We start from the raw sequence: 144,179 nt of genomic DNA on the forward strand, positions 1-144,179 counted from the left end.
CGGATCTTATTTTTCCTGGCTAATAGCCATCGTGTCTCTTGTACAGTTATGTTATATTCGCGGCTCCTTATTGCAGCGTGTTTCTCCATATTCTCCAGGCTGGGATGTTTGTTTCCACCGCACTCATGAACTATTAGACAATTCTCTCCAGATCAGACCACCTGGGTTACGCTTTATTTACTGAGGCTGGGGATATGGAGGTGGTTATGATACATAAGTTCCAGAGTGGTTTGAGGGTTAAACATAAAGCCATGACATCAGTCAGTGATAGGAGCCAGATGGGAACAGTTTAAAGATGGGGGCAGGTTTAGAGGGAAGGGGGGAGAGGGCAGGTTCAGAGGGGGAGAGGGAGGGTATTTTGAACTGCTTCTCATTTGGGCAGGGATTGTGGGGGACTGGATTTCCCTTTTTCAGTCCTATGCTGCTCGCTTCATCTCTGCAGCTGGACGCCTCACTACTTTCCCATTACCCATAGGAGAAAAGGGAACTACTCAGAGCATCAGAGGGGTCCTGCCTGAGGAACATGACTGGCACACGCGTGTGAAGCTGACAACTTATCTTCTATCGCTTCAGCTCAGGGGTATGAAAGCAAAAGTGCCTTTTAATATTGCTTATTCCTAAGGGATGCAGGATGCAGTTTTTCACTCTTATGATGGAGTATGCTCAGGATAGAAGCAGAAAATACATACAAAAGAGCTAGGAGGGTGTCAGCTCAACCTTGTGTCGTAGTGTATGTGATATTAGATAGGACTAATGTGTTGTTTTAACCCCCCTTATCTTCAGCCATGAATGGGAGACACTACTGGATCCTGCTCCTGCACTTATATAGTAGGAGATATCAGTGCAGAAAGACTTCTATTAGTGTAGTACAAGACAATATAACTTAGTACTGCAGTATATATGGAGAATACAGCAGGTATGGGTCAGATTTCTATTGTACAGATTATTATATGGCTTATACATCAGTCTGATGAAACTTGAGCTGATCTCCTGTGTAATGAGAAGTTTATTAATGACAAGACGCAGAGCGCTGCAGATGTGCACCCTGATCCTCATCGCCATGTGGGTGTGTCTGGTCTTCTAGGAATCACTGTTGTAGGAATGACTATTGTCTTGCTCTTTGTTTTATGGGTTTATTGCCTGGTCTATCCTACATTATGAATGTGTAGTTATAACTTGTCTCATTCTATGTCTGTGATTCCATTTGGTGTGATATTCTGTGTGTTTTATTTTCTTCTCCATGTCACTAGTCTTGCACTATTTGTACATTTGCTCTGTGCTGAATTTGAAGTTTTTACAATCTGTTTGCAATGTTTTTTTGTATCTTTATATTTCTTGTCTTGTGACTTGGTTTGTGCTTATGTGTTAAGATTGTTGCTGTCACTTAGAGTAATGTTACCTTGGTTTTGATGTATGACACAGCCGACCACTTTGGGACAATTTTTGGTTTACCATAGTTACAGGACTACAATTTTCACCACTGATGGATATGTGATGTATTTGCTGAAGTATATACTTTTACAGTAGCTGGTCAACCACTGACTTTCTACCTCAATTTGACCACATAATTATATATATCCGTATACTGTATGAGTACTTAAAGAAATCTATATAGATTATAGCTTCTGTCTCTATAGATCAGAGGACCCTAATGCTATTATTTGAACTAGCGATTTGGGTCTCGCCTGGGTCATGTGAAGTGAAGGCTTAGTCTTTGTAGTGCTATGACAGTCCTGTTGCTACCAGTGCTCACTACTATCAGCCGACATAAGTTGGTGAGTGGCAGGGCATCAACTACAACTTTTATGTTTATTGATCTATCCAACAGAGCAACCTAAGTAACCTCATCCCTTATACACACAATACAGTATTTTATACATTATTATCTGGCCCCATGAAACACACCCTTCCATTATATACTGGGGTGTGTCTTACCTGTCTACTGTCTCATATGGCAACAGACTTGAGCTCCGTGTCAGACTCAAAAGAAGTTAGCAGTATAACATCCTTTATTGTAATTAGATGTCTTATTTAACTAATTGACCAAATAAGCTTATTACATATTCCCCCTCTCCATTCACATCTGGACATAGTTGGCAGTAGAGGTAGCAGGACACATCTTCAGCCTTGTGCTGCTCCACTCACCTAACAGCTTCATTCAGCTGCATTCAGACACAATAGGGTAAAATTGTGTTTCCGTTCACAGATTATTGTCATAAAGAGTTTTCTTTATTAAACTGGTTATTATGGGTGCTACTATTAGGGATCGAGTGAATCTATGCAGTGAGATTACTATCTGTGTCCAAAAATTTTACAAGAATCATGGGCAACTACTGCAAATTTATGGAAATTATTGCAAAAAAGTGATTTAACTGGTATTAACTGGTAGCTATGGAGCAATTGTTGCGCAATTGCAACTACCTTATTACAGACAAACTTAAAGGAGGATTTTGGTTTTAGGAAATTGATAACCTATCCTTAGGATAAGTGATCAGTTTTAGATTGAAGGGGGCTCAAAATTCAGTACCCCACTGACTGACTGTCCTCCCGCAACTTCTACTTTATAGGCAGGTTATGTCACATTAAATTATCATGAGGTCTGTATACAGCCCGGTCCTATTTTTGTAAATGAGACTATGCTGCAATACCAAGAACAGTCACTGTACAATGTATGGCAGTGTGAGTGGTAGGAAGTGAAGAGACAGCAGTGTTTTCTTATGACAAGATAGAGTGCCTCCCTATTAAGCACCACAATGTTACCACAAAATAGCCCACATTTATCAAAAGCAGTGCACTAATGCGCAGAGTGCGCCAGATTATTGAACACTGGCGCATGGTCTTCTTTAATCTGGCGCCCCCTGCACTGCTCAGGAAGTATGCACCAACTTTTTCAGTGCACTTTTAACACAGAGGGGCCCCGCGGCAGCACTTTTCGGGGCATGCGATCGGATTGTGTTGCAATTGCGCCGGCTTTCACGTGAACACAAATCTGGGGATGGGCCATCGGACGATCCGACGGATTCGGACTAAGCATGAATTTAATATTCAAATTTATTATTCAAATACACAAACGAAGCACTTACATGCACCGGGAAGAAGAAGGTAAACTCCGGCGGACCTGAGCGGGGAGCGATACATGCAGGATATCGGGCACAGGATCTACGTGGATCGCGGCATAGCGCACCTTGGGGATCGCGACTCAGACAGGTAAGTAAATGTGCCCCAGAGTGTGCAACACTATTCTGTTGAGTCGCAGTAATAAATGTGGCACATGGTCCAAATCTGCACTGGAACTGCCCTTTTGTGGAGTGGCGGACATAATCCTGCTGCTACACAAAATTGGCACAAACACTTCTTAAATACATGTGCCAGCGGTTTGCATGTTCTCTGCAGTGCAAATCAGGTGTTAAAAAGTTACTATGTGACCTCATAGCCAAATTTACTGTAGAACAGGGCCCCCAAGGCAACATGAAACATTCAACTGCATATTTCAAAAGGCTTGGCTAATAGACAACGATGCAAATGTACATTAATAATCCACACAGTAATGGCGCAGTACAGGGCCGGCTCCAGGTTTTAGTGGGCCCCTGGGCGACAGAGCCTTAGTGGGCCCCTCCTTGGACCGCCCTCCAGTGGCCACACTGCGCCCCCTCCCCCTGCGGACACACTGACCCTGGGGACACACTGACCCCCCACTCCCCCGGGGACACACTGATCCCCCCCCCTCCCCTGCGGACACACTGAACCCCCCCCTCCCCTGCAGACACACTGAACCCCCCCCTCCCCTGCGGACACACTGAACCCCCCCCCTCCCCTGCGGACACACTGAACCCCCCCCCCCTCCCCTGCGGACACACTGAACCCCCCCCCCCCTGCTGACACAATGACCCCCTCCAGACACATTGAACCCCCCCTCCCCCTCCCCCTGTGGACACAATGACCCCCCCTGCTGACACACTAACACCCCACCCCCCTCTCCCCCTGTATACACACTGACCCCCCGCCCCCCGCGGACACCCTGACTCCCCTCCGGAAAAGAAAAAAGAAAAAATTTACCTTTACCAGCCCCTGCAGCTGTCTTCGGCCTGGGCCTCCCGTACGCGCCGGCTCCGAAGCCGGCACACGTGATCCGATGACGTCATCATGTGCGCCGGCTTCAGAGCGCAGTACATTGATAGTACAATGTATATTGATAGATAATACACACGGTGATGGCATAAAAGAGAAGGGATAAACACATAAAATGCACACAGTGGTGTCAATGGGGCACATTTACTTACCCGGTCCATTCGCGTTCCAGCGGCGGCTTCTCCGAGAAGCGTTCGGGTCTTCCGGCAATTCATGAAGGTCCTGCGCCCGATGTCCACCAGGTGTCGCTGCTGTGCCGAGGTCCGCCGAGTTGCGTCGGAGTTCACTGATCTCTTCCTGGTGCATGTAAGTATGGCGCGTGCGACCATTTTTTTAAAAAAATGCGGCGGTTTTTCCGAATCAGTCAGGTTTTCGTTCGACCACGCCTCCCGATTTCCGTCGCGGGCATGCCAGCGCCGATGCGCCACAATCCGATCGCGTGCACCAAAATCCCGGGGCAATTCAGGGAAAATCGGTGCAAATCGGAAATATTCGGGTAACACGTCGGGAAAACGCGAATCGGGCCCTTAGTAAATGACCCCCAATGTATCCGTAAAATGCACACAATGATGTCACAGTACGGGGATAATACACACAGTGTTTCATGATAGAGATAATACACACAGTGATGTCACAGTACAGGGATAATACACACAGGGATGTCACAGTACAGGGATAATACACACAGGGATGTCACAGTACAGGGATAATACACACAGTGATATCACAGTACAGCGATAATACACACAGTAATGTCACAGCACAGGGATAATACACACAGAGATATCACGGTACAGGAATAATTCGTAGCAGAGGGATAATGCACACAGTGATGTCACAGTGCACAAAGTGATGAAACAGTACAGGATTACTACACACTCCGTCCTGTGCTCCCTTGACTTCTATGGAACTTCTGGATTGGCATACAATGCAGGCAAAAACCAATTACAGGTGGTTCAAAATCTGAGACCCGTGTGATCATATATATCTCCCTCGTCCTGCAGATAGATATAGATATAATTAAAGGCACAACCATTTATCCCAACTTAGTAAATAGTTTTATTCATTACTAACTGCTCCCTATGTCTTGATTCATGTACCCCATAGCTTGTACTATGTCTGCTACCCTGCTAATATACAGGCAGTCCCCGGGTTACATACAAGATAGGGTCTGTAGGTTTGTTCTTAAGTTGAGTTTGTATGTAAGTCGGAACTATATATTATATCATTGTAATCCTAGCCAGAACTTTTTTGGTCTCTGTGACAATTGCATTTTAAAAATGTTGGGTTGTCATAAGAATCAATATTAACACTAAAGCTTCATTACAGACACCTGTGATAACTGTTACAGCTGATTATTGTAGTCTAGGACTAAAGTACAATAAATTACCAATATTCAGGGGTCCGTTTGTAACTAGGGGTCGTATGTAAGTCGAGTGTTCTTAAGTAGGGGACCGCCTGTACTTTCCTTTATCCCACATGTCAGGTGGGTGTGTAGTTACCTATATGACATGCTTTTCAACTATGTGACTTATGACATGACTACTATCCATGAAATAGAGGTTATACTGTTATGGTTTAAAATCCCCGCCTTCCGGATATTTTTTCTTAACGCTCCATATAACGCATGTGCCCCTGCCAACAAGACCGCACCCTATGGGGTGTAACGTCCTACTTATGTCATCACAAGGCTCTGGCACAGCACAGACAGTGCCAAGTGAACAGTTAGAAGGACCCCTAAAAGTAAATCACCCGAGTCACAGAAGGAGGTGGTGATAGGGAATGTAAATATTACTCATACTAGTAATTAGGTTCAGTAGTCGTGTAATTGTAGGAACACTTTTTCAGTAGGATTGTCCTTGGGTGTATTCTCCATATGTGAAATAGAGACTGGCATCTAGAAGACAGGCGTGACTATATTCACAGCATAAATATAGGAATGAATTGTGGGGTTTGTAGTATAAATATAGGTCAGAAATGTCATATTTTCCAAGTCCTAAGTAATCTCTATGTCTCATCAGTAAACAGTAAGGGTAAGTATCACACCCTGATCCATAAACAAGACCCATCCCACCTGACTCCCACCCCAATGACTGCAGCCTCTTTTTACATAAAACCACTGTAAGGAGGGTCCAGGAATATTTAGTCTTTAACATGAGTCATATAACAAATAGCAAATACTTATTTATAGCATTTACTTCTCATAAGGCCAGGAGAGCCCAGATCACATGACAAATATGTTCAATTTTTGTTTTATGGCTGTATCTCGGTTATGTCTTGCTGGTACTGGGCAATCTCATATATCTGGCTGGTAAGAATTTGGGGGAAATTCTACAAACATATCATGGATGCTGATGGTCATTCATTCCAGCCAATTCCAGGCAGATGGATGAAGCTGTGGTTTTGGCATGAATAATAGTGAGGCGGCTGCTTGGATTTACAACATTAAAGTATGACATGCGTAATCTCTTTCATTTACTTTTCATGTACCCTCCTATTATTCTATATTTTAGTATATAAAATATAGCGACCACTGCACGAGCTCCCATGTCCCCCATTTAAGTAGAGATATGATCACCCAAATGCATTACTGTCCAATTCAGAGTTTCTGGGGCTGATAGTGTACAGGACTGTTCAATATTTCACACGGCAATGCAGAAACAAGTCACTGTTAAGGTCTTATTCACATACTGAAGATTTGGTCAGTGTATGGAATCAGCTTTTTGAAGCCAAACTCAGAAGTGGAAGCAAAAAAGAGAAGAGATACAGAGATCCTTACATAGAGAAGTCATATTAATCACAGTGATGTCACAGTATAGGGATAATACACACAGTGATGTCACAGTACAGGGATAATACACACAGTGATGTCACAGTACAGAGATAATACACACACTGATGTCACAGTACAGGGATAATACACACACTGATGTCACAGTATAGAGATAATACACACAGTGATGTCACAGTATAGGGATAATACACACAGTGATGTCACAGTATAGAGATAATACACACATTGATGTCACAGTACAGGGATAATACACACAGTGATGTCACAATACGGGGATAAAACACACACTGATGTCACAGTACAGGGATAATACACACAGTGATGTCACACTACAGGGGTAATACACATAGTGATGTCACCGTACAGGCATAATACACACAGTGATGTCACAGTACAGGGATATTACACACAGTGATGTCGCAGTGCAGAGATAATACACACAGTGATGTCACAGTACAGGGATAGTACACACAGTGATGTCACAGTACAGGGATAATACACACAGTGATGTCATAGTACAGGGATAATACACACAGTGATGTCACAGTACAGGGATAATACACACAGTGATGTCACAGTACAGGGATAGTACACACAGTGATGTCACAGTACAGGGATAATACACACAGTGATGTCACAGTACAGGGATAATACACACAGTGATGTCACAGTACAGGTATAATACACACAGTGATGTCACAGTACAGGGATAATACACACACTGATGTCACAGTATAGAGATAATACACACAGTGATGTCACAGTATAGGGATAATACACACAGTGATGTCACAGTATAGAGATAATACACACATTGATGTCACAGTACAGGGATAATACACACAGTGATGTCACAATACGGGAATAAAACACACACTGATGTCACAGTACAGGGATAATACACACAGTGATGTCACACTACAGGGGTAATACACATAGTGATGTCACCGTACAGGCATAATACACACAGTGATGTCACAGTACAGGGATATTACACACAGTGATGTCGCAGTGCAGAGATAATACACACAGTGATGTCACAGTACAGGGATAGTACACACAGTGATGTCACAGTACAGGGATAATACACACAGTGATGTCATAGTACAGGGATAATACACACAGTGATGTCACAGTACAGGGATAGTACACACAGTGATGTCACAGTACAGGGATAATACACACAGTGATGTCACAGTACAGGGATAATACACACAGTGATGTCACAGTACAGGGATAGTACACACAGTGATGTCACAGTACAGGGATAATACACACAGTGACGTCACAGTACAGGGATAATACACACAGTGATGTCACAGTACAGGTATAATACACAGAGTGATGTCACAGTACAGTGATAATACACACAGTGATGTCACAGTACAGGGATAATACACACAGTGATGTCACAGTACAGGGATAATACACACACTGATGTCACAGTATAGAGATAATACACACAGTGATGTCACAGTATAGGGATAATACACACAGTGATGTCACAGTATAGAGATAATACACACAGTGATGTCACAGTACAGGGATAATACACACAGTGATGTCACAATACAGGGATAATACACACAGTGATGTCACAGTACAGGGATAATGCACACAGTGATGTCACACTACAGGGGTAATACACATAGTGATGTCACCGTACAGGCATAATACACACAGTGATGTCACAGTACAGGGATATTACACACAGTGATGTCACAGTGCAGAGATAATACACACAGTGATGTCACAGTACAGGGATAGTACACACAGTGATGTCACAGTACAGGGATAATACACACAGTGATGTCATAGTACAGGGATAATACACACAGTGATGTCACAGTACAGGGATAATACACACAGTGATGTCACAGTACAGGGATAGTACACACAGTGATGTCACAGTACAGGGATAATACACACAGTGATGTCACAGTACAGGGGTATTACACATAGTGATGTCACAGTACAGGGATAGTACAGACAGTGATGTCACAAAACAGGGATAATACACACAGTGATGTCACAGTACATGGATAATAGACATAGTGATGTTACAGTACAGGGATGAATATACACATTGATGTCACAGTACATGGATAATAAAGTAATGTTACAGTAGAGATTATAAACACAGTGATGTCACAGTACATGGATAATACAGTGATGTCACAGTACAGGGATAAAGAACACATTGATAATACACACCGTGATGTCACAGTACAGAGATAGTACACACAGTGATGTCCCAGTACATAAATAATACATTTATGTCATACTACATGGATAATACACACAGTAATGTCACAAAACAGGGATAAAGCACACAGTGATAATACACAGTGATGCCACAGTACAGAGATAGTACACACAGTGATGTCACACTACAGAGATAATACAGTGATGTCGTAAAATTAAGTATAATATAAATTGCAACCTAAATGTTGCAGTGAGGAGATAATTGATGCACACAGCTCTGTAGTAAAACTTAGTAGAACTTTGTTAAAATTTATCCGCCAGCTTCCGGGGTCATATCTAACAGCTATCTATGATATAATGGGCCCCTAAGCCGCTGCTATGCCTGCTGCCACCATGGTAGTTCCATCAATGGCAGTAAGCTCATGAAATGAAAAAGAGATCATGAAATGTATAAAATACTGATAAAGAAAGTCCATTGACATAGATTAATAGCTGACACACGATAATCCTTACATTTGATATTCCACAATGTGTACATTTCACTTGCTCTATACTGTATTATGTGCTGAAGGGATAAAGTTACAGACTTGCATCCCATCTATACTGTATCTGTAGGGGTTAATTCCTTTGGGCTTGAAGTTACTTGCACAGGGAAGACAGTAGCTTTCCATAAATGGAGAGTTTTCAGGGGCAGAGAAATGCTGGCATCAGAGGCAGACACAGAAATCTTATGTCCCAGACTCCCATGTTAACCCTTTAGTGATCACTAGAGAGCAGAGTACATGATAAAGAACACTCTAATATTAATTCTTTTCTGTTATGCTACAAAACACTTTATATTATGTCTGCATTGGGACAGTTTGGAACCAGTACAATTGATACTTTCCTTACATTACTTAATGTACTGAATGCTTCCCATTTTTCTGATTTTTTACGACTGTAAAGGATTATGTGCAGGTTTATTATGTGCTGATGTAATGGATATAATCGCAAAGCTGGAGGGACCTATGTGCTTTATGTTACAAACCACCTGGTACTCTCAGGATCATTTCATCTGCAGTGAATGTAGTTCTAGTTTCAGTTCAGCAGGGGGCAGTATTTTTCATTTTACAGTCTCCTTCTGCCAAATCTGTTACTGATGAGGGAATGGCCGTAGTCTCAGCTTCATATTCTTACACATCTGCTTTATTAACAGTTGGAATCACTGATTTACAGACAGCGGTCCACCCGGATGTTGCCTTAAGCACTACACAGTGTTGATTTTAGTCCTGATGGAGTTTACTTCTTTATTCTCCAGTTCCCTAATGTAATGTCATTTCTGGTGGTGACATTATCAAGACCCTCCGACATGCTCCATAGTCAGCTTACTGTCTATTCAGTGCTAACCAAAACTTGTGTAGGAAAGCGGATGGCGTAAACTATATGCTCCTGTACAATTTCCAATATGGCTGACTCTCTATGAGTTACAGGATTACCTGATAATCTATCAAATCCCATCTATCAGCTCTAAGAAACCACCACACCAACCTCTATCCTCTTAGCCCTGTTACTCTAGATGTTCTCCCCGAAGCCTATAGTGAGCTCGAAGATGATTTCTGGGAGTTGGTAGACTTTATTTAAAACTCGTCTGACTTAAAGTAACCATCTAAAAAAAATGTATGTACTTTGTAAGTGAGAGGGTCCAATTATTCACACCGAAAGATCCCAATATCATAAATGACAAACGATATTTTATCAGATCCTGTTCAGGGATGTAACTACAGGGGTAGCAGCCATAGCAGCTGATATGGGGCCCCCAGTGTCAGGGGGCCCAGCCATAAGAACTGCTACACCAAAGAATGTAGGCACCATTATACACTGTGTATATGGAACTGTGTATATCATGTGTATATGCTGTATGTATGTTAATACTGTGTACATATGCATATATGGTGTGTACACACTGTGGGTCATTTACTAAGGGCCCGAATCGTGTTACCCGAATATTACCGTTTTGCGCCGATTTTCCCTGAATTGCCCTGGGTTTTTGGTGCACCCGATCAGATTGTGGCGCAGCAGCGCCGGCATGCACGCAACGGAAATCAGGGGGCGTGGCCGTTAGAAAACCAACGGATTTGGAAAAACCGCCCTATTTTTTTTAAAAAAAAAGTGTCGCTTGACACACGCTTACCTGCACCCAGGGTAGGACGGTTAACTTCAGTGAACTCCGACGGACTTCAGCGCAGCAGCGACATCGGGCGCACTACCTTAGTGAATTGCCGGAAGTCCTAAATCCTCCACAGAGAACGCGCCGCTGGATCGCGACAGGAACGGGTAAGTAAATCTGCCCCACTGTATGTGTAATAATATTATGATGTATTTATACTATATGTGTGTATTTGATGTCTATATACTGTATGTGTGCATGACATGTGTATGCACTGTATATATCAGTGTATAGATGTGTGTATCAATGTGTTTGATGGTATAAACCTATTAATGAGTACAGATATGTATATTTTTTAAGGGGAAGGGGGCCCCATTTAAAAGTCTGCTCTGGGGCCCAGCCTCTCACAGTTACTCCTCAGACCTTGTTGTAGATTTCTCATTGGAGCCTCCCGTTATAGTCATAGTTGCTATCTCTACATACTGTAAATGGGCAGTACTGTACAATGACTCTTCTGGCAGGGAAAGGGTTACCCGGTCAGCTGGAGATACTCTGCGGGGGGGGAGCATTAATAAGTGAGGTTGTGATTATGTTCTGACAGATGTCTTTAATGTTTGACTAATCCCACCCATCTGCAAAATTAAATGTTTATTACAAATATTTTAACAAGCAAAATCCATGGAGGCCTTTAACTCCAGCGCTGCTAGGGGGAGTAATAAATCCTCTCACAGAAAGTGATAGCACATGTATGGGAAATACCTACTTCTCACACAAGTCATGGGCATCCTACCGCACCTAAAATATATACCTTATATACTCGAGTATAAGCCTAGTTTTTCAGCACAAAAAAATGTGCTGAAAACCCAAACTCGGCTTATACTCGAGTAAAAAATATATAGGTTTTACAAGGTTTTTGTGGTAAAATTAGGGGCCTCGGCTTATACTTGGGTCGGCTTATACTCGAGTATATACGGTAGTTTTCTGAGAAGTAGTGCTGAGGTTGGGACACCTGAGGAATATAATTAGGTTAAAGATCCAGTAAATTGGGATAGAAAGATTTTGGTCCATATTTACGAACACTGAGGGGTATTCATCATTACAATATGTCTTTGGCTAGGTTGTCTATGTTCAATACCATTTTTGTTTTATCTGGATTGATCAAGTGAGTCTATGTATGTTTGAATTTGTCTCATTATATTCTTTTTTTTCACGCACATTTCCTTCTAAGGAGCAATTGTTCTTGAGAAGTTTGGTAGTGGTTTTTGTCCTATTTCTAGGTCCGGGGGTGACTGGAGTCATTTTGCGACAAAACATGCGCCAAAAAGTGTAAAGTGACTTTAAAATGCGCCACTTTCATTATTTGCATAGACTAGTTCATTCATGATTTGCGATTTGGCATAAATATTCGTTTTTGTGTCAGATCGCAAATCATGAATGAACTAGTCTATGAAAATAATGAATGTGGCGCATTTTGAAGTCACTTTACACTTTTCTTATGTTCATTTGGAGCAATGCAAAGTTGCAAAACACCATTTGTACCACAACTGTGCCAAAACAACGCCAAATGTAGACAAAAGATACAATGATGAATTCCCCCCACTGTCTATTAATGGATTATTATTAATTTAGTCCAGGCAGTCATAAGATGTGCAAAAATCATTACAGTGATGTAGATAGCATCAAAACTTGCATCAAATTAAGCAAATTCCTCTTGCAGTCCCTGCCTAGACTTCATACATAAGTGTATTAAAGGAAATTTACCATCAAAATCGAATATGAATAAACCAGGGCACTTACTCATATATCCTGGTACAGAGATTGAGGTAATCTACTTATATTTGTTAACCATGACCTTCTTCCTTTTAAAATCAACTTTTATGCTAATTATGCTAATGAGTTAGAAGGGCTCTGAGGGGAGCATTACCAGAGCCCCTCTGTGCTTAGGCTTCACAGGCTGTTACACTGTCTCCCTCTCAGCACTTCCACACTTCCTCTGCCCGATGTAATCTAACTGGAACTTCCTCACAGGTAGGAAGTTACAGCACACAGTGAGAGGGGTAAGTGCCCCTCAGCGCCCTTTGGGGCCATAAGCATAATATAAGTTGATTTTTAGAAGGAAGGAGGCCATGGATAACAAATATAAGAAGATTTCCACAGTCTGGATGTTGCCTGGATCTATGAGTAAGTGTCGCTGTTTTATTATGTTTGATTTTGATGGTAGATTTCCTTTAATTACTGTAATCTGTGCATCACAAGGCTTCAGAAAATCATGCCCCCTTGTCTAGACACATTTAGATTTTGTCTAATAAGGAACAAGGTTCTGTTCTTTTTGGGGCAAGTCAATAGTAAATTGATTTGAGCCCAAAAAAAGAAGCAACTTAACACTATAATTCTGGCAGAAGCACCTGAGTAAGGCCAGTCTCGGCCTACTATAGAATCATGGATCGAGCAGTGTCCTGTTTCATGGACTGACCGCAGTGTCGGGGATGGGACTCTGAGTATCATAGTGATACATGATACAGGGAGTCCCTTCTTCCCTGCAGAACATTGAATTATAATAATGATTATAGTGGGGAATGAATCAGTTACTCCTTGTATCATATATCACTATCGCAGTCCCATCCCAGGGTTCTGTGGTCAATATGAAAAATCCGACTAGCAACCGGTCCTTGATTCACGAGCTGAAACCGACCTAAACATTAGCTGCAATTATTGCAATTGCTAATATTGATGCCTTCTATAAGATATACAGCTAGAAGTAGAATGGAAAATCTAGAATTTGGGAAAGACTTGATGTACCCAGCCCATAAAAGGAAAGAGTAAGAATCTCCAGGGCCACCGGGGTGTATTTACTGGGAAATCTTCACAACTACATAGGAAGCCTAGCAGGAAAGGACAAGTATTTAAATAAAGATTTGTCAAAGTCAACATGTATGTAATGCATTGGCTTCATACATAAATTGTTACAATGTAAACATTATGAACAGTGTGTTATATATATGGGGAACATGAACCCTATGAGGATGAATGTTGTATTTTAGAACTTGCACATCCAGGATTGTTTCTAGACTTAAACCATTAACATTTCATAATTTCCAAGCAGATTGGTCATTGTTATATTACATTAGAGTTGTCTGCTTCTAAATACCATATTGTGCGGATCTGCTTGTGTACCTACATAAAAAAATACTTTTCTCACACTCCTCCATGACTACAACTGGGTGGTCCTATGTTTATCTTTGAGAAGAGCTTGGAAGCTCTGACTTGTGTTTGAGTCACTTTGTTGTCATAAATTATAAGACTATAGAAAGTTATACAGGCAGCCATTGCATGAAGCACAATGGTTATATGCAGAATAATAGCGAGTGACACACAAAGGAAATAACTGAATTAGGTTTCAGATTTCCGAATCTTGTAAACCAAACATAAAAATCATATATGATGAGAAGATGGAATTCAGCAGCTTGTCACAATGTAGACATTAGCGAATCCAATTGTTGTTTAGGTTCAAACCAAATCCAAACATTTTCTGATTAACTTTGGGCAATTCTTGTACATATACAATAATAACAGAAGTCTAATGGATCCATTATAATGTCCATTAATTTGATATGTATTTTTGATCGATTCTGTTATTGGTTCGATGCATCACATCCTTTAGGCTTCTGCTATTAATATGGTTTTAGTGAAAGCTGAAAATTTTAAATTTGTAAGAAATTTACAAAATGAGATAAGACCTTTATAATATAAAAGTATATATTCGCAGTCTCCCCTACTTACACCCGACTTCCAGACAACTTCCAGTTCCAAACGGGCCTATCTGCCCAATGTAATCTTTGGTGAAGCTCTCTGGATGCCTTTATAGGGGTTTTCCCAGGAAAGTTCTAAAATTTGAGTCCCAAAGTAACAAAGTAAAGATAATTTTTAACCATTTACTTTACAATTTTACTTGTTTTAAAAGTTTCATTGCTGTCTTAGCTCCTATCACTCAGTGATGGTCAGTGCAAAATTCCAGGGTGTGGACAGGGACTCGCTAAGCAGACACTATGACATCTAGACGTTATGATCCATCTAGTTATATGAGCTTACAGTGTGTTTAAATTATCAGGGTGCAGGTTTATATACACTTTCTGAACAGTGTACTAGTATCTGACACATAGAAAGAGAGATGAGACAAATCAGAGATGAGATGATAAGATCCATTAGATGCCTATTGCACACAATGACACAGTCAGCTCTCCTACATCTCTGCTATTCCACAACACACTAGATCTGCTGTGACTCCCCAGATTACGAACTTATCTGTCCGTAGCTTGTAGTACTCCTCATGCTTCTGCTGGCAGGAACTCAGTGTCTGTGTATCAGTGTGAGTGTGAGCTCCTTCCTGGAATGCAGGGGACAGGCTAGAGGCAAAGGGCAGAGAGAGAGATTGAAATCTCATATCTGACTTGTTGCAAATTTTGTTTATAACAGTGAATTAGTGAATGTGTTATTTTGTTATCCCTAGTACATTTAAGAAATGTGTCTTTGTGGGAATACACCTTTTATTTACTGATCTTTAGCTCCAGGCTGCAATAATCAACATAAGAGTTATCAAAGGGAAGTTCCCAGAGACCTTCCATGCTGCACATTCACAGGCTGTTATAATGAGCAGCACTTATCCTAAGTAACCCCATGTTCTCTCTTTCTCCTCCCTCTGCCTGTGTAATTTAAGAGCACGGGTAAGGGAAGTGCAGAGGGAGGAGAGATATGCGCATTATAACAGCTCTGGAAACGCCCACCAGAGGCGTTCAGGCTCATTAGCATAATCCTAAAAGTTGATTTTAAAAGGAAGGAGGCCATGTATAACAAATATAAGATGATTACCACAGTGACACTAGTGTATTATGCTTGATTTTGATGGTAGATTTTCTTTAAGCATCATTTCTTTGCTTGTGTCTCTACCTCTTACTTGCTTGGATCCTCTGTTCTCTATAAATTTTTGTAACCATGTGTAGTTCAGAGATGTGATCATTTTTACATAAATGATTGATTGAACAATCATCATCATCTTATTAAACATTTATTTATTAATATAAATTACTTGGGTGTGGTTTCCTGCATTTTATGTTGCTTATATTTAACTATTCTCACATCTGGACTACAAGCCTTCATGGTGTTAAAATTACATTTGACCTCAAGAATATCATAACCTGTTCTTACCAGCATTGGGATCGAAACCTTGGCGGCCGTGATGTGACCACAAAATTGGTTTCCAGATCATGGCCCCCATAGAGGTCTATGGGACCTATGGGTCACGGTCTGAAGAGCACCCTGTGTTGCAACGCAACCAGGCCGGAAGATTATCATGTCCACATTTTTTCATTTTGCCGTTTTGTCGGGAGCGCTTGGCTTTCTATGGAGAGGGGGAGGGGCTAGGCCCGCTTGAGCACACGTTTGCGTGCATGAGGCCTAACTGTGATTTTTAGATTTTTTTGTTCCAATAAAAACAGATTTTCACCTATTCTTTATTCTCATGGGTCCTTCTTGATTTTCATTTATGCCTAATAAGCAAATGGTGAAATTTTGGGAATTTCATTTACTTTAAGACAAATATTCTGTACAGAAATAAAAGCAATAATAACGTTTTTGCTTTCATTATTTTTACCACAGAACATTAAGTATTCATTAATAGAATTATATTAATATTACCCACCTCAGAATGTACTAAAATCCCAGTGCGCCCAGAAGGAGACAGCTTGAAGCTCTGAGATCTGAAGCTGGCAGGAGGACAGTCATAAAACCCAGCTGTGTTACAATAGCAAAGCAGAGCCGGAGGAGAGATGGTCCTAGAGCCCAGACCCACACAGACACATGTGCAATGAATCAGACGTCCTGGGGAACAGCTGGCTCTGGTTACTTTGTCCCCTCTCCCTTTGAATCTGCCATGCTTCTGATCTTCTCATCTGCTGCACACATTTCACCCTCATCCTTAGTTTGGTGAATTATTATTAAAACTCCATAATGCAGACAAAGCTTGAACTCTGCACATAGAGTCAGATCATATGATTCGGATGTTTGGATCAAAGTAAACAATGGTGAGACCCGTTTGCCTTTAAACTAATGCCAGAATTTTGATTGGCCTTTGTTTCAGCTGGATTCATCCTTTTGACAAATTAAAGGTTGCATTATGTATTTGTCTGCCTAGAGGTTTTATTCCCTATAACAGTGATGGCCAACCTTTTAGAGATGAGGTGCCCAAACTACAACTAAGACCCACTATTTTACCATCAGGTGCCAACATGGCAATTTAAACGGTAACTTATTGCTCCCTGTTCTTCCACAACATTAAGTTGTTTCGGTCCCCTGAGGACACCAATACAATTTAAAGCACAAGGGCAAAATTAGACATCAGACATATAGCTTTTCTCCAGGTTCTCTCTGTACAGGAAGAATCATTGGGCCAGCAAGAGGAAGATAATCTGGCCCTGTTTATACCTTCTCACTTTTCCTGCAGTTCCAATCTGTCAAGGATGTGTCACCTTAAATAAACATTGAGAGCAGCATCTGAAGATGTCTGGGTTAGATTCTAGTCCTGTCTGGTGAAATCTGTCCTGGGGTGACAACCTGGGTGCCCACTAAAAGGGCTCCGAGTGCCACCTCTGGCACCCGTGCCATAGGTTCGCCATCACTGCCCTATAAGGAGCCTTCTCTCCCATAAACCCATCAAGCACATAGATGTCTGCAGGTATCATTCAGATAAAAAGGACTTTTTTACAATAGCAAAATTTTTGCAACTTTGGAATTCTGGTGGTAGCAAGTATTGGATTTTCAGGTAAAAGAAACATCAATAGGAAGCCATAGATCTATAATCAGGCTTGTCTTATCTGCAGCAGAAGGAGCTTGGCAGACTGTGCACACAGTGGGGCAGATTTACTTACCCGCCCCTGCGGGATCCCTGAGGTGCGTTCCATGACTCCAATGCACATCTGCCGCGATACGAGCGTGCGCCCGATATCCTGCATCTGTCGCTTCCCCGATCAGGTCCGCCAAAATTCACCTTGTTATTCCCGGTGCATGTAAGTGCTTGGTCTTGCAACACAAATTCAAAGTCAAATCCCGTGGTTTGTCCGAATCCGTCAGATCGTCCGACGGCCCGCCCTCCGATTTCTTTTGCATGAAAGCCTGTGCCGATGCGCCAAAATCTGATCGCATGCGACACAATCCCTTGCATGACCCCCGAAAAGTCAGAAAACCATACAAAAATGCAGCCAGCACATTATAGAGCAGAAGCTAAGAAGATTTTATATGTTGTCCTGTGTGCAGGCAACATTTCATCCAGGAAAAAAGAGCTGAGCATATTGTACAGTGTCCTATCTTCAGGCACCATTTCATAGGAGGAGCTATCAGTTGGTAACATGATGGTGTAGGGAAAAAAATTGTATTACTTGTATTTAATAAAGTTGTTGGCCACTCTTTTACATAAGTTGCCCATGTGCCCTTACTGCCTTAATGATAATCCCTGAATGTTCATCAATTGATTCAGCATTCCCGGTACTTACTTTAGTGCTGCCTGCAGACTCTTGATGGATCATTGTTTACATGTTTAAGCACTGATGTATAGGAGGGCCTGTAGCAAGAGAGTAATGACTCATCCTGCTCCTACATCCCCTCTTTCTGTGTTGCTCAATAAAAAGGATTCAGAGTGAGGCACAGCTGGTGATGCCATTAGGACAGAAATGAGAAATAGGATGTTCTGTATATATACAGAGGGCAGCATAGTGAGAATAGGAAAAGGCTCTCAAAGGAGTCAAAGGTACAGTTACATAAATATTTAGAGAAATGTCTAATGGAACAGATTTATTGAAAAGTGGACAACCCCTTTAAAGCTCTTTTATGAGCCGTACATTGATGTACAAAGTACAAGTCTATAGTAACAGTTTCTTTCTTTCTGGGGATAACTTACTTGTACTATACAGTAATAGTGAATGATAAACTCATTATTCTAAGATTATGAGCTTGAAATTTCAATGTCACCAGCTATCTCCCTTTAGATCACTCCAGGAGGCTTTCATACTATCAGAAAGTCCGGACTGTGTCACAGATCAATTGTGTTTGTACACAGTTGTCTTATCCTCTTTGTAAATGTTTCCATCTAGTCTAAATATATTTAACAAAGCAGTAAAAATAAGGCTTTGTTTATTCCTTGAGGGATCCTCCAGAGTTCTGCGGCCAGCGGGAAGAGGATTCATCTCTTCCGAGTCTCTTATCTGCAGATGGCTTTTGTTTGGGAACATTTCTTAAAAAAATTGTGAATAAAAAGTAACTAATGAGAAAGTAGCATCCCATAAGTAGCTCTGATAAGGTCATATGACTAAAAACAAAATTGCAATCTAACCATATTTTATAAAAGAGGCTGAAGGTTCTGATTTATACTTGTAGTCTTTGTCTGATCATTGTCAAAGGCATTGACTCAACTCCACTGTATGGTTCCCCAACTATTGCAAATTTACTACTTCTCTGACCTCATAGCGGTCCACTAGTGTTTGAGCAGGTGAGCAATATGTATAAGGCTGGCAAAAGTCCACACACATAAAGTAGCTGTCAACTCAACCAAACGATGGTTTAGCCAACAGCTGTCCCTTCTATTAGTTTGGTATGCCATGTATTCTCAAAAATTAAAACAAGAAGGTCTCTGCTACAATTTGGATGTTAACTCATCTACCATCAAAACTAAATCCTTCTAAATCCAAGGGCCTGATCCTTCTCTTCTCCAGAAATTGCTATCAGGGGAGACTCAGGTGGTAAATATAAGATGGTCAGTTGGTCCTGCCCAGATTGGCGACTTTGGCTGACATTAATCTAAAATGTATGTTCATTATACTAAACAATGCATCTAGTCAATAAAGTAACTTCTACAGATTAAGAACATACTCATGTAAGCTCCTATCTCTCAGCGTGAGATCTATCTCTATTGAGCTGTAAGATCTTCTGCTGAGCTTGTCTAAGTCAAGTTGATGTGTATAGAAGGCACACACTCCTCAATTAATTACCACAGTAAACAAGAACCCTGAAATCAATGACCTAGTTCTAGATCCTGGCTACCTTCTGTAGACCAGGGGTATACAAGGAATTACTATTGATTGGTTATCCTCAGGATATGCCATTAACAGTTTCTAAGGTGGGGACTCACACCTGATCTCTACACCAGGGGCAGATTAGGACTGCCATGGGTCCTGGGCTGTATGAATATAATACTTCTACAATTCTGGAATCACTCCCTACATCTGGTACTAGAATCAGTTTTTTCTGCTGCTTTCAATCTGTGGTTTCATGATCTTTGGAGGACCTTAAAAGGTCCTGAAATGGCTCTTGTGAACATGTGTATGGAGAGCAGGAAAAGATGTATAATGATTTTATGGTTAAAGGCCCTTCTAAGTATAAAATTTGGTGGGTGGTTTGGGTGGCCAAAGGCCCCTTAGAAGCCTTGGGCCCTGGGTTACTGCCCAAACCACCTATATTATAATCCTCTATTGCTCTGCATAGATCAGCTGGTTTGTGCCACATAAACACAGAGTGCACAAAGCCAGAAGCAGTTGGGTATGTGTCCTCATAGTGGTCAAGTGTTGTAACTACAGAAATATAGTGGGAGCCACAGCTGCGGTGACATCACTCAGCCACTACAAGGACACAGAGCCAACTCAATCCAACTCAGTGGACCCTGTTTGGTGCTGAACAGCTGGATTGGAGCATGAGCTGGATGTTTCCTAACGTGAGGACAGGTTATTTATGGTTATTCCAGGGAAACCCCTTCAATATGATTATCTTTACCAGATAAATGAAAGACTATAAAACTCCAGGTCGTTCATCCATGGGACACACCCTATCCTGAATACATCCCAGTTGCTTCTTAGCCAACAAGACATCTGGTTTAATAAAAATTGCAGAACTAAAAAATTCAGAATGACTAATTAAAATCGGAAAGACTTCAATAGTGTTCAAAATCTATGAATGAAGTTCTAAGACTTATATAGTTCAGCCCTGAAACAATATTTTATATCTGCTTGAATCTTTAATAAAATGCCGGATGTAAGCCTAGAATCAAAAATGCCATATGCAACATATTGCTAAATAATTTAGTTCATACTTGGCTCTTTTCTGTTCCTTTGCCAGGACATTACTGGGCAGGCTTAACGTATGCCTTTAATGACACATACCAGCTATTAATTGTACTTTCCAAAGGCTGTAAATTTGGCGTCTATATGGAAAATAGGTTCCGCTTCCCAACAATATGAAGACATTTCTAATTTCAGATGTGTGAATGGTGTGTGCTGGCGGATGAGTAGGCTGAGGTAATGTCACTCCCTGGCACAGAGGCAAGGAACAAGGCAAAGTGACCTGCCAGAGATGTGCCACTAGTGGTAGATCAGATTTACTACTGCAATTTTGTCGCTATGATACTCTTCAACTTCATGTCAGAAACACTTTGGATAATTAGAGAAACTAAAATAGAGAGAATGTGAAGTCTTCATATCATAAATTCCCCATTCCCAGATTCATCTGGGTGTAAATTATAATGGGATTGTCATGTGACACTGCGGGATAAGACAATGGGGCAGATTTACTTACCCGGTCCTGTTGCGATCCCCACTGTGCATTGTCCGACGAGGATTCGGGTCTGCTGCGATACACTAAGGTTGTGCGTCCAATTTCCTTCATGTGTTGCTTCCCCGCTGAGATCTTCCCTCTTCTTCCTGGTGCTTGATCTTGCGACACAATTTCATTTTTAAATTCCGTGGTTTGTCCGAATCCGTCGGGTTATCCCACAGCACACCCCCGATTTCTATTGCATGCAAGCATTCCGATGCGCCACAATCCGATCGCGTGCGCCAAAGACCCGGGCAATTTGGCACAAAAAGGAAATATTCGGGAAACCCGACAGAATCACGGTCTGCGGACCCTTAGTAAATGAGCCCCACTGTATAGCAATCATAGTGATGGCATCATACTTTTCATGATGTCTCAGGCTTGATACCTCCAGCTTGTGCTACTATATAGCTATTCCTTAAGGCTGAGGTTCAATGCATTGTACTCTTCTAATGAAAACCAAATGTGTATGATTTTTTTTAGCATATGGTTGGTATAAACAAAATCATTAAAAAAAAATCTTAAACTGCTGTCTTTTCTGGGAGGCTGTGATGGTTACCCGTTGCGTGAACATGTGGCAGAACCATGGCCAAAAGAATTAGGCAGCTTAGCTAATTGACGTCAGCAATCAGTCCTGTACAGGACTCTCATAACTCACAAGTAGTGCAGATAGATCCATGTATGGTAGATATATGTCTGCATTACTGTTAGGAATAATGAATTTCAAGCACTTGGTAAGGTTTCACAAAATATATTAAGTCCAGATCCAAGATACCTGTGATGAATTTCCAATACTCAGATATAAGTTAGGTGACAGATGATGTTTTATGGTAGAACTGACAAAAATATATTCTGATGTTGATTCTGCTAAATACAGTTAAAGGATAGCTAAACCTTTGCAGCAAATTATAGTTATAATCCTTTAACTCAGTAATATAGTTCATTAAGAAAGAAGCTCATCTGTCCTATTTATTTCAGTATTTTGGGAACCCAGATACAGCAGATAGATAAGGAGAGGAGGCTACAGGTTATTTATTCCTATTCCGCTCTGTATGGAAATGAGTCTATCCAGTGACTGTAAGAAGTGAAATAATTGGAAATTTTACCAGCCTCAGGAAAAGTATGCTAAGTTGTGTCCTCTATTTTGTGCAATTAGGCTTAAAACTTTGGCTTAGTTACAATTAAAGTCGCTTTTCATTACAGATCATTTTGTGTATATATATATATATATTTATATATATATAGATATGGTGTTGTCAGAAAATTATCGGTTTTCAACACTATCCATGTTCTAAAAGCAAACTTTTAATTAGAATCTAAAACAGTATCTCAGAGTTTAAAAAGAACCTGTTATCAAATGTTGGTATTTAACCTAGACCCTAATCCTTATGAGTGGGGAAGAGATTTAAGTAAATTCATATATCTGTAAATATAAAGATAAATGTTCAGAAAGAGAAGGTCAATTATGGCCTCATTCTATGTTTTCATTTTTAATGTATTTGTCATATCACCCTCTGTTATTTAAACAATATAATGAATACTGCTAACACAGAGTATTGGCCTTTCTACGCATGCGCCAAAGCCTTGTATTGAGCATTGGAAGCCTAGCAATCAACCACGACCCCTCCGATACAAACCCTGCACTTGGATATACTGTAATTAATTTGCTTTACCTTCTGATATTAGCATCTCCAATAGGCAATCCTATTGCAACCTCTGGAGACATGCCTCATTGTGTGATACACTATCGGTAGATACCTACCACTGTCCACTAGTTATGGGGACAATTTATTTTACAATGAGTTTCATACTGTTAGAAACGTACCTTGAAATGATTAAACAAAATATTTTTTTTGTGAATTTAATGCATCTGGTATATTTATATAATTTGTTTTGCAGTTTGATAATTTGGTGCTTTCTTACCATACATGGTGAAGATGAAGGAGCATCGGGTATTGCCGCTATTGGCTCTTTTGTGCCTTATGTCCTCAGGGATTCATAGGATGGACGCACAACAGCTAGAAGGTAGGAGTAAAATTAATAACAATTGTGGGAAATGAAGGTAGGTTACAAGTTATACATTACACTGAACTATATATATGCCATAAAAAACCCAAGCATGCTTAGATACAATGATAACAACACAACAGTATTTGCATTGCCTTATGTTTAACTTTTACAATTTGAGAAACTTTTGCTCTCTTATATACAGCATTTTGTATGCTACAAAATGTTACTGTCAATTCAGGTAAGTAACTTTTTGAGTTTCCAAAAATGTTCAATTCTACAAACATGAGCCATCAATTGACATGCAAACAGAGCCTTAGATGCAAAAACTATCATTATAATAAAAACAGATGTAATATGCCCAATATGCAGACTCTATACCAAAGCCCAAGAAAAGTTTAGAAAACTTCAGTGTCAAGAACAATAAGAGCAGAATTAAGAGCATCGGTCACTTCTCTTGATATGTCTATTTTGGAATAACTTCTCCATAAATAATGATTATGGATCATCTCTTCTTAAAACTCTACATGGTGCTGTTCTACTGTTATTTCGTCTAGACTACATTGACAACTGGGTGTTACCAATTCATGTTAAGCTCTGATAGAATCAGTGCTGATAGAATCAGATCAATTAAGGACACACCCGTTTGGCAAGCGGAATAACAATATTTGAAGTGGTTTTCCTGGAATCTAGAAACCCTTTACAGCAAGCATGGAGAAAAAAAGCATACCTATCCTGCTCTGCTTCTCAGTATCTAGGTCTTTACAGTAATTCAGGTTTTGGGCACTGAACCCAACAAGAATTTCTGTGGGAACAGGAACCACACCTCAACTGATGAATGGCCAGTTTAGACTGAACTATTCATATTCATCAATTTGTCAGAGAAACTAAACACCAGGAAGTTATAAGAAATGGTGACCCAGAATTTTTATTTTTGGAAAAATATGAAAGATATGTCAAGAGTAGTGTCAGAATTTTTAAACTTGTTTGGGTTCGGGTGCTGACACTGGTGTTAACTTCTGTAATGCTGCTGGCAACTCTTTCAGCAATGCTTAAACTACTGCAACATGAAGGCCGCCAGCGCTGCGGGCCACCATTTTGGGGAGTGTCATTGCTCTCCATGCATAGTGCTAATGTCAGTGTGCAACCACAGCCATTTACAGGTTGCTGATGAGTTTGAGTTAACACCTATGATTGTTTCTGGCTTTAGCCGTGGGGGAAAGTTGAGCTGACCCTGGCTCCAAACTTCTAATGAAGTTAAGGGTCGGGTTGACCTTAACCCACAAAATGCGCTGTGAACTTGAACTTTGTGGTTTGGGTTCGCTCAACACTAGTCAAGAGCAGTAGTCCTCCCTAAGAAGTCATGTCTACCAAAAAGAGTCATCACATTAAGAAACACTACTTTCCAATATCTTTTCATGTTAGAAATATTTCGGAACTAGCTATATTAATCTGTTTGGGGATGAGGAGAATTTATAAATGACATCATCTCAGCCGCTTTCAAGGACATTTCTCCGCCAGTTACCGCCTATTCTTTCACACACATTAAATAATGTTCTTGGAACATTGGATCTCAGAGTAGGACAAGTTGTAAGGTCACGACAGAAGAAGCATGTTCTAAGTTGACCTCTTATTGAATTTATATTTCCATGATGCTTCACCTCTCTGTAAATTTCACATCTTTTGCCATGGAAATTATACAATTCATGAGGTTACAAAGACAAAATGCAGGCAAAATATACAAATACTAATGTTCTACACAAAATGGCCAACCATACCTTTCAGAAAACATGCTATCTGATGTGAGTCAGAAGCATGATCACTATGTAGAGCACATGTCTTCTAATGGTAATTGAAAAGCTGGAATTCCAGGCCTACCATAATGATATTACTACGCTTGTATATATTTGAGTAATGTCTTATGATAGATCCAAATAAGACTAGTATGAAATTCCAGCCGCTCAAATGTCTATAAATGTGGTTGTTGATGTGTATTTTATACAGTGATGACATGACATATCCAGTCCAAAGACCACCCAGAGGCAACTCATCATGATTTAATGCTCTGTAATTACTTACCACACACATTTTATGTAAATTATTAGCATTTTCCAGCAGCAGAACACAATAATATTTAAATATAGACGTTCCGCCAAGTTAAATATTGGATCAGAAATGTTACCACAAGTTCTGATGCTGTACTAAAGTTGCATTACATAAGAAATACATAAGAACTGCATTACATAAATATTTGAGGAATATTTCACACTATCATTAGAAACACCATTGGTCAAATGTATCACTTGTTTTCTTCAAAATTAGCTACATTAAGAAGATGATGAGTCTATGGGTCACTGCTAAGGGCTCGGATTGTCTCTGATCATCACCGGTATTGTCTTAAATGCCTTAACATGATTCTGCATTACTTGTTTGAATAACTGCTTTCCAGGTTTACATCTGGTATTGGGTAACTGATTTAAAGAGACCATAAAGTTTCCATTTGTGGATTTCATTTTATCAAGACACATAATATGTTACAAAAAGTAAGAAACAATAAAGCATCACAACTGAAGTGATGACGAATTATAATTAAGAGCAAACAGAATGTCTAGAAACAAAGAAAAAGATAACAAAAGGCCTTAAGCAGATTTTTACTCAAAGTGGTTCTAAGTATTTATTCGGAGACGTATGAGCTTTGCGACCACTAAACTGTACATTGTCCATCACAGATATTTTGGATCCCTTGTATGTAAATGTATGTAAATCCTTATTGGGTGTAAAAAAAAATTAGAATTAGAGGCAGAGTTAACACGTCGCTCTAGTAAACTATGTGTTTCCATGGTTGGCAAATTTTTCCATGAGTGTCAAATCTTCTAAAAGATACTGCAGTGAAAGTGAAAAAAATCAAAAATTGATTTTCGTTTAATAGTCTTCACTCTATGTATGACAGAAACATAAAATGAAGTCCATGAAATGGTATTTACATTATGATATAGCTTTAAGGTCTCTGCTATGCTACTTCAGATGCCCATTGCTTGGGGTTTGGCAGCTCCTATTCAAACAGAATGCAGAACGCTGATTTTAATGTTCCTGTCATGTAATGAAATGTTATTTTGTGCAGTGGTGGTCGGGGATATTTCACCCAACAGTTTATCAGGATGCATTTTCAATTTTATGGCACTTCTCCACTGGTCGGGGTTACTATACTCCTATGTCTTCAAGGCACTGGGCCACTTTCTACTGCAGAAATTTAAAGAACTGTCCCAAAGCATTTCACCTTTCTACTTTATCTGTCTCCCTTATACGTTTTAGGCAGAATAACTCCAAAAAATCCTTATTTATATGGCATCATTGTATTCTACAGCATTTTACAGGTCATAGGGTACATACACAAACAGATTCTTCTGACCTGTCGGTTTTAGTAAATTATATTGCCTATAAGCCCATAATATGGCAATTTGGAAGTATCTTTTCTTAGCACTATGACTAACAATTAAGCATTATCATTCTGGTTGTTAAGGTGGTGTATACTTATACAAGGGGGCATTGTAACAATGATAAGTCACTATAGGAATATTTGAAAAGTGGCCATAGTATGATGGGGCGAGGCACTTGGCAGAGACACCTGGCTCAATGAATTTACTGTAGTCTGCGGTGAAATACTGGTACAGGTTCCAGCTGTTCCAGCTCAGACCTGTGCAGAGCTGGAATTACTAAGAGGCCAGAACCTCTTTGTAAACCCAGCATGTCTGGTGCCGGTGCAGGAATGTATTCAGACCAACACAATGGTGGTTATTTATCACTGGTTCTGCTGGGCTTTTTTGGCGTAAAAAAGTTGCATTGAGTGAAAAATTGCATTGAGGTTTTTCGAGACTTTTCACTGCTATAAGGTCTCACAGGATTATTTCCACCATTTCATTAATCTGGCCTATACAGAACTACTGCTACTGCAACTCCATGCAAAGCCAGATTCATAAAAAATCTCCTAGTTACTTCAGTCCCCTGCTTGTCTATGTGCCGGGACTTTTTATGCATTTTGAGACTTTTTTGGGACATTTTTAAAAAAAATTCTACCCAGCAATTAGAGCAAAAGCACTTTTATTAAAGTGCCAAAGCCACTTTAATGAATATGATGGGCAGCGGAGCTCCAAAAACAGATCAAGGACTGTCCCAAGGAGAAGCCTAATGATAAATAAGCCCAATGTGTCAGTCTTAAACCCCCCCCCCCCCATTGTATATATTCCTGGTATTAAAGATAGAATGCTAAATCTTATGGTTTATATTCCAAGCTTATTCTGTGCTCATTCCGTGCTAGATTCCAAAAATACTTTATTTACAAAACCTTATAAAACCATAGCATAAGCCCATATCCAGCATGTATGGTAAATTATGACACGTTTCTGCAGTGGCACATGTCCCATGTTTTGACATAATATAAAAGATGACAAATGATAAAAACAATGTATATGATACCAGAGAGGTCCAAGTGTGATAATGCATCTCATAAGCATCCCTTGCTTCCATTGCATCATGTTTCTTAGTGTGGTTTCAGAGAAACATGTCTACACGATGCATCTGCATGTTATCACTGCACTTAAATTAACACTGTCACATTTTGCATTTCTTTCTCTTCTACCATCATTTTTTTTTGTTTTTCTCTTGCTTTTTTTCACCATTTCTCATCTAACTCATCATGCAATTCCACTGCCCCATCAATAATACCAACCAGATTCAGCTGATTTGGTTTTCCTCATTGATGGCTCAAACAATGTTGGACGCTCGGGATTTAACAGCATTCGTGACTTCTTGGTGAATTATGTGGAGAGGCGGTTGGAGGTTGGAAGGAGCCGGATGCAAGTGGCAGTGGTACAATATAGTGATGATGTCAAAATAGAATTCACTTTGGATGAGCATACTACCAAAAGTGGCCTTATTAACGCCATGAAGAATCTACGGTTTTCTGGAGGAGAAGAGTCAAATTTGGGGGCTGCTGTTGAATATGTGGTGGAACAGTTGTTTAGCTCAGCTGGTGGCAGCCGAAGGGATGAAAGAATTCCACAGTCACTGGTGGTGATCGCTGGTAGTCCATCAAGTGATGATTTAAGAGAGGCTGCCAATGCTTTGAAACTTAACAGTGTCATCACATTTGGCATTGCCGTGGAAAGGGCAGACAACAACGAATTGCAGCAGATTGCAACTGATGACAGCTTTGTATTTACTGCACCCCAGGTCCAGGGTATAAGTCAACTGGAGAGCCAAATTGTTCCATACATTGCTGGGGTAGCTCAAAGGACTATAGTCTTACAGCCCCCAACTATTGTAACTGAAGGTATGTAGGATATATATAAGAATTTTAGAAGAAGTTTAAATATACCTAGTGAGAGCTATACAAGAAAGATGTGTACAAGTAAAAAAACAAAAAAACGTTTAAATGAAATGCATACTTTTGATTCTTTGGTAGAATTCAGAAGTAAATATTATCAATGTCTGATAGGTTGGAGTCAAATAGATCAGACTGTACCCATTCTGAGAATTGAGCTGTCCAGTGATAATTCTTAAAATACCCCAGATTTTATCACTATGATTGACGGTGGCCTGTTACTTACCATAATATAGATGACCACCTAGGGCTGGGAGATTGAACATGGCTACCGATATGGTTTTATGGTTTTAGTTGATCATTATATCTTTATATGTATTTTTGAAACTTCCAGCAAGCTTTCCAAATTGCGAAGCTAATTGAAAGGAGTTAGCAAGGAGTTCAAGACCTATTTTCAGAACTTCCAACCCTGCCACTGATAAGATGCGCCACAGCTCCTTTGAACGTAAAAGGGAGCTGCAGTTGTATTTACAGCTTCCAACTACAATAGGGACATGGAGCCAAGTTTTTATGGCTTTGTGTCACTGTGTTCACACGGTACAGAGCAGGTAATTAGTACAGGATCCAGATGTTCTCCTCCACTGATCAATAATTGATGGCCTAAACATGGCCAACACTTTAAACTCCACCACTGTTATTACCCACTGACACCATTTCAGGATTATAGAAAAACAACCACTTACATACTAGTAGTTTAAGCTGAGCTAACATCCATACCAATATTATTTTAATTAACCCCAAAACCTGTATTGGTGAGAAAAACAATTGATAAAATTATTTTAATCAGTCTCTGGCGCGCTGGGGCGTGTAAGATAAGGCGTTTGGCACTCAGATAGTTATGCGCACCTATATTGTGCTTTGTTACCTCCTCCCTTTCTTCCATTCCCATGACCATGAGCTGATGGCACCACCTGTCTCTTGGCAAAAGTATTGCGCATGCACGCAGCCGCATTGTGAGCAGCCGGCTGCGATAAAGAGCTTTTCTTAACGCACTTCTGCGGGAAGCACAAAGCACGATATAGGTGTCACCCGTGCATAATTATCTCAACGGAGACCGCCAAGCACCTTACCTTACATGCCCCAGAGTGCCAGAGGTTGATTAGCATAATTGTATAAGTATTTTTCTCTGTAATACAAAGATTTGGAGGCTAATGAAAGTAACAGCTTTTATCAGCATGTAGACGTCAGGTTGGTTATTTGCTATCAAGATATCAAAAGCAACATCAGGCTACAGGTTATATCCCAACCACTGGCTGGCCAAAAAGTGATACAAATAGCAAAAACGACACAATAAGAGTAAAGGTAAAGAAGAACACATCTGTAGTGTAGATCGAATAGTAGAGCATATACTGGATATTTACAATACGCTGTAGAAATATCTTGGAAACCATTCAGAATTCTACTGACCATTCTAATATATAGTCTAACATACTTCTTGTAAGTGTAGCATTATTTCAGTAATAACTATAATATATAATTAACTATATATATATTTAAATTGAACTTAGTTCTAGTAAATCTTTCCTTTTTCTGTTTTTCTTTTTCCAGTTACGGAAGTCAACAAGAGAGATATAGTGTTCCTGATTGATAGTTCCAGTGATTTAGGAGGGCCAAGCTTTTCCGCAATTCGGGAATTCGTTGTAAAAATAGTTAACAGGCTGGAAATTGGTCTTGATCTGATTAGAGTGGGATTGGCCCAGTATGCCAGAGATGTGAAGCCTGAATTCTACCTGAATACTTTTGGTGCTAAGAAAGATGTGCTTGCACATTTGAAAAAAATGAGGATCTTGAACACCACCCCACTAAATACCGGTGCTGCTTTGAGCAATGTTCAGAGAAATTTCTTTACAGCTTCTTCTGGAAGCCGTGTGGATGAAGGAATCCCACAGCTCCTGGTTGTCATAACTGGAGGGAGATCAAGAGATGACATTAGTCAGGCAGCTCAGAGCCTGAAAAGAGCAGGAATCTTGACCTTCTCAGTAGGGTCCAAAAATGCAGTGGAAGAAGAGCTCCAAGAGATTGCCTTTGACTCCACTTTGGTTTTCAAACCACCAGAATTCAAGCAGGTGCCTTTACAATCATTATTGCCACAAGTGCTCGCTCCTTTAAGAACACTCACAGGAGTTGTCATTACTGAAGGTCCAACTGAAGGTAACATTGCAAATACATTACTTTATTTTATTTATTTTAGTACTTTTTATGAATGTCTAACACTATTATTTACTGTGCTTTCTTTGCTCTCCATTTCCAAAAGTTGGAATGGGACCAACTAGCTACCCTTTGTGGACAGGTAGTTTCACATCGACAGTGTCTTTCTCTGAGTTACTATCTCTTGGAAAAAATATACTCATATATCATGAGTCAGTTTCAGTGGTAATCCTACTATTAATATTCATTCCTCACCCAGTAGTGAGTCCCTGATGATCAGGACAACATGCTGTCCCAGTTACAGGAGGATACATGGTGGAAACATGACCACCAATATCCAAATTTGGTAAAGGATAAAATAAATAGCCAATACAAGACATTATAGAGTATTGAAATAATCATCAGATGAAATTTTACCACAGAGGGCCAACGAAAAGAGCTAATGCCTACGGTCCTTATCAGTCCTTACCTTTGGTCTAAATCTTCTTCTCCCATCACTTCCGTGGTGGAGGTCATGGGAGGACACATGTTGGAACATAGGTAAGGACTAGAGATGAGCGAGCACTAAAATGCTCGGGTGCTCGTTATTCGAGACGAACTTTTCCAGATGCTCGAGTGCTCGTCTCGAATAACGAGCCCCATTGAAGTCAATGGGAGACCCGAGCATTTTTCAAAGGGACCATGGTTCAGGAATAAAATGTGTTATTTAATTGAAAAAGAATGTCTTCTGATAAGTTAGCAGATGTATGCAAACATCTGCAATCTATTCTTCACTGTTCCGCGCGTATATTATCTCCCGACAAGTTAACAGATGTGAAGAACAGTGAAGAATAGAATAAAAACAGTGAACACAGGATCATTTAAGTGAAAAACGCAGTGAAAAACACAGTGAAGAATAGATTACAGATGTTCGGCACATCTGCTTACTTATCGGGGTGATACGCTGTCCCGGGATCGCTCCTCTTCTTCCACTGAAGTCCCCCCGTGCTGCCCGATGTCTCCCCCGTGCTGCCCGATGTCTCCCCCGTGCTGCCCGATGTCTCCCCCGTGCTGCCCGATGTCTCCCCCGTGCTGCCCGATGTCTCCCCCGTGCTGCCCGATGTCTGCCCCGTGCTGCCCGATGTCTCCCCGTGCTGCCCGATGTCTCCCCCGTGCTGCCCGATGTCTCCCCCGTGCTGCCCGATGTCTCCCCGCTGCCCGATGTCTCCCCGTGCTGCTTGATGTCTCCCTGCTGCCGTTCCGCGCGTATCTTCCGACAAGTAAGCAGATGTGCCGAACATCTGTAATCTATTCTTCACTGTGTTCTTCACTGTCTTTTTCACTTAAATGATCCTGTGTTCACTGTGTTCACTGTTTTTATTCTATTCTTCATTGTTCTTCACTGTGTTTTTTTAATTAAATGCTCGATCTCGAGCAGGGGAAATACTCGTCCGAGCAACGAGCCGTTTCGAGTACCTTAATACTCGAACGAGCATCAAGCTCGGACGAGTATACTCGCTCATCTCTAGTAAGGACCGATGTAAGTATTAGTTCTTTCTTAGTTTTATACCTCCTGGAACCAATAGTAAAAAAAAGGCAACCCAGGCAACCCCTTTAGGGAATAATGAGAATCTATGACCATTCATATGTTACAGGCATTGTGTGAAATGCAAGCATTCTTTAGTACACCTATCAAATAAAATAAAGTCATTTTAGTCGTTTAACTTATTGGGGAGATTTATCATAAGTCTCTTAGAGCAGAACTGTTCTAGTTGCCCACAGCAAGCAATCAGAGGTCAGCTTTCATTTTCCAACAGCTGTTTATAAAATTAAAGCTGAGCTCTGATTGGTTTCCATGGGCAACTAGAACAGTTTTATCTCAGAAACGTGATAATAAATTTCCCCTGTTGACCTTAAGTTTTAGGTTTTCTTTAGAATATGCAGACATTCTATACATTAGCTGTGTTTCATAGCATGCCTGTAACACATGGATTCTATTTTCACCATTGACAATGCCATATTTTTCTCATTAGATTAATTAGTTTGGAAAACGAATGCACAAAATGTGTTTTTGCTTTTCCACTTTTTTCTCTTTAGTAAAATATGTGTGTATACATAGGACATATGTATGTAATTGAATGTGGGTACACATCCATAGCCAGAAAACTAGGCCATCCATACCATTAGTAGCTGCAGCATGCTTTCACATGGAATCCAAAAATTCCCTTATGGGAAAAGCTTCCCCTTCCAATGAAAAAAAACATTCCCTTAGATCAGTAATAAGAATATTTTGTAGCATGAGCCAACTTCAAAGCTAAGGTTGACAGTCACAGTTCCTTGGTAAGTATATCTAAGAAGCGGTCAACCCAGGGGCCATGTGCATGGTTTACACAGCACCTATAGACTGCTCCCCACCAACTTAATATGGGGAACATAAAACTTGTTTTTGCATAAACTGTACAGCTTAAAAGTTTGTGGCTCATTTCATTTCATGCAATTGAAGTCAATGTTCCCTAGAAAGATAATTTTTTTGGAGAGAAAATCTACCATGGGTTGACTGCCAGTCCATTATACTTTGTAGTATATGCGTACAAAGAGATACTGATTGCATTGACTCTTAAAGAGCATTTTCCCATTAAATAAAAATTCTGTAAATAAAGTCTTTGTATGTCTTGCCTGATGCTGATTAAATGCTCACTTCGAGCACTGAATTAAGATATTAGTTTCTAGAGATACCACTATTCCCCTTGTTTCTGGCATAAGAAGAGTGAAGAAATCAGGCAATACCTTTTTGAGGCTGAGTATATTTGATGATGAGCTTTGGAGAATACTAGTTCAGACATGATGTTAGATATTGTTTCTGGCATTGCAGCTCAGCCCCATTCCAGTAAACAGGACTGAAGTATAATATAAGGCTGGTTTTCCAAAAGTGAGTTTGGTCCAAGAAACTCTCTGTGCACTTTTCCAGGACAGAACCTCTAATCACTGAACTGAACTCAGCAAGTTTGTTCAGTCCAGTGCAATTGCATGGAGAGAGTTTCTTAAACCAAACTCACTTGTTGGCATCCAGCCTTAGACACATCCTAGTGCAATGCTTCCAGGACTTAACAAATTATTTGAACAAGTTAGAACCTTGTACCGACCCATTTACAGCCTTTAGAGGATTGTCACCAAGGGTACTATAATCCAGAATGGGGTATCTGCTTTGTTACGCAGTGAAATAATTGAAGTGTATGTCTGAGTATATAAAATCTCAGGAGTCTTGTAAAGCAGAAGTCCAGACCAGTGGTTACCATTACGGAGTCCTTATTAACAGGGGCGTAACTTGAGGGGGTGTAGAGGGTGCGATCGCAACCGGGCCCAGGAGGTTTGGGGACCCATAAGGTTTCACTTTTCAATATGAGAAGACCAGTAGTATAAAACATACATTATAGTCGGGGGCCTGGCACAGACTTTGCACTAGGGCCCATCAGCTTCAAGTTACACCACTGCTTATTAATCATTAGTTATCTTACCTAGACGTAGTTTACAAGAAATCCAAGGCATTACAGTAAATGATCATATCAGAAAAAAACTATAATGTGCAAACCCATAAAAATATCCAGGCAAGAGGGATCTTCTAAATAATTTGAAGAAAAGGCAGCACAGAATAAAAGTTGAAAATATGCTAGTTTTTATTCCATAGGTGGCGACGTTTCGGCTCTTACATAAACTGAGCCTTTCCCTAGACATAGATATAACTGAATAGAATTTATGACCAATTTAACAACAAAAAGAAAATAACTAATATTTGGGGAATTGCTTAATTTACAGTGATTTTTATATTTTGGGGTAAATGCTCTTTATTTAATAAAACTGACCTCCAATTCATTGTTATTGAGTGAAATGACAGCCTGTGAGGTGACAAGAAAACAAACTTGAAACATGCAGCATTGAACCTTCTTACCTGTCATTACTCCTCCAATCTTTGTTTCTACCTTTTCCCTCTCTTTGCTATTGTGTTCTCATTCTTCTTGACTTCTTCCATCTACCATGATGTATAAAGATATAGTGCATTTTTTAAATTTAATTAGATTTTTAAAAAGTACAATTTTATGGTTATTTTTTCTTGTTGTTTATTGTACGCTCCATCATAGGGCACTGATGTGTTGCATTAAGTTTTGCTGCCTGAAATGTTTTCTATGATGGTGTGCTTACTACATGAACTTCACCTTATTAGGTAGATCCGATGGTAGGTTGTTTCTCCAACCCTGGTCCCCATAGTGTATTTGCATGAACAATTAATTCAGTCTAAGCAGAGAAATGTTATCTTTGTCTTATGCAAATTATGAGCAGAGGCTACTGGGGTGGGGAGTAGCCTCTCCATGGAGCAGGAATAAAGGCTACTCCACGCCCCAGTAGCCTGAGTCGATACCACCTACCATCCCATCTCTGAAGCACTTCCTGCTGAAGCTGGGTGCACTTGTCCGCGAAACAGGAGATCTGCACATGTACAGTAGCTCCAGCGTCGGAGCCATGGCCGCACAGCTGTGCGCGGCTCTGCATAGATAGTCTATGCAGAGAGCATGCGTATAGCTGCACCGGCCTAGACCCCAAAGCTGAAGGTACTGCACAGATCTCCAGATGAGTACACCCAGATGCAGCAAGGTTGGAGAAGCAACCTACCATCGGATATACCTTAGATTCTAATATGCACCATATTTGTTAGTATTCTGGCTAAGTATTAAATCTGTTATGTAACTATTATAGATGGAAGCATAATATTCCCAAAACTAACTTTGCTCAATGGATTTATCTCTATCTCTTCTTTCTTTTGCTTTGCCTGTATACATTATTAAGAATTATGTGTCTACATGATGTAAACACATGTGTTCCATTATCATGCCTTGCTGATTTTGCTGTGATGTCATGTTTATTGTTTTCTGTATTTCCCATCCAACCACAGTAGTTAACCAAAGAGATATCGTCTTCCTATTGGATGGTTCTATCAACGTTGGAAGTTCCAACTTTCCATTAGTCAGAGACTTCCTCGTCAATGTAATTAACAGACTCGGTATCACCAGTGAAGGCACTCGAGTTGGAGTGGCCCAGTTTAGTGACACCCCAAGAACTGAGTTCTATTTAAATACTCCGACCTCAAAGTCTGACCTAATTGATCGTTTGGGTCAGCTCAGACTTAAGGGGGGTAATGTCCTGAACACTGGCTCTGCAATTCAATTTGTTCTCCGCAACCATTTCACCAGAAGTGCAGGTAGCAGAGTAGAGGACAACATACCACAGCTTCTCGTGCTTCTGCTGGCTGGAAAGTCCTCAGACAACATTCAGGCTGCTGCTACTGAGCTTGTCAGATCAAGGGTTTTGACCTTTTGTGTTGGGGTTGAAAATGCTGACAAGGAAGAGATGGACCTGATTGCTTTTAATCCAAGCCTGGTTTATGAGGTTGATGATTTCAGTTCCTTGCCTGGCTTCAGCCAACAGCTACTAACACCTATTACCAGCTACGTTAGAGGAGAAGTTACAGAAGTGACCGTACCTGAAGGTAATTTCACCTACTTTGTCTTTTCTTCTGCGTTTAGAAAAATAGATTTACTTTTTTTGTTAGAATTCATTACATTTCAGTAAATACATTGAAGGTTCTACTGTTGGGTCATTTTTTGTAAAGGAAACCTGTCACATTAAAATTTAATCTGTCTGCAAGAGGAGAAGCTGAGCAAATTTCATGTATACATTTTAGGAAATTATTTCATATAACTTCACATTTACTCATACTCTAAGGGCAGAAAAATAGCCATGTGTCATCCGTTTTTTAATGGTCAGCAACCGGCTATACAGAATGTAGAGCGTGTCTTAGTCAGAGCACTGTCACTATCCAACAGAAGTCAAAAGGGGGAATATATTAAGACTATATTTTACATGCCAGTCTACATATATTCCCCCGCCATCCTTCATCTACTTCTTAGTAGAACAAAAAATATTTTCTGCCAGGTCAGACCCTTTTTGACCAGGTCTGACCTGGCAGAGATTTCAGCTACAGTCCATAGTCTAGTGGAGACTAATGTTAATATGGTGGACTGAGGCATTTACACCCCCAGCCCACTGGCTACCCACCTTGTTCTCCACCCAGCTGTACATGCACATGATGCCAAAGTGGAAACCAGGGCAGAAAAAAATCTTAAATGACAGGTGGGGAAGGGGCATTTAACGTAGTATATGCCCCTAAATGGATCGGTAAAAATAAACAGACTGTACTCAGGTGGCACCAGAGAGTTGTCCATGAAAAACTGGTAGTTGCTAGGATATACTCTTAAGCTTCACAAAATTTACTGTAAAAATCATCTGTGTATTTAAAAACCAATGCATGTATCCAAAAAAAGAAGTCGAATGAAGGCAAACAAGCTGTAAAAACAATCTTTAACATCTGTTTTTCATGGCCGATCTTTGGCTTGTTATAGTGCAGTAAGCCTAATTGCTTGGGCTCCAGTAAGTGGACTTAATGAGTGACAAAGGAAGGACTGTTATTCAGTAATTTATTCCACCTACTAGACTCTGTGTCCAGGATGAGCAGTGGTTAGAATGTAATACTGAATATTGTATATATAGCATATATACTCAGGTTTTTGTGGTAAAATTATGGGCCTCGGCTTATACTTGGGTCGGCTTATACTTGAGTATATACGGTATATATATATATATATATATATATATATATATATATATATATATATATATCCATCTGCTCCTCCTGCTCTAGTGACATAATACCTGCAGATTACATCAAACTTTAAATTGTGACATGTTCTCTTTAAATTTTATTATTATTATTCTTAAATGTATACATGACAAACATTCTGTTCCATGCATATATAGTACTTGTTTGTTGCACTGATAATTTTAAGTGATACAATTTATTATGCGGAAAATACTAAACCAAAAAGTGATGTATTCACAATTTTTGTATTTGTGCTCAAAATTTCCCATTCATATGGTCATGTCATACTGATGCATTAATCCTACCTTAGTATAATGTACCATTAACATGTCATGGTAAGTATATCGTTAAATGGCAGCATTATTTTAATTTGGTAACTGAGTTGTTTTATGAAGTGTGGACAATTTCAAGTAACATTGAAAACCATTCTACTATTTTAGTAAAATTTATTCTGCAGGCTACCGGTAACTTTAAAGAAGTTTCTTTTCCTTATATAAAAAGCTTAAAACTGAGTAACCAAAGCGCTAAATGATACACTAATGACTTTCAGATCATTTACATGAGGAATATTAGTTTTTAGTAATTTTGCAAGCTTAAAAATAAAATGCTGTAAAAATGTGGTCTTTCACATTGCCTTAGGTCAACAATACTATAAAATCCTCAGGACAGGCCACAAAAATCTAATGGGTTTGTGCCAACAACATTTTTTTGTTTTTTTGGGACTGCCATTGATCTGTCAATATGTACAGTGGATAGTGTCAGGAGAAGATAACTACATCCACTGTGTAGTGAACATAGAGATGCAAGCTTGGATCCAATTGAAGGTACTAGGGCTGCAGTTACACCACACGACCACTAGACAATGGACACAACCATCTGCATCCTGCTCTGTTGACTATAAAGTGAAAGCCTCATGGCAGTCCTGAAAAATCCCTTAAAATTTGTGCAGGTCAATAAACATATATTGATTCATGAAAGAAATTAGATAAATAATTTATTGTATTTCACTAACAAGAAATATATAAGTATATATAAGAATATAATAACATAATTTCATGGTAGGCCACATAGCAGTATATTGCAGAAACCATTTCTTTCTTCACATGTTGTCTCAGAGAATTATATTTTACAATTTCTTCATCCATTTAATAGTTTTTCAGATATATTTTTAATGTCAGGTTTGTATATTTATCAAACTGTTATACAGTAAAGCACAGATGTAACTGTTCATTGTGTACTTATATGACAAAAAACTGTGTTAAATTGCATATGAAAAACATAGTATTCCTTATAATGCAAACCTCAGCTGCTGAAGAACCCATTTCTGAAAAGTGCAGGGAGCATCCTGTTTCGTTATGCAGCAGTTGTAGTGTTCTTTGTTAAGTATAATCTATTTGTCCAAAAAATAGTAAAATACATTTCTAAAAAGATTATAAGATATAAAACTTCCTAAAACCAGTTTGTTAGCTTCTTTAGTTTGTAATTCAATATGAGGTCATAATTTCCTCAAGCTGAGATGGACTGAATTTTATGCATCACTTAAAGGGGTTGTACCAACTTTGGAAGCCACTCCATATCCAAATGACATCCGCAGGATAGGAAATAACAATGTGATCGGTGAGAGCCTGACTTCTGGGACCCCCAGGATTATTAGAATTTGGCTTGCAGCTTAGAGTACGAAAGTCCCATTCACACTGATGAGTGGAGTGGGAGGAAGAACATGTTACGTTCTACTCCAATTCCATGGGAGTGGTCAGAGAGTGCAAGCACATGGGTTCACAACTCCCATTCACTGTTAATATAAGTGCCAACGATAGCCGAGTGCTGGGCTTAGCAATTTCTGATACTCCCATGCAATTGAAAAGAGACAGAGAACACATGGTATTCCCCCTCCCATGATCAGGAGGGGGGGGGGGGTCCCCATGAATCAAACCCTCACTGATACTGTTCAAGTTGGTACAACCCCTATAAATGCAAAAGACATTGGCCCACATATATCAAAAACAGTGCAAACTGCATTATGTACAATTTGCCAGTGTAGTATGCAGAGACCACCAAATTCATGAATTGTCGGGCACATTCTTCATGAATCTGGTGCTCCCTGCACAGCTCTGACATAGGGCACCAACAATTTTTTGGTGCACCTTTAACAGACAGTGCAACACTGCATAAAAGGCACTGGAACGCCCCTTTCAGCGCAGTGTGTAGCGTCAGGTACAGTGCAGATGCAACACAAATGTGCCGCAGACACTTTATAAATACATGTTTAAGCAGTTTGCACTGAAAAAATTGTGCACAGTCAAACAGAAAACTGGTGCAGGGGCTTTAATAATTGTGGACCACTGTATGTAAGGAATGGGTGTAAAACCTGAAATCCCTTATAAGACTCAAAACTTTTACTGCTCAATTTTAGAAGTATAAAATTTACTTGAATGGGATTAAGTGACATTACCAGACACAACCAGTGAACAAGAGTAATGCGGTAGCTTGCAGGGTATGTACACTGACTGCTATAATACCTCCACCAGACTATAAAATACAGTATATACAGAGATAGGACAGAATACTTTATCTTCGTAGAAATTGATATTAAGTAAAATTAGATTTTTTAATAAACAAGTGTAGATCTAGTATAAAGTTAAATCATGTTTAAAGGAAATCTACCATCAAACTCAAGCACGATAAACCAGGGACACTTACTTGTAGATCCAGGCACCGTGACTGTGGTAATCATCTTATATTTGTTATCCATGGCCTCCTTTCTTCTAAAATCAAGTGTTAAAATTATGCTAATAGGCCAGAGGGCTATGGGTGTGCTATCAGAAGCACTTTGAATGAGGCACTGTGGGTATTCACTGCTTCTGAGAAGCAGGGAGAAGGGTGAGTCTGAGATGTGCTGCATAGTGTAACAACAGCCTGTGAGTCTACAGCATGGAAGGACTCTGATAGCACTTCAGGCTCATTAACATAATTTTAAAAGTTTATTTTAGAAGGAAGAAGGCTATGGATAACAAATGTTTGACTATGACCAGAGTCACAGTGGGATCTGCTGAAATGCTGCCCCAAATAAACAGGGATTGAAATGAATTAGATACACGTTATTCAGAAGCTGTCCCCTCCAAAAAAAAGTATAGCTGCATAGTCAGTCATTAGTCGCTAATGACTAGTTTATATCCTCCAATCTTAACTTTTCGCTGTCCTCTAGGTTGATGACTTATTAACAGTTGAAATCTTCACAAAAAATAACATATTTAATAAAAATACCATGTAAAAAGATAACACTTTTCAGTTCAGTAAATTAACACCGTATACATTTTGCTGATAATTGAAGTGTATAAAAACACTTATAATGTTAATATTCATTTCAAGCCAGCAGCATCACCACATGCAAAAACCTGATGGTGCCATAATGGATCCCTAAGTGATGGCACCCCTGGTGTACTTCTTCCTTTGTTTCTCTCCTTTTTTTCCTTTATAGTAAAGGAGCATCAAGAAACAATGACGCCAAAACATTCACCAAAATCTCTTTCCTCTTATTAACTTAACAGCAGCAAAGCCGTTGATGGTGGCAAAGGCCTCACTCCCTACAATACTCTACCATGTCTTACGAAAATATGTTTTGCCTAACATGAAAACAACATCTATCCTAAAACATTCTCTTCTCCCTCCTTTTCTCTACCCTTTTTTTTTCAATAGCGGATGAACAGGAGAAGAAGGATGTAGTGTTCTTGATTGATGGTTCAGATGCTGCCATATCTGGTTTTTCATCTCTCAGGACCTTTGTTCAGAGGGTGGTAGAATACCTTAACGTGGGTCAAGACAAGGTCCGCATTGCAGTTGTCCAATACAGTAATACTGCTAGACCTACCTTCCTTCTCAACGCCTACTCAGACAAGCAAGATGTTATAAGAGCTATTCAAAGCATGTCTCCTATAGGGGGCGCCCAACTGAACATGGGGGTAGCCATAGATTATGTGACAAGAAATGTTTTTACTCAGTCAGCTGGAAGTCGAAGAGATGAAGGAGTGTCACAATTTCTGGTCATGCTGGCTACTGGAAGGTCTAGAGATGATGTAAGAAGGCCTGCCAGTTCTCTTAAGGCCACTGGTGTGGTGCCATATGCTATTGGTGCTGGCACAGCTGAACGGACAGAACTTCAATCTATCGCTTTTACTCCTGACTTCGTTCTGTACTTTCCGGATGTATACCAGCTGGAGAATGCTTACCAAGCATTTTCCCAACGTATAAGCACTCTTACATCCAGTGAAATAAGTGCTATAGCAAGGACAGTGCCTGCTGGTAAGAGCAATTTCAGTGATGTTTTTGTACATAAGGTAACAGCAGTAGAGACATTATTATAATTTAGCATCAGTGGGATTATCTCAGGTGGTCAAAGATTCTTCATGAAGTTTAAACAGTTAGAAGCTTTTGCTCTTATGTAGCAGCGTTTCCATAGAGGCACAGAGACAAACTTTATACCTTTTACACTCATTGACAAAAAAATAATGCATCAAGAAATGATGGTCAGATTGCTGTAAAACTCAATGCCCAGATATGTCCAAGGCAGATATGAAAAAAGTACAGGGATAGAAACTTGGGTTGGGGGTTTCAACTTTTCACTGAACAAACATATAGGCCCCTCTCACAGTAGTGTTTTTCACGCAAGTTCTGTATGTGTTTTTGATATGCGGAATTCACACTGCACTCCCATTGTATTTAATAGTTTTTTTTTTATTTGCATTTTTTTGATGCGCACAAATGTGCATGCTCTACTTCCGAGTGTGAAAGAAACCCTACACAAGTCTACGGAGGTGTATCAAAAACATATTGCACTCTGAGATACATCCAATGCATTTTCACTGATCCACTGACATATAAAAGAGAGTCCCCGCTCATCAGTCTTTTTCACACTTATTGTCTGTTTATTTTATGCACATGAAAAACACAGTAAAAACTGTTCAAAAAACGCACATGAAAAACTGAGACAATGAACAAACTGTGACTGAAAACTGATTGAACTCTGAAGGAAACATCAGTTTCTCACTGACTAAAAACTGATCTCATTCTGATCAGACTCTAAAGAAACTGTGTTGCTAGTGTGAAAGGGGTCTTAATAGGACTAGTTGGCACACCAGCTTTGACAACCTAAAATTTTGCACAATCTACAGACCTAGCTGCAATACCTGTGGACAAATGTGCAACAGGATACTACTGCATATGGAACCTGAATGTTTCCATGCCCTACCATATCTTCTCCTGTTTGCAGGTTATAGGGCCCCTTAGGGCAGTGATGGCGAACCTTTTAGAGACTGAGTACCCAAACTACAACAAAGACCCGCTTATTTATCGCAAAGCACCAACATAGAAATTTAATTTGGGATTTATACTCCCTGCTCTGTCACAGCTTTCATTGATATCAGCACCTGAGGACACCAATAAAGCAGAAAATAGGAGAAATTTGGATGATCATTGTAGCTTCCCTCCAGGGTCCCATAAACAGGAAGAATTGTCAGGGCCGGAGCAGGAGCTACAATGATAATCCAGATCTGTCCACATCTTCCCACTCCTCCAGTAGTCCCAGGTACCGCTGTCACTTTATAATAGCTCTGTGCACAGCAAGTCCTGGGCTGTCTGGGACTGTAGGAAGATACTTGGAGTCCTGTCTCTTGATGACCTGAGTGCCCACAGAAAGGGCTCTGAGTGCCACCTCTGCCACCCGTGCCATAGGTTCGCCGCCACTGCCTTAGGGTATTAGAACCTACTTTAATTGTACAGATTTTTCCAATAAACTTATTATTTAATGCATAAATTGTAATCACTTACACATATAATCATGAACGAGGAATCCACACGTTTAATATTTTTGACATATCCAAGAGTAATGTCAGGTCACAAATACTTGATAGATACAGATGCCATCTCTGACCCCTTACTGTATCCGGGGCACAAATAGAAAGTTTTCAGTTCATGTGCGCTGCCACTCTCCATTAAAGTCAAAGAGCGGCCACCATCTTTAAGATTGGAATTTGAGACATACCCCTTTAAGTTCACTCATATAAAGTTTCAAAAGTTGCAAAAGCTTCTTCTTGGTGCTTTAGTTTTTTGTCAATGAGTATGTAGAGTATTCAGTCTTCTGCCCAATGTCTTAAAGAGGACCTGAAAGTTGTCTGGTTATTTTTAAACAATCTAAATTTAAGTTTTCATCTTCATACAGTACACAATCAGATTGTGGTGGTAAATGCCTTATGTACAGTGTATTGCAGAGGGGCAGAGCAAACATATTAATTTCCATTAATCTATTATTTTAATAATCCATTTAATGTTTAGTTATTCTCTATGAGTGTCGCTTATTTTCAAGCTGGTAGCCACACCTGATGGTGCCATAATGGATCCCTGAGTGATGGCACCCCTGGTGTACTTCTTCCTTTGTCTCTCTCCTTTTTTTCCTTTATAGTAAAGGAGCATCAAGAAACAATGACACCAAAACATTCACCAAAATCTCTTTCCTCTTATTAACTTAACAGCAGCAAAGCCGTTGATGGTGGCAAAGGCCTCACTCCCTACAATACTCTACCATGTCTTACGAAAATATGTTTTGCCTAACATGATAACAACATCTATCCTAAAACATTCTCTTCTCCCTCCTTTTCTCTACCCTTTTTTTTCAATAGCGGATGAACAGGAGAAGAAGGATGTAGTGTTCTTGATTGATGGTTCAGATGCTGCCATATCTGGTTTTTCATCTCTCAGGACCTTTGTTCAGAGGGTGGTAGAATACCTTAACGTGGGTCAAGACAAGGTCCGCATTGCAGTTGTCCAATACAGTAATACTGCTAGACCTACCTTCCTTCTCAACGCCTACTCAGACAAGCAAGATGTTATAAGAGCTATTCAAAGCATGTCTCCTATAGGGGGCGCCCAACTGAACATGGGGGCAGCCATAGATTATGTGACAAGAAATGTTTTTACTCAGTCATCTGGAAGTCGAAGAGATGAAGGAGTGTCACAATTTCTGGTCATGCTGGCTACTGGAAGGTCTAGAGATGATGTAAGAAGGCCTGCCAGTTCTCTTAAGGCCACTGGTGTGGTGCCATATGCTATTGGTGCTGGCACAGCTGAACGGACAGAACTTCAATCTATCGCTTTTACTCCTGACTTTGTTCTGTACTTTCCGGATGTATACCAGCTGGAGAATGCTTACCAAGCATTTTCCCAACGTATAAGCACACTTACATCCAGTGAGATAAGTGCTATAGCAAGGACAGTGCCTGCTGGTAAGAACAATTTCAGTGATGTTTTTGTACATAAGGTAACAGCAGTAGTGACATTATTATAATTTAGCATCAGTGGGATTATCTCAGGTGGTCAAAGATTCTTCATGAAGTTTAAACAGTTAGAAGCTTTTGCTCTTATGTAGCAGTGTTTCCATAGAGGCACACAGACAAACTTTATACCTTTTACACTCATTGACAAAAAAATAATGCATCAAGAAATGATGGTCAGATTGCTGTAAAACTCAATGCCCAGATATGTCCAAGGCAGATATGAAAAAAGTACAGGGATAGAAACTTGGGTTGGGGGTTTCAACTTTTCACTGAACAAATATATAGGGCCCCTCTCACAGTAGTGTTTTTCACGCAAGTTCTGTACGTGTTTTTGATATGCGGAATTCACACTGCACTCCCATTGTATTTAATAGTTTTTTTCTTATTTGCATTTTTCTGATGCGCACAAATGCTCATGCTCTACTTTTGCAAGTCCGAGTGTGGAAGAAACCCTACACAAGTCTACGGAGGTGTATCAAAAACATATTGCACTCTGAGATACATCCAATGCATTTTCACTGATCCACTGACATATACAAGAGAGTCCCCGCTCATCAGTCTTTTTAACACTTATTGGGGCACATTTACTTACCCGGTCCAGTCGCGATGCAGCGGCGGGTTCTCCGGCACTGATTGGCATTCTGCCCGGATTCACTAAGGTCCGTGCGCCGATATTCACCAGGTGTTGCTGCTGCGCCGAGGTCCGCCGAAGTTCACCTGCTTTTTTCTGGTGTATGTGAGTGCTTGATCTTGCGACACAAATGGCTTTTTAAATTCAGCGGTTTTTCCAAATCCTTCGGGTTGTCCGGTGGCCACGCCCCCCGATTTATGTCGCGCGAAAGCCGGCGCGATTGCGCCAAAAATCGATCGCGTGCGCCACAATCCCGTGAAATACAGTGCAAAGCAGAAATATTCAGGAAAAACCTGACGGATTCGCGGCTGCGGACCCTTAGTAAATGTGCCCCATTGTCTGTTTATTTTATGCACATGAAAAACGCAGTAAAAACTGTTCAAAAACGCACATGAAAAACTGAGACAATGAACAAACTGTGACTGAAAACTGATTGAACTCTGAAGGAAACATCAGTTTCTCACTGACTAAAAACTGATCTCATTCTGATCAGACTCTAAAGAAACTGTGTTGCTAGTGTGAAAGGGGTCTTAATAGGACTAGTTGGCACACCAGCTTTGACAACCTAAAATTTTGCACAATCTACAGACCTAGCTGCAATACCTGTGGACAAATGTGCAACAGGATACTACTGCATATGGAACCTGAATGTTTCCATGCCCTACCATATCTTCTCCTGTATGCAGGTTATAGGGCCCCTTAGGGCAGTGATGGCGAACCTTTTAGAGACTGAGTACCCAAACTACAACCAAGACCCACTTATTTATCGCAAAGAGCCAACATAGAAATTTAATTTATGATTTATACTCCCTTCTCTGTCACAGTTTTCATTGATATCAGCACCCTGAGGACAACAATAAAGCAGAAAATAGAAGAAATTTGGATGATCATTGTAGCTTCCCTCCAGGGTCCCATAAACAGGAAGAATTGTCAGGGCCGGAGCAGGAGCTACAATGATAATCCAGATCCGTCCACACCTTCCCACTCCTCCAGTAGTCCCAGATAGTGCTGCCACATTAAAATAGCTCTGTGCACAGCAAGTCCTGGGCTGTCTGGGACTGTAGGAAGATACCTGGAGTCCTGTCTCTTGATGGCCTGAGTGCCCACAGAAAGGGCTCTGAGTGCCACCTCTGCCACCCGTGCCATAGGTTCGCCGCCACTACCTTAGGGTGTTAGAACCTACTTTAATTGTACAGATTTTTCCAATAAACTTATTATTTAATGCATAAATTGTAATCACTTACACATATGATCATGAACGAGGAATCCACACGTTTAATATTTTTGACATATCCAAGAGTAATGTCAGGTCACAAATACTTGATAGATACAGATGCCATCTCTGACCCCTTACTGTATCCGGGGCACAAATAGAAAGTTTTCAGTTCATGTGCGCTGCCACTCTCCATTAAAGTCAAAGAGCGGCCACCATCTTTAAGATTGGAATTTTTGACATATCCTGTGGGAAACCCCTTTAAGTTCACTCATATAAAGTTTCAAAAGTTGCAAAAGCTTCTTCTTGGTGCTTTAGTTTTTTTTGTCAATTAATATGTAGAATATTCAGTTTTCTGCCTAATGTCTTAAAGAGGACCTGTAAGTTGTTATTTTTAAACAATCTAAATTTAAGTTTTCATCTTCATACAGTACACAATCAGATTGTGGTGGTAAATGCCTTATGTACAGTGTATTGCAGAGGGGCAGAGCAAACATATTAATTTCCATTAATCTATTATTTTAATAATCTATTTAATGTTTACTTATTCTCTATGAGTGTCGCTTATTTTCAAGCTGGTAGCCACACCTGATGGTGCCATAATGGATCCCTGAGTGATGGCACCCCTGGTGTACTTCTTCCTTTGTCTCTCTCCTTTTTTTCCTTTATAGTAAAGGAGCATCAAGAAACAATGATTCACCAAAATCTCTTTCCTCTTATTAACTTAACAGCAGCAAAGCCGTTGATGGTGGCAAAGGCCTCACTCCCTCCAATACTCTACCATGTCTTACGAAAATATGTTTTGCCTAACCTGAAATAACATCTATCCTAAAACATTCTCTTCTCCCTCCTTTTCTCTACCCTTTTTTTTTTTCAATAGCGGATGAACAGGAGAAGAAGGATGTAGTGTTCTTGATTGATGGTTCAGATGCTGCCATATCTGGTTTTTCATCTCTCAGGACCTTTGTTCAGAGGGTGGTAGAATACCTTAACGTGGGTCAAGACAAGGTCCGCATTGCAGTTGTCCAATACAGTAATACTGCTAGACCTACCTTCCTTCTCAACGCCTACTCAGACAAGCAAGATGTTATAAGAGCTATTCAAAGCATGTCTCCTATAGGGGGCGCCCAACTGAACATGGGGGCAGCCATAGATTATGTGACAAGAAATGTTTTTACTCAGTCATCTGGAAGTCGAAGAGATGAAGGAGTGTCACAATTTCTGGTCATGCTGGCTACTGGAAGGTCTAGAGATGATGTAAGAAGGCCTGCCAGTTCTCTTAAGGCCACTGGTGTGGTGCCATATGCTATTGGTGCTGGCACAGCTGAACGGACAGAACTTCAATCTATCGCTTTTACTCCTGACTTCGTTCTGTACTTTCCGGATGTATACCAGCTGGAGAATGCTTACCAAGCATTTTCCCAACGTGTTAGCACACTTACATCCAGTGAAATAAGTGCTATAGCAAGGACAGTGCCTGCTGGTAAGAGCAACTTCAGTAATGTTTTTGTACATAAGGTAACAGCAGTAGAGACATTATTATAATTTAGCATCAGTGGGATTATCTCAGGTGGTCAAAGATTCTTCATGAAGTTCAAACAGTTAGAAGCTTTTGTCAATTTGTAGACTAAGAAAAAGCACAGAAAACACACTACGCCGTTTACGCTCATTGACAAAAAAAATAATGAATCCAGAAATAAAGGTCAGATTGCTCTAATTCTCAGCCTGCAGATATGTCTCAGGTTAATATGGAAAAGATTATAGGCACGGCATGATAAGAAACTGGAGGGGGGATGTACACTCACCGGCCACTTTATTAGGTACACCTGTCCAACTGCTCGTTAACACTTAATTTCTAATCAGCCAATCACATGGCGGCAACTCAGTGCATTTAGGCATGTAGACATGGTCAAGACAATCTCCTGCAGTTCAAACCGAGCATCAGTATGGGGAAGAAAGGTGATTTGAGTGCCTTTGAACGTGGCATGGTTGTTGGTGCCAGAAGGGCTGGTCTGAGTATTTCAGAAACTGCTGATCTACTGGGATTTTCACGCACAACCATCTCTAGGGTTTACAGAGAATGGTCCGAAAAAGAAAAAACATCCAGTGAGCGGCAGTTCTGTGGGCGGAAATGCCTTGTTGATGCCAGAGGTCACAGGAGAATGGGCAGACTGGTTCGAGCTGATAGAAAGGCAACAGTGACTCAAATCGCCACCCGTTACAACCAAGGTAGGCAGAAGAGCATCTCTGAACGCACAGTATGTCGATCTTTGAGGCAGATGGGCTACAGCAGCAGAAGACCACACCGGGTGCCACTCCTTTCAGCTAAGAACAGGAAACTGAGGCTACAATTTGCACAAGCTCATGGAAATTGGACAAAAGAAAATTGGAAAAACGTTGCCTGGTCTGATGAGTCTCGATTTCTGCTGCGACATTCAGATGGTAGGGTCAGAATTTGTCGTCAACAACATGAAAGCATGGATCCATCCTGCCTTGTATCAACGGTTCAGACTGGTGGTGGTGGTGTCATGGTGTGGGGAATATTTTCTTCGCACTCTTTGGGCCCCTTGGTACCAATTGAGCATCGTTGCAATGCCACAGCCTACCTGAGTATTGTTGCTGACCATGTCCATCCCTTTATGTCCACAATGTACCCTGTAACATCTGATGGCTACTTTCAGAAGGATAATGCGCCATGTCATAAAGCTGGAATCATCTCAGACTGGTTTCTTGAACATGACAATGAGGTCACTGGACTCAAATGGCCTCCACAGTCACCAGATCTCAATCCAATAGAGCATCTTTGGGATGTGGTGGAACGGGAGATTCGCATCATGGATGTGCAGCCGACAAATCTGCGGCAACTGTGTGATGCCATCATGTCAATATGGACCAAAATCTCTGAGGAGCTTCCAGCACCTTGTTGAATCTATGCCACGAAGAATTGAGGCAGTTCTGTAGGCAAAAGGGGGTCCAACCCGTTACTAGCATGGTGTACCTAATAAAGTGGCCAGTGAGTGTATATTCTTCTTGCAGCTATTTTATGTAGCTAAAAATGTTTTGACTGCGTTAATTTATCTGCAACTTTTTCGCTCAATGAAATTTTAAGTCACTTTTAAATAGGCTACAGTCACACCACATTTATTAAAGAGTTTACTTGTAGTAACTCAGTTGTCACCAGGTTTATAATGCCCGACTTTTCAAAAAGTTGCAAATTTAGGTACGCAAAAATGTGGGACATTTTGGCAAAAAAGTTGCAAATACACTGTAGAACTTAAATACTATGATACATCTGATGTGCAGAAGAACTCCTAAGACAGTCTAAAAACTGGCGCCATAATTCTGACTATTGATAAATCTTCTCCACAGGGTCTTCACATAAGAAGTGATACCCTCAGTAGCCAATAAAAAGACTCCTTGAGGGCCCAATAGGCTACTAGAACCTCCTTTTAATTCTACAGATTTCCCAATAAATGTATTATTAAGTCTACCATCAAAATCAAGCATGGATAAATCAAGCAGGGACACTTACTTATAGATCCAGGCACTGCGACTGTGGTAATCGTCTTATGTTTGTTACCATGGCCTCCTTCCTTCTAAAATCAACTTGTTAAATTATGCTAAAGAGCCAGAAGGTCTCTGGGGGTTTTACCCCTCTGTGATGTAGCTTCACAGGTTGTTTCACTGTGTTACCCTACCCCCTGCTCCCTCAGCACTTCCCCCTCCATCTGCCTGATGTAATCTTACAGCAGCAGAGGAAGTTTCAGCATACAGTGGGAGGGGAGTAGTGCTACTTCACAGTGTAACAGCCTGTGAAACCATTTCACAGAGGGGTCCACAGAGTCCATCTGGCTCATTGACATAATTTTAGAATGAAGGAGGTCATGGATAACAAATATGAGAAGACTACCAAAGTCACGGTGCCTGGATCTATGAGTAAGTGCCCCTGTTTTATCATGCTTGATGCTAGATTTCCTTTAAATTCTAATGACATATATTATTATTAAAAGGGTCTCCTCATGTTTAATCTAATTGACATATCCAGAGATTATGTGAAGTCATAAATACATGATACATGCAGATCACACCTCTGACCCTCTTTTCTCCAACCAGGCCAAAAGTGTGTGGCTCATGTGTGTGACCACTATCCATTAAGGTCAAATATTGGGCTCCCATTCTTTAGATATCCATGTGAATATGTCTTAAATACCCAAGATATGAAAACCCCTTTAAGTTTACACATATAAAGTTTCATGCCATCCAAAAACTCCTACCTGGTGCGTTAATTTTTTTGTCAATGAGTCTTCTGACCAATATCTTAAAGAGGACCTCTCAGCTCTTACTTTATAAAAAAATCTAAATTTAAGTTTTCATCTTCATTTATACTATCTTAGGATAGTGTCAGAATGTGGAGGTATAGTATAAATACTATATTGCCCTCCTAAGACTTTATTCAAATCCATTTTTCATCTCTACCAGAGGTAAACATCAGGAGTATTTCCTGACATATACCTCTGATGTCTCTGTAGGCCTTCATGCATCCAGTGTATGGCAAACGAGGGGCAGAACAACAGAGTGATAACTATTTATCTATTATTTTATTTTATATTTACTTTTCAGAAGAGTTTCAGGTCTTCTTTAATGGGGTTTTTCAAGCTTAAAAAATATTGCACAGAATAGGATGCATCCAGGGATAGGTTATCAATATTTTAGCCTGGAAAACTCCATTAAGTTACTTTTGGGGTGAAACTTCACTCATGAAATGTTTCTGTATTCTTTTTAGGAAATATTTTGGATTTTGCCTATTTTTTTCGACATGAGAGTAGCCATTGCATATGGTTTAGAAAGTAGACAATTGTGGTGTGATAGTTCAGACTTTAAAAAAATTGATCTATTTAGAGGGTTTGTTTAACTTTTAAACCATTTGGTGCCTTTTTGTACAGAAACAGAAAGCAAAAGGGACATCTTATTCCTGATTGATGGTTCCACCAATATTGCTGGAAGGTTTCCAGCTGTTCGAGATTTTGTGGCAAACATCATTGGTGGTCTCAACGTTGGCCCAGATGACACTCGTATTTCTTTGGGCTTAGTCGGTGAAAATGTGAAAGAGGAATTTAAGTTTGACTCACATCAAACCAAACCTGAGGTAGTCAGTGCAGTGCGGAAAATGAGATTCAGACCAAGCAAAGAGTTCAACCTTGGAGTTGCTCTGGATTATGCTCATGACAATCTTTTCACACCAGAGTCTGGAAGTAGGATTCGAGAGGGGGTTCAACAATACCTAGTCTTGCTGGCTGCAGGAAAATCTGGAGACAGCGTAGATGAGGCAGCAAATAAATTGAAGAGATCTAATGTGGTGACCTTTGCGATCAAGGCACAAAGGGCTGAATCTGAGGAACTTGAGAAGATTGTTTTGGCACCAGAATTTATATTATCCTCAGAATCCCTTGGAGATCTCTCCACTATACAATCTCAGTTTGTTAATCTCATTAAAACCATCTCAGTGGAGGTGCCAACAGATACTTGTAAGTACTTTTATATTTGTTTGGTGGAGGAACATATTGTAAAGATATGATTTCCATAAAATATCAACCCAGTATCTTTGGAGTTGAGTGAATTGTTATTTTTCATTGGAAAAGAAAATCTAAAAATATCCAAATATAACTAAAATGGAAAAAATGGTCAGGTTGAAGTGTGGAAAGACACAATCGAATCACAATAGTCCTATCTTTATCAATAGTACTGCTCATAGTACAGTTGTAGGACATCTGCATACTTTTATGGGCCAAAACTGCCATTTGTCTCTATTACTGATCATTTGGGGAGTATTAACTTGCATATTATTGATTTCTATTGATATATCTGGGCACTAAGCTTCTGCATAACTTTCATTGGGGGCACTGTGATTTGTCTAAGTTGGCTGGTCTTCACGGGAGTAGACATTTTGACTAATATTCAATGGCACAATCATGGCTTGCATCATGGCTTGCACAAATGGGAAATGTGGGGAGCACGGTGGAGATCACTGCTAACGTGGCATGGAGACAATAACTGCTATGGGGGCACACAGGTGGTGCAGCAGGGCCACTAATACAACTTCTAATTTAAGGATTGTAGTAGTCATTGGTAGGGGAAGGAGTTTGGATGGGCACTTTGACTGTTTCTGTAGCTGCCGCTATTACTATTATTCTGCTTTTATAGTTAGAGCAGTGTGAAAATCACCATTATGGGGCCACTGTAGAAATCACTGTTATGGGGGTACTATTGCTGCTACTTTCACTAGTATTGGGGTATTGTTGTCACTTTTATGGTACTGCTGTTGTCACTGCTTTGGGGTCACTACGGCTGTCACTGCTATAGGGGTGTGTTTGGTATTGACTGTTAGGCTACATGCACACAAACGTGGCCTGTTCACAGGCCACAAAGAACTGATCTGTGGACCATTCTTTACAGCCTTTGTGTCATTGGCGCAGGAAGTCTAATTATGTTCCATTACAGAGCCGCACAAAGGACATGAATAGGACCTGCTTTGAATATTTGTGGAAACTACATCCATAGCTATGTGCCCATAGACATTTTTATGCCTGCAAGCAATTAAACTGATTATAGTGTTCTCTAGATATTTCTGTTACAAATGCTCAGTTCAGGAACATAAATGATAGCAGCGTGGAGAAGTATACTTCAGTCAACATTTGGATAATTCCAACAGCAAAGTAATAATGTTTTTATTTTGAAAGATACACAATATACTCTGTTATCTCTATCTCTGTATTTTTCTCATTATTTTACTGTCCACATAATGTTTTAATAACCACAGCATATTGCATCTTCTATGGAACTGTTTTTGCACTGCCTATTCACACATGCAATCAAGAGAAAGAAAAAACTAGTTTTGGATTTGGACAACACCTGTCAATTCTAACTGTCTACTTAATGGTGGAGATGATCTGGTATTGATAAATGCACTGTATTAATAAAGAAGAGGATCAAAATGCAGCAACAGTAAGGTCAAGGTGTATTACTGCACCAACTGTACTTGCAGGTGCCGGCTCATTCCCAAAGGTCTACAAAAACTAAACTTCTGGTAACCATCAGAATTGCTGTGCAATTCTGCAATCATGTTTTTCTTTGCCACAGGGGATATTTATCTATTAATAAAGTATGGATGTCTAATGTCTTGTTCTGCTGTAATTCTAGATGATATTAACAAAAGGAAGGACATTGTGTTCTTGATTGATGGATCCAATGATGGCAGAGCCAGCTTTCCCTCTCTCCGTTCCTTTATTCAAAGAGTGGTGGAAAGCCTCGATGTGGGGCAAGACAGGATTCGTATTGGAGTGGTTCAGTATAGTGATTCCCCACGATCCAGTTTTCAACTTAACACTCATTCAGATCGTCAAGGAGTTGTAAATGCTGTCAGGCAATTGACACCAATTGGAGGAACCCCATTGAACACTGGGGCAGCTTTGGACTATGTCACAACTAATGTCTTTACCCGGTCAGCAGGCAGTCGAGCTGATGATGGAGTGCCCCAGTTCTTAATTCTACTAACCACTGGCAGGTCAAGAGATGATGTCAGGAGACCAGCCACCGAATTAAAGAATTCCGGTGTCCTTCCATTCAGCATCGGAGTTCGTAATGCTAATGCAGATGAGCTGAGAACCATCTCCTTTATTCCTGACTTTTCCATATTTGTCCCTGATATCAGCCAACTAGGCACTGTTTACCAGACCTTAACAACAAGACTATCTGAGCTTCAAGCAGGTGATATAGAAGTTCTGAGGAGGTCAGTTACTACTACTACAACAACAACTCAACAAGGTAGGTCCAATAAGATTAGAAGTAAGTTAGACATATAATATGGCAACAACCATAATTTGAAGACAATCTATCATCTATCTATTTATCTGTCATCTATCTATAAACTTATATGATCTTTCATACGTATCTTCTATCATCAATCTACCTATCACCTGTCTATCTCCTATAAGATTCTCCTGCAGTCCCATATTACTCTCTGTATGGTTGGAAGTGTAAATAAGCTTGGACATCATCTATTTTAGTGGCAAAGGCAATGATGGCAGTGTTTTCTTTTTATGTGCTATATAATGTTGTAATGTTGTCTGTAACAGGATATAGTACATACCAGTACATAGTACATACCAGTTCATTCACTGGTAACACGTTCCATTTAAGTATTAGAAATAAAATTATATAGATGCATGTTATAGTTTTAAAAAAAAAACTGTTTAAAAAACTCAATTTTTTTTTTAAAGGTGTAAAGAGAGATATAGTTTTTCTTGTTGATGGCTCAAGAGGCGCAGCTCCTGAGTTCAACAGCGTGAAAGGGCTAATTGAACGGGTTGTAGCAACAATGGATGTGAGTCCAGATACCACACGTGTAGGAGTCGTCCAATACAGTGAGGATCCCAAAGTAGAATTTTTGTTAAATGCCCATTCTACCAAAGAAGAGGTTCAAAGTGCCGTGAGGAGAATGCGACCAAAGGGTGGATCATTGGTGAACACTGGTAATGCCCTGGAATATGTATCAAGGAATATCTTTACAAGGCCATCCGGCAGCCGCATAGAGGAACAAGTTCCACAGTTTCTTATTTTGGCCTCATCTGGACCTTCAAATGATGATGTTGATGATGGAGCAAGAACAATCAAAGAATCATCTGTAGTTCCCTTTTTTATTGGAAAGAACATTGACAATGAACAAGCCAGCAAAATAACCTTCGGTCAAGATTTTATATATTCAGTTTCCAATTTCCAAGAACTACCATCTATGGAGCAAAGATTGCTTTCAAGTGTCTCAAGCTTGGATCAGGGGAAAATCACTGAGATTATTTTAACCCAAGCAGGAGGGTCTGCAGGTAAAATCTTGTACACTTCTACACAAATAACATTATTGAACAGTAAATGTAGAACTAGAGGGATTCATGTATTGTCCACGACTGCCACATCTATGGCTAGTTTTTCGAACCAAAGCATACCAATGCCATAAAAAACCCACTTTTAATTGGATATATACAAAAAATAATGGAATAGATTGACGATAACTTAATACTGAGATATTATCTTTACATGTTAGAAATATTGGGGCACATTTACTAAGGGCTTTTTCTGCACTTTTTTTGGACTTTTGATGGAAATCGGTTTCCAGAGGTATTTAAGAAGTGTGCTGCTATTGTGGTGCAGCTGTGCTAGCCTCCATGCGACACAAATTAGGGGACATGTTGTATTTCACTTTCAAATAGTTTTGCACACCCTACATTAAAGGTGCAGCAAAAAAAGATGGTAAACTCTGTCTGGCCAGTGTGGGGAAGTGACAGATTCATGATTTCTGAATCGCCGAACCCAGCATTATACATGAAAATAGCAATTTTAGTGCATTTTACTACTTCCTCAGTAAATGTGCCCCATTCTCTAACATCTGTGCCACTTGTTCAGCTTACTTTGGACTAGAATTATGTCAAGCTCCTTTTCTAGTAATGCACAAAAAGGTATGGAGAAACAGAAAATCTGGCACATGGCTAATTTTTTTGCCAATGCAGCTTACAGTAAAGGTAGAAGAGACATATGCTAGTTTATTGGGAGAGCTGGAAGGCACATAGATTAATATTATTGGTTATTGTACATATCAGTATTATAATTTACAGGTCATTATCTATAAGCTTATGAAATGTCATCTTTCTCTACTTTTATAGATTTCGACCCTGATAGACGGGATATTGTCTTTGTGGTTGATGGCTCGACAAAAACAGGTTCTGATGGCATTGCCAACATTAGGGATTTTATTTCAAAACTTGTCCAGGGCTTTGAAATTGCCCCAAATAAAGTAAGGGTTGGATTGGTTCAGTTCAGCAACGAACCCACTACAGAGTTCCTTCTGAAGACCTACATGAGCAAACCTGCGTTGTTACAAAACATTCGTCGTCTGCGTCATAAAGGAGGGGAACCATTAAACATAGGGAAAGCTCTAGATTTTGTAGCCAAGAATCATTTTGTAACATCAGCCGGAAGCAGGATAGAACAAGGTGTGCCACAATATCTGGTCCTTCTTACCGGTGGGAAATCTGAAGATGACGTAGCTGGAGCAGCCAGAATACTTGGAGCCAACAGGATCAGATCTCTTGCTATAGCCAGTGGCAGTGCTGACAGAGATGAAGTAGAACGCATTGTGTCAGACCCTCGCTATCTCTTCACGGTCAGAGAATTTAGGGACCTCTCAAACATTGAGAATGTTATATTCAGGTCTTTTACAGGTCCTGTTGAACCAACTTTGCCACCATCATTACCAGAACCACCAGGCAGTAAGTAGTCTTTCACTGCTATACTAAACTATGTTTTTTTATATACTAATCTACATTTTTATTTGATCTACTATATTATACACAACATAATTGTAGTATACAATTTTTCAGATTGATTTAGATATCCTTCTATTAAAGCTCTTAGTGTCTCACTGTCATTAAAGAAGTCTGTCGGCACATTTTATCCTAACAAACCAATCACTCCACTAAATGTGTGCAATGATTAAACATTTCTATGTTGTCATTTATAGTCATATTAGAACAAGGCATATGGAGAAAAGTTTAAGATGTCTAAGCAAGTGTAAGCAGGGCTTTACTCAAGCTAAGAAAGGTCCTGAATACTGTGCAGTAAACTATCTTTTAACCTTAGACTTTCTGGTTCTTATTGACATCTTTATCTTTCCCCTCCCTACAGTAGTTAGCTAGTAGCACATTCATTTTAGGTGATAATTATGAAATTGTTGGAAGTCGGATTTCTGGGATCCTCGCCGTTCATGAGATAGGCAGTCCCCAATCACATCACTTAATGGATCAACAGGTTCAGCATGTGTCCTACCTCTTCTTACAATTTTATGGGAGCCTTGTAATTTGCAGAGTACAGCACTGAGCACTGTTATAATGAATGGGAAAATCAGAGATACCTGACAGCTGTGCCTGGCAATTTCTTGCCCACCCTTGAATGAAGAGGTAGGATTTATGTTGGACCTGCTGAGTCACCCATGAGTGAGAATGGGACCCCACTGTCATGATCAGTGTGGTTCCTTGCTTGTGATTGATGGAGGTCAAAGATTGTTATGTCCTATTCTGTGAGGAACCACAACATTGATATTTTTAAAGTTGCTTGAATAGTAACTGTCTAATGATGGTGTATGATTTGATAAAATGTGCAGACTGACTCCCTTTAACTAAAAGATAAAGGTCCATTTTTATAAAAAGTAGCGTAAACTACACTTCACTAGATGCAGTTTACTAATGTGCAGCGTGCACTAGATTACTGAATACTAGCACATGGTCTTCATTAATCTGGCGCCCGCTGCACTGCTCGGGAATTGTGCACCAACTTTTTTTTTTTGGTGCGACACAATTCTGTTGAGTTGCAATAATAAATGTGTTGCACAATACAAATTGGCAGTGGAACGCCCCTTTAGGTGGAGAATTTTGTGTTGTGGCGGACTCACAAAACTGGGGCAAGCAATTCATAAATACATGTGCAATCAGTTTGCTCATTTGTTTCAGTGAAAAGTCAGACAGAAAACTGGCGCAAACACTTTAATACATGTGAGCCAATAAATTATAATGAACCTCATTGGCAGCCTTTAATTGGCTTGGCTTCATGTGTTATATCCAGTACTGGTGTCACGTTACATGGAAAAAGCGTCTTTTGGCCCAATCAGACCCCAGATACTAGTTACTCCCATCTGCTGCCTCACTGTACCATGGATAGAAACAATAGCTTTTTCTCTTTCTGTGTACAACATTAGTTTTCTTGAATAAGCCGCTTTTTTGTCAGTAGGGATCCACTTTCTGGAAGAGCAAATACAAATGCCTTAAAAAATGCAATCTCATTCTATTATTTCAGCTGGCAAGAAAGAAGCTGATATTGTTTTCCTTGTGGATGGCTCCATAAACTTGGGTCGGGACAATTTTAAAGAGGTTCTTACATTTGTGTCTGGCATAGTTGATGCCATTGCGGAAGAAGATGATGCTATTCAAATTGGCCTGGCTCAGTACAACTCAGATGTGACAGATGAGTTCTTCTTGAAAGAATACAAAGACAGAGATGATATCATGGATGCCGTAACAAAGGCAGAGTATAAGGGAGGACGTGTGGCCAATCTAGGTGCTGCTATTCGTCACTTGCAAGATAAACACTTTGTAAAGCCAGCAGGCAGTAGAATCGATGCCGGTGTCCCACAAATAGCTTTCATTATCACTGGGGCAAAATCAGTCAGCGAAGGTCAAGCTTCAGCACAAGCTTTGACTAGCAAAGGAGTCAAAGTATTTGCCATTGGTGTGGGAAGTATAGTTACTGATGAAGTTGCCAAAATAGCAAGTGATCCAGCAAGTGCCTTCCGAGTGCCTGTTGTTCAAGAGCTTTCCGAGCTGAATGAACAGATTTTAATCACTCTTGAAACCGCTCTACAACATAGAATTGTTTGTCCCGGTGGGACTGATGCTGTTAGAGGTAGGTGTTCACTTTTTCATTGTTAATTTTTGTTTGTATAATTTTGTTTTATTTTTCAGTTAATTGCCATGATGTAAAACGCCAAACGCCAATCTGATTTATGTCTTGGCTCCTGTTAAGAGTCCTTTTTACTCAACCCACACTCAGTGGTTGACAGCCTCCTGTGTAAACAATGATTTAGAGATAGCTGTCAATCACTGAGTATGGACTCTCTACTAATAGTCCAGCCAGGATTTGCATTGTTATTCTTCTCCAAATCATATAACCCTACTGTATAAATTACAGACATCAGATTATTTACCTATATCATATCCGGCCCGCACTTACTATAAGGCAAAATTTACCTAAATGTTGTGCCTTAACCATTAATTTAACAACTGCTTACATTAAAATGCTAGAGCTAATAAATGTAATTTTTGCATTATACTTTTTGCCTATCATATTGTATTGAAGAGAGTAATAACAGTATAATTACATACTTTAAATCTACATTGGTTAGACACAATTTAACGTTATTCTTAGGAGATCCAGAAATCGAATTCAATACGTGCATACTATAGTTACATCATTTATAATAGATGGAATTGTGGAATAACATTATGATTTCCTTGCAGAGTGTAACCTGGAAGTGATTATAGGATTTGATGTGGACGGACAAAATGTCTTTAATACATATAGAGGATTGGAACCCAAACTGAGACAGATACTGGAACGCATTTCCAACCTGCAGAAAATAAGCTGCAGCGGAGACAAGAAACCAACTGTGAAAGTTGCCGTTTTGTCTCAGGGAAGAACAGGGCCAGTTGAGGCATTTGATTTTTCAGAATATCGTGCAGAACTAATCAACAAAATCCTTGCAATTGGCACACGGGGACCATTTGTGTTAAATGGCCGAACCCTACAAACATATCTAAACAAATTCAAGACCTCTGGAGAAGACACCAGTATTAAGGTAAGGGATATGACAGTTTAAACATTGATATAGTGATTTAATAACTGATATAAATCCTACAATATTTTCCATACCCATACCTTCATCTTAAAGGGGTTTGCCCATGAAAGAAAATTTGTTTGCTGTTTTAGCTCCTATTACTCCCTAGACTGGTCAGTGCAAAATTCCAGGGTGTGGCCAGTGACTCTCTAAGCAGACACATTATCATCCCTCTAGTTCTGTGAGCTAAAAATGTCATATCAGGTTTATACAAGGTATATATATATTCATTTACCTTCTGAACATTGTACTAGTATCTGACACATAGAAATAGAGATGAGACAGATTAAATATAGGAGATCCAAGAGATGCCTATTACACACAATCACAGGGATGTAAAGGTTTGAAAAAACCGGGTTGGTATAAGACGCGCTGCCCCAATTGAGTTGTATCCGACACGGTAGTGGAGTATAAGATATTATTTATTTAGAGGATAAAAAGGACTACGCGTTTCGGGGGTGGTCTACCCCCTTCCTCAGGTCCGTGATAATTGCTTGAGCGCCAGGGTTCAGGGTAAACACAGGACGCTGTTCCCGGTGTTCAGGGTGAACACAGGATCGCCGGGGTTCAGGGTAAACACAGGACTTCGCGCCGAAACCAGCCACACAGCCTTCAACACCGGGAACACCGTCCTGTGTTTACCCTGAACCCCGGCGATCCTGTGTTCACCCTGAACACCGGGAACAGCGTCCTGTGTTTACCCTGAACCCTGGCGCTCAAGCAATTATCACGGACCTGAGGAAGGGGGTAGACCACCCCCGAAACGCGTAGTCCTTTTTATCCTCTAAATAAATAATATCTTATACTCCACTACCGTGTCGGATACAACTCAATTGGGGCAGCGCGTCTTATACCAACCCGGTTTTTTCAAACCTTTACATCCCTGTGATTCCCTATCCGGCACTACCACTGTACCGGACCCCGGGAAGACGCAGCACACCCTAGCCACAGCTACCGGAGAACAAAAAGTATCTACTCTAGACGCATAAGACACAAGGTGTCTTCAGGTGAGCAGATACTCTCTAATACCTCATCTCACTTATAAGTGACCTATTGCACTAGGGGCGCCGCCCGTTTCTCGTTCTATATTACACACAATGACAGTCAGCTCTCCTACATCTCTGCTATTCCCGAACACACTTCGAGATCTGCTGTGCCCCCCCAGATAAAAAACTTATATATCTGTAGCTTTACACTCCTCATGCTGCTGCCAGCATGGAAGTCAGTGTCTGTGTCAATGTGAGAGCTCTGTCGTGGAATGGGAGGCGCCAGAGTGCAGGGAGCAGAGAGAGAGAGATAGAGAAATCTCAGCTCCATGGCCGTCAGACAGAAAACCAAGATGACTGCCAACCCTAAAATCAGAAGATACAGGGTTGGGAACAAGGGACAACAGAATGAGGGAGGAGTTGTATAGGATCACAAAGGCTGAGCACTGAGCTGGGGAGTGATTGAGCAGCACAGACAAGTCACATGTTTTTTTAAAGTGCATCCAAACCAAAACATACCTGAGAAAGACATCTTTGCAATCCAGCTGTAATGGGCTTCTGCAACATGTCTTAAGTGAAAATGAGGTCCCTGGTGACAGGTTCCCTTTAAAGTTTACATAAATCCTTAGAGTGATCTCCTAACAGAACTGATAGGGATATTTTCTCCAGTGAGTAAGGAGTTTTATCTTTAACCCCCTCTCCCTATATATCTGCTGTGTATGGACTTGATAACAGTGTTCAGAAACACCACTCACTGTAGGGAAGAAATCAGCACTTTCATGTGCTAATTTAAGTATGTGTATTGTATTTGACAACACTACATATAAAGTAAGACTTGTTAGTTATTTGATCTTTGACAGATCTTTGTTTTGTGTTCAGGTGGTTGTTCACATAACAGATGGTGTTGATGCCCCCATGTCTGAACTACAGCAAGCTTCTGCATCTCTGCAAACCGCAGGTAAAATACTGTTAACAAGACAAATACTGGTAACCCGGTGCCTGATCACTTGATGTTCAGGTGCACAGCTTGTTATATCTCAGAGATTAATCATAGCTGTGTGTTATAATGAGCTGTGCACCTGTGTGACATCACATGACCAGGGACAGATTATTATCCACAGGAAGTAAACAGTAGAGCTTCCTGTTGAATGAAAACTGTAATGGGTAATGGTTCATGTGATCTCTATCTGTCCATGATTAATCACCAGTTTGAGATCACATGACCCTCCATCTGCAGCCATTTTATGGACAGAAATGTCTGGATGATGAGACAAAAGACAAGAGATTTCACCTTACTAAGAACTGTTAATAGATGTATATTGGAGAATTATCTAATATCTTGCTGCCACACTTACACACACATTACAAAAAACATGAAGTAAAGTGGTCAACCCCTTTAACCTTTTTTAATGATTTATTGTGCTCTATATTAACTATATCACTAAGCTTTACTATGTTTGAGTATTTTTTTGTAGTGAACAAATCAACTGCAGAATGATCTGATCTTGTTAAACTCTGTATCTCCATAGGAGTAAGGGCATTGCTTTTTGTGGGATTGGAAAGCGCCCCCAAATTTGATCAAATAATGCAGCTAGAATTTGGCCGAGGATTCACATACAATAACCCACTGAAACTAAACCGTGTTGATCTAGATTACGAGATTGTTGAAGAATTGGTGAGTTCAGTGTTTGTTAAGCAGCTGATAATACAATGGTGCTTTCAATGAATTGTATGTTCATGACTCGGAATAGAAGTGACTCTTACATCATGTCTCAATCACAGGATAATGTTGCAGAGAAGGGTTGCTGCGGAGTTCCTTGCAAGTGTTCTGGAGAGAGAGGTGATGTTGGAACTCCAGGTGTCACTGGACCAAAGGTAAAGACATTCTCAGAGAGTATATAGATAACCAAGAAAAGTAAAATCTATTAAAAAAGAGTCCTTGTCCATGTCTCAATGATAACAAAAAACACAGAAAAATAAAAGAAAAACAAACGAAATGTAGGTAAAAAAAAATCATGTAAACGTCTACGAGACAAAAAAGGACAGTACTAAACACACAAAATACCTTAGCTTAATGAGCATGATGGTTACCCTACAACCCTAAGAAGGCAAATATCTTAGAACTTGTCCAACCCTTTGGGCAGAATCTGCCTATATGTATACCCCCTTATCCATTGGAAACATGTTTGAGCCAGGAAAAGCAGTTGCAGGAAGAAGATATAGAAGGTGTCCATTTACCAGCCATTAAAGGTGAATGGACACCTTGATTCATCTCATAATGGACAGACTAGGGAACAAATATGTGGGTTTATGCATCAGCCTGGATAACTGTTTCATAAATTGAATGGTAACTTTCATGTATTCAAGTGAAATTCATGTCTTATATTTTGTAGGGTGCACCAGGCCTCAAGGGCCACCAAGGCTTCCCAGGAGAAGAAGGTGGGCCTGTAAGTAGTGCTATTTATTAATTTCCTATCCAATTTTTTACTAATTATACAATTATTAAAGATAATTATAAAATGTTTGGTGTCCTATTCCTTAGGGAGAACGTGGTCCTCCTGGCACAAATGGAACACAAGGTTTTCGAGGATGTCCAGGTCTACGAGGTTTCAAGGTAGGGGTATCTTTTTCTTCATCCTTCTGTATGGAAACTATTTACACTTCATCTGGTTTTAGAGTTGACACAGAATTTACTTTTTGTCTTTGTTTTAGGGTTCTCGTGGATTCTCTGGAGATAAGGTAAGGAAAACTCAAAAAAAATATCATCATAATATCTCTAACCTGTGTAGGTAACAAAACACATCCATTTTTTATACTGGAGGATAACATACTGTCCGAGTCTATTAATATACAGTCACCTCTTAACCAGTGAGTGCCTCCAGATATTTTTGGAACTTTGGAGGAGTGGGAGGAACATCATACGTGCCAGCGTATGATAAATAACCCCCATTGTGTTTATTGATATTGAGTCCAATTAGCAATCAGATCACTAGGCAGCACCAACCACTGGACCCCTGCACCCAGAATGAGGAAAGAAATACATAAATACAATACAAGTTATACTAAATTTTTCCCTCAAAAATATATATAAGCTCCTCCATCGATACAGTGTCATGTTGGCCATAGATAGGACTACAAATATACTATTACATGTTCTTTTTAAAGCGCTATAGCTTTGTATACAGTTGCTATAGTTCATATTATATTTGTTCATAAATATATCATGTAAATATGGCACTAATATATCATTTGTCCACAGGGTGAAATAGGAGAAATCGGCCTAGATGGTATTGACGGAGAAGATGTAAGCGCACAGCACACTGCTCAATGTTGTATACATGTTGTATATATGGGTACACGGTTGTATACATGTTGTATATGTGGGTAAATGGTTGTATATATGTTGTATATATGGGTGCACTGTTGCTTATATATTGTATAAATTGGCACACTGATGTATATATGTGGTATATATGGGTACACTGTTGTTTACATGTTGTATATATGGGTGCACTGTTGAATACATATGTGTACACTATTTCAGTTCTATTATTTAAGTATATAAGGATATGCCACTATTCCACCAATAAAGCTTCCATTACTGCTATTACTGGTATATCCAAAATGTCAGAAGAACTGAAGATTTTTGTAAAGAATGAGATAAAGTGCTCATTGTTCTGTTTTAGGGTAAAAGAGGAACCCCTGGATCTGCTGGAGAGATAGGCAGCGCCGGACCACGGGTTTGTTATTTTGTTTTACACTTCTTTTAATTTTGTTCTTAGTAGTAGTAGTTCCTAGTTTTATCAGCTAGTTCTCACAAACACCAATTGGACTGCAAATTCATGACAGAGACTGCAAAGATGTAATGATTATTATTATCTAATAGGGAGAAAAAGGTCTGAAAGGTCAGAGGGGTGAAAGAGGAGACCAAGGACTTCGTGGTGATCCGGTGAGATGTCGTTTTACAAGGAACTCATTTTATGTTGAAATAGTTTAACGAAGTGTTAAATGGAAATCTTCCAAAATTGTATGTAGGTTTTTTATGTGTTTGCTGTTTCTGAACATAATTATTTGCTGCTGTTTCCTTACATTTATAGTATAGTCTTCCAACAAGCCCCTCAATGATAAACTGGTCATCTAAGACATCTAGCAAACTAATTCTGTAGTATAACCTATTCCCACTTTAATGTCGCCCCATGTTCATGTAATAAACAAGTGGGTTAGGTCTTCGAAAAGCAGGAATGGTCTTCATACCTTCTATATTGCTTATAGTTTTCTACCCTGACTTATACATGTGGTTCCTTATCTAACACAGAACTACCTGTGTTGTCTAGTAAATCACTTCTACTTGATGGGTTGACTGGTTATGTAAACCGCAAAGACTAAAGATCAACCATTTCCATGCAGCAGGGTAACAGGGCACTTCTTACAATTAATGGGCAGATATTATTTCTCTAGTATTGAAATCTGTGGTAAACAAACTTTCAGAATCTTTTTAGACATGTCCTTTTTCTTGACCCTTCAAAGTCTCAAGGAAGGAATAAAAATAGTTCTAAAACACATAAAGCACTTGCCACATCCCATGAAACTCTACTTTTTGGCTTAACTCTAGTAAAAAGAAAAATTGTAAACAAAAACACAAAAGATTTCCTTGGTTATTGTTATTTCTGATGTTTGGCTTGGTCTTTTGGCATTGAAATATATAATAAAAATAATATAATTTATTGCCTTTCATTTTTCTTTATTAATAGGGCGAGCCAGGAACAGACTCTACTCAGAGAGGACCAAGAGGACCAAAGGGAGAGGCCGGAAGTATGGTAAAGTAGCTCTCATTTCATATTTACTTATTCATCCATAGTTCCAGTCATTGATTAAGATAACCGTAAGTAATATCCGATGCCCATTGTAACTATATTTTTTGTAGGTTTTTTTTTTGTTGACTGAAGACGCTGTTCTTATGGTGCTTTCCTTTACAGTTGGTCAATATAACATGTAAATGTAACAATCATATGGATCTTAAGTAGACTTCTAGGCTGTCTATAGGATCCAATGTTAAAACATGTACATACTATTTTACTTCCTATAAAATAAAAAGGGGAAATGATTATATAACAAACACTGCAGAAATGTTTAAATACATTGAAAACTATGCTATATTATTCAAATTATCCCATTTTTTAGCATTTCCTCCATGAGATTTTACCATTTCTTGAATATATAAGAGAATTGTGCATTCACTTAACACAGCAACATGTTTTTTTATTGTTTTCAGTCTCTTAAATTAAAAAGGATATTTAATAAAATTCTACAGAAAAAAAAGCATGCGGTTTCATTAAATTCCTTTAGTATGGGAAACATTGTGACTTTCTTTTATTAACAGGGAGAGCCTGGAAGAGATGGTCCTACAGGACAAGCTGGTGGTCCAGGAAAAGTTGTAAGTAATACTCTGGATGACTATTTATCAAATCTGCACAAACTCTTTTTAAAAGTCTGAACTACAGATTTACCCAATTGCAACATATAAGAGTAATTCTGCAGCAAATGCATGTAATAGTCCACAACAGAAGCATTAAGTGTGGAGTGGACTTAAATCTGCCATGTCTCTCTCTTGATTTCTTGATTGAATATACCGTTTCACTATGTTTTGCAATGTTGCCCTTATGAGTCCATGTGCATTCAATTTGTAGAGACCTTGTAGTGACGCACCTTGTACCGATGTTTTAAGATTGGCGTCATGTGCACCAGTCTCCATCATCAGCCCATGCAGCGTGCAACATGGTGGAATTACTAAGAGGTTCCCGCCTCTGGCTGGATCTGAATTCTTCAGCATGTCCCACCTGTCGTAGATTCCAGCTATAACTTGTGCCAGTGTTTCGGTGCAGGGTATAGTAACTTTAGCTGGTTAGGTCATACTTTCCCTGAAGACTTTTTGTCTTTTTTATGCCTTGTGTGCCAAAAAGCCGATGTACAAGGCATGATACATCAGCCACATGTATTTCACCTAGAGGTGTTGCTTACATCCATTAAGGAAGTTTACTCACTGGGAAATATGTAAAATGTAAAAAAAAGAACAAGCCAAATGAGACATTTTACTGGTTGGACGGGTCACATTGATCTGTATGTCTAAAATAAAAATATTGAAAGTCTTTTATAAGTTCTGGAAAGCCATAGCAGCTATAGACCTTGAAATAACTTATCAGATGACATTGACCAAAATATTTTAATTTCTATAACAATTTTAGCATTTTTATTTTTCATTTGTTTTTTCCTGTTGTTTTTCATAACAGGGGGCTCCGGGTCGTAGAGGTCCTCCTGGACTCAAGGTAAGATATATAAATGAGCTAATACAGGCGGTCCCCTACTTAAGAACACCCGACTTATAGATGATCCCTAGTTACAAACGGACCTCTGGTAATTGGTAATTTACTGTACTTTAGCCCTAGGCTATAGACAGCAATACCAGTTATCAAAGGTGTCTGTAATGAAGCTTTATTATTAATCCTGATTCTTATGAGAATCAAACATTTTTAAAATCCAATTATCACAGAGACCAAAACATTTTTGGCTGGGGTTACAATTATAAAATTTATACAAATACAACTTAAGAACAAACCTACAGAACCTATCTTGTACATAACCCGGGGACTGCCTGTATTTAGCATGATTTTTTTATGGCTGTCATTGCATTATGTTTTTGTTGTTTATCATATGATATGTGTACAAACATCTTCCAATACAATTCTGACACTGTCTTGTAGGGTAACAGAGGAGGAGCTGGTGTTGCAGGTGGAAGTGGAGAACAAGGTCTAAGGGGTCCTCAGGTAGATGACTACAAATCTGTATTATGGTAGCTGCTCATTCATATTCAACCCCTGACTTTGTATATGTGTATTGGATCTTCAGGGTTCTCCAGGACAGATCGGTGCTCCAGGCACAAGAGGCGAGCAAGGTCTCCCAGGACCAAGAGTAAGATTACTACTCATTTTCTTCTGTGTAACTCAATCAAAATTTGATGCCCCATCAGTTCAATTGATATCAAATAGTTAATATTTACATGATAAACTCCATAGGGGGATGATGCCAAAAAACTATTTTGAAGTCATGGAGATAGATTAGACAACATGTAATAAACATTGAAGACACATAGTAAAAGATTTTCCTGAAATTGTAATGAAGCCTCTTATCAGCTTTAGAGGGCTGCGTGATGTGAGATTACTTTCATATGTTTAAATTTCAAGAATACTCTAAAAATATCTTTAAATAGAGATTATTTGCATGTGTTGGAGAGGAAGGGGGATCAGTCTATTGAGTCTGACTCATATATTTGCATCATCTATTTTGTTAGGGGCCCGGAGGTACTCCTGGACCTGCTGGTGATCGAGGAAGACCTGGACAACTTGGACGCAAGGTTTGTGGACATCCATCTCTTGTTTTTTCTACACATTACAATACATCCCTATCACAATTTACAAATCCCTCTCACGCCTGAGAGAATATATAGGAAAGAAACCCTTTTATCTAGAAAAATATATTACAGAGCTGTTCATAAAAAAAACTCTTGTCCAAACCCACTGATTTTGATGGGCCTGGCCAACTATCTAATCTAGTGTGCATTTGAGTTCTTCCATAGTGGCAGATGGAGAATTATTGGCCTTTTAGACTTGTCTAATCCTTATGTTCTGAGGACTTAAGCCACCTCCAGAACTGTTGGCAGTGATTTATTCCTGTCTCCTTACTTATAAAATATGCAATCATGATCGAGCCAAGCCTTCAGGATAAGCTGTCAGCTGGATGAATGTCCTTCTGATGGCTATCTGAAGTGTATGGCCAAATAAACACACTATACGCAAATTTATTATGTGCTTTATTTCCCAAGACCATTTTATTTCTCATCTTTGTGGCAATTTCCATTGAAATAAATAATTTTTTCAAAATTTTAATCCTGGCCTTAAAGAGAACATTTTCACCACTGAACTAACAGCCCTCTTAAGTAAGCATACAGATATCCCTTTTAGAATTCCCTCTTTAATGCTTAAAATAACCCAATCAACTACAAAGTCATATGCAAATGAGCTGAAAAGATCCACTTCTTGCTTATAAAGTCACTTTTTGCTTGCGAGGGGTCAATTTGAGAAGCAGGAGTGGAAAGTATCACTATGGATGCTGTTTTCCTTTGCCCTGTATCATCTAGAACCACGCTTCTCCGATCATTTTAAAGATGAAAATCACACCTTTAAGAACATAAGGATAGTTCTGTGTCATACAGTTGGAAATTGGTCAAACACCACGTAGCACTGAAAAACCAGTATATATTTCATCCCTCTATTTCTGGGTGACACTTCATAGCTTTTTAGCAGATAACATGTGCTTTTTGTAATAGGTAAGTCTAATCTAATGAGACCTATATAACTTATATGTCTCCATAAGGCTGCATTTACACAAAGCTTACACAAGCTTGCGGCCGTACATACGTCCCCCATAGACAGTAATGGGCGCACGAACCGTTACCGCTCCATACACGGGAAAAAGATAGGACATGTCGTATCTTTCCCTATGTACACAGCTGTATGCCATGCATCTTTATGTACAGTGGAGAGGACAACATTTATGATACTTTTACTATATGTCACTGCAATTGGTGGTCAGTTGGGGCCTAGGTCTCACAGCTGGGATGTAGGGATTCAACCTACTTTAATACAATCCTGTCCATCCCTATTTGGCTGGACAACTACAGAAGTTAGACGTTTTTAATGCTATTAAAGTGTAATTTTAACTGCCATTTCCATTACTTTTCACTAAAGGGTGAACCAGGAGATGTTGGAGCTAAAGGATCTGATGGACCAGTTGGACCACGTGGAGAGACAGTGAGTCCATATTCTTTAAACATTTGATAGTCCAATTGTTTTATCATATTGGGAATATCTGGGCTAATCTGACACGGGACTAATGTTGGTAATTCCATGTATATTCACTCACCTTCATTATTATAGGGAGATGATGGGCGAGATGGAGTTGGAAAACCAGGACTCAAGGGCAGAAAGGTAAGTTGGAATTTCCTATTGTGTTTCCATGTGCTTTATAAAAGGAAATAGTATAAGAACAGAACTTTACATCATTGCATATGTCTCGGTAAATAGACTGCCCCGTTCTTGGACTATATTTGTATTTTCTACAATTTCTTTATGGTTTATGCAGGAGCCAGAATCTTTACTACTTGGACCTGCTGTTTTACGCTTGACTATGTTCTTTCAGTTCTGCCAGCTATGAACTTAGGAAGCATTGCCAGCAGAATTTATCACACTGCTTATAATGCATGCAAAGGATTTCTATATCCTGAATGGCAAGCTCCCTGGTTTTAGTAAAAGAGGAATTTCTTAAAAACTTTAAAATTTATTATGATATTCTCAACCATTTATTTTCCCTACCTTCATATTAATGCACAATTCTTCAGCCGTTAATTTTGTTTATGTAGAAAACTGAATTTACTTAATGTCTTTTAGGGAGAAACTGGCTTTCCTGGATACCCAGGACCAAAGGTAATAGTATGAATGACTGGAGGGTCTTTAATAAAATGTTCCCCTCTCTCCATTCCTGAGAAACATAAGGTTCGTGTTTTTCTTATAATGATTTCAAAGCACAGCAATGTAGTATGAACTGTGGGGGGGATATTTATCTAGGGCCGGCACATTAGTATATCTGGCGCATTACCGTGCGCCCGGATCAATTCACAGCCGGTGAAAACTATAGCTAGTGCACTGCACCCTCTTGGTGTGAAGGTGGCTTAAAGGTGGGAAAAGTCACAATTCCTGGCTTATACACCAGTAAAATCAATGATAAATCTCCCCCATAAGTGTAAGCCTTTTGCCACTACCCTAATACTTAGATGGAGATGGAGTGCAGACCTACAATATACAACGGATCGATTGGCGCTTCCTTTACTGACTGCTACCAGAGTCGGCTCCATGTTTCAATAGGCCCCTGGGCGACAGAGCCTTAGTTGGCCCCTTTGCAGCGAACTCACTTAGCAGAATTAAAAATTCTGAAACTAAAACAGCCTCCTGTTCCCTAAAATATTAATCAATTTATCATCCCAAACAACACCCTCATGGTTATTTTAAATAAGCCCCCCTCACCTCATATGGATTCATTAGATATAGCCCCCCTCACACAATATGGATTCCTTATGCACAGCCTTATGTGGACCCTCTGCATCTCTGGGCCCCAGCACTTGCCCAGGTATGCCCAGTGCTGGTGCCAGTGCTGCCTACTACTATGATCATACCTCACCCATACACTTTCATTGTTTGGCAGTAGCACATCCCTATTATCTAGTTGTGCTGCAAAATATATGCATCAACAGAGAAACAATCATTTGACCTTGAAACCCATTTAGTCTGCCAATTTGGCCTGATAATCTGGCAAATTTGTCTTCAGTTGCTGAAACACTTAACAAATATCTTACACTAAGAGAAGACAAGGACATTTCCATTACTAGTTGCCTCTTAAATGCTGTAGTCCCCAGGTGCCACTTCTATACTCTGGATGGAGTCTCCTTCTTCCGGCTCCCTGCAGTGGGGTTTTTGGCCCTGAGGGGTGCCAGAACAGCTGATTGGCACGTGATCCATGTGTCAGACCTCAACTGACCTAAAGATCTACCCTGACTGTTAATATATAAAAAAAATGTTATACTGCTTTTATATTATATTTAGGGAGACACTGGAGATAGGGGACCAAATGGAGATCCTGGACCTAAAGGAAGCAGGGGCCGCAGGGTAAGTGTAAATTAAAGGCGACATGATATACTGTTTCAGCCTTATATTTGTAGCCAGGGAGCTTATTAATGCAAAATGTGAGGTTCTGTTGATATTAAATGTACGGTAATTTAATTTATCACATTTTGTCTTCTTTATCACAAGGGCAATGCTGGCGATCCTGGTACATTGGGTGCTCCAGGAGATGCAGGATATCCAGGACCAGCTGTAAGTAATACAGAAAGAGTCTCTGAAATGCATATGTGTTTTCTTCACAACTGCACTGCAAGAAACTTGGAAATTGGATGGAAGGTTAAATCGAAATAAAATAGCATAGCACTATTCATTTGGGTAGCAAGGCGAAAGAAGGGAACACAACCCAACAGACTACATTGTCAGTCAGGTTAATTGGGCTCTATTTATATGGTCACTCACAGCTTGACTTCTAATTTTTTGCTATAAAAATGTAATTATTAATACAGATGTAAATAGAGCCTAAGGCTGCATCCAAGTGACCATGTGAAATTTCCATGCCACAAGCAACATGCCATGTGCCATGGTTGCATCCCATCTAACCTGTCAATATCCATAGGAAATAACCGACCATCCCGCAAATCTAAGCAGAATAGGACCTACGCTATTCATGTTGCAAGTTCACAGTGCGTTGAGACTTGGTTGCAAGCACCGCAAAATGAACGTGCACCATAATAGTCTATAGTACCTTAAATTAGCCAATGTTAATGGGGCTACATAACAGAACACAAATCCAGTGATATGCATGAGGCCTATAATGATACAATATTGCAGCTACAATACCAATAATGTTTTTTATTTTACTCCAGGGCCTGAAGGGAGAGAGGGGTGGCTCAAGAAATGTAAGTATTGGGTCATAATAAATAAAGCCACATCTTTTCAACCAGATATCAATACTTAATAATTGTGTTGTTCTTTTCTTTCACAGCATTGTGATCTTGTTAAGCATATCAAAAACACATGCCGTAAGTATTTAGCAAGTTTTTAAGTAGTATTCCCTACATCAAGGGCTTCTTACCCATACACAAGTACTCCAAACTCCCAGCACAGCAAGAAACTAGTATATGTCCTACCAAAGCCATTGAATCAATTAGTCAAAATCTTTTAGTTCTGTCTCTAATGATTTCTTTTTTTGTTTTTCATGGTGCTTGATCCTGTCTATCCTTTTTACAGCATGTTGCTATGGTAAGTAGAATCAGACAAGATGGGCCACATTTACTTACAAAGTCATCAGAGTTCACTGAAAGTGCATTGTCGGTCTATAATGCTGGGTGCGGTGATTCACTAAGATCATGCGCCCGAAATCATAAATGTGTCGCTTCCCCGCACTGGTCCAACATCTCTTTTTTGTGGTGCACCTTTAACATAGGGCGTGCAACACAATTTGAAAGATAAATACGGCGCTTGGTCCGAATCATTAGGACAGTCCGATGGTACGCCCCCTAATTTGTGTCACATGGAAGCAGCGCAGTTGTGCCACAAAAGGGTCGCGTGCGACACAATCACAACGCAGACACTTCTTAAATACCTGTGCAAGCTGTTTTAGCATAAAGAACGCACACAGTCCGACTAAAGTGCAGCGTGCAACCCTTAGTTAATGTGCCCCAATATTTTGACTATATTTTGAAATAACCATAATTTATTCTCAAAAAGTTTAAACCCTATGATTACATCTTTTTCTACCCAATTTGCGCAAACTGAGATTTTCACCCACCCTTACCACTTCCAAAAAGAAGGTGTGGCAGTGGCAGGGAAAAGGGGTAGGGTTGCTATTAGATTACGATTACTAGATATATAGTTACCAGAATCAGTAGTGATTTGTGTAATTGGAATGTGTAATTTTTTAATGTCTTAGGAGTTCTTATTGTGTTGCAAATTGATTCTGGATTGCTCTACACTCTTCAGGTCCAAATGAATGTCCCGTGTACCCCACTGACTTAGTGTTTGCTATTGATACCTCTACCGATGTGAACCGCAACCAGTTCAACAACATGAAGGATGCAGTTTTAAAAATGGTCAACCAGCTAACAATTACCGACAGCAATTGTCCAAGAGGTGCTCGTGTGGCTCTGCTAACCTACAATAGTGAGGTCATCACAGAGGTCCGCTTTTCTGAAGGTTTGAGAAAGCCAGCTCTCCTTAAAGTGATTGAAGATCTGCAGTTGAAAACAAATAGCAAACAGAGAAGCTTGGACACAGTTATGTCCTTTGTGGCACGAAATACATTCAAGAGGGCACGTGGAGGGTTCCTGGCGAGGAAAGTTGCTGTTTTCTTCAGTAATGCCCCAACTAGAGGTTCCATACAACTAAATGAGGCTGTGCTTAAGTTATATGATGCCAGTGTGGCCTCTGTATTCCTTACAACTCGAGAGGACAGGGCACTTGGAAACGCTTTGAAGGCAAGTATTGTAGTTTAAATTCACTAAAAGTGAATTTAAAAAAAATAAAGATGTTCAATGGTTCATTGTTTTATAGAGAAAGTGAGAGATGTCCATAGAATAATTTTACTGTTTTGAGTGATGTTTGCCAATTATTAAAGAGGTTTGCCCATGAAAGAAAATTCTCAAATTTCAATTCCCTAGTAATGTTTACACAATAAAGACCATTTTTAACCCCTTACTTGAAAATTTTACTCATTTATATTGCTGTTTTAGCTCCTATCACTCAGTGACTTGGGGTGGGGACTCTTTAAGCAGATACATTATTATCTCTCTAGTTCTATGTGATGACAATGTGGTTAGATTATCAGGGTACAGGTTTATATACACTTTCATTGAGTTTGTGAACTTTGTACTCGTATCTAACACATAGAAAGAGGGATGAGACAGATCAGAGATGAAAGATGCATGATCCATGATGTGCATATAACAAGCTCAGCATTTTTACATCCCAGCTACACACGCTTACTGTCAGCTCTACTATATACCTTTTTTCCCGAATAAGGAACTTATCTGCCTGTAGGTTGTAGTTCTCCCCTTGCTGCTGCTCCCGGCAGGAATTCAGTGTCTGTGTATCAGTCATAGCTCCTTCCTGGAATGCAGAGGGCTGGGCTAGATTGCAGGAAGCAGGAATAGGGAGAAGCTCTGTGAAGCCTCAGGCAAAATGGCTGCTGACCCTAAAGTCAGAAGTTACAGTTTAGTGTCTAGAGGCAACTGAAACTGTGTACACCAGGACTGATAGAGACAGGCTGGACTTATATCTGAGAAATGCTGTATTTTTGTTCATAACATTGAATGAGAGAATGTGTTATTTTGTTATCCTGAGTACATTTAAGTAACTTGTCTTTGTGGGAATACCCCTTTAAAGGACATCTATCACCAGATCAAGGATCTTAAACCAAGAACACTCACATACTGGTATGTGCCCCCTCTGGCAGGATATGTTGTTCTTTTAGCAACTTATGTTCTTGTTTTTAAGAAAAAAGGGCTTTAAAAATTAACTCCTATGGAACCTTGAAGCCCCTCAGGCTCATTAGCATAATTGTAAAAGCCTTTTTTGTAAAAACCAGGGAATAAGAAGCTAAAAGAAGAGCAGACCCTGTTAGATGGGGGGGGGTGCACACCAGTATGTCAGTGTGCTTGGTTTACAATCCTTGATCTGGTGATAGATCCTTTAGAAGAACATGCAGGGATCTTCTAGGATTAACAACTGACGTTTAGTTGCACCATACAGTTATTTATAGCAATACTTGAGCAAGAGTCTTTTAGTTGACTTACTTTAAGGAAATTGCTAGTACATATGTATTACAATTTAGTGAACTAAATGATGATTTATCATTCGTATACAATCATAGAACCACATAATGGAGGAAAGAAATTGTGTCACCAACTTTATCTTTACAGTCTTGATAACTTTTACACCCCTAGTAACAGCTTTTACATTTATGTTTTCTAGGTTAACAACACAGATGTAGGCCAGGCTTTTGTGCTTGGCACTGGTGCTCAGGTCAATGAAACCATACGCAAAATATTCTCCTGCCATGTGTGTCTGGGTAAGCATCATTTTTTTAGTAAATCCTGTGTTTAGTAAAAACTATACAACTCTCCTCACTGAAGATCAGCTTACTTGCTGCTATAGAAATCTACTTTATTTTATTTGCATGTGATATGAGCAGGATTACCTATTCTCAGTGTGCAGTGTATAGCAGACATTATGCAGCTAGTCTCCATCTACCAGCTATGATATAACTGAGAATTAGATATATAATCTGCAGAGGGTAAAACTGCCAAAACTGAGCTATTGGTTATATATTGGCTAGAAATGGAGTTACTCTGCATGTACATCCACAATAGCATTTTCTAAAACAAAAAAGTCATCTGGAATAGTAGGTACCCATTACATTTTTGCTTGAAAAATAGGGATTTAACAATTAATTCTTTCAATACTTTTTTATTTGTAGATATCTGTGAGCCACCTAGTGAATGTGGACTTTCTGTCCCCAGAGGAGATCTTCGTTTACGACGCTCAGCCGCTACTGATGTAGACATTGACTTAGCCTTCCTACTAGACAGTTCAGACTCCACAAATCCAGCTCAGTTTGCAGAGATCAAGGGATTTGTATCCTATGTAATAGGCCAACTGGAGCTGAGCTCAGAACCTAAATCTTCTTCCCATCATGCCCGCATAGCTGTTCTCCAACATGCCCCCTACGAGCATCAATCCAATGCCAGTTTCTCTCCTGTGAAAGTGGAAGTTGGACTGACAGATTACACAGAAAAGGAGAAGCTTCAGGCATTTATCCAGACCAAAATGACACAGCTATATGGAGCTCGGGCATTGAATAATGCTATCAAGTATGCTGTGGAGCATGTATTTGAGGCTGCACCCAACCCCAGAACCATGAAAGTCATTTTCCTCATCTTGACTGGAGAAGTAAAGGCTCATGAGCTTGAGCAGCTTCGTAAAACTGTTATTGAGGCCAAATGCAAGGGTTATTTCTTTGTCCTCCTAAGCATAGGGAACAAGGTGAATTATGCACAGCTAAATTCATTGGCTAGTGAGCCTCATGATGTTTTCTTCAAGAAGGCAGATAAGGCATCAGAGCTTCATGAAGAGACTCTAATGAGATTTGGATTGCACCTACCAGGATTTATCAGCAGTAAGTAGATAACATTGCCTTACTCTACCTAGTGTCTTCCGAGTGTAGGCAGTAGGATGGGAAGAATATAGGCAGTTTTTTAAGTTACTTATTTTATTCACAGGTGAAAATGCCTTCCACCTTTCTCCTGAAATACAGAAGAATTGTGAGTGGTTCCAGAATGATCACCCTATTAGCCCTTCACAGGATGCGCCTATTGATGACGGGTATGTGATCTCACCCAATAATACATGTATACCAACAACATTTGCAACAAGTTTAGGGTGGCAGATGTAACATCCTCCACCAGTCGCTATATTCCATAGATTAGTGTCTACTAATAGTTAAGCCAGCAACACGCTTCAGAAATTATTTTTTGGATACCCCCCCCCCTCCCGCTCCTTTAAAAAAACCCACGTCTATACCTGATTTGGCCAGTACTTCATGTTATTTCAGAGGAGATAGTCGATATATATATAAGATAGTCTGCCAGTCCTGCCAAATGCATCAGGTTCAGCCACCCTTGTTCTCACGTGTATGAGAATCTAAAATTTGATAGGATGGTCTTCTTTATACATTATTTTTATGCTAAATTTTATACTAGTTAGATATTATATTACTTACTAAATGGATATCATCTATTCCCATTTATGTCTGACAGAACACAAAATGAAGTAATACCAGATGAGCTTACCAGCAGAAAGCCAGAGATTGTAACAGTACGTGCAAGCACTGAATCACCTACAGGTAACAGAACAACACTTATCTTGGATCCTACATGTGATATTTTGGGGGAAATTCATCAAAAGTTTGGTGGAGGGAGATAAAGGCTGGGGAAGGAATCCCAAGATTGGATGGACTGAATGTATTAAAAGCCACATGTCTCCTATTGATTTCTGCACCTAAAACTGTCAGGTGTAGAGATGAGCGAGCACTAAAATGCTCGAGTGCTCGTTATTCCAGACGAACTTTTCCTGATGCTCAAGTGCTTGTCTCGAATAACGAACCCCATTGAAGTCAATGGGAGACTCGAGCATTTTTCAAAGGGACCATGGTTCGGGAATAAAATGTGTTATTTAATTGAAAAAGAATGTCTTCTGATAAGTTAGCAGATGTATACAAACATCTGCAATCTATTCTTCACTTCACCGTGCGTATATTATCTCCCGACAAGTTAGCAGATGTGAAGAACAGTGAAGAATAGAATAAAAACAGTGAACACAGGATCATTTAAGTGAAAAACACAGTGAAGAATAGATTGCAGATGTTCGGCACATCTGCTTACTTGTCGGGATCCGTGCTGCTGCTCCCCGGTGTCTCCGTGCTGCTGCTCCCCGGTGTCTCCGTGCTGCTGCTCCCCGGTGTCTCCGTGCTGCTGCTCCCCGGTGTCTCCGTGCTGCTGCTCCCCGGTGTCTCCGTGCTGCTGCTCCCCGGTGTCTCCGTGCTGCTGCTACCCGGTGTCTCCGTTCTGCCCCTGCCCGATGTCTCCGTGCTGCCCCAGTGTCTCTGTGCTGCCCCAGTGTCTCCGTACTGCCCCAGTGTCTCCGTTCTGCCCCTGCCCGATGTCCCCGTGCTGCCCCAGTGTCTCTGTGCTGCCCCAGTGTCTCCGTACTGCCCCAGTGTCTCCGTTCTGCCCCTGCCCGATGTCTCCGTGCTGCCCGATGTCTCCGTGCTGCATGATGTCTCCGTGCTGCCCGATGTCTCCGTGCTGCCCCAGTGTTTCCGTGCAGCCCCAGTGTCTCCGTGCTGCCCGATGTCTCCGTGCTGCCCCAGTGTCTCCGTGCTGCCCCAGTGTCTCCGTGCTGCCCCAGTGTCCCTGCCCCAATGTCTCCGTGCTGCTGTTCCCTCGATGTCTCTGTGCTGCTCCCCGGTGTCTCTGTGCTGCTTCCCGGTGTCTCTGTGCTGCTCCCTGGTGTCTCTGTGCTGCTCCCCGTGTTCTTCAATGTGTTCTTCACACATATATATTGTTCTTCACATACTATTTTGTTCCGCGCGTATCTTCCGACAAGTAAGCAGATGTGCCGAACATCTGTAATCTCTTCTTCACTGTGTTTTTCACTGTGTTTTTCACTTAAATGATCCTGTGTTCACTGTGTTCACTGTTTTTATTCTATTCTTCATTGTTCTTCACTGTGTTTTTTTAATTAAATGCTCGATCTCGAGCAGGGGAAATACTCGTCCGAGCAACGAGCCGTTTCGAGTACCTTAATACTCGAACGAGCATCAAGCTCGGACGAGTATACTCGCTCATCTCTAGTCAGGTGTAGATATCATCAATAACACTTTAGAATAAATTTTAAAAAATGTTAATGTTTCTGGAGTTTTTAACCTGATTCTGGGTATTTTTTGAGCTACTGAATCCAAAATACCCCCCATTGCTCTCCAGCAGCTTTAGTTTAAGAGATGTTAGGTGTTTCCATCAAGAAATAAGTACAATGGAAGAACGGAATAGTTACACAGTTAACAGGATACACTGATTACTGTTGGAGCATCCAAAAGCATCCAAGAACACCTCATCGCAGGAAATTACAGAAACAAGGTTTCAGTGACCTGGTGGAAAATCTCTGGTCTAGACATTCATTTTTAAAATTTCTTGAGCACAATATTGAGTGACGACTAGTTTCAGCAGTGTATACTTCGTACAGTGGTAATGCCAGATCTCCAAAACTAGAGCTGATAGGGGAACACAGGTGTAATTTCCAGAATCCCCCATCTTTTAAGGCAGCAAAATGAGAGTTCCCCAATGTTATTTATGCTATTTTCTGGTGTAAAGTATAACCATGACACTTCCTCTAAGTACCACATCGGTCAGACAACTGGCATGGAGACACAGATCGCTTGAATGTTGATAGTTGCAAAATCAGGAGAAACTTATGAAATATACTGTATGGTGAATCTCCACCATTATCTTTTTAACATGAACACAAATCTGGACATTTTGCGTGCCACAAGATTTGACGATGTCTTAGCAATAAAGGACTTCTACCACCAGGATCAAAAATGTAAACCAATCACACTGACATACTGGTGTGTGCCTCATCTGGCAGAAAACAAAAGTTTTAAATGGTATGCAAATGACCATGAGGGTTTCCAGGCTCCAAGCTCATTTGCATAATGTTTAAAAACGTAAAAAAAAAAAAAGAAGGGCATAAGAAGAGGGGGCACACACCAGTATGTCAGTGTGTGCTTTGTTTATAATCCTTCATCCTGGTGGTAGATGTCATTTAAAATATGATATTGGTTAATTGAGTTGAAGAAATTCTGTTCCGCTTCTTCAAAGATCTTGTTGTGCCTACACAAATGACAACCTCCTCAAGCCCTGAGCTCGTGGTGTCTGATGTGACTGACAGCAGTGTGTATCTGAGTTGGACCAGCTCTGACCCCCAGAAGCCTCAAGTCTATGAGATGAGCATCACCTCTATAGATGACAACTCTCTAGTCCTGAAACAGAACGTCACTGGCACCGAAAGACTCATTGGAGGACTTCTGAGTGGACATAACTATCAAGTCACTATTACAGGGCAACACAAGAGCCTTGGTCTGGTCACCTACCAAGCAACATTTACTACTGGTAAGTATGAACATCTGTGTTACTAAATCCACTCTATAATGGGATTAGTTAGTTAAAACGGCTCAAGTGCAGTCGAGACTGTTAAATTAATAGTAAAACCAAACTTGGAAGGAGGGTTTAGGATGGATGATTCACTTGGAGAAGACTTGTAGTTTCCATTCACACAATAGTCATTTTACAGGAAATCTCTCTCTAGGAAAATTGTATTGTCTGAACTGTTTGGCTATTTTACAAATACCAGATTTAAGGCACATAATTGCTCAGATTGACTCTATAACTTCATCTAGCACACTATGTAGACTGCAGCAGTATGTATAGCAGTAAAAATATTCAGTATTTCTCCAGAAATAAGCCCTACCCTGAAAATAAGCACTAGCATGATATTTATTCTATTCAGAGAAGGGTTAAAATATAAGCCCTTCCATGAAAAAAACCCAGTTACAATGGCTATAGCTATTGAACTATGGCACCTATAAACACAGTTCTGGTGTCATTTATAGGATGCTAGATAGCTGGAGATGTCAGCAAGACTGCAGCTTAGATGTGCTGTGCATGGAGGGATCATGGTACACTGGATAAATAAATAAAACATAAAAGTATACATTTGAATAGACACATAAACGTATGTAATTCTGTATTGCAGGTAAATCCCAGCCCCAGCAAGAGGTTGTTGTGGAGTCTGAAAAGATAGTGAGCACAGAACCCCTTGATACCCCTGAAATGGGTAAGTGATGAATAATCTGGACTCCCTAAAATTAATTTCTAAAGACACTGCTTTGCAGTGTTCAGTGAAGAGATCTCCCACACCATAGCACCAGAGTGATCCGAGTACAGCTACAATATAAATACATATAGCACAGTCCTGCTGCTACTAACACACAAAAAGTTTGGTTGCACAGATTTCCAAAACTACTTATTCAGTTTAACTGGTACATCAACTATATACTATATGTAAACTATGGAAGGGTAGTTAAATGTGAACATTTACATCAAAGTCACAAATACCCAGGCTGACAGAGATCTAATCGCTCTAACTAATAGCATTATAGGTAACTATTTGCTGTCATTATAGAGTGCACAAATGCGCCTGTATAATGCTTGTGTGAAATTGGTCTAAATAGCGAAAATAGTTTACATACAAAATCAAATAAAATAGTAAATAATAAACTTAGCAGGTAAATGACTTGAATCTGTCACTCAAAACACATAAACATAAGTTTTTTATCCCATCAGGTGATGTTTTAGAAATTTTTCTTCCTAAGACGTAAATTCATAGTTTTATGTCTTTTTGCATCTTTCAAAGACCGGCTAAATACATGGATTTGTTATTTGACCTTTTTCTTATAGGCAAATATACAAAGAAGACTGTATAATATTCACTCCTAACATAGAGTTGTCGCCATAATAACTATTATACTGCATCCATGAATGACTCCTCTCTTGCTTTATTCTAACAGCTGGCAGCTCGCAGTAACTGGTTGGTTTGAGTTTGCAGCACAAGTCAATCACATAACACTTTTCTTCCACTTTTATGGTCAATTATCTGGTAAATATGTGGCAGAAACTAAAATTACAAGTAAATATAAGAACATTTGTAATTTATTATATTTAAGAAAAATACTTCTTTCTCCACTTGTCAGGCTCCTTTCCACCTCTCCTCTAAACTTTTCACCTCCTCTGAATTCATGATGGTCTCCCAAGAGGGATTGTTAGCTCACAGATAGTATATGCACATAGAAATCTTTGTATAGGGAGGTGCCAAGGATGAGCCAAGTGAGAGTAACAAAGACGCATGCGCTTTCATATTTCTGCAGCTAATAGTAGGTTTTCTATCTCATTACATGGACTTTATTCACAGACTGTGCAGTACTTCTCGAAAATGTAATAGGGGAGTGGTTGATAGAGCAAAATGTTCTGTTTTCTCCACATTTTGTGTATGGAAGATGTAATTAAGGCTAGATACCACCGACCAGCTCAGAGAAAACTCAAAATAAGAGATAGAGTCCGAGGTAAAACCACAAAAAATGCAGGATACACCAAAATAATGTTACATAAAGTGTAACATGTACATATCAAAAAGTGTATTGTTAGTTTAGTGTATGCTTTACCCAAGCTTTCCTATAATTTATTGGATTAACTGTAGAAGATTGAATGTATGAAGATGACCCTATGATACGTCCTTGGTTAACCTGCAGGTATTCCCAGCTTCTACCTGTTCACCTTGTAACTTTATGCACACTTTCTGAAATTCCACCTTAACAGATCCTTGCGAGCTAGATCTGGATATGGGCACCCAGTGCAAGGAGAATGAGGTTAAGTGGTTCTTTGACAAGACAAACAAGATTTGCACCCAGGTTTGGTATGGTGGGTGCGGTGGCAATGCCAATAGATTTGATAATGAAGCTGAATGCATCAATAGGTGTCAAAAGACATGTAAGTACCATTAGCATACACGGGGTATATATTACTCATTCTTCTTTAATATTAACTACCAATTTTTTAGAGCTTTTCTGCCCCCACAGGCTTTATGCTCCACAGCAGGAAACTGGTGGAAAACAGTCAATGCAATTTTCTTTAGTGTAATATATTCTGACACAACACAGCAAGATCAACATCCATCCATCACCATGACTCAACCATGGAGTTTCTTTGTTAACAGCCAACAGAAAAGGAAAATAGGACATAAATCCTTAGCATGACCACAACCCACACGTTAATTTCCAAAAAGATAAAGTTAAATATTTTTTTCCTAAATCAACTCTTTTGGGGTCATTTATCTTTAGTCAGGACGCTTGTGCTTGTCTTTTTTTGATTTATATAGTTTATTTTGCAGGGTGATGTGCAATGTGTCTGCTGGTTTTTCGCACAAAAGCTGAAACCCCCTTTTAAATTTTTGCCTACGCCATATTTGTGCCCAAACTGCACCATTTTATCACAATTTGCACCAAAATTTCATGCATTGTGAACCAAACATACCTTGAGAATACTGTAGCTATACTGATGAAGAAACATATCTTGTTTAATCTTTGAGCTGAGTGGTTTTGCTAAAAAAACAATTATAAAATTCAGGACCTTGGGAAAGCTAGATGCCTACAATAACACATTACACATGGGGCTTACTTAATTGTGCAGACAGAACTAATCAACCTTAGCACTCATACACAGCAGATGGGGGATGGTGCAGCAATTTATTACTTCTGCCTCTCAGGGATAACGCAGTGATTACATAATTCTCTGGTGCAGTGCATAACTAATATGAGAGGAAAAGCAGCTGAGCCAGGCAAAGGAGCGAGAGAGCTTCTTTATTATAATATATTATTTATATATTTATTTATTATTATATATTTTATAATTGTTATTTCAGCAAAACAACTCAGCACAGTGATTAAACAAGATATAATTCTGCATCAGTGTAACTACAGCATTCTCACGGTATGTTTGCTTCATAATGCATCAAATCAAATGGTAGGTTTCCTTTAAAGATATATGAGGTGCAACGCTAAAAAATTCTTACGCATCTTACTTTGCTAGCTGAGTGGAAAAGTTGCAATTTTGGATTAATTCACTGTAAAATGGCACAATTATGGTGCATATAAGAGGAAAGTTAAGATAAATGACCCCCTTTATTTCTTGTAAACAGGAAAGGTCTATCTGGAAAACTTATACGCTGCCCTATACATTGCTATTTTATCTTGTGATTTGTGGGTGATTTGTGAGATGTTACACTCCCTTATTGAGCTAACCAAACTTATAAGTCAAATTGTAGATTCGGTGCAAATCTGTCGATTATCCTGGACCACATCAAATCCAAATTTGTTCTGGACAAAGCAATGTTGTTCCATTTGCTTAGAATATTAGTATATAACATGCTTCAGTCCTATAAAACATATTTTTTTAAGGAAAATATCCTATCTCATTTTGTTTGTTTTCTACAATTGTTTTCATTAGGTTTAGAGTAAGGCTTAGCATTAGGGTTAGGTTTAGCCCTAATTCTAACTCTAATGCTAATCCTGACCCAAACTTGTAGAAAATGGATGAAACGGGATAGGACTTTTTGTCTGTTTTAGAGCACTAAATACCAATTTCTAACTTGACTTGATTCAGACTTGAACCAAATCTATTGAAAATTTTTTCGAAGCGCATTGAATCTTGAATGATTCACTATTCATCATTACCCCCTTTAATGGGATTATCCAGGGAAACATTAATGTACAGGGAGAGGTTTTTGTATATGGATAACCCCTTTAATTCAATACATTTACATTGCTATGTTCCACTATTTGCATATAACAATACATATATCCCTTGATGCAAATCTGGACACACATACATGGAGGTTGTACTTCTTCATACAATGGACTCTCCAATAAGACTAATCTCTTAATCTATTTTAATACATTTCGGATTACTGTTTTAAGTGTCATTTTACCATTAATCACTACTAAATAACCGGTAAATCAAGTTTCACCTCATGTTCCATCCATCTAACAAACCATCATTTCTTATCATTATCCAGGTCGCTCATGTCACAAGTTCTTTGTTTGCTTTCTTACTTATTTTTTCCAGCTCCAGGAAACTTTCAAAAGTAATAAACTATTTTTTTTTCTTCAGCAAAACCTTTATTCGTGCAGACGTAAAATCACAATTTCACACTTTTCTACTTAATTTTCTTAAAATTCAAAATTTTTGTTTTATATTTTTTTATCTGTTTATTTTTTAGCTGTTGAGAAAACCATGCAACTTCCAACGTTGGAATCTAAAGCACTTGCAGGTAATTTCAGCCGGCGTCCGGGCAGGAAGCAAATGTTCAGGCGCAGAAGGATTCACCCAGAAAGAGCTCAACTTTTTGAAAAAAGGACTCTTGTGAATTAAAGATACAATTTTTGAGGATTTTGTCTTGAAGAAAGGCCTCAGTCAGTTACCACTGTAAACCTCAAGCTAAATCCAGTGATGAAACATAAATGTGTTTTGCATACGTAAAAAGACCACTAGATTATTGAACTTTTCATTTGTGTACTGTAGCTCAGATAAACTTGTGCTTCTATAATGAATGTAAAGGAGTTTTCCCACGAACTAAAGTTAGGCCTTATTCATGGGATAGGGCCTAACTTGCTGATCAGTGGGGGTCTCAGTGCTAAGACTCTCACAGATTGCGAAAACGAGGGGTCCATGCTCTGTCAGACTGATGGAGCAGACGGCCGCGCATGACCATTCTGCTCCATTAATCTCTATGGAGCTGATGGAAATTACCGAGCTCCACGCTCACCAATCTCTGAAGCTCAATAGAGATTAATGGAGCAGAACGGTCATGCGCATCCGACAGACCCCTCATTTACGCGATTTGTGGGAGTCTTACTGAGACCCCCACTGATCAGCAAGTTAGGCCCTATACTGTGGATAGGGCCTACCTTTTGTTTGTGGGAAAACACCTTTAACAGAATGAAAATGATCTTGGATGTGAACTGAACATGAGATAGAATCAAGAGAAAGAAACAGGCGTATGGCTCTTTCAGATGACCGTGGTCAAACCATGAATCTTAGACCATACAGTCTCCTGTTTCACAATCTGTCCACAGTGCAAAGAATGATATATGATGCAAGAAGTCTCTTCTAATCCACTAAACAGAAGCGCTGAACTACAAAGTTTGGTGCTGCTGTTCTACAGAGTCGAAGGGACTCCTAGCATCTTAAATCGCCATGAATCCCATGGGCTGACCATGGTCACCTGAGACAGCCCTAAAAGAGATATTCCTATCCATATATGTATGACATATCCAAAGGGCATTCTAGAAATGTCTGAAAGCTTGGGGTGCCACCTCGAGGACCTGCAAACATCTTAAGAAAAGGGTTGCTGCTGGTTGCCCTATTAAGAAGGTCAGCGGATGAAGAATTGGCCATGCCTTCTCCATATTCATGGCACAATCTATTTTCCCATGTCACTGATAGAGTCACACATGTTTGCTTTGCTAATTTGTGATGTAAATGAAGAAGGATGCACACAGTCACAACCATCTCTAGATCTACTGAACGCAGCACCCAATGGCAGCCTTGACAGGTGGCACTAGGGACATATTTTCATTATGAATTTTACAGAGAAGGAGTGATAGGAAATTGTATGCACGTTCTAAGATGGGAATATCCTTTTAAAGGTATTGTTCAGGATTTGACAAAGGGTCTGCTTTTTTTCCATTTTTCTCTTTTCTACGTTTCAGATGAGTTTTTTTTTACTTTAACAGGATAACATATCATCAAGATCTGTTTCGTGGAAAAAATAGCAGATCCTTTTTTTCTGAATCCTCTACAACCTATCTACAGTAGAAATGGCCATTAAAATAAGGGTAATGAGTCAAAGAACCATATTATATTAAAAATGACCTTCCTCAGCTCCGCCAGGTCCTACTCTTAGCACTACTCTACTTATTCCATCAAAGTTGTTTTTTTTCTTTAGCCTCCACCATTCATGAGCAATTATGCTAATTAGGCTCTATACTGTCAAGAGGGCAGATCGGGCCTACCTTCTCCACTTATTGGGAATGGTGGATGCCAAAGAAAAAATCCAACAGTGGATCAGTGCCTATAAAAGGATACAAAGAGCTGGATGACAAAAGGTCCTTTCTCATAAAAAAACCCAAAGCCAAGAAAAATATTTCTGGTTCTTAAAATGAACGGAAATAATTTATTTATCAAATGGACGATGTAAGATTTCAGCTGTGAAATGTTATTTTTCCTTGAAGGGTAGACCCCGAGGTTATAAAGCAGGTCTTGTTTTGTCTTTTTAGTATCTGCATTGTATTGGGATATCATATTTAAATAAATCAATTGTGTCAAATTTTATCATGGCATACAGTAGGTCACTACACAAGTTAACAATCCAATCCTTCATTTTATGAGGTTTACTGAAGGAGTGTTCTTTCAGATCCACTCCTTTCCCTAGGAATGTATTCCCAAGTTATGGAAAATGTTTCACCAAACACAATCCAGTACACATATGTGAATCTGCAGCTTGTTTCTAAACTATTTCATTAAAATGATTCATGGATCTGTTTTCAGTTTTCGAATGTTACTTGGTCCCAAACAGATGCAAACTTAATAAAAAAATAAACTGAAGCACATGTGAGTGTACAATACTTGGGACACACTAAGCGCTATATAAGCAGAGGGGCAGTCATGTAGCCAACACTACAGGGAAGCCAGGGATGTAAATTATGAAATAGCCCAAAAATCCAGCCAAAATCATTGTCCATTTTCCACTTATACTGTTAGGGGTTGTTTGTAACTTTTGTTGTATTTGTACTTTTGTAAGCAAGAGCATAGTTATTGTTAGCGATGAGGCCCAGTACGGTGTATTCGGATAAAGATTAAAAAAAGTCAACTATTTACAAGAAACTTAGAATCTATTTACATTCTTGTTTGGGGAACAATTCTAACTCAAGTATAATTTATCTAAAAAGGGATAAGGAGTCTCCATGCATAAATTCCGGGTAGATCACGGCCCCCAGGAGCAAGCACGTGCCAGTCGGGCACCTTTACCTAATGTCAAATAGGCCAAAAACAACAGCACATGGCCCGTTGTTTGTGACCCGCTTGCAGCCCTCATGCACACATAGAGAAACAAAAGTTTAAGGCTAAAAACCATCACTTTACCATCCTTTCGGCCTTGTGTTTTATTCATCCTACCTTAAAGGGCTTTTTTTCAGGCCAAAGATATAAGTGACCTATCCTAAGGATGGCTTCTAAATATCAGATTGGTAGGAGTCCAACCCTCAGCCCTTCCAAAGATCAACTATTAGCCGTAGGTGATAAATGGAGCAGTAAGCAGACAGCTCCGTTCACAGTGTAGTGGGAGAACTAAATCACTGTAGACTATCACCGGTCACTGGATGCTCATATACAATAACCATGACGGGTCAGTACACTAAGAATGTATCTCTCTACTTCCTGTCTGGTTATTTGTTTATACGCAGCTGAGAACAGCTGATCTATGGACCACTGCCAACTTGATTTTAAATGATTTGTCCAATTTCGGCAAATAAATGTTATTGTTTGTACATTGAAAAGATATAGACTTTTCTAATATATATTCTGTATAAATTCCTATATGTTTTCTAGATCTCTGCTAGATCTCTAGATCTCTGCTATTGGGAAGTTCTATGTTAACTTCCATCGCTAGAAATCTGTCCATGGTCATGTGATGTCACATGGGTGCACGGCTTGTTACAGTAATCAGAACTGTGTGTTATTACATAACAGAGTTCTATCTACAGGAAGTAAACTCAGCAAGCGGAGATCTAGAAAACAGTGAGAATTGGTTACAGAAAGTACAAAAATTACACATGGCTACAAAGTACAACAGGCTTTCCTTTAATAACATATTTAATAACATTTTATCTGAGCTAACTGTATATATATATATATATATATATATATATATATATATATCACAAATTAAATTAATTTATACAATAACATGCCCAAGGACGCACATATGGTGTGAAATATCCTCATGGAATTATGAATCCAAATTTACTGAAACTATCTCAACTAGGTAATACTAAATCATATTTACCTAACAATTTGTAAAATTTTATGAGGATGTGTAAATCTATGTAGGTTATTGGTAACTATTACAAAGGTATTAGTGTCAAATGAACATTTAGCAGACAATACATGATTAAATGAATTACCCATAAACAGTGAGAATAGTTTTCATAATCCTTAATATTATGTAGAACATCTAGACAGTTCTTGGGGACTTTGATGGTGATGCCCTGTCCTTAATATTGGTCAACAGTATCAGACATGTGTCTGGAGTAGGACCCCCGAAATCCCAATGACCTACAATTGAAGGGCTGTAGTGAATAATTCATAGCCTTTGTTATTGACCAGTTCTATATGGTTGTATCTACAATTACAGCGGGTTAGTTCTCAATTCTGATCAAGTTAATGAGATTGAGCTGCAACACCAGACATAATCAATACAAAGTGTAAGAAAAAGTTAGACCATTCATTTAAAACATTGCTCAAAGATAGGAGGTTTTAGAAGAAAATATCCGATTGACACCATTCATGGAAAATCCCTTTAAGATAGTAGATTTGGCTAGTCAAAGTAAATGCACAATAATACATTATATTTCCATCATGCGTGCAACAACCACAAATCATATATGAAAAAAATGTAGACGGTTAAACGTTGGAGATGGAGCATCCAGTGAATAGTTCGGTCTTTCGTTCTACAGGACAGTTCTGAATTCTTGACCACAAATCACTATCTGTAAATGAATACATATGAGAAATAAACATGAATAAGCCATTACACCCCATAAAAAGACCCAGTCTTTCTTCTGCTTTTAAGTCTGAATGCTGTTATCCGGCATATATAAGCCAACAGCCATAAATTTCCGTCACACTCAGCTCAAGGCCATATGTAGCTTTACCCAGAATTCCACAGTTAAACTTTTTGGACAACGTTTTATGAATAGCTTGATTGAAGTCGTACAGAATTATGGGTAATTACATCTGTGCCGTGTTATACGCATTCACTGTAACATGTGGGAGATAGTTGCTTAGCAGTTTGTTCATGTTTACCCAGAATTCCCCGGGGGTGGGTGGACTTTAGTATTTTTTTTAGGTTTTTTTTCCCTTTTTGGCCAGTGAAAAGATTTGTATCTAGTGAGTTAAGGGCAATGAAAAAAAAAACTAAAAATAACATCCAATCATTGTAGACAAAGGCAGAAAAAATAGGATGATGTCATAATTGTCTAATCTACAAACATATGTTTTTTATATAAATCTGATAGATTGCCAGGTCTTGACAAGTACTGGCACGAGTCCAAAGAGCATGCATTGTATTATCTAGACAACTTAACTGCTGCGTGAGAAACTGTAGTGTTTTTTCTGCATTTTATGTCTTCAAAGAGAGGCAATTTGTAAGACTTGTAACTTTTAATTTGAAGCCAGCACATGTCGTCTTATAATGAGGTCTACAATAGCACAGAAACTTTCTTAAAAAGGGACTGGAATTGTAAAGTGGTAAATGCAATGTTGTCATTGAGCCCTTTAACTATCAGTGGAATGGCCACCATTTTGCCAAATGCTTGATTTATGGGAATTTTTGTCTGTAGCGGTATTACTTTTCTTTACTTCTCACTGGTGGATAACTCTTTCACACACTGTTTAGTATATAGATGTATTTGCTACTTTAGGGTATAATACAACCTAAGAACAAGGTTGAACTCTGTAACTCATATATCTAGGTTTTTGTGGTTTTTGGATCAGGATTTAAAAGAAAAAGGAATAAATTCTGACAAGACTCCTAAAATAGACTATAAGAGTCCTGGATACCCCACCCACACACAGATACTAAGTGAGCTGTCAATCACTGTGTGTGGGCGGGGTAGTTAGGACTCTCATAGTCCATCCTAGGAGTCCTATCAGGATTTAAATAACCTCATACATTTCAAAAGACAAAATTTCTTGATTCATATACTACTTTATTTTTGATCATTATCTTTGTAACTGCCTTAGGTGTTTTTATCGAATTTGAAATCTTTTCCTTATAAAACCAAAAATTCTATTTTTTTCTAGTGGGACCTGAGGTGTGTAAACTGCCGAAGGAAGAGGGCACCTGTCGGGAATTTGTTCTGAAGTGGCACTATGACGCAGAAACCAAGAGCTGTGCACGATTCTGGTATGGCGGCTGTGGAGGAAATGAGAACAGGTTCAACACACAGAAAGAATGTGAAAAGATTTGTATTTCTGGTGAGTAGTAGTCCTGGCAGCTAGATGGTTTCATAGACTTATATGATATTATATTTACTAAAATGTTGCTTTATATTCCATTTAATGGGTTCATCTTGAACCTCTTTCATTTCGATAGCCTTTACCCTTATTCTTTAATTGATTACATTGTTGGGTCTGATTTCTTTTTGCTTTTACAAATTTATTCACAAATTCAAACAACAAACAGCCTGCAATTTTTTGGACCCCTGTTACAGGGGCCTTTTGGTACAATGTTTCCCCCACATCTCTGAGACAATGCCCATTGGTTACCTCTTTACCCCAATTAGCTTCACCTATGATAAACTGTAACTATAATTTACCTCTGCATATTTAAAAAAAAAAAACATATAAATTACAGTAAAGATTTTAACTTTGTTTTCAAAGTTTTTTAAAGTTTGTTAAATGTTACTGTTTCTAAAGTTCTAATGCAGACAGATGTGTCTCCATGGTAACAGACTCCGTAGTCTGATCCTGCAGCATCCAACACTAACTACTTTTTGACTTTGGGACTTGCCAATGTTAACTTCATAGAAAGGCGGAGTTGGAAGGGGGAATCATTGCAGGGTTAGACTACAGATGGTTCCTAGAGACACAAATCAGTAGGATAAGTTTATTATATTGGTCAGATATTGGATTTATAGGTCACATTCAATGTGCTATCGTGTTGGGGAGTCAGGGATGTCATGTGGCAAGTTGGGAGAGATATAGTAATGGGGCCGTTGTTATAGTTCTGATTCTTGTTGATTTTCTAGTTATAGTATAAGCTGATTATCAGTCTATACATAAACATGGAGTAATGATTTGTGGATATTGTTACCATACATATTGATCCACATCACATTGGATTTCTAATCAGATAAATGGACTAACCTCTCGATTTCTTCTTATTTACAGCACCTCTGAATCCTAGCGTAGTCTCTGCAATTGGAACATAAAGGTCCTGGATTCTTACCTCTCCAGAGGAGACAGCCCAGGGTGCACTGCCCCTCTACTCACCCTATGCCACCCACCAACTTGCCCTTCCATAGGGTGGGGGAGGCTCACAATTTTATCAAAATGGTGCTATTTCTTTAGTGGACTTACAGAACACTGTGCTGGGAATCTTAACTCTTTCAGTGCTTTAGATAGCTATAGGCACAGACCTACCCATTATGTCATATGTGGAGGAAAGCTGTGCCGTTCTGCAGCAATGAAACAGTTAACCGGTACTCTGCTCTCCCATCAGTCAGCAGCTGTGTAAGAGTTTTGTTTTTTACTGTCAGAAACCCAGCAGTAGAGTCCAACCCAAAGATATCTTGCCCTTCCAGATAACACCTGCTTCATCAATCTCCCTTCTAAACTCTCCACTGTCCTATAGAATTGCAATACATTTTCTGCTAGATTTTTTCTATTTCAAGCCAAGTCAAGCCTTCTTTTAATGAACTTTGAGTCCCTGATGTAGAAGAAGATGTATTGTATCCAATACTGTATAAGTATTTACTTCTCAAGTTCTCCTCTTTATAGCAGGGCACTGGCAACTTTTGCCGTCGTAATTCCAGGGCAGCGTGTCATTTGGAGAGTAACGGGCGTTACCCCTATTCATGCCAGTGTGGGCTTACAAAATATTGCAGAGCAGTACACTTTAGGCTCTTCTGGTATCAATGGGATAGAAAGATTTAGGTTTTACCACTTGGGATATAAATGAGGTAGCTGCAGTCATTGCAGGCTATGCAAAAGATACATTTATTTTGGTTGGATGTATTTTTGTTGTTTGTAATTTTACACTTTGGGAAAGGGAAATTATTTGCTATAAATTTTGAAATGGGATTATTCTTGTCTGTTTTTATTTTTTTAATGAAGGGAGATGATAAAAAGACTGAATAAAGAATGAAGAGGTGTTTAACTGTGTGTATGTGCTTATTTCTTACAATCTGAAAAACTTCTACTAAACAGTTGTCTTTATAGTCCAGTTTCATACATGTAGGATCACCCTTTACCCTTGACTTTATCTGATATCTAAGATTCTGTCTGGGCCATAGATCAGTTGTAGGGTTGGGACACTGACCCACAATTCGGATGCAAAAATAAGCCTGTAATCCATCCATGTGACACCAACCTCAAGAGGAATTATATTTCTCTTTCCTGTTGGACCAACCTACCCAAACTACATTGAAAACCTAAAACCTAAATTGATTAGTAAAAATAAATTACATGAGCTACTGAAAGTGTGATTCAATTTCTAAGCAGGGTTAATGGTAGCTCTACCCCCAGAAATATGACATTCTACACTACAGCCCTCATCATCCAGAAAAATCAATTTTGAATTGACATTAAATTTGTCCTGGAGGTGGAAAGTCTAGTACAGAAGTCAAGATCTCCTCTGAACACCAACTCTGCTCTGATTCCAAACAGTAGACTTGGTTAATTGTCAACCACAATATAGTGTTGTTAATTACTGTATATGTCCCACTGATCGATTACCCAATCCAATTTGTAAAATCTATTTCGGGGATTATAAATATAAGGCTACATTCACACAATGTATGCCTGTCGTGCCGTAGTATGGTCCGCATACATTGGCATCGGGGAGAGGAGGAGGGGATGAACGTCGCTCACCCCCCCTCTCCACATCGATATATACGGCCACGGCGCCGTATCACGGGGAATGATAGGATATGTCCTATCTTTCTCCCGGCTATGGAATGGTATGGTGCCGCTCATGTGCTGCACCATACCGCTCCCGTAAGGCGCTGTGAGCCCATTGCAGTGTATGGGGGACGAATATACCCTGAATATACATCGGCTGTATATACGTAAATATGCCGCATAGAACCTATGTTATATGTAACCCGGGGACTGCCTGTATAGTAGAAAATAATATGTGAACCATACACAGAGTTAAGTGTCTCACTACTAAACCCCAGTTGCTGTACCGTACATCTCATTGGGTGGCTGAAGAAAGGCTACATCTGCCTAATCCACCACTTGGTGGAAAACTCATGCCAGCTATGATCTCTCTGCCCTCTGCTTCCTACAAATATGCCTCCACCTAGTGGATGAAATTATGTTCTATGGCAATACAATTAATTCTCTGGTTTCTAACAGCAACTCCCATGTCCCTGTGCTTACTCCATACCACACTATGCAAATTGATGTGTGGAAAAGCAACAGCAGTTATAGATAAAGTAGAAAATATCAGCAGCACTCCAGAATGAAGTAATGAAGTCTTCCTTTATTCAGCAACATTCATTTCGACCATATAGGTCTTATCAAGACCTATATGGTCGAAAAGTTGCACCATACCTCTGATGAATAAAGGAAGACTTTTGATTTATGCAAATCTGTAGGCGCTATATAAATACAGAATTATTATTATTATTAATATTATTATACCACACAACACCATGCAGAGACCACTATAGGTTGGAGCCACAGGGAATAACTCTAGTTATTAGGGTATGGCCTCCGAAGTTCACTTTTACCCCTTGTGACTGTGGGTCCTAAAGGTTTGTGGAGCTCTTGGAAGTCCCCTTGAGCCAGAGTTGTACTCTGGAGTACTTGATCAACCCTCCCGGATTCCCCCACTATATTTCATAGCTTCGAGATGAATCCACGGTAAGCTGCTGCTTGCTCTGATCATGGCACATCTACCTCATTCTCCTTCAGTCTTTAAATAAAGACTAACAATTTATATTGTTATTTGCCATTGTCTGGATAAAGGTGAACATTACATTGTAAATATTCACCTTTTAGTTACAGATGTCAGAATACATTATATATAGACAACTCAGGAGGATGGAGAAGGAGAAAAAAGTTACATTTTCATGTCCTATCGTTATTAAAAAAAACTAATTCCAAATCATGCAATGAACAGTAAAGTGCACACCCTAGTACCTCAGTCAGGGTAACCAATAGCCTGTTGTATTTTCAGTTCAGGTTCCCTATAGGTTTGGCTCAGAGTGTCCGAGGTACTTAAAAGCCAATTCATTCACAAGCCAAAAATAGAAGTTTTGTTCCCATCAATTTTCCTGGTACTAGTTAGAAATCAATATGGCCAATTCTTCAGTCAAAGAATTTCTAGTAAAGAGAGAAACAACACCTTAAAGAACATAATATGAATACAAGACAAAACCCAGCATATAGGAGTGCAGGGTCTGAGAGGAGATAAGTAAAGAGGAATGTCAGCCGCAGCCAACAATCCGTTCAGCATACTCTGTACTGCACATATGTGAGCATTGCTTCCTTGATATAAAACAGGGATATATCTATGAATCACTAGACAGCAAGATGTGCAAGACAAGAGGGAAGACAATCCATTCAGTCACTTGTACAGTAGCAGCAGAATGATGTCCCATCAGCACCAAAAACGTGCTTATACTATTAGATATTTTTACACCTCGCTAAAAATGTATTATAATGGAGAATAGCTGTATGAATGTTATAGCCCCTAAAAGTCTGGAATTCTCTTCCTATATATGGTACTAGAATCAAGCGTCTTGGGCCATAGAGGATGGGGCCCTTCTGGCTTCTTTCAATCTGCAGTTTCAGGACCTATGTAAGAACATCAAGGGTCCTAAAATGGCTCTTGTGTATTGAGAGCATAAACATATATATAATGATTTCATGAATGAAGGTCTTCTCAGTATAAAATGTGGTGGGTGGTTTTGGTGGCCATAGCCCACTAGAAAGCTTAAATCACAGACTACTGCCTAAACTGCGCATATTATAATCAACTATTGATGGAGATGATTTGTATATGAAATACATGCTATGTCACAGAATTATAAATCTAATACTTACTGTACAAGTCAAACACTAAGGTCCCGAAATGTTGATTCACGTTTTATACCCCTTCATGGAAATGAGATCCCATAAATTTTTGTTACTTTTCAAAAAGTTTGGTACATCTGGGACATCAGCTCATCAGGGTACTCCTGGCCACTCTCATATCCAATTTTCAAAACTAAAGTAAGTGATTTTAAAGTGCAAATATCACAACCTTTTTCTCAAATAACCATAAAAAATTGCCCAAGAAAACAAATTGTTTGGAGTAGACGGCTTGATGATCAACTACCCCATAATCTCTAGAAAAGACCACATAATAGGTCTTTAAAGGTGTTAGCTCAAACCCTTTCCTCCTATCTGAAACAACTGGCAAGTAACCTACTTCCTCATTCATACTGGGTCAAGGGATCCCCTTTATTAAGATCAGGGGTATCCTATTGGGTCCAACTTTTTAAGAATCCTGTGGGCTTGTGTCACTCTGTGAGATCTAATTTTAATTTGTGCTAATTTAAGACCAATTTAACTATTTTGCCCTAATGTGCTCTATAGAACCCAATCAACATGAAAACAGTAAAATATATACATTGAGTGAGTCTTCCCCTCCAGTGACACTGCGCTTCTTATTCATGTTGTCTATGGACAACTGTTCCATTCATCCAGTTGCCTAAACGGTGTCCATTCTGCATATTAACCACATATGACCAATGTTGATGGCCGTTGATGTCATGACATTTGTTAACGCTGTTTTGCGGTTGAGAGAGAAATTCTGCAATACATTTGTACATTTTGGTGTTCATCTCAGTAGGTAATAACATACAATAACTAGACGTGAAAGAATATATTGGATGTCGAGCAGCTGATTTACAGGAAGTTAATATTAGGTCACTTAAAAGATGTAAAGCAGATGTAATAAGGGGGAAATTCTGGATAAAACAGTGTAAGAACCATGGGGGGGGGATGTAGAGGGTGGAATCCAGGGGCTGTAGGGGGCCTATAACATGTATCTTCTCCATATGAAGACACCACCACCACAAACAATACAATAAGTTGGAACACCTGGTATGGTTTCCAGCTTTAGGTTTGATAAGATCCAATGTATATACATAAAATCTAAATCAGGTGTGGTGCTGTTTTTGGAAGGAAGCAGCCACGATTCTCAACCTCCCTACAACACCAGAAGGGGTTTTCTAACCCTAGAAAATGAAGGAGTGAGTATAAATCAAACCTATACTTATCCATGTTACCGATCAATGTTTCTGGTGCTGTGTTCTGGACCTTATACTTGCATCACCAGGACTTCAGCTAATCACTGGCCTCAGTGTCTTATGCGGAATACTGCTGAGGCCAGTGAGTGGGGCCAGAGGTGATGACCTCCCCACCACAGTTATACAAACAAATCCCAGTATGGAGGGAAGGTAAGTGTATTTTTACTGCTTTTTTTATTCAGTCGTTTCATTTGGCAATTTTTTATTATTTGCAAATACCCTTTATAAAAAGTCAAGAGAAGAGAAGCATATGTATTATGTAGAAGATAAAATAAAAGAACATAAAGGTAGATGTAAGTGAAAAGTAGGCCAATGACTCGAGAGTGAAAGGGGTTAAAAAATACTGGGAAACTTGTCCATCTTCCAAAATCAGCTCATTAAAAAAAATAAGGCAGGAAACAGAGTTCTCCCTATACATTGTTTTGTACTGGTTACTATGGCAACTACTCAATAAAAGTGCAGGAATTTGACATATTTTTCCTTTCTTGAGCTGCCTCTGAGATGTATTCTGTTAACTCTTTGAACTGTCCACTGTGTGTTGTGAAATCTAGAAAGGTTTTTTTTAAAGGTAAAAGTTCAAGTTCAAAGCTAATCCATCCTCACATGTGTCCTGCTGTATGTGCACCTAACAAAGAGTTAACTATTTCCCTTACCGTACATTGTCACATCCTCTGCATTTCTCCTTGATATTTTAATTCTGCCTCCTATGTTCAGAAAACATTTTATAAAGAGACTGTTTAAAGGGGTTGGCCACTTTACCTCATGTTTTTTTGTAGTGTGTATGTGTGGGGGGGCAGTATATTAGACAGTTTACTAACATACATCCTGTCTGAAGCCTCCTGTCTTTTACCTCATCAGCAGGACATACCTGACTGTAAAATGGCCACAGATGGAGGGTCATGTGATATCTATCTATCCATGAACAATCGCCCTGACAACACCTTATGATATTATTCATTAATATAAGATCAAGGTCCTGGCCGAGCGATTGTTCAGATACAGATCACATGACCCTCCATCTGCAGCCATTTTATGGACAGGAATGTCTAGGTAATGAGGGAAAATTAAAGAGGCTTCACTTTACATATCAATAAAGGCTCAAACGAAGGCTCAGTCTGAGCCGAAACGCACGTCAGGGCACATAGTCATCCTCGGGCATCGGAGTCTGTATACTTTATTGACTTGGTAAGGACTGGCATTTCATTACCTGCATTATCCTGCAAAACTTTTTATGTGGCTTTGCTGGGCTGATATATTCTACAGATCTACAATAAATTGCCGGGTTTGATGTTTGCCTGTAATCCAGTCCCGTTATATACTGATTACTGCAACTCCCTTCTCATGCCCGGGCATGACTGTGTTCTCTCTGTATACCCCTACTGTAACCCTGCATGAATTTAATGTGTTTTTTAACCACGTGCCCATGTTATAATTTGTGTTAAGTTTGTATTACATTTTATTTGGATGTCTTAGTCTTGCCCTGCTTCCCCCTTGTTTAGGGTGTACAATAGGCCATATATCAATAAAATGGTGCAGAACTTTAAATATATTAAATGTATTTTGGTAAATTACCTAATATCCTGTCCCCCACACTTACACACATACATTACAAAAATCCCTTGAAGAGCATTTTGTTTCAGATTGAAATGCATTGCTATACAATAGTATACTTCCTTTAAAAATACATCCTTTAAGATGCTAGATTAGAAAAATCTATCTCAATGCAATAGAGGGGGAGAAGTTAACTTTTATGATACATAGGTTTATATGATTTCATGCGGGAGTAAATCCTAACAGGACTCTTAGGGGAAATCAAATTTGTACAAAAGCCCTTCAGCTTGTGCAAGGGCGTGGCTAAGTGGAAGTGGTTGTGGCTATATACAAAGTGGGTGTGGTCTAAGTCGTTAGACCATCAGAAAATGGGGCAGATTTATCAATTGTCTGAAAGTCTGAATATTTCTAGTTGCCCATGGCAACCAATCACAGCTGTCCTTTAAAATATTCATGATCACTGGTAAAATGAAAGCCGAGCTGTGATTGGTTGCCATTGGCAACTAGAAATATTCTGACTTTCAGACACTTGATAAATCGGCCCCATAGTGTCAAAATTGTGAAGCATCGTCTGAAGTACACAAAACAAACTAGAAAGTGTTAGGTTAGTCTAAAGAGTCATAAAAGAGTCATCAAAAAATCAAAGCAGATTGAAGGTGGATATGATAATCAAGACTCTTAAATAATCTCCACGGAGTCGTATTGGGATTTACTTTGCTCTGCTGAAAATTCTAGCTTGTACATGACCAACTTAAAAGCACTGCCCTGAATCTTTTTTTTTTTAAACTTTAGAACATCCATCAAAATCTTATCAGTGATCGGCCAACATTGATCTCTACACCTGCATCGGCTGTTATGATCATCTGTCGGGCCAGGCACTCTGTCTTCAAAGCAAATGTAGGTGTCTCTGCGCACTAAGTAGTGGCTATATACTGCCACTGCAACGGATAAGCCACACAAAAATATTAATGGGCTACCTTATCCACATTTTCATATTTTTAAAGGACTTTCCTTCAAGAATCCTGAACTATTCACTGCTGAGGAACGTTGGGGAGAACCATATGCTGGACCTGCCTTTTCCTACTAAATGGGATTGCATGAACAGGTGAAGACTCAAAACTGTCCTGAGTGTAGAAATTGTACTGATAACGATAGATATCTATATGCAGAAACAAAAAAAGTTATTGCCCCTGTCATCAGTGTCCCATAGAATGTAATACAGCATCAATCATCTTACTTAATTATGTTGGTTTTGTCACTACGAGTCGTTGACATGATAAACCAACCACTGATGGTAATCTTCCCTGGAGCCAATGAACAATACTAATAAATAAAGACAAACACAAACCATATCTAGCTTTAATAGTTCTGCCAAGTAACAAAATCAGTCTACTGTTAACAATTTAGGCCAAACTCCAGATTAGCTGCTCCTGGGATAGAAACTTCCAGATTACTCCATGTCACAATCATCCTAGTTTTGAAAATACCCTACGGCACCAAAAAGGGGTGTGGTTACAGGGTTGGGCCTTTCTCCATTAGGTTGCGTCAATCCGTTTAGCGGCTTAGCTGCTTTCACATGCTATTAATGTTATACCCAGATCTGTCTCTGGAGAACGCACAGATCTGTCTCTGGAGAACGTTCTCCGGGTCCAGCAGAAGCGAGAACATCAAGTTTATTAAAACTTTGTGACAGAACAGTCACACATTGTAGAAGAGAATGATCTGTCTGTTGGCTACTAGACTAGGCACGAAACATGCTACATAACAAATTGCTAATTAAAACCACTTAGAAGCAAAAACATCAAAGGCGACTAGAGACTAGATAAATCCATTACAAAAAACTGTTTTTCTATACACAGCAAAAAAAAATACAGCATAGGAAGAGTACTTCAACGCACCTCTCCCTATCCATTTATCATGGATGAATAAAGAGCCATGACCTCAGCACATTTTTAGAACATGACTAGTGAGGCCAGTGATTGGTTTCATCTGCCATGTGAATTGTGTACATGATGCCATCTTTGTAGGATCGGCAGGAAGCTGTTTCAATAGCTAGTGGACAATTCAACAAGTAAGTATTTCCAAAATAGGGATTTTGCCTTTTTTGTGTTTTCAATTTTGAACCACTATTAATAAACTTTATTCAACTTGTCTCAACTATTAGGTGATACTAAATATGTACAGTTTTTTCTGTGTTTTAGGACACTAAAAAGCATATTTTTTTCTAAGAAACTTTTTGAGTCACTTAAGCCATACATTTTTTTTTGTCTGTGAATATATCCATATAGTGTCTCACTTCTGCATAATATGGAACTTATTGATTCATTTTTGGGGAAGAGTCTCAAGACAAATCAATTTTTCTGATATTTATAGACTTTTTTTGTATGGTTTAAATAACATTTGTACTTTATTGTTACAGTCAATTTTTTTATGTTAAATACAAAAATATTGGAAAAGAGTAAACAGTTGTTGGCTAATTGTGACGACGCAAAGAGGAAAAATAATGGAATAGAGGTCCAGTATTACTTGTGGTCCGAAAAAACAATCTATTAGTTTTTCCTCTGCATCAATGTCATTCAGAGAAGAAAAGGTTCCCTCTGTATCGTGCTCCTGTGAGTTTTGTTGTTGTACTTGCGGTAGGAAGAGTGCGGCTGTGTAGCCCTCCGGTGTACGGCGTGTGTCTGTGCAGCCCTCCGGTCCTTCCGACTGGGGAACTCCACTGTAACACTTTTCGTTTCGTTCCGAGATAACAGGGAATAGTGCAACACTGTTTCGTTTTGGAAGAAAAGGTATCTTTAATGTTATACTCACAAACTTTTCAATTAAAAAGGCCTTATAAAAGTCTCATAAAAGTCTCATGCACGTTCGGCGTTGTCTGCCAGACTCGAGTAATTTTTTTATGTTGTTGCTCAACTAGACATTAGTGCACCAAGAAACTGGCAATATGTAGGGGGAGTTTTTGTAATCTAAATGTTTAGTTATCAGTGGTGTAAGAGTAAACCAAAGTTTCTAAAAATGTACAAAAATCTTGTTAAGCTGTTTGCCATATCTAAACCATTAAATGTGATTAGTAAATCCCCTCTGCAGGGTTAAAGTGAACCTGTCTGCAGAAATTGACCTAATAAAGTCAAGCAGCTGAACACCTTTCAGGTCCAGATTCTTTTATGACCCGGTGTAGTGGCATCATCCAAAAAATCCACTTTGAAGTGAGATGTAAATTGGTTATATAAAGTCAAGAAGGTGGAGCTTTTAACACTGAAGTCAAGCTCTCTCTTCCTCAGAAAGCCCCCATCACTGTAATTGATGGTCCTTCATCCAGAGACATCACTAAGCAGATCTCCTACAGTCCAATACATGATGTCAATCACAGAGGAAAAGGCGTTCAGAGCTCCCTACCTTGAGATCAGTGTTTAAACTCTCCGCTTCCTTGACTTTATACAACCAATTTACATCTCACTTCAAAGTTGATTTTCTGGATAATGCCACCACCTTGGGCCATGAAAGAAAGAAAAACTAGAAGGTATTACAATGTCTGATAATTTACTGCTAGTTGTTTATTATGCCAATTGCTGATGACAGGTTCCCTTTAAAGTAGATTTCTCATTTGGAATCACATTGAAAACAAGATGCATGTCAGCAAGGCTATATAATTATTCTTTAAAGTTTTTTAATACAAGCCAAAAACTATCCAATGTCACAATTCCAGTGTATTGAGGAGCAAAGATTGATCTCCCCCACCTAGCCTATTCTAAAAGTTTCTATCAATGTATCTGTCCCCTTGTTGCTACTAAAATCTAACGCTGCAATGTGCAAACTGTGGTTTGACAGTAAGGCTAGGTGGTTTAGCTTGTGAATATACTGGACTAATGAGCTATTTAAGTCTTTAGCTGGACTAAAATGCTCATTTTTATTATAATAAATCAGCAGTTATATAACAGCATTTATAACAGCAATTACAACATGGGGAATGGGAGGAAATGAGTGGCAGACACTTTGGTTGAGTTACTTTCAAAGTTGTTGTATTCAATTGATATTGCCTTATTATATATTGCCTGGTTTAAAGGGAACCTACCACCACGATTCTACCTATAAAGGTAGAATGGGTGGAAGGTGGATTTATGGGATGTGAAGATAACTCCCCACTATCTTTTTAAATCTTTAATACCCGAATATGTAAATTTTCTAGAGCGGCTACTTCAGTGTGGAGTAGCCGGACATGAGGCTACAAGTCGCGGCTACTCCGTGTCCCAGTAGCCTCTTTTCTCCTCCTACCCTGGCAGGCCCTCGTAGTTGCGCGCCCTCGTCCGAAAAGCCGGCCTGCGTCTGCGAGGCCACTGCTCCGAAACCGGAGCTACTGCGCATTCGCAGAACTCCTGCTTCTCGGACGGGGGCGCGTAGCTATAAGGAGCTGCGCGCCGAAGATGTCAGGGTAGGAGGAGAAAAGAGGCTACTGGGGCGTGGAGTAGCCGTGACATGTAGCCTCATGTCTGGCTACTCCACGCCCCAGTAGCCTCTCTAGAAAATTTACATATTAGGGTATTAAAGATTTTAAAAAGATAGTGGGGACGTGAGGGTTCCCATACATCCACCTACCACCCTTTCTATATTTATAGGTAGAATCGTGGTGGTAAGTTCCTTTTATTTGTTTACAGAGAAGTGAGCAGCAAATAATAAGGACCATGAGAGTCTGCACAGAATTTTCGTTTTTTTTGCAGTTCTTTAAGGATACAATTCCCTAATTTTATTCAAACTGGCAGCTAAATTTACTTTATTTTTACTTTTCTTGTACTTGCATACAAAGTTTTAAGTAGACCTGTTGGCCTATCTGAAAGTAGGATATAAAATATCTATGATATAAATATTTATATGATTGTAAATATGATGTGTAGCTTGATCTGCTACTGCTATCCAATCACAGCCATGGTAAGTAGGTAAGAGCATATCAGTTGAATGGCCGCCAATCCGGCAAAATGGTGGGACACACCTGAACCAGAACTTAAAAGGCAATCCTGCTCATCTCTATTTATAGCACAATTTCAGAGGCAGTCCAGTTTATATATGTCTAAAGACAGAGAAATGGAAAAACTGTTAACCAATAGGAGTGGGTTGGGTAAGCAAAGCTCTTACTGCCTGACTGAGGAGTCCTATCAGTCTTTTCACAGAAGCAGAAAATATCTGACAGGTTTTCCTGGTAGTACAGGAGTTATGGCCATTGTTTCCTAATGCTCCATAGCCTACTAACTGGACGTGGATATCATAAATAATCATTTTGCATTAAATATCTTCCATATGTTTTACATGTAGCCAAGTTTTTTAGTAATTTATCTTGGATCTGATGGAGACTACACACTATTACAAGCCACTAGAACGTTAGCTATGAAAGTCCATTTCATAATCATCTTGATACTTGTAATAAACTTTAAGGATGTGTTAGATTGTTTATTCAACATGTTGCTGCTATTATTCATTTGTTCTTCGCTATGATTGGTCAGTGTATGGGTATGTGAACAATAAAGCATAAGCATAAATATAAAAGTAAGAAACATCTCACAAACCCTGGCTTTTCTGTGAAGGTAGAAACATTGGAGATAGGAGTGCAGCCAACGTCTGGCTTCAGGTGAAGTACAATCCAAATAAAATCAAAATTCTTCATCATCCATTAACTACTTGACTGTGTAAGTAGTTGTTGTAGGTGAAAAATCCTACGCGTTTTGTCCTAAGCTGTATCTGTGGTGTGCATAGCCAAAACGTGTGAATGATGCATAAAGAATTTTGATTTTATTTGGATGTGTCACAACAAGTTTTGTTTGATTTTAGATAAGGTTGCATTTGGTTCTTGATGTAATTAAAATACCTGTCTTCATTTTGACAGTGAAGAATATAAGCAGAATCTACTGTATATGTTCATGATTGTCATATCTGGTGTTTATTTAAACCTAAAATTCCATAAAAAAATGTTAAAAAATTTAATTTTAATAATAGATCCCAATTCTCTCCTCCTGGGCTGGACTAGGTTTAGAATTATTGGGGATCGGTCAGAGATGGGAATGGATCTCTGGGGGATCCCTGAGAGTTATATGGGTTGGGGTACTTTTCAATATAATTTATTTTTATGTGTTTTTTGATCCAGCAAACCCCTATATAACTACAAATAACCACTAAGGCAATGTGTGTTATCTATGGGATAAATATGTGATGTAAGATCAATGTCAGCTCCACCACTAGAACCAACACCAATCACAAGGCTTCTTCTTCTTTACTGCATGATTGCACTAAGCTGTTCCCATCAGCCCCATAGACTTAAAATAAAGATGCAGAGTGTTAGGTCAGAAATGGAGCGAGGGAGAGTGAGCCCTGATACCAATCCCCCCTCCCCCCCCCACTGCCTGGGCCGACATCATGACCACTATCTATAAGACCCACCATCTGAGAGACTGACTAATCTAGGGTTTGAGGAGGAAGTACATCAGAGACAAACTGCTCCCATATGCCCTTCCCTGTCTGCACTGAGGGTGTTGGACTTTGACTTTGGATTGCTGGTAGTGCTGCCATTGTCTTTTGTCACGGGTGACCACCTGTGACTACAACTATATTTCATTATATTTTGAATATACCGCTACTCTATTACAGTCTGCCTTGTCTCTACTACAGTCTGTCGAATGTCGGCTATGGCAACCTATTGCAGGCTTCCAACTGTCATGCCAACCAATCAACACCTCAACATGGCGCAGGGAGGAGGTACTTTGCACTGGCTCAGCAATTAGTAATAAAGTTGTACTACTTGCTTTTATCAATGTATTTTTCCCATCTAATATGTAAGTAATATTAAAACAAGTACCAATAATCTCTGTGTTGTCACATTCTTTGCTCTTGTTTTATGGTTCGAAGACGATTTAACATCAATGTTCTATGAGACATAGCTGATTAACACAGAAATCTTACCACAATAGCCAATTCTGTATATTCTGCATTACATGAAAATGCAGAGACGCTCCCGCACATGTGTGTTCCCATCTCCCATTTATTGTCTTTCCAAAGACCCTGGGATAATGTGATTGATGAACACTTGATTTCAAACAGATTGCTGATGTTCTACATTTACATGGGAAATATTTAGCAGGCCGCAGAGTAGGAAAAGTTTTGTTTTTAATTAAAAGTTTAAAGTCTTAACATAGCAGAAAACAGACACCTCCTGAAATTCATTGTAGTGGGGGGGATTTATAATGCAATGTCCGCCAGTTTTCTGGCAGACAAGGCAAACCCCCATCTCTGCCGGTTTGTGTGCTTCCCCTCTCCCTCCATTACAACCTAGTGAAGATCCCTTCTGTATCTACTAAGAGGCCAGAACCTCACAGTAGATTTGACATGCTGTGTGTCAGTGGGGGGAATAGTTAGACTGACGTTAATAAATTCTCCCTATTGTATTCATCCAAAAACATTTTTACATTTTTGATCTACATTTTTAAACTCATCTCTTTTTTTTTTTTACATTTTTAAACATCTCATGGATGTTTTTTTTTCTGTGGTGTACTTTTAGGAAGCTAAAATTGCTTAAAGGGGTTATGCCACGGAACAATTGACTGCAAAAAGCTGTCAAAGAGGTTAAAATATTTCAAAAATCTATTTGTAATGGTTACCTGGAAGTAAAGATACCTCTCTATTTGTTATTATGACGCTTGTTCAGCCTCTATTCTGCTCCACACAGAAGCAGATGTGGGAGGGGCCAGGCACATGCACAGCACTGACAGCTGCAGTTATTCCACACCTCAGCGCTACAGAGCGCTCAGCCTTCAGAGTCTCCTTCCACCTGCTGTGCTCAAATAGTCCCTGCTTTACTGATCCAATAGAAGTCCAATAGAAATGTGCCATACGCCCCATATTAAAAGTGCACCAAAAAAAGTCGGTGCAGGGGGCATCAGATTCATGAAGAACGTGCGCCAGAAATCCTGAATCTGGCGCCCCCTGCACACTACACAGGACACTGCACATAGTACACATGTACTATGTATTCTCACAGCATCATAGTCGGTCAGGCTGACATGCATGGATGCATAGATAAATAGGTGACAGCTTCTCACATGTTACTGATCTTTAGCTACTTCCCTGCTAGTCAGGGACAGGGGCCCCTTTGCAGGACAGCAGGGTAGCATGGAGGGACAGTGCATGGTGGAGAGTACAGGAGGAGGACTGCAGGACAGCAGTGTAACATGGAGGGACAGTGAATGGAGGAGAGTACAGGAGGAGGACTGCAGGAGAGCAGTGTAACATGGAGGGACAGTGAATGGTGGAGAGTACAGGAGGAGGACTGCAGGACAGCAGTGTAACATGGAGGGACAGTGCATGGTGGAGAGTACAGGAGGAGGACTGCATCAGGAGAGGTCAGAGCTCAGCCTGTTACTTGTGTTATCTCTGCAGCCTCCTGTGTGACCTGACTAATGGTGGAGGGAGGAGAGGGCTGCTGCATTGCTATGATACATGTTAGGGGGGACTCCTCTGTGCAGCAGATAGTCATGTATGTCTGCAGTTACCTTGTATCTGCTGCTGGAAGCAACTGTGGAGCAGTGGAAATCACCTCATTCACTGGTGTAGACGGCTGAGCTCTCTGCTCCCTGTCTCACTTCCTATTGGCTGCAGTGTGTCAGGTGATCTCTCAGTGTGGAGTGATCTGTAGTGCAGAGCAGCTGGTGGAATGTTTGTGCGCAGACTCGGCCAGATCAGCTGTTGCTCAGGACGGGACACAGCTACCACCAGGGGGCGCCAGCAACCCGGACAAAAGGAGTTATCTCAGTAAGGCTGCAGATTTTGTAATAAGTGTAAATGGTGAAAGTACTTGTCACAATGCATTGGACCCAATTACAGCCATTTGCTATGGTGACACAACCCCTTTAAGTGGGTACGGTTGATATGTACGACACTAGAACAATGCAAGACACTGGGTGCTTGTTACGGATCACATCGATTTCCCTAGAAACTAGCAAAGTACTGCCCACAGCCGGTAGCATTGCATTTCTAAGTACAATGTTAGTGCCACATGTGATTGCACCCTCAGAAACAGGCTGTAGAGTGCCCCATGGTTACAACATTGCTATGGCTAATATATCAGATTAAAGACTGGTTTCTCTACTTTTTATTACACAGCTGTGAGTGTTAACCCTTCCTGCTTTCTCCCTGGCTGTAATATGCTTTTCAAAGATCAAGAAGAAAATGAATGGGTTAATCCTTCCATTTTAGAGCTGTTTAATTAAACACAGGGATTAGATGTGAGTTCAATACTCGAGTATAAGCCGAGGCCCCTAATTTTACCACCAAAAACTGGGAAAACCTATTGACTCAAGTATAAGCCGAGGGTGGGAAATGCATTGGTCACAACCCCCCCGTATATATAGCCAGCCAGCCCCCTATAATATACAGCATGCCCCCTGCAGTATACAGCCTGCCCAGCTTGCCCCCAGTAGTATACATCCCGCCCAGCCTGCCCCCAGTAGTATACAGCACTGCCCACCCTGCCCCCAGTAGTATACAGCACTGCCCAGCTTGCCCCCAGTAGTATACAGCCCGCCCAGCCTGCCCCCAGTAGTATACAGCACTGCCCACCCTGCCCCCAGTAGTATACAGCCTGGGCCCAGTAGTATACAGCCTGGGCCCAGTAGTATACAGCCTGCCCCCAGTAGTATACAGCCACCCCAGCCTGCCCCCAGTAGTATACAGCCTGCCCCCAGTAGTATACAGCCTGTCCCCAGTAGTATACAGCATGCCCCCAGTAGTATACAGCGTGCCCCCAGTAGTATACAGCATGCCCCCAGTAGTATACAGCGTGCCCCCAGTAGTAAACAGCCACGCCAGCCTGCCCCCAGTACTATACGGCCACCCCAGCCTGCCCCCAGTAGTATACAGCCACCCCAGCCTGTCCCCTGTCGTATACAGCCTGCCCCCAGTAGTATACAGCGTGCCCCCAGTAGTATTCAGCCACCCCAGCCTGCCCCCAATAGTATACAGCCACCCCAGCCTGCCCCCAGTAGTATACAGCCACCCCAGCCTGTCCCCAGTAGTATACAGCCTGTCCCCAGTAGTATACAGCCTGCCCCCAGTAGTATACAGCCACCCCAGCCTGCCCGCAGTAGTATACAGCGTGCCCCCAGTAGTATACAGTTAGCCCAGAATAAAAAAAAAACTTATATACTCACCCTCCGGTGGCCCCGATGCGCAGCGCTGCTCCCCCGATGTCATCGCGGCTCCTCTTCTGGCTTCCCGGCTCCTCTTCTTGCTTCAGCGCCTGTCTTCTGTCTTCTTTAACATCGTGCTGGGAGCCGCCATTGTTCTATCCCGGGCGGCGCCTAGTATGATGCGCCGCTGCTGATGTCATACTAGGCGCCGCCCGGGAGAAAAACATGGCGGCGGCCAGTACACTGTTAAAAAAGACAGAAGATGGGCCCTGAAGCAAGAAGAGGAGCCGGGAAGCCAGAAGAGGAGCCGCGATGACATCGAGGGAGCAGCGCTGCGCATCGGGGCCACTGAAGGGTGAGTATATAAATTTATTATTTTTTAAGTCCATTTTTTAGTATTTTTTACTTGTATTGACTCATGTATAAGCCGAATAAGCCAAGGGGATGTTTTTAAGCACATTTTTTGTGCTGAAAAACTCGGCTTATACACGAGTATATATGGTACATTCCCCATAGGTGTCTATGGAGCTCGAGCTTGGTACAGTGAGCACAACGAGTGCTCACCATTCCGAGCCGTGGCTGCAAAAAACATAGAGAATGCTCTTTCTTTGGCCACAAGAAAGGCTGTGTAGCTGGGGGGGGGGGGGTGAGGAGCACTCAACTTTCATTCTCTCCAGCATGCCCAAAGTGTGACCGCCCATAGCCATGTTCGTGTGAATTCGGCTTAATAAGAATTTGTTAATGAAGTATATTAGAAAAATGTTGCCCATATTCTCCACCAGCCCCCCACAAACATTAAAATTTATTGAAATTATGTGAAATTTATCATAGAAAAAATCTAAATTTGGGTTTTTACAGAAATGGGGCCGTGTACTACATTAAATGCAGTTTACCTGTGTGTAGTGTAGAGTGCACCAGATTCATGATTTCTGGCGCCTGTTCTGTATGAATCTGGCGCTCCCTGCACCATCCCAATAAAGTGTACCATCTTTTTTGGTGCACCTTTTTTTACAAAGGGAGTGCAACAGACTTTGCATAATAAATTTGGCGCAGGGTTCAACTGAGCACCGCAACGTCCCCTAATTTGTGTTGCATGATGCCTAGTGGAGCCGCGCAACAAAATGGTAACGTTAAATACACAAATATGGCGCGGACACTTCTTAAATACATGTCCAAGCAGTTTGCACCTAAAAGAACGTGCAAAGTCCACCAGAAAACTGGCAGATGTAAATGTGCACCATTGTACTGTGCACTGATCTGTCCAAAGCAATAATAAAAACTAGTGGAAGGAATTTAGATGCTGTAGTTACCCTTTTATGTGAAATAATTAACATTTTCTTATATTTATGTACAACTCTGTTAACATTTAACAAACTGCACCTATAAAAGTCAAATTTTGCTTTCCCCCTTTCTGAATAATTGGATATTTGACAACATTCCTTTTTATTTTACTTGTTCCTGGCATCAAACTGCTTCCTAGAACCTCATCATTTGGACTTACAGCTGGAAAGAAAACCATCAACATTGTTTTCTATGATAGTTCCACATCCACTTAACATCATTAATTATGATTTACAGAACATATTTAAGCTGCCAATTTCAGCTGTCTGGGATGAGAACTGTGGAGGGTGGACAATCAGGCCTGGAAGAGATAAGAGATTACTTGGAGGGTGCGGTGAAATCTTGTAACATTGTGGTTTCACAGGTCTGATCTTAATCCACAAATGAACCAAGAGAGGTCCAAGTAGGATAAGGGCTCCATGCACTTTGTCTTTGGGTGTGATGCAATGAATATATTAAGATTTGATGCCATTTTACTGAGTAGACAAAAAGTAAAAGAGTAAATGTTATTTCTTACGGGTTACTGTATTCCTTCTGCAACATCCCCCACCGGGGCCTAGTCTTTTCTTGAGGCCGGGAGGCAGCTGGGGCCCAGAATACCAGAGTGGCTGGCAGTTGCGGCCTAGGCACGCTGATATCACGGTGCTTAGTACGGGGATCGGAGGGCTGACCTACAGCCTGGCAGGTCTCCAGCAGGTGGTGTGTGCAAGAAATATGGAGGGAGAGGCTGATGTACTGGATCTTCCTGGGGCAACCCCTTAATGTCTGTAATATATGTCCCTGGGTGATGGATGGGGAGCCCATGGTGGTGATACAGCCGTATCCAAGGACCAGACAGAGGAACTCATGGTTCTTTATTGGAACAACTGTAGGCAAACGGCCAAAGCAATTTTAGAACAGATTCTGGATTACTGGAGATTACGGATTACTGGAGTGGTCATGGAGAAAGGCCTGGTAGTCTGGCAGTAGATGCAGGCTGGGATGGAGCTGTGTCCAGTTGGGGATGCTGCAGCTCTTGTCCTGGGTTTAGCTGAGTGTCAGTGCTGATGGTGCACAGACACTATTCTTCTCTTCACTCTGTGACAGGATGTGCTCTCTGCTCTGTAGAGAGACCATGAGGTCTTAGAGCATATGCAGGCTCTCAGGCTCTCAACTTCAGTTGAGAAAGCAATTGAGCTCCATTCAAACCTTCATGCAGGACTCTTATTTATTGTACATATATTTTTCGAGGCAATAAACTTTATTACATGCAATTAAAAAAGCACACATTTAATTTTTTTTACAATTTTTTTCTCTCTAAATAAGTCTAGACAGTTGTAAACCAGAAATGTTGGCTGCCTTGCATCAAAACCTGTCAAGACTATTGAAAAAAGGGGACTGTTACTATGAGTTTGGGTGCAAGGTATCTCATTGGTAAGAGAATTTGAAGACTATAACACTATCACAAACAAAGGGACTTTACAGATTATGGTTTTTTGTTTGTTCTTGTGTTTTGGAATGTTTTTATAATTTAGCTTTGACAAATAAATGGTTATCTCATGTTTTCCTTTCTGTGTCCTGCCAAAGGATATCGTTCGTGCTTAGAATCTCTTAGGATCTTGGATATTGGAAAGTGATCCTGGTTGTGTTGTTTTACGGATTTCATTTTATCTGTGAAGTCTTAAAATAATATAAAATGTATTTATACACGTTTGCCAAATCAGACATGGCTACTGTATTATGTAGTTTGGCTATACATAAGGGAAACATTTGTAGAAAGGGAAAAAGTTAAAGTGAATCTGCCATTTAAATCCCCCCCCCGCCCAAAATAAATACTTCATTAAAAAGCATTATCTTTCTACCTAAGGATGCGGTCACACGTCACATTTAATGCATGCAAAGCTGAAGAGAGATTTGCCTAATGAAACAGCTGTTAACACTTGTGTTTACAAAATGCAACCATTAACACATTGTCAACACATGCTTTTATATTGCGCTAATGCATGTGTTCGTTAGCGCAATGTTAGCGCATGTGTTAACACAAGCGTTAACATTAGCATTTTGCAAACCCAAGTGTCAACAGCTGTTTAATTAGGCAAATCTCTCTTCAGCTTTTGCAATGCGTTTTTAGTTCTCTCCTTACACAGCGGGTGTAGGCTGTATAATACAGCTGACACCCGCCTGCTACTGCCATTGTTGGTGCTGGCATGTTATTGGCCTCGGAATTTGTGCAAAAGATTTACATTTTTTAAAAATCTATTAAAACCTAATAAATCCTATATAAATGTTGTCTCCCTGTAATTGGTCTGACCCAAAGAATAAAGAGAAAGTGTAATTTGGAGGGCTAAATTAAACCAATAAAAACAGAGCCCACAAGAAAACGCCACAAATGGGTTTTTTTTGTCAATTTTTTGTGGCTCAGCCTTACTAAGACTCTACCTCCAGAGGCCCCCGGGTAAATCGAGTTTGAGAGCCCTGCTGTAGTCATTGACAGCCTTCCGTGTAAAGAGAATTCCATCTGAACTCTTAGGTCCCAGAATAAGTAGCAATTAGAAAAATAAATTGTATATATTAATCTGCTTAATTCCCTCTGCTGTGTAACATGCTGCCTGCAGATAGGACACTATGTACAATCTCTTCAGTAAACCCTGCTATGTAACATGCTCCCTGCAGATAGGACACTTTGTACAATCTCTTCAGCAAACCCTGCTATATAACATGCTGCCTGCAGATAGGACACTATGTACAATCTCTTCAGCAAACCCTGCTATATAACATGCTTCCTGCAGATAGGACACTATGTACAATCTTTTCAGCAAACCCTGCTAGATAGGGCAATCTTATTAGCAAACCCTGGTATATAACATGCTGCCTGCAGATAGGACACTGTGTACAATCTCTTCAGCGAACCCAGCAAAATAACATGCTGCCTGCAGATAGGACACTATGTACAATGAGCACAGCTCCTCTTGCTTTATCACATACTGGGGCACATGTATTAATGCATCTGCGCCAAAACAATGCTGGTATTTTAATGTTTTTTTGGACAGAACTTTTGCGGATCATTTATAATGAGTTTGTACCAGAAAAAACAGATGTTTCCGACTATCCCGACATCTCTGTCTTGGGCGTGGCCTAACGTTTCCACATTATCCTCCACATTTATGTGTATTTTGTCTGCATTTTTAGGCGCAAATTTTGGCGCACGATAGATCAGGAAAAAATTGGTCTGAGAGCAAAATTAAGTCGCAGTCCATGTAAGATTTTGGCGCACACTTCATTACTGTCGGCATTTTTCTGGCGCACGACTGATTAATTCCGTCTACCCAGTAATCACTAACAGCTGTGCACCACTTTAATACATCGGGCTGTGCTTTGCGGAGACTGATCTCCGATGCCGACAGTCGTCCTTGCGGCACAATTAGTAAATCCCCCCCCCCCCCACTGTCTGCATATGAATTTATATATTAAATGTAATGGTTTCCCCTCATGTAAATGAAAAGAAATAAATATAAACTTGAAGTAAATCAGACTCTGCCCCCTGCTGTAGTATAAGTGCATAACCTTGCTTCCGGAGTCATCACTAGTCTACAATTTCATTGTCTTTGATCTTTACCCGTAGCCTCTACTTTCTTATCCATTTGTTAATAGACTTAAAGGACGGCTCACTGTGCAGTGTTGGTACTGCTGGTCTAAGCCCTAGTCATGAAACAGTTAAAAGCTGCATAATGTTTTTATTAGTTGGATTTCTTCATTTCAAAAGGCTTTGGCTTGTTTCCCCCGTGTTCCTACTCCATTAATTTATCTCTTGTTTTGGCAGCTTTTACCTTGGAAAATTTTTTCCTCTTAAGTTTCTACTTGAGTTGGAATTATAATGGTAAATGTCCTAAAACACATGTGAAGATATGCTGCCACCACTATATGATGCAAGTTACTGCAGAAATCAATACCCGATTTCACAAAAGCAGGATTTAGCTCTGGAAAGCAAAGTCTAATGGATTCCTGGAATGTCAACAATATTATGTATATTATATTATTACATTAGTAACCCAGGGAGTATGTATTGTAAATCTGCGCCAGTATTCTGGGGTCACTTACTTTAGAGACCCCAGCAAAATTGGAAAACTTCCACTCTGATGATGGTATAGACTGCTACCTGCTGATAATGGGGGTCATTTACTAAGGGCCCGATTCGCGTTTTCCCGACGTGTTACCCGAATATTTCTGATTTGCGCCGATTTCCCCTGAATTGCCCCAGGATTTTGGCGCACGCGATCGGATTGTGGCGCATCGGCGCTGGCATGCACACGACAGAAATCGGGGGGCGTGGCCGAACGAAAACCCGTCGGATTCGAAAAAACCGCCGCATTTAAAACAAAAATCTGTCGCGGAGCTTGACCTTACTTTCACTCAGCCCGAGCCGGTGAACTCCAGTGCGTTCCGATGCTTTTCAGCGCAGCAGCGCCACCTGGTGGACGGCGGAGGAACTGCCTTAATAAATCCCGTCCGGACCCGAATCCAGCGCTCTGTGTTATAGGGAGGAGCCACAGAGGGAAACTGACACACAAAAGAATTTAATCCAACCAAACAGACAGCAACCGGTCCCAGCAGACACCACCAGCATCACAGAGGGGGGATTCAACATTTTCAGGCTCCCTTCTTTAGAAGCAAGAAGTCAGTCATGTAGCTTGGTGTGAGAAGGAACTATATTTAATAAAGAGTTACATTATTTAACATGCATTTTGTTAATATAATATTTAAATCAATCTTCATGTAGCCACCAGTCACAGTGACTGCTCCCAGTTATATTACCACCAGTCACAGTGACTGCTCCCAGTTATATTACCACCCGTCACAGTGACTTCTCCCAGTTATATTACCACCAGTCACAGTGACTGCTCCCAGTTATTTTACCACCAGTCACAGTGACTGCTCCCAGTTATATTACCACCAGTCACAGTGACTGCTCCCAGTTATATTACCACCAGTTACAGTGACTGCTCCCAGTTATATTACCACCAGTCACAGTGACTGCTCCCAGTTATATTACCACCAGTCACAGTGACTGCTCCCAGTTATATTGCCACCAGTCACAATGACTGCTCCCAAATATATTGCCGCCAGTCACAGTGACTGCTCCCAGTTATATTACCGCCAGTCACAGTGACTGCTCCCAGTTATATTGCCACCAGTCACAGTGACTGCTCTCAGTTATATTACCACTAGTCACAGTGACTGCTCCCAGTTATATTACCACCAGTCACAGTGACTGCTCCCAGTTATATTACCACTAGTCACAGTGACTGCTCCCAGTTATATTACCACCAGTCACAGTGACTGCTCCCAGCTATATTACCACCAGTCACAGTGACTGCTCCCAGTTATTTTACCACCAGTCACAGTGACTGCTCCTACTTATAGTACCACCAGTCACAGTGACTGCTCCCAGTTATATTACCACCAGTCACAGTGACTGCTCCCAGTTATATTACCACCAGTCACAGTGACTGCTCCCAGTTATATTACCACCAGTCACAGTGACTGCTCCCAGTTATATTACCACCAGTCACAGTGACTGCTACCAGTTATATTACCACCAGTCACAGTGACTGCTCCCAGTTATATTACCACCAGTCACAATGACTGCTCCCAGTTATATTACCACCAGTCACAGTGACTGCTCCCAGTTATATTACCACCAGTCACAGTGACTGCTCCCAGTTATATTACCACCAGTCACAGTGACTGCTACCAGTTATATTACCACCAGTCACAGTGACTGCTCCCAGTTATTTTACCACCAGTCACAGTGAATGCTCCTACTTATATTACCACCAGTAACAGTGACTGCTCCAAGTTTTATTGCCACCAGTCACAGTGACTGCTCCCAGTTATATTGCCGCCAGTCACAGTGACTGCTCCCAGTTATATTACCGCCAGTCACAGTGACTGCTCCCAGTTATATTACCGCCAGTCACAGTGACTGCTCCCAGCTATATTACCACCAGTCACAGTGCTTGCCCCCAGTTACAGAAGCCACCAGTCACAGTGCCTGCCCCCAGTTATAGAAACCACCAGTCACAGTGCCTGTACTTCAGTTACTGTAGCCATCTTGTCTGGAACTTGAAGAGACTGAACATTACTTGCAGTCCTGCTGGAAGCTGCTTCCTCTCCTCAGCTCCGTTGCTAGAAGAGGAGGTAAGCTGAGCTAGCAGAGCAGGCAAATAGAGGCGACCAGGGAGAGGAGTAGGACTACGTGAGTAAGGTGAGCCGTGCCCTCTGTACACACAAGAAGCTACAGGACTGGGAGTCGCCTCTCTGCAGTGTTTCTCCCCGACTCCCAGAGACGGGGAACAACTGGTTTACCCAAGCCAGAAGGATTCCACCTTTGTTCCAGCATTTGTAAGGAGTGCCAGGTAAGGGTGAAGACACACGTGGCATTTTTAGGGCGTTTTTAGTTTGTGCATTTTCAGATCGTAAAACGCATGCGGTTTTGACAGGTTTGACCAATTATCTTAATTCAAACTGGTCAAAAACGCATGCGTTTTTCAAAAAACGCATGCATTTTTTTCTGATCTGAAAACGCTCTACTAAAAACGGGCCAAAAACGGGTGAAGACACACAGGGCATTTTTAGGCCGTTTTCAGATCGCAAAAAACGCATGCGTTTTTGACAGGTTTGACCAATTATCTTAATTCAAACTGGTCAAAAACGCATGCGTTTTTCAAAAACGCATGTGTTTTTTAACGCATGCGTTTTTTACGATCTGAGAACGCACTAACTAAAAACGGCCCAAAAACGGCCTAAAAACGCCACGTGTGTCTACACCCTAAGGCCTTCACTGACTGAAGAAAAGGCCCATTAATTTCCATGATCCCCAAGACTTGGTAGACAAAGGACCAAAGGAAAAGAAAATCTGGGTTCTCTTGACATAATAATCATTAATAAACTATTTAAATACATGTTTAGGGCCTACAAGCCTTGGTTACACTGTATCAGGGATACAACTGGGATCTAAAGCAAGGTTTGCATAAAATATAGGAAAAAAAGTTATCACTGTTGGGGACAAAAGAAAATTGGGTCCCCAGGGGAGGTTTTAACAATAGTGGCAAATCATACATCTGAGCAGGGTTAGCAGTAAGTTAGTATACTGTATTTCCAGGGTGGCTGGATGGGGGTTCTCTTTATAATGATCTGCACATATTTAGATAACAAGGGTAACTAACTTCTTAATCATAGCTACTGTGATGGAGAATGAAAGGGATCCATAATTTGATATCCCCAGCAGCCCTGGTTAGTCAGTGAGAAAATTGTCTCTGGTCTGTGAGTTCCCATTTAAAAAGTTTAAAGGGATTGGCCACTTGTGTCTATCAGTGAGAGGGTGTGTGAGAGAGACAAAGTGTGTGACGCCATGAGGACAGTCTGGAGCAGTGAGAAACAGGAAGCTGTGTATATATGCAGAGGGCAGTATGGTGAGAAACGGGTAAAGGCTGAACCTATGAAAGGAGGCAAAGTTACAGGTACATATACTGTACATGCAGAGACATGTCAAATGTGAGAGAGGAAAAGTAGACAACTCCTTTAATCTCCGTATAAGCCTTTACCTTGGTGCCTTCTATCTTCAAGAAGATTTCTGGATTTGCAAAAAAAAAAAAAAAAACAGAGCTGGTGGCTGAAAGATTTGGGGATCATAGGACTCAAGAGGGTGACTATGTTAATGAACATTAAAGTTTTCTATCTTAAAGAGAACCCGCAAAATAACCCCCCTAAACTAAATAGATTTTCATAAACGCCCATTAGAGAGCATTGCCTCTATCCCTTCATTGTCCCTCTACATGCCTGTAAACCTAAGCAATGAGGTCCTAAAGCTGTATGCAAATCACCTGTGAAATGTCCAATGAAGCATTAGCATATTCAAGCTGTCCACTCTATTCATGAGTGGGAGGCACAGCCACCCCACCAGTGCTTGACTGACAGCCTGTATAATGATGTGAGGCTGTATAATGATGTGAGGCTGTATAATGATGTGCTTGCTGGCGGCGAACACCCCCTGCAGCCTGTGTGTGTATAGGAGACAGGAGATAGGAGATGCAGCACACACACTAGCAATGCTTTACTATACATTACAAACAGACATGAGCAGGGGGAGGAGAGGGGAGGGGGGACAGGGGTGACATCCAGGGGCGTAACTAGGAGAGGCTTGGCCCCATAGCAGATTTCTGCATGGGGCCCCCCTTCCCCTTAAAATATATATATATGGCAGGCACACGTCGGGCGCGCTGGAGAGGAGGAGAGGTGAGCGCAGCTCACCCCTCCCCTCTCCATAGAGAATAGAGCCGCATGGCCGTTCTTACGGCCATAGATAGAGCACGCTCTATCTCTTTTGCTCAAAACAGTGAGTACTCGTTGTGCTCACCGTACCGGGCCCATGCGTATAGAAGCTTATGAGGGATGTATATCCGGCAGCAAATTTGCGGCCAGACATACGTCCCCCATATGTTCTTGGGAAGGTACCCCTATACAGACATGTTTATACAATTACACACATTTGTACACTGATATATACACACCTTTATATACTTATATACACACATAAAGTTCTACACTCGTATACTCGCACCCTTATACATACAAGTATACACTTCTACACACACATTTATGCACTCATATACATTTATACACTAATACACAGAGTATATACAAACTCATACAGTATACACATTATATACATATATAATATATGTTAAATGTATATATATATTTAAATGTGCACATATATATGCTAATATAAATATATGCATGTAAAAATACAGAATTTGCTTCAATGCATTTATACACAGTATATGTATATACATGTATACATAGTAGATGCATATATACACATATACATAGGATTTACATATATATATATATATATATATATACAGAATATGCATATATAAACAGTATATATATATATATATATATATATATATATATATATGTATACATAGTATATATACAATATATTCACATATACACAGTATATACAATATATACACATATACACAGTATATACATATATACACAGTATATACATATATACAATATATACACATATACACAGTATATATACAATATATACACATATACACAGTACATAGATCTATACACAGTATATACATATATACACAGTATATGCACATATACACATATACACAGTATATACATATATACACAGTACATACATCTATACACAGTATATACATATATACACATATACACAGTATATGCACATACATATATACACAGTATATGCATATAAATACATATATACATACAGATAAATACATATATACATACAGATAAATACATCGGTATATACTTACCTTTTAGGAAGTTTGGGTGCTGTATGGGTGTTCAGGCATGTTCAGGTGGGTGTCCAGATGCATTTAGACGGCGGGGGGGTGGGGGCGCTAGCGGGGGGGGGGCGCGAGCGGGCAGGTCAGGGAGATGAGCGGGCGGGTCAGGGAGATGAGCGGGCGGGTCAGAGAGGTGGCTGGGGGGAGGGTCAAGGAGATGAGCAGGCAGGCGATCTAGGAAGGAGGTGGGTGGGTGGACTCAGGAGAGATGTGTAGATGCACAGAGAGGGAGGGGCCTGGGGGCACGATCCGGCAGGCACCCAGCACTGCAGCCCCGGACCACTTACCCCAGGCCGTGGCAAAGCACTGCAAGGAGCGTGCATCCCCGGGCCCCTGAACCTCACGGGCCCCGTAGCAACTGCTACGGCTGCTACGGCGGTAGTTACGCCACTGGTGACATCACTGCTTCTGGTCATGTGACCAGCCTCATTTACATAATAAAGAATAGATGATTTTACAATAATTAATGTATGAAATGACTAGATAAAGACTGGGATGGGATCCTTGTGATCTGCTCCAACAGGTAGTAGTGACAGGACAAGTGACACAGACCTGATGACAGGTGTCCTTTAAGCCAACTGAGGCAAGGGATTTGTGATTGTCCATGTCCATGTGATTGCTGAACTTCAAAGACCTCCATTACATCTTGACGTCTTGATTACCTTGCAGTTCTGCTTAATGGATAATTAACTAATGCTGGGGATGGTTTCCTCAGAGAAACTTCATATAAAATGTTAGAAATAACTAAAATAAACTCCATTCAAAGTCTATAATAGTGATAAAAATAGTCGAGTACTGCAGATTCATTCCCATAATGATGAATCTACAATTCATCACTACAATTTAATAACCGCCACATAGTGAAAACATATCCTCTGAGTTCATTCTTCCCAGTTATATTTTCGGTGTCTTGATGTCAGTGTTTCCTCTCCCGCTAATTACCTTATTCCCTTCTCCTGCAGTTATAGATGGACATGTGCTCGTACAGTAGTACAGTAGGGTTGTGCAGGGTGTGGTGGCAATGTCTGTTTGGCTTGACATTCTGTTCAGTAGTCCTGAGCTTTGTTGCCAGCCATTAAATGAAAAGCACAGACATAGGACTTTTACTGCAGTGCCAGAAAGTGCAGCCTGGCTAGTGTTTGTGTGTGTGCTCACACAGACCATTGTAAAATCAATTATGGTGTACATGGAGCCAACAATTCAATTTTTATGTATTTTCACCCTTCATTTCAATAAATCTGCTTTGGTTATGTTCCCTTATGCCAGTGTTTCCTTTCACTAATCAAAAAAGAAGCCGTAAAATTGATTCACTACATTGGTGATTCTTAAAGGGGTTGTCTTGCAACATACAAGTTAGCCCCTATCAACAGGATAGGGGCTAACTTGCTGATCAGTTTGGGTTTCAATGATATGACCCTCATGGATCATGATTATGGGGGTCTGTTGTACCCCTGTTGTAACTCTAGAAGAGTAGAGTTGCACCGGCTGCTCTATTCAGCTCTATCACACTGACGGAGATTGCCGAGCACCAAACTCTGAAATTTCCATTTAGCGGAATAGAGCAGCAGGTACATGCCTGACCGGCTGCTGTATTCAGATAGAGCTGCAATGGTGGTACAACGGCAGACCCCCTTTCCTGTGATCCATGAGGGTTCCATCGCTGAGACCCCCACTGATTAGCAAGTCAGCGGCTATCCTGTGAATAGGGGCTAAAGTGTATATCGCTGGAGAATCCCTTTAAGCCAAGGGATCAGTGCCGCTGCCGGGCCGTCCATTGACGTTCAGTGGTGTAACAAGACTCCTCATATACCTAATCTCTAGCTGCCACCCCAATCCTACACATTAAACTTGATAATACTCATACATGCTGCACAAACATGTACACATAGCACCATACTCATTTACCATATATGCTGGAGGAGCTTCCCCTCACTAATGAAAAGTCCATCAGCCTCCCCTCAGTAATTAAATGTCCAGCAGCCGCCCCTTCGCAATTAAATGCCAATCAACTTTTAAAATTATGCTAAGCTCTACAAGCCATTGCATTCTCTCCCCCGCCCCTTCTCCTTCAACATTTACCCCTCCCTGTGCTGTAATATCACACAGTGGGAGCAGGAGGTGATTCTGCACAGTTTAACAGCATGTTAATCTAACGCATGGAGGGGCTCTGGAAACACCTCCCAGAGCATAATAAGTAATAAGTAAACACACTACCTTTGGTTACATTACATCATACAGCATTTCAAAGCAAGTTGGTGCACCAGGGGCAGGGCCATGTCTGCTGGTCCACCAGTTTGCATCATTTTATGCTACCCAGCCTTGCAAACTGCTGCAATACCACCAAATAATTGACATCCCTATAGAAAGAAGAAAACAGGTAAACCAGTAGGCATGGCAAAATGATGGATCATTGGGGAAAAGGAAAGATAAGTCTGGAAAGCTTATAAAGTGCTTTTACAGTAATATACCCTATTGAGCCACTTGATCCGCTATATGTTTTGTGGATTTCGAGTAATATGGGTCACATTATATTCTTTACTATTTGATTGATTTTAATAATATTATTATTCAATTATTTGACTTTCAACCTATAAATAATTCTGCAATGAATAAGGTTATGAGTAGAGATGACCGAGCACTAAAATGCTCGAGTGCTCGTCATTCGAGACAAACTTTTCCTGATGCTCGGGTGCTCGTCTCGAATAACGAGCCCCATTGAAGTCAATGGGAGACTCGAGCATTTTTCAAAGGGACCATGGTTCGGGAATAAAATGGGTTATTTAATTGAAAAAGAATGTCTTCTGATAAGTTAGCAGATGTATGCAAACATCTGCAATCTATTCTTCACTGTTCCGCGCGTAAATTATCTCCCGACATGTTAGCAGATGTGAAGAACAGTGAAGAATAGAATAAAAACAGTGACCACAGGATCATTTAAGTGAAAAACGCAGTGAAAAACACAGTGAAGAATAGATTGCAGATGTTCGGCACATCTGCTTACTTGTCGGGGATCCGCTCCTCTTCTTCCACTGAAGTGTCCCCGATCTCTCTGCGGTGCTCCCCGATGTCTCTCCGTGCTGCTGCCCCGATGTCTCTCCGTGCTGCCGCCCCGGTGTCTCTCCGTGCTGCCGCCCCGGTGTCTCTCCGTGCTGCTGCTCCCCAGTGTCTCCATGCTGCTGCTCACCGGTGTCTCCGTGCTGCTGCTCCCCGGTATCTCCGTGCTGCTGCTCCCTGGTGTCTCTGTGCTGCTCCCCGGTGTATCTGTGCTGCTCCCCGGTGTATCTGTGCTGCTCCCCGGGGTCTCCGTGCTGCTCCCCGGTGTCTCTGTGCTACTCCCCGTGTTCTTCAATGTGTTCTTCACACATATATATTGTTCTTCACATACTATTTTGTTCGCTCCGTTCCGCGCGTATCTTCCGACAAGTAAGCAGATGTGCCGAACATCTGTAATCTATTCTTCACTGTGTTTTTCACTGTGTTCTTCACTTAAATGATCCTGTGTTCACTGTTTTTATTCTATTCTTCACTGTTCTTCACTGTGTTTTTTTAATTAAATGCTCGATCTCGAGCAGGGGAAATACTCCGAGCAACGAGCCGTTTTGAGTACCTTAATACTCGAACGAGCATCAAGCTCGGACGAGTATACTCGCTCACCTCTAGTTATGAGATAACCAAAGTGGCAGAGCAGTGACCAGTAATACATAATATGCTCATCTGGTCAGGATCGGCTCCAGGTTTCAGGAGGCCCCTGGGTGACAGCGCCTCAGTGGGCCCCTTTGAAATGAACTCATGTGGCAGCATTCCAAATTCAGACACTGAAACAGTCTCTTGTTCCCTCAACTATTCCCTAGTTTATAAATACCAGCCCCCTCCTGGTTATTTTATATAACGCCCCCCTAACCCTCATGAATTCATTAGTTACAGCCCACTTCACCCCCATGGATTCCTTATGAGGGCCGCCACAGCATCTCTGGGTCCTAGAACTTGCCCAGAATTGCTCAGTCCTGGCACCGGCCTCTCATCTGGTTCCTGCAACTCTCTCTGGTCGTGGTTTCACATTTATTAGGATCAATTATTATGATCTGTGAAAAATTATTTAGTTTTGTTTTTCCTCTTATCCCAAAGTACAGATTAGCACTTTGAATAAAATATAGTTGGTAAATCCACATTTTACATTGCTATCTTGAACATGTTGTACATCCTGTAATGAGTACAAGATGCCAGCCCTGGTTCTTTGGCAGACATGGGCATACTTAATGAAGTCTGAGTAAACTGACTTATCACCTCCTGCCTTCCTGAAAATATTAGACAGCACATAGTAGACTGTGTCACCTTCCGAATCTACTATAGGAGGGATCTGTAGACCATTGAGGCCCCAGAACATAATTAGTTAACTGACTGTAACTCTTCTTGGCTTAGCCACTTACTTTCCATGGTTGTTCGTCCTGCGGTTTGGATCAGACACTGTTCTGGCGTGAGATCCAGTGTTACACACAGAGGAAGAGAAGGCTGAGCGTGAGTAACTATTTCTACACAGTCAGCCAAATACAATGACAGGAGAGAGGGAAGGAGATGAGAATCATATGGGAATGAAATATATTCCCCAGAAGCCCCAATCTCATGATTTGTCCATGACGACCACCATGACATCCATGTGTTGTATTTTACAATCCATTTTCTTTCCCAAAATCAGACAGTTCAGCAATGAGAGTTCAGGCTCATATGTTTGGGATTGTAAGGAGCAGCTTCAGTCTCACATTACTTTTCTGTTTATCAGGAATGATATCTAATGGGCTTAGTCTATGGCAGATCCATTACATTTTACAAAATATTTAATTTGTATTGTTTTCCAATTTCAACAACTGGTTTATATGTCTGTTATTGCCATATGCACCACTTTGTCTAATAGTCCAAGATATAACCTACTTAGTGCAATGCCTTTATCTGTAGAAATGTGAGTTGCCTTGAAATATTACAACTCATAGCTATTTTCCATAAGCAGTATCTCTGAACTCATCAGTCAATAGCGTCCTACCCATAATCTACGATCCTCACAGGACCTTCTGCTTCACTCTATTACCATCCTTTGTTCTTTCAACCATCTACCGCACTTCTCCTGGGCATCTCCCATTCTCTCAAAGTCTGTACCAAAATGTGTCAGACTGTCCTCCCCATCCAGTCCTTCAAACGTAACCTGAAAACCCATATGGTTAGAATAACCTACAGCACTCAATGCCTGCTCTGCTCCCTTACCTCATTTCTCCATCTTCCCTTCCGTATAGATTAAGAGCCCTCACTGGCAGGGTCCTCCTTCCACTTATTTCCTGATCACTGTAGTTTTGTATTTGTACTTACGTTTGTTCTAGTCTTAATGTAAGTGAACCCCTTATTGATTGTACAGCACCATGGAATTAATGGTGCTCTATAAATAAATAATACTTACTTTTTTAAGTAAATCAGCTTTTCTATACCTTGTTACTGCTTCTTTCTCCTTCAGTGAGCAGTGTATCTAAGAGCCTTGTAGGGTCTATACACTTCAGTTTGATAAGATTAATAATTAGGTTGACTGCAAACAGTCATTAGAAACATTATCAGGCTCTTTTGGTTCTCAGTTGTCAGTGGATGCAGGACAGAAAGCCGATTTACACAAACTGCTTAATTATGAGGGGAAAAGGAGGGGAGAAAGCACACACATTTCTTTAATGAAGTACCATATATTACAAAGTTCACTTTTATAATCTGCACTCCTGGTTTAGGCAACTTTGTTGAAAGTTTTGTTGGGTCATTAGACTTAAGACTCACGTGAGCCGGAAGAAGCGCATGTAGCGGGAAGCGGCCGTCGCTCCAGTCTGCACCACAGGAGGAACATCTAGTTTTTTGCTACATGGTCTAAGGATCGTCAGTGAACCTTGGTGAGTGCCATCCTACCTCTTCCATTTTCATTAGACCTAAGGTCTAAATTAGGCTGTAAAATACAAAAATTTGTTAAAGGAAACCTACCATTTGAAATGGTAGGGGTAAGCTGTAAGTACCGGGCACCAGCTCAGGGTGAGCTGGTGCCGGTGCTTAGTTTCGTTAGTGTTAAAACCGCGGTATCGCGGTTTTAACACTTTTTAAACTTTATAGCAGAAGCTGCTTCGGCGCTGCGCGCGACCGTGCGCGCGCAACGCCTGCGGCATTTCCTATGTAGGTGCGGGCACGATCTTGCGCACGCAGCGCCGAAGCAGTTTCTGCTATAAAGTTTAAAAAGTGTTAAAACCGCGATACCGCGGTTTTAACACTAACGAAACTAAGCACCGGCACCAGCTCACCCTGAGCTGGTGCTCGGTGTTTACAGCTTACACCTACCATTTGAAATGGTAGGTTTCCTTTAAGCTGAGTTTAGATGTGTAATAGGGTTTTGGTTTTATTTTTGGCATGTTTGCCTTTGTCTGTATATATTCCTCATTATTTGTAAAGCACTGCAGAATAGAATGCCGCTCTATAAATCAATATATATAGATATATTAATTATTACTTGCATTCTGCTTGTGTTCCCATGTGTATTTGTTGGTAGAAGAAACAGTCTCTGTGCTATAAACACATCTGGGCATAAATAGAATCGCTCCTCTTAACTACAACTTTTGCTATTCATTAATGGAAAATCAAAGTCTTTGTAGTATATACATTCCCTCTGCATTACATGACAGAGCTGGAGACCAGCTGTGGTTGCTGCTGTGAAATGAAAAAAGCCGCTGCCGTGGGCTGGGATAAGAGACCCATGGGAGACAACCCCACAACCACAAATCCTGGACTCTCATTCTGTTAGTAAATCCAACTGGTGAAGACCAAAACTAAAGATCACCCTAGAGGCCTTAATAATGTAATGTTGTTCTTAGTGAAAAAGTATTAGAAGAGAAGTAAGGAAAAAAAAACAAAGACAAGTTATAAAAGTCTCATGTAATGAACGGGCAAGTACAAGCACAGTGAGCCCTAACAATGAACCCCCCAAACTGTACCTACCTACAGGGTCCACCCTAATCAATGTCCAGTAACTACACGTCATTACACCAAAGTGAAAACATGAAACAGGACAAATAACACAAAAGAATCATGAAACAATCCAGGCCCCAACAAAGATATCAATGCAGTACAGAATCAGATATACAGAAGAATAGTCAAAGAACAAAAGCCAAGAACAGACAAAAGAAAATTTCAACCAGCAAGGACCGACCTGGGGCGAGGATATTTATGTGTAACCAGAACTGAAGATTGGATCAGAGCTCTGTCAGTTAACCATTTCTGGTCTGGAATAGAGCTGCAGAGGAGGTGGTTGTGTTGCAACCAGCAGCCCAGCAAATAAACTCATGTTCACACTACCAAAGAAAGCGAGACACAGATAAAGTTAGCATCTCTTCAACCTTACAGATAGGACCAAGAAAGACATAAATGTCGCATTATAGCGTTAGTTCCAAGAATGGATGAATGGCACTGGTATACTATGAATTGTTATATTTGAATGAAATGTTGAGTCCTCCTTTAGTATTTTTTTTTTAATTAGGCTTTTCAATAGAATAACCATAAGGCTGAAAAGAACGTATTAAGTTTTTCAAGTCCAAACTATAATCCTACAATGCTGAACCAGATGCAGTTCAAAAATGGCATCTCTCATATTTCCAGGTTTGGTCATTATTGGAAACAAATGTTTTAAAATTTTTCAATAATCCTTGTAATAATAGTTCTGCAGGTCTATTCCTCTGATTGAACATACTCATATAACAATAAGTAGCAAATGTGTTTCTGTGAGTTCCCTGATATCTGCAAAATGTACTAAAATAATAATCTGTAAGAAACTCTATGAAATTCCTTTTCTAAGTGACCAGAATTGAATTTGGGTTGATATGCTTTTAACTTCTGTATATATACTTGAGTATAAGCCGAGTTTTTCAGCACAAAAAAACAAACAAACAGTGTACTCATCCCCCGACAATGCCCCGGCAGGTCCTCTTCTATACAGCGATGCTACGTCATCGGCTCCGTGTCCCTGCGCTGTCCGTCGCAGGAATCGTGACGTCATCCACTCGCTGACATTCTACTATGTGCGCTGAGCATTGCTGTATAGAAGAGGACCTGCTGTGGGCATTGTAAGGTGAGTGCGCTGTTTGTTTGTTTTTTCATACAGGCATTATGTTGGGGGCAGGGGCTGCAGGCTATATACAAGAGGGTTCCCAGACTATATACTGCAGGGGGTGGCTATATACTACAGGGGGCTGCAGGCTATATACTAGGGGGCTGGCAGGATATATACTACAGGGGTGGTAGTCTATATACTACAGGGGGCAGGCTATATACTACAGGGGGCTGCAGGCTATATACTAGGGGGCTGGCAGGATATATACTACAGGGGTGGCAGTCTATATACTACAGGGGGCAGGCTATATACTACAGGGGGCTGCAGGCTATATACTAGGGGCCAGGAAGGCTACATACTACAGGAGGGTGGCAGTCTATATACTACAGGGGCTGGCAGGCTATATACTACAGGGGGCTGAACGCTTATATACTACAGGGGCTTGGCTGGCTATATACTACAGGGGGCTGGCAGGCTTTATACTACAGGGAGCTGGCAGGCTATATGCTACTGGGGCTGGCAGGTTATATGCTACAGGGGGCTGGCAGGCTATATACTACAGGGGGGTGGCAGGCTATACACATATACAGGCCTATACTAGAGTCAATACGTTTTTCCAGTTTTTTGTGTTAAAATTAGTGGTCTCAGCTCAGTATATTCTTTAAATGTGTTTTACTAGAAAAGGAAAACATTTATTCCAAAAAATCTGCCACGTGTTTATGGATTTATATTGTTACTTCTATGGAGTTACAATTCTTCACAAAACCCTTCTCAGGTGCAGTATTGTGTGTGGAAGAACCCTTGAAAGTCTTTTTAATACTTCAATACATAAATTTAATTAACTTAGCCTCCGCCATCATTACACATATGTCGTAAATAATAATGCACCATTCAGCCGGGACATATATATACTGTACCGTGGGTTGAAAAACTATTCATACTGTACCCGTTAAACTTTTTCTAATTTTTAAGCCACATATTTAAATGTATTTTATTGATATTTTATTTGACAGAACATTTTTGTAAAAAATAATGAAAAGTATCTAAAAAGTTTCATAAATACTGAAAAGTATTTATGCTTTTGCATATTTTTGCAAACTAATACACCGAAAAAGGCAGCCTACATACGTATTTGGCCTCTTGTAGCCTGAAACTCCTAAATAAATTCCAGGGTGCCAAATTGCATTTAGCAAGCACTAAATTATTAATTAAAAATACATAGGTATTACAATTAGAAAAGTTTTTTAGGCATGCTTAACAAGGTGGTGTAGAGAAGCTGAGACAAAAACTATTATCAGTAGTGGAGTCAATAATGGATTTTTCTATATTCAATATTGAATTCCGTATGTAGGCAAATTAAATGACTGCTGTTGAATTTATGTTAACAAGCTAAAGAAAGTGTTTATTAAACACACAATAAATATATTTACCTAATTTACCTATACCTGTGCTAAACACTAGTGACTACATTTGAGCAACAACCCCACAGTATTGAAAGAGTTCATTATTAGCCTCCTTATCTGTCTGAGGTGGACAGAGCTCTGAAGGCTTTCAGTTACACTGCTCACTACAGGAGAAAAAGAAGAAACAAGACACAGAGAAGCTGCTTTACTTAATTAAGTATATGGCAGAGTTTACTATTATCACCTGCTCTATTAATTTCTTAAATAACTAAAAAACCTGCTTCAATTGTTTACATTCACTTTAACATTTAAACTTATAAAATGGGTAACTTTCTGCTGACACATTCTTGAAATGAGGCATTATTGTAGTGATTTCATTCAGCTGGAGTTTTAGGCATGAAAAATCTACTGTACATAAAACACTTAAGAGAAAGACGTATCCAACACAATTACGTTCATGTCGCAGCTGCATTTGCTAAACACATATGTGAGAAAACTGGGCAATTTTTGCCTTAACTTTATTATAAACAGAATCTTAGAATCTCCAGATTTATAAACAGTTTGGATTTACAGCATCATCCACATTAGCAGGAATGATAGTTCCTTTCCCATAATCCCCTGGGGTACATTGCTTAATCTTTTTGTACTGTATAGGAGCAGCAAAATGTTGGAACAAAAGCAAAGTTCATCCTCTCAAGAGAGATTGGAAACCTACAGTTTACATGATTTGATGCAGCCACCTGACGCATAGTGGAAATGTTATGTACAATATATAGGGGTTTAGATCTGGTTCTACTGTAATTTCTGGACAACAGCGAGAAATAATCCATGTTTCCTGGATAGTGGAAATGATTAAAATCAATGTGATCCTCAGGGATGTAGTCTTTGCAGATGTTTCCCAAACTGAAAAACACTGCACCTGCGTGGGCCCACCATCTAGGGGGATAAGTTCCATACAGATTACATTAGGGAGTGGGTGGAGAATTATGAAAGTTGGACTCTATTGGACACGACAGCCTGTGTACTGAACAATGCAGAACATCACACTTCTATGCTTAACACAATAATGTCAGCAACAAATTATCCGTGGTAAAGGAAAAAACAATAAAATAGAGAAAAAGAAGCCAAACACCGCCAGCAAAACTGCCCTAAAAGTGAGATGGGTATAATGAGATTTTAACTAGTATTTACCATATGGTAGCACATTGAGGTCCTGCTCCTTCATTCGACAAACTAAGGTTTCATTCACACACAGCCATATAAACAGTCTATGTGAGAGCCATGAGCTTTGTGCCAAAAAATGGATCATATCCTGTTTTCAAAATGGGCAAAAACATAGTAGAGCCATAAAAGAGTCGTTTTCACATATTTTCAATCGTTTTCTCTTTCTCTCTCTATAACTATTTGTCACCCCAATGTTTACACCCAAATATATTTTCACAACACCAAAAATATACAATGCCAAGGTAAGCAAGCATCCAGCATCCATATAAGACATATGTGACAGTGTAGAAGTTTCTGGCATCTCTAACTTTTTATTACAATTACTTTTAAGTTCATCCTAATATTCTTCTCTGAGTAGGTCCTAATAAATGGACGACTGGGCGGCACCAATTGAGGGTGTGTCTATGCATTCAGACTCCCTCCAATCAGAGTTGACAGTTCCAGACTGTGCAGGGACACACCCCATTGACAAGGGACAGAGTAACAACCATTTGGCAATGTATCATCATCCTGCTAGCAGTAGGAAAATGTTTTAGTTGACACACTTCAAGTGCCTCTGGTCCTTTAGCCATGACACATGCAAACAAAAGGTTTTGGCCACAAATAGAAATGTTAACTCAGTGTTTATGAATAAATGCCCTAATAGGTCTATTTACATAGGGCCACAAACAGGGTAATATTTGTGGGCCTTTTGTTGTCGTTGGAGATGGGAGGGGTGAATTCTGTACTTGTGCACAATAGACCTATATGGGGCCATGAGCACTTATCCTTGGCTGCTTTCACACAGCCGTTGCGGGGATGTATATTCCAACAGATATTAGTCCCCCTAGACAGCTATGGTTCCTGGCCGCGGTAACCATACCGTGCGCGGGACAAAGATAGAGCATGCTTTACCTTTCACTGTGTTTACGGCCTGGAGAGGGGAGTGGGGAGCAGCACTCACCCTGCCTTGGCTATATAACTACTTGCATGACTCCACTATATTCTGGTCATGTGACCCATCACAGTTGCTTTTGAGAACTTCCCCTGTGCCCTGCTAGCAGGGGTTGGGTGCATGCTGGGTGCTATATTAGGCTAGTGCTGAGCTGAAGAGTCGGACACTGGGTGGAGGGGTGTGATAAGGATGTTGCCCCTCCAACCAGTCCAGTCCAGGGCTTCTTAATAAACTCGGTCCTGCATATATGCACTGAAGCATGGGTCACATGTACTATCCCGACTTCAATGAGGCAACATGTTGGCCCTGGGAGCTGCATTAAACCCAACTTTAGATGACAGACATCTAACATAAAGGGTGATGTGGGATATTAATAGACTAATTGTAATGGGCCTATAGGTGGTTTGGTATCCTAAATCAACCTGACAGTTTCCCTTTAGACATAACTGAAGAAGATCCTATTATGCATCTTAGAGTGGAGTGGGAAAGGTTGACATTCAACAGGTTCAATGCTTAAGATACTGTCACACACATGTGACACTATCCCACCAGATCACCCCAATGTTTATACTGGCCTCAATGGTGACAAGTGCATTTCTGTTCATACTTGGGATTAAAAATATGGTCCCTGGTCATGTGATGTCACACAGGTGCCGGAGCTCTGATTACTCTTTATAATACTAATGTGTAGTGCACCTGTGTGACGTCACATAAACCCGGGACAGATTTTATCCCCTGGAAGTAAACAATAAGCTTCGTGTAGAATGACAGCAAGCAGAGATCTAGAAAACCAAGAGGAATCGATACAGAAAGTGTATTGGAAAATTGTATAACTATATTTATTTTCTGAAAATGGACAAACCCTTTCATAAGAACTACACTTAGATAATGGAGGTTGACTTCAACTTTGTTGAATCCATATCTTGGCAGCGGAATTATAATCTTACGGCTCCAAGACCGTGTTAGTGGTGGTTGTGGTGGTTTAGTAGGTGGTCAGTCCTACGTCTAGAACTCTTGTGTGTTCTTGTGTGTTGTGGAATTGTTATTGACCACTACCCCAACATACTGGAGATATGTCTCTCTTGCATCCTTAACTGCTCTGTCACATTTTTTTCATATAACTGTATATGGAAATGGATAAAAGTTTATGTGCACTTGAAAGTTTGGAAAAATCTGTCCTATATGTTTCCTCCATGGAATTCTTAATAAGTACATTCACAATGTACAAATGAATGAGTGCAATGTACAGCTGTGGATAGGTGCAAGAGAAAATCTGAGTCATACTTCTCCGAGCTTCCCAGTATTTAGTAATCACAGCCTAGGATATAATTTGTGACAATGATATTCCATGATAAATTCTAATGGAAATGTCCCGTCCTTGAAGTTATTAATCTCGAGGTTGATCACAGGCGCTACTCTGTGGCTGTTCACCATATTCTCCCCCGCAATAAGAACCTTTCCCATACACAAAGTCTCAAAATCTTTCACCCACATCAGTACTCTGGAGAAGGCAACAGGCCAAAAAACATTCAGCTGTAACCTACAACATGACTCATCGACTCCCCATAAGAATCAAGAACTTTAAGCAAATTGTAACCCTTTAATTAGATCAACATTTCCTTCTGAAACCAGCCAAGACAAAAGCTTATTATCAGCGTTGTAATGCTCTTCTAAATGGATTCTTCATGATCACTCTTATTGACATGGTGCAATGTCTGCGCCATCTGCAGAGGGGGTCATCTACAATATACAGCTGACACCGTGTGTGCAAGTAGAGGTTAATTGGGTTTCCCAGGAATATAGAAAATACCCAAGCAGTAGAATACCCAAACTTCATTCGTAGGATGAAGTGCCTCCTGTGACCCCATATAACTTTCAGTTAAAAACAAGCCCGAAAAATGTGAGGAGAAGAGGGTAAGTGTGTGACCTTTTTTATGATTCAATGGAGACCCCTCGTGTCACTGAATACTGGTACTTCTGGATTAAACTTCTAGTTCTGGGATTGTACAGGTCCGAGCCTTTGGTAGAAGCCAAATGCATGTAAGTATATGTTAGGCTACATTCACATGGACGTGTACTCGCCTGGCCGTAGCCGGATGAGCACACATTGAAGCGCTGTTCACCCCTGCCCTCTCTATAGGAAACAGCGTTGCAGTGTATATGCACGGAGTGCCACCGAGTCTCAATAGCCCTCTATAGGGACATTGTTTGCAGCCGGATATACGTCCCCATATGTGCAGTATGAATGGGGCGTTAGTTGGTATATCCTACATCCTTCCCTGTTTCACAGGAAAATCCATTCCATCAAAATCCATCATGATAAACTAAGGACACTTACTCATAGATCCAGGCACTGTGACTGTGGGAATCTTCTTACCGTATATATACTCAAGACCCCTTATTTTACCACCAAAAATTGGGAAAAACTATTGACTTGAGTATAAGCCAAGGGCGGGAAATGCATTGGTCACAGCCCCCGCCCCCCCCCCCAGTATATAGCCAGCCAGTCAGCCATCCCCTAGTAGCATACAGCCTGACAGCCCCCCGCAGTATAAAGCCTGCCCCCCCCCAGGCACTTAAAAAGAAAAAAACTTATATACTCAACCTCCGATGTCGGCGCGTCCAGTCTTCTTTCTTCCGTCATGGAAGCGCCCATGTTTTCTTCCAGCAGGCGCATACTATGACGCGGCCACTGCTGACATCATAGTATGCGCCGGCCAGGAAGATAACATGGCCGCGACAGAAGAAGAGCCGCGGGGAAGAAAGAAGACAGAACGCGACGACATTGGCGAGATTGGGGAGCAGCTTGGAGCATCGGGCTGCCGGAGGGTGAGTATACAAGTTTTTTTTTTTTTTTTTTTAAGCTCTCATAATAGACTCGTGTATGAGCCGAGGGGGCGTTTTCAGCACATTTTTGTAAAGTGCTGCGGAATATGATGGTGCTATTAAATCAAGATTATTATTGTTGAATCTCCACATGATATATACATGTAATTTAACAATACTCTCTCTGTAATAAAGAGTGATTGGTTCAATAAGTTTTTTGTGTGTCTTAATAATAAATAAAATCTTTTCTATGGGTAGTGATTGCGCCTGAACTAATTTTGTATTTATATCCATTATCTTGTGATCACCCCTCATTGTCACAGTGTTGTCTTCACATTATTTTGATTTATAGATTTTAGAAGCGAATACATCCATAATATGTACAGAGTAAATTACAACATGCATGAGGGATGAAAGCACTATACTCTATGGGGGAGATTCATCATAAGTCTCTTAGAGCAGAACTATTCTAGTTGCTCACAGCAACCAATCAGAGCTCAGCTTTCATTTCCCCACAGCTGTTTATGAAATTAAAGCTGAGATCTGATTGGTTTCCTTGGGCAACTAGAACAGATTTATTTCAGAAATTTGATGATTAATATCCCCATATATCTCCTGGAGTAATGAATAAGCAAACTAATACTTGACCACATTTAGGTAGATACTTGAAAAAAATTTTAAAAATACATTAGATAAGGGGTTAATAACAATAAAAAAAAAATAAAAAAATAAAACGCAAAGGCATAATTCTTGTGACAATTCTGATCCGGGTTTTCGACCTGTGTTTCCTTCACCCTGGGTAAGAGGGTGCAGGATACCACTTACATGTAATTTGGGGGATACAGATAGCAGGGGAAGAGTCCCATACAAATTTTGTATAAAGTGCTGGGGAGAAAACCAAGACTGGAGTGTTCATACAGATGATGTGAGCAGGACAGTATTACATCCAGACCTGTCCAGCGTGTGTACAATGGAGAGGACTAATGTTCTACTAGCTGCCAATACCAAATATATCAGCGCAGGAATGAAGCTTGGAGAAGTCGGATCAGAACACATCTGCAGTCTATAAAGTTGGATTGACGGGTTGTATTGTATTGTTTGGAAGGACTCCTGGATTTGAAAGCTCTGAATTCTATTTCTTACAGGGTTACAACATAAGATTTTGGTTTACAACCTTTTTCATATAAGGCTAACTATTTTTGGAAAGGTTTCTCATTTCTGTGCTGTTTTATTTGACAAGGGGCTGGGATACTATAGAGATGATTGTTTGGAGTCCCAGTGTCCCACCATCATGGACACACATTGGTGGGAAGGATCCTACAGAGATCTCTGGACCCAGGAACGCTACTGCCCTCAATGGAAGTCTAAAAAGTGACTGTAGTGGCCACCCTTCAGCTGGCACAGTTCTCTGTGTTCTCCGTCTTGGTTTTCTGACCCTGGGTGGCTGAGCACATACTGAATCACACACCTGAAGCTCACATCAGTATGGTGCTGCTGTCTAGCAGGGAAGTATCACTACGATTACTTTCGGTCTGGGGACTGTATGAGCACTTATCCAGCACCAATATCTGAAGAGCCCAGAAACTGGAACTTTCTGAAATTCTCTAAATGGAGAATTGCTTGTTCTCATACTCATCTACACAGCCAGAGCTTTAAGGGATACGGCAATCACATCATTACTCCCATTAAACTACTAGTCCCTAGAAATGTGCTTTCTAGAATTGCCTTCCTACCTATAAAAAAAAAAATCTCCTTGCAAGCCGCATGCAATGAGCTGAAAATATATAGCCAGAGATGAGTCAAGCCTGGAGGCTGCAAACTCTGTTCCGATTGGGTTCATCCAGTGATATAAAAGGTTCTGCAACTTTGTGAAATAAATACAGGCAGTCCCCGGGTTTTGTACAAGATACCTTAAGAGCAAACCTACAGAACCTGAATGTGTATGCAAGTCAGAAGTGTATACTTTATAATTGTAGCTCCAGGCACAGCTTTTTGAGTCTCTATAACAATAAATCTTAATTGCAGTCACACATGATAACAGTTATAGCTGTTTATTGTAGCCTAGGGCTAAAGTACAGTACATTACCAACATCCAGAGGTCTGTTTGTAACTAGGGTCATCTGTAAGACGGGTGTTCTTAAGTAGGGGACTGCATGTACATACTGATATGCTTGGATTATATCCCATGGAAAACATGTGAATTATAATTCCTAAGATTCTTTCATATACAAATAATAGCCATGTAATGGTACCAGCCTCTGAAGACTGATATGACAAGTTCTGTGCAGCGCTGCATAACCTGTGTGCGCCATATAAAGGATTATTATAAGATGATGTATATTACGTCCTCTCGGCTGGTGCCCATAATTTTGTCACATTGAATGCAAATTGACAGAAGACGTGCAACTTTCCATGGTGGCAGGGAACTGGCATACATTATGTTATATGTTACCCTGGCTCCCTCCATAAATAACCCCTGAACTGTGTGTCCAGCTTACTGTATGCCTCTTGTGCTTAATTCACAAACCAAAACCAGCAGCAAACCTGTGCACAAGTCATGTGTGGCTACTGAGCAGAAGACAATCTTAGAATGTGTTGTCACCTATACAGAAACACAAGGACCTCTAAACAAAGGACATTTTGGGGGGAAAAAATAAAATACACGTTTTGGTGTAGTAAACAGTTTTTAATGGGTCTTCTTTAAGAGACTTTAAGCTACAAGACTTTTTTTGTGCAGCATCTGTGCAACTGTTAACTTCTGTAATATATGACACAGAATTTTAGACAAAAGTTCTAATAGGGCCTCCTTTAGTTCTGTGTATGTAAAATACTGACCCTACGGCACTTGTACATCCCGGACTGCACACTGCCGTTTTACATGGACTCTTACGATTTATGGTGGATCCACAGGTTCAGTTTTTCAGATGCAGTTTTTGATGCCCAAACCAGGAGTGGAGTGAAAAAGAGGTGGAACAGCTTCTCTCACTAATTAGTCCTCGCCCATAGTCCACACCTGCTTTCGCCTTCAAAAACTGTAACTGAAAAACAGAATGTGTGGATGCACCTTCAAGGAGTCACTGCTTCCACACAGCACTACAGTCCTATACTGTTCTCTTGTACAAGGCTTTAGTCCCCAGGGAAGACGAGGACTGCTTGACTAGTTGAGTTTGATCCTCCTAGGAAGCGTTCAGTCCAGGATATACACCAGCTGTACGGTCTGTATACACAAGTGTGAAAAGAGCGTAATAATGCAGAATAAAATGGACCAGCTCCACAATGAGTGTGCAGACTGGATGCTTACAATCAATCATTTTACAGGCCCTTGAAGTTCTTACAATTAAACCTTTCCTTGCAGACTGTTTCGATACGGACTGGTAGCAACTTTGGTGGCATTCAAAAACTCAATGCGACTCCAGCTTAGAAGACATTTCTCATGGTTTCAAAAAGGAAGAAAGGAGATGCTAACATATTCCACTACTAGCAAAAAGACTGAAAAAAAAGTCACAAAAACAGTAAATGGAGGTCTCATAAAGCCATCATAAACTAGAACAAGTGATGGGAGTGAAACCAGGTCATTAACTATTGGTAAACAATTGTAAAATAGCCCAAACCACTTCTGCCAGAAAAGCCTTCCCTATGAATGCATAAGATCAAAGCCTTTCTGGCAGCAAAGTGGTTAAATATCACACAAGTCAAAGTTTATGTCCATTCTCATCCTTATTAACCCCTTCAAGTCCTAGCTGAGATTTACCCAGCCTATAAGAGTATAGTGATCGCAATAGGAAGGATTCAGAAGAACAGACAACCGAGATGGGAGAATCCCCCCTCCCGTCTGCCGAACTCTTGTTTCTGTGCATTGTCAGGCTGGGAGGGAGTGCTAGTTTTCCAGAAAAGCCACGTAGTCAGTGAGTCTAGCCAGCTGCTGCTCGTTGGGGATCAGGGACAGGGGAGCCGAATCTGTGTGGAAAGAAGAAGAAGAAATCGTCACTGACCTCCCACCCAAACCATACACCGTTACCATGCAGAGTTCCCTCCCTCCACCCGACCTGCAGGGTTTTAGGAAATCATAAACAGAACTGCAGGCAAACGTTACATTCAGAGCAGAAACAGAGAAAACTTTTGAGTTTTATTTTTAGGAATGGATTAAGATTAGGGGGGAGGGTGTAGCGGATGTAACCTTAAGCCCAGTGATTGTGAGAGCAGTTGCTTTACTTTAAAATAACATCGTCTGCCAAAGATTTTATTAACTATACAAAGCGGCAAACGACAGCAGAGCCATGCGCAACAAGGTCAACTACGGAATCCGTAACAAATGTTAGAAAGCAAACAAGACCAGAAATAAAATAATTACAGCTAAACCAGCACAAATTAGGAAAAGCTAGTCAAGTGTAAGCTAACAATCTAGGGAACCATTACAAAGGCTTAATGTGTCCCTCTAGGCAGAGAACACTGCCCAATCTGACATCTGGTGTGGAGAGACCTCACTGCAAGCTGGGCGGCACACATGCGGGGGCTCATAAGGTCGTGTCCGCGAGTGCAGTACATGTCCTGACTAGGATAGATGCACGATAAATAGCTGCGTCTAATGCCATTGTGTCTGCAATGTACCACCCAGTGTCATCTCTCATACCCAAATAGGGAGGGAGAGACTCCTTAGGGGTATTCCATAAAAAGAAGCATTCTTTTCTAACATCTATTACATGACATTAAGGCAATTATGAATCCCACAAATAGCAGCCACTTACCAGGTTTCTTGGGCATCACCATACGTGTGGCAGAGTCGGCTTGCCAACCCTGCTCTACTACACCTGACAGTGGCAAAAAACAAAAAATAAATGTAGTTAAGACTTTCTTACATTCAACACTAAAGTTCATTAACTAAAGTTGTCCAAGTTAATTCGAGTAAAAGCAAACTTTCACACATTGCAAAAAAAAAAAAAAAAAAAAAAAAGGTTGGTTTTTTAACCCACAGCCAATTTTGAGCTATGCTCACATGAACAGGTAGTGAGCATGTGGTGTGCTCTGCACATAGGGGTGGACCTATGTAGATGAATTTACCTACATCACCATGATAGTGGGGTAAGTATTCTCTCAGCATGTGACCGCTCCTCACTATTTTAGCATATTTTTTTTTCTAACATCAGGACAACTCAGACACACCCAAAAATGTATATACAGCAAAGTTTCATGGCAGTGTTGTTTCCTAGTTATCACTTCTGTCCCAACACAACTAGGAAAATGTTAGGCATCAGTTATTGTGAGCCAAAACCAGGAGCAGGTTGTAAACACACAACAGCAGCAATTCTGTCATTATGTGTTACTGCTGTATAGTCTACATTCCATGTCTTATCCTCTATGTGTGGATAAAGCGATATCCCGTATGGCAAGAGATACTCAGCAAGTAAATAGTGACAGGTACAGGGGGGTTGGCACAAAATCAAGAGTACCATATCTGTGTCAGGTAACCAGTGCACTGCTTAAGTCCCAGTGAGACACCAGTAAGTATACAAACTATAAAATGCATCTGTGGTTCCAAGTACAGACTTTGGGCTGCCAACGACCTACCGTGGTTGTAGGTGAATCACTGCATCATAGTGATATATAAACCCCATAAGAGTACATTACGTCTGTTCTGCTGACAAGCAGGGACTATGCATTATATATAATCATGAAGCCAAGATTCCTGGCATGAAAACTGTGGTCAGTCCAAATCCAGTGATTCACAGGCTGACCAGAGTAGGTCTGTGGGTGCCCATAGTCTGTAACTAGAAATGCCAGTGACAGACGGAGCACTTACCTTTAACAGCCTCTTCCACAGGAAGACCAACAAAGGCTGCTAAATCATCAGCAGAAATGGATGTGTAAGCTTGTGATACCAGACCAAAAGCTCGCCGTCTTGTTGCATCTATAATATAAAAGAAAAAAAATTTGTTTCAACTTAACTGGGTGCACACAAAAGGATTTTTTGAGGTTTAATGATCACAAAACAAAGCAACTGATTTGTATCTATGCAACCAACAATATCTGTTGGACTTTGTCTCCCTCTGCTGGCTAATGCTGTAACTGTAATGCACTAGCTATGGTGAATTATTTTAGATGTTTTACTGCCACAGACGTCTTGAAAGTGGGAAAAAAAACCTGACAGTGAATAGCACCACCCACTGGAGAGATGATAAATAAGTTTGGTGCTTGCTCAGCTACTTGTGCTTTAAAACTTTCTGTCTTCAGATAACACTTCAAACTAATGCCAACATGGGGAAAAGTAGGTGAATCCAGCAACCAGGCAAAAAAATATTAAATCATAAGTATAAAACTTAGTTTTTATTTCATCCTTTTAAAAAGTAGGTTAAAAAGGTACCATGGTAATGACAGGAACTGACGCGTTTCGAACTAAATGCTGTTCTTAATCATAGACTATGATTGACTATGGACTATGATTAAGAACAGCATTTAGTTCGGAACGCGTCAGTTCCTGTCATTACCATGGTACCTTTTTAACCTACTTTTTAAAAGGATGAAATAAAAACTAAGTTTTATACTTATGATTTAATATATTTTTTGCCTGGTTGCTGGATTCACCTACTTTTCCCCTGAATATGCACTGAATCGGCTCAGTTTGTCCGAGCACCGGCTCTCAACACGTGGCTACAAGAAATGGGTGAGCTGAAAAAAACTTTTTCTCTTTTTGTCTAATGCCAACATGACCAAGTCCATACAACACAAGCATCACCTTAGTGAGAATCGGTCGTCAATTTTACCATACATTTCAGACAGAGTAAGGTAGGAGCCGAGCTATGTAACCATACTTGTGTACGCTCATATTCCAGGATTGTAGCTGGACTTGGAGCAAGAGCATGTACTCCTGTGTAATAGGTTACTGGACACAAAAAGCCCTCTGCTCCAAGTCAGTGCTGAAGCAGGCTTCCATGAATACTACAGCATTCAAGGGGTAGGGAGATGTGCTGTGTGGAGAGAAAACGTCACATACAACAGTCCTCCAACTGCAGATACAATTTTGGACCGTAAATGTTTTTTTCACTGCCCTGCTGCAAGTAACACCCACACAAAAGGTATATGGCCGCACAGATATCCAGGATAACACACACTGTCTGTAGCTTTATATAATATGACTGAAGAGATTCCCTTTAAGTGCCCTTACCTCGTACGGCCTCTATGATTGGCTGGATGTTTTCAGACCACTGATGGGCAGCTATGGAAGAATAGATTGCTGGGAAGTCTCTCTGCCAGATTCTCTGTCCTACCTCCCAGATCCAGCCAATCTCTGGGCTGGCCTAAGGAAAGTAATAAGAGCCACATATCAATATTTTGGTGAAATTAAGAGGGAATTAAAAATTACAGAAAAGACTTAGAAAACTACTAATATGCCTTACGTGGTTAGCATAAGAGTTTAACTTTTTCATTTGGAGGGGAGGCAAAATCAAAGTGAGACAATTTTACAAATCACACAGAACCATTTCAACACCCTATTCCTGCAAGCTACAAGGAACCCTGGATGCACCCACACACCTAGTATATCACAGAAGCAGTGTAGTGTATCCATTTATGACAATCCCACACACACGATGGATCTTTGATCTGCAGCATGTCATTTCATTGCTGCAGATCGTGGGTGTCGAATTCTGTAACCATTCCCCATGCATCAAAAACTGGCCAAAATATAAGCAATGATTTAAATGAGCAGCCAAAAGCAAATTTTGGCTGTGGATTTTACTTGCAATGGGTTTATGGAATTTTTACGAATCCCATTCAGTAAACCGCTACTGTAATGGAGGATGTGCGAGTCACAAAATAAGGAGGGTAAAAAGTGTAACCTACAATCCCCAAGTAATACCAATGTGTGCAACAGACCTTACTAAGCAAATAGACAAGGACATGTATTACAGGTGGAGAACACTGTGGGCTGTACAGGCTACACTCTTAAAGCCAGAAAGTTAAGAGCGGGCCATGCCCAGCAAGACACATCTCCTGAATGCCAGGCAGACATGGGGAGCATTGTAGTTTGCAGGAGAGGAGGGTGGAGATGCAATTGCATGTGGTTATCCAGGCACTGTATGGACAGCACATGAATATGGATATTCCTTAGACAAACTCAGATGTCAGAACCCCTTTTCTGATAAAGCCATCAGGACTTGTTCACTACATATTTACTGAAATAAAACACTATGGAAAAGGGACTTACAGATTTAACAGCAGAGGGGATTCTTTTCCATAAATAGCGAGCGTTATTCCTAAAAAAGAAAAAGGTTTATACCAGTGCATCCTGTACATACATATTATAAACCAGAGCTGGCGGCTTTTTTGGGGACCTAATATTGGCCAAACTGCTGAATTAAGACCTCAGTCATGGAAGTGTAAAGTTATATAGCACAGCAACTTCTTCATTCAGATGTTTCCCCAACTCATTCCAACAAAATATGGGGTCTTTAGTGACGCCCCACAGTTGTGTAATTGGTAGTAAAAACCGGTCAGGGATTCATTAGGAAATTGGTTGATTCGCCTCCATCAAATGCAGTCTATGAACACATTCGATCGATTTTTTTTTAAAATTGCGATTTAAAAAACAAAAAAATAACAAATAATTAACCGGACTCTTACTCATAGATGTGCTTACTCATGCACTGTGACTGTGGGAATATTCTTATATTTGTCATCCTTGTAAAACAAACTTTCTCTATTATGCCAATGAGCCTGATGAATCTAGGGGTGTCAGAGACCCTCCATGCTGTAGCTTTAAAGGCTGTTACACTTCTCAGTGAGCACTTCCCTCGTCTTCAGCTGCCAGGAGATTACATCAGGCAGAGGGATGGGAAAGTGCAGAGTACAGGAGCACAAAGATGGGGCTAAGAGCAGTCTGCAACACAGACAAGGTGTTTTTTGAAATGCAGCCAAACAAAAGCCCAAGCCCTAGGACTACACAGAGGACTCTGTCAGTGTGCAAGATAAGTTATAACACATAATTATATTGTAATGCAAATGCTTAGAGAAAGCACAAAGACATATTTGCACTGCAGATGTCATGGGCTTTTTCAAATTAGGTTGGTTCCCTTTAAGTCCGTCAAGGAACATGGATAATATATGTTAAAGAGCAGCCAACCCCTTTAAGACTTCAATATTCTGAACCCAGGGCATCCATTAAAAATAACTGCTCACCTCTCCACCTCTTTATGATAAATTCTTATGCGCCAAAACAGTGAGGGAAAGTTAAAGTGTTGGCTTA

The 144,179-nt window shown here is 40.3% G+C and overlaps 2 protein-coding genes and 1 long non-coding RNA gene across 4 annotated transcripts in view; 2 read left to right on the forward strand and 1 right to left on the reverse strand.

Moving 5' to 3' along the window:
* The first annotated feature begins 386 nt into the window (after positions 1-386).
* On the forward strand, positions 387-93,862 carry COL6A3 (collagen type VI alpha 3 chain). The gene is made up of 48 exons (XM_072121452.1): positions 387-580; positions 23,799-23,924; positions 28,636-29,235; positions 30,835-31,437; positions 36,359-36,952; positions 41,819-42,421; positions 44,794-45,396; positions 48,172-48,774; positions 52,235-52,816; positions 54,489-55,112; positions 55,568-56,167; positions 57,002-57,607; positions 59,187-59,792; positions 60,407-60,744; positions 62,649-62,727; positions 63,299-63,444; positions 63,552-63,644; positions 64,163-64,216; positions 64,312-64,383; positions 64,482-64,508; positions 65,029-65,073; positions 65,456-65,509; positions 65,656-65,718; positions 66,521-66,586; positions 67,150-67,203; positions 68,057-68,092; positions 68,528-68,590; positions 68,673-68,735; positions 69,115-69,177; positions 70,571-70,633; positions 70,760-70,810; positions 71,270-71,305; positions 72,479-72,541; positions 72,686-72,748; positions 73,363-73,395; positions 73,482-73,518; positions 73,727-73,738; positions 74,459-74,952; positions 76,448-76,544; positions 76,953-77,651; positions 77,755-77,857; positions 78,292-78,377; positions 80,911-81,201; positions 81,845-81,925; positions 83,464-83,634; positions 85,922-85,972; positions 91,786-91,959; positions 92,875-93,862. Exons 2-48 carry the CDS (start codon positions 23,828-23,830, stop codon positions 92,913-92,915), a joined length of 10,683 nt encoding a protein of 3,560 aa, XP_071977553.1. The 5' UTR covers positions 387-580; positions 23,799-23,827; the 3' UTR covers positions 92,916-93,862.
* Positions 93,863-98,497: 4,635 nt separating this feature from the next.
* On the forward strand, positions 98,498-106,307 carry LOC140074672 (uncharacterized). Of its 2 annotated transcripts, XR_011849241.1 has the most exons (4): positions 98,498-98,577; positions 100,353-100,457; positions 100,565-100,665; positions 106,212-106,307. It is a non-coding gene; the product is annotated as an uncharacterized lncRNA (long non-coding RNA). The 2 variants fall into 2 exon arrangements; XR_011849240.1 differs by lacking the exon at positions 106,212-106,307 and having other exon boundaries at positions 100,565-101,049.
* Positions 106,308-137,606: 31,299 nt separating this feature from the next.
* The window catches only part of COPS8 (COP9 signalosome subunit 8), a 10,539-nt gene continuing 3,966 nt past the window's right edge, over positions 137,607-144,179 (reverse strand). The window contains exons 3-7 of the mRNA XM_072121453.1: positions 143,142-143,190; positions 142,101-142,233; positions 140,739-140,846; positions 139,687-139,749; positions 137,607-138,898 (exon numbers count right to left, since the gene is read on the reverse strand). Of these exons, the coding sequence (XP_071977554.1) occupies positions 138,819-138,898; positions 139,687-139,749; positions 140,739-140,846; positions 142,101-142,233; positions 143,142-143,190 (433 nt within the window). The 3' untranslated portion in view covers positions 137,607-138,818. The remainder of the gene's footprint in view (positions 138,899-139,686; positions 139,750-140,738; positions 140,847-142,100; positions 142,234-143,141; positions 143,191-144,179) is intronic.

Source organism: Engystomops pustulosus, chromosome 8 (genome assembly GCF_040894005.1).
Source record: "Engystomops pustulosus chromosome 8, aEngPut4.maternal, whole genome shotgun sequence".
Lineage (NCBI taxonomy): Eukaryota > Metazoa > Chordata > Amphibia > Anura > Leptodactylidae > Engystomops > Engystomops pustulosus.

What these genes read in the sequence shown, in the direction of transcription:
- COL6A3 (XM_072121452.1), top strand. Translation starts at nt 23,828, where the DNA reads ATGGTGAAGATGAAGGAGCATCGGGTATTGCCGCTATTGGCTCTTTTG. An exon ending in TAGGCAGCGCCGGACCACGG is followed by an intron (nt 65,510 to 65,655) that starts GTTTGTTATTTT and finishes ATTATCTAATAG; the next exon opens with GGAGAAAAAGGTCTGAAAGG. An exon ending in CCTACCAGGATTTATCAGCA is followed by an intron (nt 77,652 to 77,754) that starts GTAAGTAGATAA and finishes TTTTATTCACAG; the next exon opens with GTGAAAATGCCTTCCACCTT.